The 144,179-nt window shown below is 43.9% G+C and overlaps 1 protein-coding gene across 3 annotated transcripts; it reads right to left on the reverse strand.

Annotated features, from left to right (window-relative positions):
• Positions 1 to 8,947: 8,947 nt before the first annotated feature.
• On the reverse strand, positions 8,948 to 109,923 carry rsph3 (radial spoke head 3). Of its 3 annotated transcripts, XM_059648475.1 has the most exons (8): positions 109,731 to 109,923; positions 101,812 to 101,896; positions 82,786 to 82,927; positions 82,281 to 82,426; positions 76,093 to 76,296; positions 51,929 to 52,091; positions 23,133 to 23,219; positions 8,948 to 9,321 (listed from the first exon to the last, which is right to left on the reverse strand). In XM_059648475.1, the coding sequence occupies exons 1-8, from the start codon at positions 109,835 to 109,837 to the stop codon at positions 9,263 to 9,265; spliced, it is 993 nt and encodes a 330-aa protein (XP_059504458.1). In that variant the 5' UTR covers positions 109,838 to 109,923; the 3' UTR covers positions 8,948 to 9,262. The 3 variants fall into 3 exon arrangements, with proteins under 3 accessions (XP_059504458.1, XP_059504460.1, XP_059504459.1); XM_059648477.1 differs by lacking the exons at positions 8,948 to 9,321; positions 23,133 to 23,219 and adding an exon at positions 45,899 to 45,952; XM_059648476.1 differs by lacking the exons at positions 8,948 to 9,321; positions 23,133 to 23,219 and adding an exon at positions 46,462 to 47,969.
• Between the last annotated feature and the right edge of the window lie 34,256 nt (positions 109,924 to 144,179).

A 144,179-nucleotide genomic window follows, 5' to 3' on the forward strand; every position in this document is an offset into this window, starting at 1 on the left:
GATGGTTGAGGGTGTTTCTTCCATTGGGATGTCCTGTAGCTCACGTTCCTTCACTCGCCACATTTTCTAATGACAAAGCCAGTTCTAGTGCTTGTTTGAAATCAAGTTGGATTCCAGCTACCAGGCACCTTTCCATGGTTACATTATTAATTCCACATACCTAACCCAAAATCACATGCCTCTGGCCAGTCACCTTAGCCTCATCAAAAATCTCGATACAGATTCCCCTGGTTCTCGACTTGCCAAATAAAACAAATTGCATCTCAAAATTTGAGGTTTGGGGTCATAATGTTCCTCAGCAAAATCCATCAACTCTTGAAAAGTTTTAGTATCTGGTGCCCCAGACAAAGTTAGGTTCCTAATAACCAAGAATGCTGCATGTCTGCAATTAGGATTGTCTGCATAAGGATTACTCATTGCTTTTCATCCGCCCCAATGTCATTTGCCCAGAAAAAAAAGTGACATTCTTTCTACATACAGGGCTCAGTCTCCAACGGCAGGATTGAACGGGTCAGGCTTTCCAAGGTGCCAAAAATGCTTATCCCAACTCAAAGGTGGCTGTTGCCGCCAACTTTTCTCCAGGAGCTTCCTGTTTTCTTGTTGCTGCTGAAATAACTGCACACAAACTGGTTTCCATTCACTAAATCATCTTTTATCAAAGAAAGAGTAGGGCCGATCAGGGATAGCATAGGGAACTTGTGTGTGGAGCCTGAGGAGGTAGGGGAAGCCCTAAATGAGTTTTTTGCTTCTGTCTTTACGAAAGAAACGACCTGTGTAGTGAATGAAACCTTTGAAGAGCAGGTGTGCATGCTGGAATGGATAGAGATAGAGGAAGCTGATGTACTGAAAATTTTGTCAAACATTAAGATTGACAAGTCGCCAGGCCCGGATCAGATTTGTCCTCGGCTGCTTTGGGAAGCGAGAAATGCAATTGCTTCGCCACTTGCGAAGATCTTTGCATCCTCGCTCTCCACTGGAGTCGTACCTGAGGACTGGAGAGAGGCAAATGCAATTCCTCTCTTCAAGAAAGGAAATAGGGAAATCCCCGGCAATTATAGACCGGTAAGTCTCACGTCTGTTGTCTGCAAGGTGTTAGAAAGGATTCTGAGGGATAAGATTTATGACCATCTGGAAGAGCATGGCTTGATCAAATACAGTCAACACGGCTTTGTGAGGGGTAGGTCATGCCTTACAAACCTTATCGAGTTTTTTGAGGATGTGACTAGGAAGGTTGATGAGGGTCGAGCTGTGGATGTGGTGTATATGGACTTCAGTAAGGCATTTGATAAGGTTCCCCATGGAAGGCTCATTCAGAAGGTCAGGAGGAATGGGATACAGGGGAACATAGCTGCTTGGATACAGAATTGGCTGGCCAACAGAAGACAGCGAGTGGTAGTAGAAGGAAAAGATTCTGCCTGGAAGTCAGTGGTGAGTGGGGTTCCACAGGGCTCTGTCCTTGGGCCTCTACTGTTTGTAATTTTTATTAATGACTTGGACGAGGGAATTGAAGGATGGGTCAGCAAGTTTGCAGACGACACAAAGGTCGGAGGTGTCGTTGACAGTGTAGAGGGCTGTTGTAGGCTGCAGCGGGACATTGACAGGATGCAGAGATGGGCTGAGAGGTGGCAGATGGAGTTCAACCTGGATAAATGCGAGGTGATGCATTTTGGAAGGTCGAATTTGAAAGCTGAGTACAGGATTAAGGATAGGATTCTTGGCAGCGTGGAGGAACAGAGGGATCTTGGTGTGCAGATACATAGATCCCTTAAAATGGCCACCCAAGTGGACAGGGTTGTTAAGAAAGCATATGGTGTTTTGGCTTTCATTAACAGGGGGATTGAGTTTAAGAGTCGTGAGATCTTGTTGCAGCTCTATAAAACTTTGGTTAGACCGCACTTGGAATACTGCGTCCAGTTCTGGGCGCCCTATTATAGGAAAGATGTGGATGCTTTGGAGAGGGTTCAGAGGAGGTTTACCAGGATGCTGCCTGGACTGGAGGGCTTATCTTATGAAGAGAGGTTGACTGAGCTCGGTCTCTTTTCATTGGAGAAAAGGAGGAGGAGAGGGGACCTAATTGAGGTATACAAGATAATGAGAGGCATAGATAGAGTCGATAGCCAGAGACTATTTCCCAGGGCAGAAATGGCTAGCACGAGGGGTCATAGTTTTAAGCTGGTTGGTGGAAAGTATAGAGGGGATGTCAGAGGCAGGTTCTTTACGCAGAGAGTTGTGAGAGCATGGAATGCGTTGCCAGCAGCAGTTGTGGAAGCAAGGTCATTGGGGTCATTTAAGAGACTGCTGGACATGCATATGGTCACAGAAATTTGAGGGTGCATCCATGAGGATCAATGGTCGGCACAACATTGTGGGCTGAAGGGCCTGTTCTGTGCTGTACTGTTCTATGTTCTATGTTCTATGTACACATGCACAGTACATGGCCTCTGACCTGCCAACTCAGAACCAACCCCTACCATGAGGAGGCTCTCTGAAACTCTTGTTTTTATCTGTCAGCTAAGATTCCCTAATTGGCCCAGGTTCACAATCCCAGTCAACGATCTCATTGTCAATGAGGTCTAATCACTACAGGAACCTTGCAGCTTTCTGGGCTTAAGATCCAGTTCAACAATTTTAGGACTTGAACACCTTGCCTCATTGCTTCCTCCACTCCCACCCCCACACAACAGGCCTTGCCATTGGATAAGCATACGGACGTACATGGAATAGTGTAGGTTAGATGGGCTTGAGATCAGTATGACAGGTTGGCACAACATCAAGGGCCGAAGGGCCTGTACTGTGCTGTAATGTTCTATGTTCTATTATATGGACTGCTCCCACACACTACCCATTATCAGCCACTAATTATCCCCATGATATTCATTCCTCTGGAATGACAGTTAACCATTCCCTTGTCTGTCCAAGTGTTTCTCTTTCTCTTTGGGCTCGAACCCCACCTATCATTTACTTTTTCCCCTTCCCCCATCACATCTTCTGTATAAAAACCATCCTTATGGTGTATTTTTACTCAGTCACTATACATTCATGTACAGTCATGGGTGATGTGGGGAAAATATAAGCAGTTGTGCTAGGGCCCCTTTGGGTTCAGTGATCATGTGGGGGTGTTGAAAACAATATAAAAATAAACTGAACAGGAGATTCAGAAAGTCAGTCTAGGGACTGGCTTTCAGCTAGTTCGTCACAGCCTGTGAACCGTATGGAAAAAAAAGTAAAAACGTCCTTTGCCAGCTACCATCAGTTCTGAAGAAGGGTCACCGGACCCGAAACATTAACTCTGATTTCTCTCCACACATGCTGCTAGACCTGCTGAGATTTTGCAGCAATTTCTGTTTTTGCTTGAGATGGTTACTCTTAATAAAATAGCTATTATGATTCCTTTATTCAAAAAAGGAGGCAGAAAGCATGAAATTACAGGCCAATTAACTTAACATCAGTCATGGGGAAAATGTTAGAAGCCATTATTAAAGATATTATAATAGGGATTTGAATAAGTTCCAAGTAATCAGGTGGAGCAAACATGGCTTTGTCAAAGGGAAATTATGTTTAACTAATTTATTGGAATCCTTTGAAGAAGTAATTTACGCTGTTAATAAACGAGAACGAGTGGACATATTGTATTTGGGTTTCTCACAGATTATAGAATCCCTACAATATGGAAACAGGCCCTTCAGCCCAACAAGTCCACACCGACCTTTGGAGCATCCCACCCAGATCCGTCCCCTTATAACCCACCTAAGCTAATATCCCTGAACATTATGAGCAATTTAGCATGGCCAATCCACCTAGCTTGCACATTTTTTGGACTGTGGAAGGAAACCAGAGCATCCGAAGAAAATCAACGCAGACAGGGGAGAATGTGCAAACTCCACACAGACAGTGGCCCAAGAATGGATTCAAACCCAGGTCCCTAGTGCTGTGAAGCAGCAGCTCTAACCACTGAACCACCGTGCCACCCCAAATTAACAACCAGTAGGCTGCTAGGCATGGGTGAGGATTTTTCAAAGGCATTTGATAAGTGGCCACACCAAAGGTTTTATGAAATTAAATGCTCGTGCTGTTGGGGGGGTAACATATTGGCATGGACAGAAGACTAACTTGCTGACAATAAGCAGACAGTTAGACTAAATGGGTCTTTGTCAGGCTGACAGGATGTTACGAGTGGTGTGTCACAGGGGTCAGTGCTAGGGCCTCAACTCTTTACAATGTATATGAATGATACAGATGAGGGGACCAAAGATATGCCAGCTAAATTTGATGGTGATACAAAGATAAGTAGGAATGTGAATTGTGAAGAGGACATAGGAGCCTACAAAGGGACAAAGATAAGTTAAGTATGGGTAAAGATCTGGCAAATGGAGTATTATGTGGAAAGTGTGAAATCTTCCATTTTGGCTGAAGGAATTTAAAAAAATCTAAATGATGAGAAGTTGCAGAACTCCAAGATGTAGGGCGATCTGGATGTCCTAGTGACGAATCTCAGGTTACTGTGCAGATACAAGTAATCAAGAAAGTCAATAAAATCTCATTTTATTGTGAGGGGGGAATTAGATGCACATATAGGGCAGTTATATTACAGTCATACAGAGCTTTGGTGAGGTTAGATCTGGAGTACTATGTATAAGTACTGGTCACTACTTACTGAAGAATGTGCTGGATGCAGTTCAGAGAAGGGTTACTAGACTAATATTCACAATGAGCAGGCTGTCTCACTCTTTGGAGTTTAGAGGAGTCAGATACACTTAAGGTCCCAAGATATCTTGACTTAGTAGATGTGGAAAGGATGTTTCTGCTTGTGGGAGAATCTAGAACAGAGGGTCATAGTTCAAAATTAAGGGGTTGCCCATTTAAGATTGAGTCAAGAAATTTTTTCTCTAAAGAGGGTTGAGTCATTAGAATTACCTTCCTCAAAAGACTGTGGATGCAGAATCTTTAAATATTTTATGGCAGAGGTAAATAGGTACACGCATACCAAGGGGATGAAAGATTATCCGGGGTAGTAGAATTGATGTTAAAAAATTAGATCATCCCTGATCTCATTGAATGGCAGAGCAGGTTTCAAGGGCCATTGAGCCTACTCTTGTTCTTTGTTCGTACGTTTGTTGCCCATGAATATTAAATAAACCTTAGATAAATGAATGTTCAATCACAGAAATGTTTAGAAGGAGCCTAACTGCCATGTTAGATAGTCTGAATAGCAATTCACCAGCAGATAGTGTTGGCAGGGCTGGAAAGGGTTAAAGCTCAAATGGAGAGACTATGAATTGCTCAAGCTGAATGAATGAATGTGGTAACAGTTATGTACATAATGGTAGCCACTGAGACCAATCAAGAAGCGAAGCAGTTCTGGTATCTGATTGGAGGATCGGTGTTTTGCAATGTGAGGTGGACGTCCCTGACTGGAAGGAAGCCAATAAGCCCTGCGGTTTAACTCCTGCAGACAAACAGTGCATGAGCAACCCCTTGCCAGGAGACAGAATGGGATGAAAGAATTGTGTGGCTTGACCAGCTGAGCATTCCTGGGTAATGTTTTGTGATTTATGTGCTGTGTTAAAAGTTAGCAGAAGGGTCCAGGCCCGAAACATCAGCTTTCCTGCCCTAAGATGCTGCCTGGCCTGCTGTGATCATCCAACTTCACACCTTGTTATCTTGGATTCTGCAGCATCTACAGTTCCTATTATCTCTGATACAATTTTAACCCCACTGTGCAGCCTCTTCTAAGGATGCCTACCCTGAAGAAGTTACCCTCCTCCCTCCGCACAAACCTCAGGGGATCTCTCTCCCACTGCAACTCTCTTGTAATCTCTTCGGCCTTGAAACTGGTCGAACATTTCCTGAAGCAAACCAGGTACTACAGCCATATCACCTTTCATAGTAGCTGCCTACGGAACTAGATCATCCCCAACGGACTACAGTTCACATTCAAGCGTTTCCAATTTGGCCCCAGCCGTGACAATATCTACATTCATAACATTGATACCTTTCAGAAACGTTTCTCCCTGCGACTCCTGAAACACACACTCGCAGCAATGCGGCAGCATCTGCAGGCACTACAATTAAGCCTACCTCAGCTCAGAGCCTGCCTCTCCCAGACCCTCAAAGGATCTCTCCTGTTTTTTATTCTTCATAGGATCCACAACCTGAACTAACTCACAATTCTACTCAGCATTATTGGACACTAAAGGCCGTAAGTACAGTAAACTTACTGGTGCCTGCCACCCAAAATGGGATTCCTCCACTTCCCAAATCCCCAGCCATACCCAGGACCTTCCTACACAATGTACCCATCGCCATTGGCCATGAGACCACTGTTGGACAACCCTGGGCGGGATGGGATGTATCCTAGGATTCTCTGGGAAGCTAGGGAGGAGATTGCAGAGCCTTTGTCTTTGATCTTTGTGTCATCATTATGTTCAGGACTAGTGCCAGAAGACTGCAGGATAGCAAATGTTGTCCCCTTGTTCAAGAAAGGGAGGAGTGACAATCCTGGTAATTAAGACCAGTGAGCCTTACTTCGGTTGTGGGTAAAGTGTCGAAAAGGATTATAAGAAAGAGAATTTATAATAATCTAGAAAGGAATAATTTGATTAGGGATAGTCAACACGGTTTTGTGAATTGTAGGTCGTGCCTCACACACCTTATTGACTTCATTGAGAAGGTGAGCAACAGATGGATGAGGGTAAAGCGGTTGATATGGTGTATATGGATTTTAGTAATGCTTTTGATAAGGTTCCCCACGGTAGGCTATTGTATAAAATACGGTGTCATGGGATTGAGGGTGATTTAGCAGTTTGGATCAAAAATTGGCTAGCTGGAAGAAGACAGAAGGTGGTGGTTGATGGGAAATGTTCATCCTGGAGTTCAGTTACTAGTGGTGTACCGCAAGATCTGTTTTGGGGCCACTGCTAGTTGTCATTTTTATAAATGACCTGGATGAGGGCATAAAAGGGTGGGTTAGTAAATTTGCGGATATCACTAAAGTTGGTGGAGTTGTGGTTAGTGCAAAAGGATGTCGTAGGTTACAGAAGGACATAGATAAGCTGCAGAGATTGGCTGAGAGTTGGCAAATGGAGTTTAATGTGGAAAAGTGTGAGGTGATTCACTTTGGAAGGAGTAACAGGAATACAGAGTGGATGAGCAGAGGGATCTCAGTGTCCATGTACATAGATCCCTGAAAGTTGTCACACAGGTTCATAGGGTTGTTAAGAAGCTGTACAGTGTGTTGAGTTTTATTGGTAGAGGGATTCAGTTTTGGAGCTGTGAGGTAATGTTGCAGCTGTACAAGACTCTGGTGCGGCCACATTTGGAGTATTGCCTACGGTTCTGGTTGCCGCATTATAGGAAGCATGTGGAAGCATTGGAAAGGGTGCAGAGGGGATTTACCAGGATGCTGCCTGGTATGGAGGGAAGGTCTTATGAGGAAAGGCTGAGGGATTTGAGGCTGTTTTCATTAGAGAGAAGAAGGTTAAGAGGTGACCTAATAGAGACATACAAGACGATCAGAAGATTAGATAGGGTGGACAGTGAGAGCACGAGGGGACATTGCTTTAAATTGAGGAGAGATGGATATAGGACAGATGTCAGAGGTAGGTTCTTTACTCAGAGAGTAGTAAGGGTGTGGAATGGCCTGCCTGCAACAGTAGTAGACTCGCCAAGTTTAAGGGCATTTAAGTGGTCATTGGATAAACATATGGATAATAATGGAATAGTGTAGGTTAGCTGGGTTTCAGTTTGGTTTCACGGGTCAGCGCAACATCAAGAGCCAAAGGGCCTGTACGGCACTGTAGTGTTCTGTGTTCTAGATGACGTTACATCAGCCACTGCCTCCATTTCCAAGACCAACAGACACTTCTGTCACCGCTGCTGCTGCTGCCTACCTTGCTCCACCCATTCGCTGACACTGCTCCATCCATCACAGATGCGGTCGCAACTCCATCCACCGCTGACGCATCTCCGCCCACCGCTGATGCTGACGCAACCCCCCACCACCACCAACGCTGACATCACTCCGCCCACCGCCTCCACAGCCAGCAGCTACAGAGGAGACAGCAACACTGAGATTTGCTGAGTCTTCACCATCCCCCTGGACCTCTCCCTTACTGAGGATAACAGTCAGTCCTCAGTAAGGGGCTCACCTTTGTCTCCCTCCACCCACACATCAACGAATACCAGTCACGTTTGGACATTCAGCAGTTTTTCTGCCCCCTCTGCCTCCATGCTTACTTCTTTAACCGTGAGCCTTCCTTCCCTCTGCTGACCCCTTTTCCTGCCTCCAACACGAGCCCTCCTCCTGGACACCACCCCAAAGCCTCCTACCCTCCCACGACCTCTTCATATGCAACTGCTGCCGAGGCATCAATTGCCTCAACGTCTCACCACTCTCACCCACTCCAACCTCTGCCCTGCAGAACATGCAGCCCTCCGCTTCCATCCCAACCATTTCTGATGAAGGGTCTTGGCCCGAAACGTCAACTTTCCTGCTCTAAAGATGCTGCTTGGCCTGCTGTGTTCATCCAGCTCCACACCTTGTTATTTCGGATTCTCCAGCATCTGCAGTTCCTATTATCTCTGATAGCTACGACAAGTAGTTGGCCTGTGAATCTTGAAAAACAAGTATTAAGGTAAGATCTTTGAAAATAGTTCAAGGCTACTAGTTAATTTTTAGAACTGATATCACAAAAATTAAAATCACAACTGACCAGGTCAGATACAGTGCAACATGCGGACTTACCCAGGAAATCTATTGACTGAGGCAAAACAAAGAACAAAAACCTGGAGTCTATTTATAAGATGCTGTGGGAAAGTCTCCTTCTAAACACATTTAAATTAAACAAGAATGAAATCTAGTGCACATTGCAATACAAATAAAAGGACATTTGTCACAATTCCATTTGTTTTAATTCATAAATACTGCAATGAAAAACATTTCTTCAAGAACATTTTAAGGTGCTATTATTTGGAAAGTTGAACTGATAGGTCTATGATCTTCCAATTGTAAAATCAATTTCCTAAATAAGAAACTTGGTTGTATGCAGATCCAGGAAATAAACTAAAACACTTGCCAGTCAGTAGAGATGAAAGCAGACATGGAGATATGAAACAAATGTCAACTACCAACATCACACTGCTATTTTCTTCGGATTAGTAGTTTATTAATCAAAGCAGAACTGCTTAATGAAGTGCAAGATACAGTTTCTGCATTCCTTCTTTACCCAAATATGGTCTTCTCTCATCTCCGCATTGCTGGTTTCTAAGATTTCATCTCTGCAAAAGCCTGGTTTCTGTTATTAACCACATCACGAAGTATAACTACAAGACAAAGAACAAACATATTTATAATTACAGAAGCAACACTGCTCACTATAAATTTTCCTTGAAAGAATTGTAATTATTGTGATTGATTCAAGCTTGTCTGTTTGCTAAATGCTGGACAAAAGCTGCATCAGTTAGTAAATGTAATAAAAATCATAATGCTCTAAACTTTACAACAAGTTTCTGTGTTGATGTGCGTGTGACTTTTTCTGTTGATCAAAGCTAAAGATTAATGAGGGATCATGAGAAGGAAAGAAATCAAAAAGGTTATAAAAATACAAAATGTAAAAGGAAATTGAAGAAGTTATGGAACTCTGGGATAAGTAAGAAAATCTTGTGTAGGCTAAGGGCATTAATTAACTGGGCTATTGACTAAGTAACAAAGTGTGAAGCTGGATGAACACAGCAGGCCAAATAAAAATTGACTAAATAGTCCTTTACAAATCAAGAAGGTGAAGTTATTATCTCAGTAGAGGGGAGAAGTAGTATTGGATAGGCTAAAAATAGGTAAAAAGGAGTGTTAAAATGTTGGTACTATTCAAAGATAATAAAGTATTTGATCCAAATAAGATGCATGCTAAGTTTCTGAAGGTACCAGAATAAAAATCTGATTTGAATTTTTCAATCTTCCTTGGTGCAGGAGTGATGGTGGAGGCCTGGAGGATTACAACTGTTACATCCCAATTAAAACTTCTGAATGCTGGTGACTGAAATCCCATTGGGCTAATATCAACAGTTAGAAAAGTAAAAGAGACATCATTGTCAGGATCAATGTTTCTTCTCGTTTGGAGAAGTGCAAAATCATTAAGAAACAGTATGTATGCGTTAAAGACAAACAAACAATATTCAATGATCTCTTTAAAGGAAGGGTTTGTAAAGACATATACAACATTTATTGTATCATGACATTTGAAAAATCATTTGCTAGAGTACAACATAACACACGTACTTGGAAAATTTAAGAAAATGTTAAACTTGTACACATAATTAGTAAGCAGAGAAAAATCCTTTCCCTTTTCAAAAAAAGCATTCACAGGATGAGGGTGGCTGGACCGGCATTTATTGTGCGTTCCGAACTGCCTAGCGAGCACTGTAAGAGTCAATCATGTTGCTATAGGTCTGGAGTCACATGTAGACCAGACAAGTAAGAATGGCAAGATATAGACTCGATTATGCAATGATAGCCAAAAAGCAGTCTCACGGCAGAATGCATCAAGCCCAGAAGATTTTCATGACTGCTAATAAACGTGATTAAACTAATAACAGCTAAAAATCACAGGGATGTTAGTAGTTGGAAAGTTGAGTTTATCCTGGAGTACCAGATAAAAGCCAACCAGCTATAAAAGTTAGGGTAAAGTTGCATTAGTCCCAGAGGACTGGTAGTTGTTTAACTGGAAGGTCACTACGCATCAGACAAAGAGGTTGGGAAGAAGAATCTTTCATGGTAACTTTAGCTGGTGAGAGAATTCAACTGTTGGTGTCACTCCACATTACAAAGCAGTCATCCAGCTAAATGAGCTAATCCATGTCCCCAACCAGCGATGCAATATTGGTGGATGTGACTGAAAAATATCCTTATAAATTGGACTCTAGGCTAAAGTAAGATTAGTTACTGGGAAATTTGAAGAGTGATTTTGTACAAGATGATGAAAGAATAGATACAGTGGATAATCAGAGACTTTTTCCCAGGGCTTAAACAACTATTACGAGGGGCATAATTTTAAGGTGATTGGAGGAAGGTATAGGGGAGATGTCAGAGGCAGGTTCTTCAGAGAGTGTTGGGCGTGTGGAAAGAGCTGCCAGCAGTGGTAGTGGAGTCAGATACTTTAGAGACTTTTTAGCCACCCTTGGATAGACACATGGAGGTGCAATGTAGGGTATGCCGGGTAGTTTGATCTTAGTAGGATAATAGGTTGGTACAACATCATGGGCTGAAGGGCCTGTACTGTGCTTTACTCTTCTATATTCTATGTTCTATGATTGGGTGTCACAGAAATATCAGTGATTCTCTCAGAGCTGGAAATTGACATGAATACCATGTTTCTAACCTTCAGACGGAAGTATATCTGAAACCACCAGCAGGCATTGTGTGTAAAAGCAAGATGATGGAAATTAAAACAAATTTATCCATGATGAATGATGCTTCCAGGGACTGGTTTGTATTTATGAGATCCATTTTGCTGAAAATAGGTTTTGTTAAACACAAACAGATCTAATGTGACAAGAAATAGAGATGGTATTTGAAAAATACAAGACAGGATACATTATTAACAATTTTTACCTTCACTCTTAGTCATAGTCAGAGATGTACAGCACAGAAACAGACCCTTTGGACCAACTCATCCATGCTGGCCAGATATTCTAAATTAATCCAATCCCATGAGCCAGCATGTAGCCCATTTGCCTCTAAGCCCTTCCTATTCATATATCCATCCACATTACTTTTACATTTTATAATTTACCAGCTTCCGTCGCCTCCTCTGGCAGCTCATCTGCATGAAAAAGTTGCCCCTTTAGTCCCTTTTACATCTTCCCTCTCTCATCTTAAACCTACAGCCTCAAGTTTTAGACTCCCCTACCCTGGGGAAAAGACCTTGACTGTTCATCCCATCCATGCCTCTTATAATTTTATAAACTACTACAAGGTCATCCCTCAGCCTCCAAAGCTCCACAGAAAATAGCCCAGTCTATTCAGCCTCTCCTTATAGCTCAAACTCACTGACCCTGCCAAAATTCTTGAAGATCTTTTCTGAACACTTTGAAGTTTCACAATATCCTTCCTATGGAAGGAGACCAGAGTTGCATGTAGTATTCCAAAAATGGCCTAAACATTGTCTTGTACAGCTGTAACATGACATGCCAACTCCAATACTCAATACATTGGCCAATAAAGGAAAGCGTACTAAACACCTTCTTCACTACTCTGTCCACGACAATTCTGCTTTCAAGGAATTGTGAAACTAGCAAAGATGAAAAAGGAAGCAAACATGAGGTCTAGATGACTGAAAACAGACGAAGCTTTAGAAGAATATTGGGGAAGTAGGGCCAATCTGAAACGAGGAATTAAGAGGGCTAAAAACGGGTCATGAAAGATCTTTGGCAAGCAGGGCTGAGGAAAATCCCAAATCCATTTATTCGTACATAAGGAGCAAGAGGGTAACTGGAGAAAAGGTCGGCCCACTCAAGGACAAAGGAGGGAAGTTATGTGAGGAGTCAGAGAAAATGAGTGACATTCTTAATGGGTACTTTGTGTCGGTATTCACTGAGGAGAGGGACATGACGGATGTTGAGGTTAGGGAGAGATGTTTGATTACTCTAGGTCAAGTTGGCATAAGGAGGGGGGAATTGTTAGGTATTCTAAAACGCATTAGGGTGGACAAATCCCTAGGTCCGATGGGATCTATCCCAGGTTACTGAGGGATGGGAGAGAGGAAATAGCTGGGACCTTAACAGATATCTTTGCAGCATCCTTGAGCATGGGTGAGGTCCTGGAGGACTGAAGAATTGCTAATGTTGTCCCCTTGTTTAAAAAGGGTAGCAAGGATAATCCACGTAATTATAGACCGGTGAGCCTGACATCAGTGTTGGGGAAGCTGCTGGAGAAGATACTGAGGGATAGTACCTATTTACATCTGGAAGAAAATGGGCTTATTTGTGATAGGTAGCATGGTTTTTTGCAGGGAAGGTCATGTCTTACCAACTTGATAAAATTCTTTGAGGAAGTGACAAAGTTGATAGGAAAGGGCTCTGGATGTCATATACATGGACTTCAGTAAGGCATTTGATAAGGTTTCCCATGGTAGGCTAATGGAAAAAGTGAAGTCACATGGGGTCTCGGGTGTACTAGTAGATAGACAGAGAACTGGCTGGGCAACAGGACACAGAGTGTTGCAGTGGAAGGGAATTTCTCAAAATGGAGAACTGTGACCAGTGGTGTTCCACAGGGATCCATGTTGGTACCACTGTTGTTTGTGATATACATAAATGATCTGGAGGAATGTATAGATGATCTGATTAGCAAATTTGCAGATGACAGTAAGATTGGTGGAGGAGCGGATAGTGAAGGGGACTGTTGGAGAATACAGCAGAATATAGATTGATTAGAGAATTGGGGTGAGAAATGGCAGATGGATTTCAATCCAGGCAAGTGTGAGGTGATGCATTTTGGAAGATCCAATTCAAGAGTAAACTACATGGTAAATGGAAAAACCCTGGGAAAAACTGATGCACAAATTGAGAGATCTGGGTGTTCAGGTCCATTGTAACCTGAAGGTGGCAACTCAGGATGACAGAGTGGTCAAGAAGGCATACGGCATGTTTTCAATCATCTGACAGGGTATTGAGTACAAGAGTTGGCAGGTCATGTTACAGTTGTATCGGGCTTTGGTTCAACCATATTTGGAATCCTGTGCACAGTTCTGGTCATCACATAACCAAAAGGATGCGGATGCTTTGGAGAGAGTGCAGAGGAGGTTCACCAGGATTTTGCCTGGTTTGGAGGGTGCTAGCTATGAAGAGAGATTGAGTGGATTTCAGATTATTTACATTAGAAAAACGGAGGTTGAGGGGGGACATGATTGTGGTCTACAAAATCGACTGGTCACAGGCCTCCAGTCTGAAAAGCAACTCTCCACCACCACTTTCTGTCTCCAACCTTCAAGTGAATTTTGTATCCAAATGGCTCGTTCTTCCTGTATTCCATATGAACTAACCCTGCTAACCAATCTACCATGACAAACCTTGTTGATTGCCTTACTGAAGTCCATATAGGTAGCATCCATCAATCCGCCTTAATCAATCGTCTTTGTCACTTCTTCAAAAAAAATCAGTCAAGTTAGTGAGACATGATTTCCCATGCACAAAGCCATGTTGACTATCCCTAAACAGTCACTGTGTTTCCAAATATGTCCAAAGGTGACACTGACTGCTAGTCTTAATAATATTCTTCCTAATAACTGAACACAACACTCCAGAAGAGGTCTCACTAGTACCCTATACAACATCAACATGATTTCCAACTCCTACACTCAAAAGACTGAGCAATGAAGGCAAGTGTGCCAAACACTTGTCTCACCACTCTGTCTATATGAGATGCAAGCTTCAACGAACTATGTACCTGCACACCTAGGTCCCTCTGTTCTACCACACTACCTAAAACTCTACCATTAACTGCATAAGCTCTACCCTTGTTTGTTATACCAAAATGCAATACCTTCCCTTTATCCAAACTGAACTCTATCAGTCATTGTTCAGCCCACTAACCCATTTGATCAAGATCCCTTTGCAATCTTAGAAAACCTTCTTCACTGTCTACAATGCTACCAATTTTGGTGTCATCCGCAAACTTACCAACCATGTCATTCTCATCCAAATCACTTATATAAATGACAAACAAAATAGGACCTAGAACCGATCCCTGTGAAACACTGCTGGTCACAGGTCTCCATTCCAAAAATCAACCCTCTACCGTTACTGAGATAGTAGGAACTGCCGATGCTGGAGAATCTAAGATAACACAGTGTGAAGCTGGATGAACACAGCGGGCCCAGCAGCATCAGAGGCACAGGAAAGCTTTCCTGCTCCTCTGATCCTCCACCATTACTGTTTGACTCCTGCCATTAAGCCAATTATGTATCCAATCGGCAAGCTCACCCTGAATCCCATGCGACCTAACTTTACTAATTAGTGTACAGTGTGGAACCTTGTCAAAGGCTTTACTAAAAACCAAATAAACAACGTCTACTGCTCTGCTACCGTCAATCTTTTTGGTAACTTCCTCAAAAAACTCAATCAAGTTTGTAAGATACAATTTTCCTTGCACAAAACCACAATGACTACCTCTAATCAATTTCTGACTCTCTAAATGCCCATAAATCCTACTTTTTATAATCACCTAAAACTATTTACCCACAAACGAAGTTAGATTCTCAGTTTTATAGTTCCCCAATTTCTTCTTAAATCCTTTCTTAAACAAAAGTACAACATTAGCCACCCTCCAGTCATCAGGCACCTCACCCATAGTTATAGATGATGCAAATATTTCTGCAAGGGGTCTTGCAATTTCCTCCCTTACTTCCCACAACATTCTGGGATTTGTTAAATCAGGTCCCAGAGATTTGTTCACCCTTATATTCTCTAAGGCCTCCCGAATTTCCTCTTCTGTAATGTGAACTATTTTTTAAAATATCAAACTTTATTTCCCTGCATTCTCTAGGCCCAACTTCTTTCTTCTCAGTAAAAACTGATGCAAAATATTCATTTATTATCTCCGCATGCCCCTATCTATATCAATAGAGCTGAGATGGAGATGATCGAAAACGTCAAGTTCCTCAAATTTACAATAACCAACAATTGAAGACACAACAACATCTATTCTTCCTCAGGAGCTAAGGAAATTTGGAAGATCCATGAGGACTCTGACCAACTTTTATAGTTGCACAATAGAAAGTATTCTATCTGGATGCATCACGGCTTGGTGGGGCAAATGCTCTGCCCGGGACTGTAAGAAACTACAGAAAGGTGTGAACACAGCCCAGACCATCATGCAAGCCAACCTCCCATTCATGGACTCAATCTACCACTCCTCAATGGCACGGAAAGGCAGTCAACATTATCAAAAACACTTCCCACCCTGGTTATAATCTCTGCCAATCTCTTCCTGCAGGAAGGAGACACAAATGCTTAAACACACGTACTAACAGGTTCAAGAACAGTTTCTTCCTAACTGTTTTGAGACTGCTGAAAAGACCTCTCAAATTTCAAATATAATGTTGATCTTGCTTTTTGTACACCTTCTGTGCAGCCTTAACTTTGTATGCCTTGTTCTGTTCTGTGTGTCCTTGTATGTTATGATCTTCCTGTACTGCATGCAAAACAAAACTTTTCACTGTACTTACATACATATGACCATAATCAAATTAAATCATAAATTGACTACCGCTGATTGAGAGACTACGTTCCCTGGTTCTAGACTCAACAGCCAAGGGGAAAAATCTACCTGTCAGATCCTGTTAAGAATTTAGTAGGTTTCAAAGAGATCCCATTCTTTGAATCTCTAGAGAAGACAGGCTCAGTTTTCTTAGAGACAGTACGAACTGCTGATGCTGGAGTCTGAGATAACACAGTGTGGAGTTGAAGGAACACAGCAGGCTTGGCAGCATCAGAGGAGCAGGAAAGCTGACGTTTCAGGTCAGGAGAGGAAGTTCGTCTCTGTGGTGTAATCGGTTAGCGTGTTCGGCTGTTAACCGAAAGGCTGGGGGTTGGAGCACTCCCAGGGACGCTCTTTATGTGACCTCAGTTTTCTTAGTCTCTTTCCATGAGACAAACTGGTCAACCCAGCAGATCAGTCTGATGAACTTACATTGCATTCTCTCTACTGCATGTCCTTTGAAAGGGAGACAAAACTTCACAAAACATTCTTAGTACAGTGTCACCAAGGCTTTATAATTGTTCTACAAAACATCTTTATTCTGCAAGTGCCCGTGCAATGAAGGCAACCACACCATGCATGCTGTATCCCTTTGGACAATAAGAGTGAAAATCTGCAAGTAACATTAGCACTAAGTAAATCCCAATGAACAGTCATCCCCATCTTGAGAATCAAACTACACCCCATGACATTCCATACATTACTCTTAAATTCCACACCAATAACATGTGAGGATCACTGACTGTAAACCTAACTGGACTAGACACACAAATACAGTGGTTGCAAGAGTTGGTAAGAGGATGTGTATTCTGTGGCAAGTGGCTCACTTCTTAATTTTCTGAAATCATCCTACAACCTTTGAGGCACGAGTAGTATGATTGAATATTCTATTTGCTTAGAAGAATGAAGCCACAGTAACACTTCAAAAACTTAATGTTACCTAAGGTAAAGTAGCCTGCTTCATCAGCATTGTATCTATCACCTTAAATAAACATCCATTCACTCCAACACTAGCGCAACGGTTGCAGCGTAAGAAAACTAAACGCTGTGCTGCAAAAATTCACCTTGGTTCGTCAACAACACCTCCCAAACCTGTGGTCTTCTCTAAAACCTAAGAGGTCAATTGCAATAGCTGCATAAAAACATTACCACCTCCAAGTTGTTCATGATCCTTACTTGGACATATAGCAGTTACCAAATTGCTGCTGATCAAAATCAAGGAACTGTCAATTTAATAGCACAGCAGATGTACCTTGACCACACAGACTATCAACAATTCGAGAAAGTGACACATTACTCATCTTCTGAAGTGACGGATGGACAACAAGTGTCCTTGCCTTCTCAATTCTACTTCCTGAGAATGAATGAATAAAAAGAAATACAAGTATAATATATATATCATGTTGATTCTACAGATACGTATGACATCATATTTGTGTAATTTGTCATTTTTATATTCAGAATGCAGGTTGGCCTCCTTGATGTTAGGACTTTCTCACACTTCAGTCATACCTTTACAGATTGGCCATTAGATTATACATTTCAGGCAAAGGCACTGGGTGCATTTTGTCCGTTGAAAATCTGTGCTAGTGGCAAAAAGAAATTTGCTCATGCTTAACAAAGCACATGCTGCCACAATGAACTGCAATATGTCGTACTTGGGATGTACTGGATAAGTCCAAGAAATAAGTAATAATTAAAGTGAGGTTAAGACTTGAGAAAAAATACTGTAAAAATGTATTGCTTGTCCCACCAGTAACCTGGTTGTCATTGCCTAGTGTAGTAGCTGGCCATACAAGGTGTTCACACCATATGGCAGTATGGCCACCTTTTTCGCATGAAAGGGGGCCTCATTTCAATTTTCTCTTTGTCAACAAACCAATGAATAAATTTCAGAAAGATGAGGGTTGCCACATCAGTAAACATGGAACTTTACAAAAAAAAGTAATAAATAATTTAAATGAGTCATTAATAGAAATGATCATTAAAAAGTGCCAGGTAGCAACATTTAATAATAAAGCCAAATTTTGTATTTTTAGTTATAAAGCAGAGCTAGACAGAGAAACATAATCAGATCAACTCATGAACACAATGGAATGGGGTGGTGACTGGGGCCAAGCTAGGTTAGGTTTTACTCACCTTGACTTGGATTAGGCCTAGCAAAGCACACTCCAAGCAACAGAATTCACATAAAATTGGGTGCCGGAAGGCCCTTTCAGTTCAATATTTCCTCCTCAGTCGGCTTTCCCTTGTCTTCCTTTCCCACATTCATATCTGTACCCTCTTCCTCTTTCACCCTTTCTCCCCTTTTTTATATCCTCCCTCCTGTCTTTCTTACTCCTCTCATTCTGTCTGCCCCTATCTGTCCCCTTAATTTTAACACAATAATCCATGCAGCACTTTTCCAGAAGCAGTATTACCCAACCAGTAAATGTTTCACATTGAAACTACAGTGGCCAAGTTTCCCCCACTACCACCCCATCAAACAGGCTCAAATGGAATTTATTTATTTCATGAAAATAGAATGGAAAAAAAATAGTGGGAGCAACCTGGAAGCCATACTCTCAGTTTCCCTCTGCTATCTGACTCTTCATTCTCCCCACTGTGCAAGCCTCATCTCCTACTCTCCTAGGAGTGTTCCTAAAAGTCTCCAATTCCTAGATCAAGTTCACAGACACATTGCCACAAGCCTTGATCTGCTTGCTGCTCCTCCAATCACTGTTTTTTCCAGTTTAGCATTTGCTGCTGATGAGCTCATCAGTAAGCATGCAGCAGTACACAGGGAGTAAAAGTTTCAGTTAGAGAAACAGCTCCTTGCAAAAATCTTCCACTGATACCTAACTCTATTTGAAACACTGGCTTCAAGTAAAACATAAAAAAATTAAAACAGAATAAAAGATAAAAACATAAAATAAACTAGCTTTCACTTAGATGGTAGGAACTGCCGATGCTGGAGAATCTGAGACAGTAAAGAACTTTCCACACATATCTCCCTTAAACTTTTCTCCTCTCACCTTGAAATCATCAATTGGCAAAAAGCTTCTTGCTATCCACCCTGTCTATGCTTCTCATGATTTTGTAGACCTCAGTCAGGTCCCCCCTCAACTCTGAAATGATTAGTTACAAACAGTAAACATGTTATTAAATTTGCTTTGAGATCCTATTGGAGAAATTATATTAAATGGGAGACTGGCTCTATACAATGAAGCTCAATTCATTCTGCATGGCAAAATGCAGACCAACATCAGTCCCTTGAATATATTTAGTGAGAAAAGAAAACAAACCAAAACATTTGTCTTAATGGCTGAGACAGTTATGGAGAACATAGAAATAGCAGTAGAGTTAAACAGATATTTTACATCAGTCTTCAAGATAGAAGAAACTACAAACATCCCTTTAACACAAAGAAAAACGGGGTGGAATTATGTACAAACACCATACCCACAGCAGTAGTATTAGACAAACTAATGGGGTAAAAGGCAGGTAAATCCCCAAGCCCTTACAGCTCACATCCCAGGATGCTAAAGTATTCAAAATAAAGTGAATGAATTAATCATGCAACTAAATGTAAACAGGTATGATATTTTGGGATACAGTTTGGAGACCAGGGATGGGAACTGAACATCTAGAGGTATTCGGTATTTAGTAAGGACAGACAAAAAGGAAAAAACAGTGGAGTTGCATTACTGGTTAAAGAGGATATAAACACAATAGTGAGGAAAGATATTAGTTCAGACAATGTAGCACCTGGGTGGGTAGAATTGAGAAATACCAAGGGGCAAAGAACATTAGTGGGGGTGGTACACAGGCCATTAGTGATGATGTTGGGAATGGCATTAAACAGGAAAAGAGAGGTGCAGGCAGTGAAGGAACATCCGTAATTTTGGGTGACTTTAATTTGAATATAGATTGAATAAATCAAATTAGTCACAATCCCGTAGAGGAGGAATTCCTGCAGTGCATGTGGTATGGTTTGCTGGACCAAACCGCTGAGCAGCCAACTAGAGATTCCTTGAGAACGAGCGATCATATTACGATACAATTCTTCATCAAGTTTACTTCGCTTCTGTCTTTAAAGGAGAACACGAATAACAAAGCAGAAATGATGGGGAATACCGGGTTCAGTTACAGACAGGAACTGAAGTGGATCTGTATCAGTATAGAAATGGTGTTGCACGAATTGATAGGATTTAAGGCAGATAAATCCCAGGTCTGATAATCTGTATCTCAGAATACTTAAGGAAATGGCCAGAGAAATAGTAGATGCATTGTGGCGATCTTCAAAAATTTTTCGGATTCTAGACCAGCTCCTACAAATTGGAGGGTGGCTAATGTAACCCCATTATTTAAAAAAGGGAGGCAAAGAGAAAACAAGGAATTACAGAACAGTGAGTCTGATGTAGATAAAGGGGAAGTTGCTAGAATCCATTATCAAGGATTTACAGCTAAGCATCTTGAAAACAGTGGGAGAATCAGACATAGTCAGCATGGATTTATAAAAGGGAAATCACGCTGGACAAATTTACTGGAAATCTTTGAGGAATAACTAGTAGAGTTGATTGGGGGATGTGTTTATTTGGACTTTCAGAAGGTTTTCAACTAAGTTTCACCTAAGAGATTAATGTGTAAAATTAAAGGGCATGGGATTGGGGGTAGTTTATTGAAATGGATCGAAAATTGATGAGCAGAAACAAAACAAAGAATTTTTCTGAATGGCAGGCAGTGACTCATGGTATACCACAGGTTTTGGTATCAGGATGCCAGCTATTAACAATATATGTTAATGATTTAGATCAGGGATCTAAGTGTAATATTTCAAAGTTAGCAAAAGACACAAAGCTGGGAGTGAACTGTTTGGAGGATGCAGAGATATTGCAGTTTGATTTGGACAGATTGAGTGAGCGAGCAAACGCACGGCAAAATGTAGTATAATCTGGATAAATGACAGGTTCTCCACTTTGGTAGCAGAAAGAGGAAAGCAGATTATTATCTGAATGGTAAATTGAGAGAGGGAAAGAATCAATGAGTCCTGGGTGTCCGTGTGCACCAGTTGCTGAAAGTATGGGTGCAGGTGCAGCCGGCAGTATAGGAGCAAACTAGAGTGAGAGGATTCAAGTACAAGAACAAGGAGGTCTTCCTACAATTATACAGGGCATTGATGAGGTGACAGATGGAAATACTATGCACAGTCTTGGTCTTCTCCTCTGAGGAAGAATGCCCTTGCTATAAAGTGCAGCCAAGGTTTACTAAAATAATTCCTGGAATGACAGGACTGACGCATGAGGAGAGATTGAGACGGTTAGGATTGTATTCATTGGAGATTAGAAGATTAATAGGAGTTAGTGAACCTTATAGAATCCTACAAAATTCTAACAGGACTAGACAGATTTGATACAGGTGGATTCTCCCGATGGTGGGGGAATTCAGAACCGGGGTCAGAGTTTAAAGATAAAGGAGTAAACCCTTTATCAGATGAGAAATTTCGATATCTACAGAGTGGTGAGCCTGAGAAATTCACTACTCCAGAAAGTGGTTGAGGCCAAAACATTGGCTTTTTTTCAAGGAGGAGGTAGATCTCACTCTTGAGGCTAAAGGGTTATGGGGTGAAGACAGGATTAGGGCAGTGGGCTCAATGATCATCTATGATCAGTGTGAATGGTAGAGCAGCTTGAGGAGTCAAATGGCCTAATCATGCTCCCATCTTCTTTATTTCTATGAAAGTAGCTGCAGCAAAATGGATGTATTGCTTGCAAATTTTCAAAAATCTTTGGAATCTGGAGAATTATGAAAGATCGGAAAACTGCCAATGTCTCACCCCTATTCAAAAAGGCGGACAAAAATTGGCTACCTATAGGCCAATTTATGTCTATTGTTGGAGTCAATTATTAAGGAAGTAACAGCAACACATTTGGAAAGTCATTGTCTAATCAAGCATAGTGAACACGGCTTCTTGAAAGGGAAATCATGTCTTAATAATTTATTACAGCTTTGCGAATAAGTCTCAATTAGAGCGGAGAGAGGAGAACCAGTAAATGTATTGTATTTGGACTTCAGAGTTCACAAATTGTTAAGTAGTGGATAACAGCTCACAGTATAGGAGGTAGCATATTGGCATAGATAGAGAATTGGCTGATAGACAGAAAACAGTGAGTGGGGATAAGGGGTTCTTTTTCAGGTTGGCAGCCCATGACTTGTGGGGTCCATAGAGATCAGTGCTGGGATCACAACTATTTACAATATATATTATTGATTTGGAGGAAGGAAACAAATGTAATGTAGCCAAATTTGCAGATAACATAAAAATATTTGGAAAGGAAAAGGATGTTTCCCCATATCTATGGGAGTGTCCATGACTACAGGGCATTACCTGAGATTAAAGGGACACCAATTTAACACGGAGATGAGGAAGAATTTCTTCTCTCAAAGGATTGTGTATCTTTAGGACTTCTTGGCCCAGAGGCTCTGGGGACAGAATCCTCTGTACGTTTAAGGCTGAGAAAGAATAATTCTTGATCACTAAGAGAATCACGGTTACAGGGAAAAGGTAGAAAAGTGGACGTCAGTAACGTCGGATTAACCATGATCCTACTGAATGATGCAGCAGGTTTGAGGCCATGAATAGTCTTCACCTGTTCCTACTTCTTATGGTGTTACTAACCAACATTTGAATGGAAAGGTCATTAAGCTTGAAATGTTTGGTTTGTTTCTCTTTCTACAGATCATTTGAAATCTGCTGAGTATCTCCTGAATTTTCTGTTCTCTGTTCAGATTTCCAGCATCCAAGGTGTTTTAGTTTTGCATTTGTTTTAGTCTGTTACATGTGAATTAATTGAGTTTATGCATAAAAAGGAATTGGGCCCTACTTTGGACAGCTACTTACTGTCCAACATCGTCCTTCCCAAAATTCTCTTCTCCATTGACTTCTTCACCTTTTCCATCAGCCAAGGCAAGAATACCTTCTCCACATCTAATGGGAAAAATCATAAGCCATGAAAAGACATGAAACAATATCACATTTTACTTCTTATCCCACGCAACAGTACATAACAAAGCAGAGCAAGCTTACGATCAAGAATGTTCAATAACTGAAAACATTGAGAAGTCTCTATGAGTCATGGTGGTTAATGTATCATTCTCTATTGGTTGATTAAAATAAAAGTATGGCCTAGCTACAAAGATATGTGCGTTCCATTTCTATATGTATGTTTAATTACAAACCCAGGTCTGTATTGGCGAGAATAGTAAGGAATGCCCTTCACAGCATTTTTGATATTGGGATTTCCCAGCTCTTTACACGTTGTCTCTGCTGAGACTCAGTACTTTTCCAATATGGAATGAAGAATCTCATTAATCAATGAAACAGTCAGGGGATGCTCATGGTGCCCTGATAGTGTCCCTACTTCTATGCTAGGAGGCCTGGGTTCAAGTCAATTTTATTTTACACAGAGAGTCGCCCATGAGTGGAATGAATTTCTAGAGAAAGTAGTAGATGTGGGTACAGTTACCAAGATCAAAAGACTTTTGGATAAGTATGTGAATAAGAAATGTTTGGAGGGGTATGGGCCAAACACAGGCTGGTGGAACTATTTTAATTTAGGGTTATGGTTGGCATGGACTGGTTGGACCAAAAGGTTTGTTTCATTGCTGTATGACTTTTTATTCATTTATTCATTTGTGAGATGTTGCTGTCATTAGCTGACCAAGATTTATTGCCCATGCCTCATTGCCCATGAGAAGGCGTTGGTGAGTTGCCTTCTTGAACCGTAGCAGTCTACTTGCTGTGGGTTGACTCACAATGTCAGTAGAGAGGGAATTCCAGGATGTTGACACAGCAACAGTAAAGAAATGCCGATATATTTCTAAATCAGGAATGATGAGTGGCTTGGAAGGGAACTTGAAGGTGGTGGTGTTCCCATTTATCTGCTGCCCTTATCCTTCTAGATGGAAGTGGTCATGGGTGGTCATGTCTGAGGATTTGGTGAATTTCTGCAGTGCATCTTGTAGACGGTCCACACTGCTGCTATTGAGCGTTGATGTTGCTGGGAGCTTTTGTTAGTGGATGAAGTGCCAATCAAGTGGCAGCTTTGTCCTGAATGATGTCAAGCTCTTGAGTGTTGTTGGGCTGCACTCATCCAGGTAAGTGGGGAGTACTCCCTCACAATCCTGGCATGTGCCTTGTCGATGGTGGACAGTCATTTAGGGAGTCAGGGGGTGAGTAACTTGCCACAGGATGCCTAGCCTTTGACATGCTCTTGAGCCCACTGTGTTTATTTGCTGAGCCCAGTTGATAAACCCCAGGACTTTGATAGTGGGGGATTCAGTAATGGTAATGCCATTGAATGTCAATGGGCAGTAGTTAGATTGTCTCTTATTCGTGATGGTCATTTGTGTGGGATGAATGTTACTTGCCACTTGTCAGCCCAAGCCTGGATATTGTCCAAATCTTGTTGCATTTGAACGTGGGCTGCTTTACTATCTGAGGAGTTGTGAATGGTGCTGAACATTGTGCAATCATCGATGATCATCCCCACTTCTGACCTCACAACGGAAGGAAAGTCATCAATGAAGCAGCTGAAGATGTTTGGGCTTAGGACACTACCTTGAGGTTATTTTTATGCAAATACAGTTTGATAACATTGTTGATGGCACCTTCTATCTCTTTACTAATGTTGGTGTCGACTGATGAGCCAGTGTTGTCTTTCTTTTTGTGTACAGGACATAACTGGGACATTTTCAACATTGTCGGTTAGATACCAGTGTTATAACTGTACTGGAACAGCTTGGCTAGGGGAACGGCAAGTTCTGGAGCACAAGTCTTCAGTACTATTGCCAGAATGTTGTTGGGGCCCGTTTTCTTTGTGGTATCCTGTGTCTACAACTGTTTCTTGATATCATGTAGAGTAAATCAAATTGTCTGAAGACTGGTATCAGGAATGCTGGGGGTCACTGGAGGAGGCCGAGATGGAACATCCACTTCTAGCTGAAGATTGCAGCGAAAGCTTCAGCCTTAAATTTTAGACTAATGTGCTGGGCTCTTCCATCATTGAGGATGGGGATATTGTGGAGTCTTCTCCTCCAGTGAGTTGTTTAATTGTCCACCACCATTCATGACTGGACGTAGCAGGATGGCAGAACTCAGATGTCATCCATTGTTTATGGGATCGCTTTGCTCTGTTTTTCATTTGTTGCTTATGCTGTTTGGCATGCAAATAGTCTTATTTGGTGGCTTCATCAGGTTGACACTTCATAGAACATAGAACAATACAACATAGAACAGGCCCTTCGGCACTCGATGTTGCGCCAACCTGTGAACTAATCTAAGCCCATCCCCCTACACTATCCCTCGTCATCCATATGCTTGCCCAAGAACTGTTTAAATGTCCCTAACGTGGCTGAGTTCACTACATCGGCAGGCAGGGTGTTCCATGCTCTTACCACTCTCTGAGTAAAGAACCTGCCTCAGACATCTGTCTTAAATCTATCACCCCTCAATTTGTAGCTATTCCCCCCACGCCGTACAAGCTGACATCATCATCCTCGGACAAAGACTCTCACTGTCCACCCTATCTAATCCTCTGATCATCTTGAATGTCTCTATTAAATCCCGTCTTAGCCTTCTTCTCTCCAATGAGAACAGTCCCAAGTCCCTCAGCCTTTCCTCATAAGGCCTTCACTCCAGACCAGGCAACATCCTGGTAGATCCCCTCTGCACCTTTTCCAATGCTTCCACATCCTTCCTGTAATGGGGTGACCAGAACTGCATGTAATATTCCAAGCGCGGCCGCACTAGCACTTTGTACAGTTGCAGTATGACATCATGGCTCTGGAACACAATCCCTCTACAAATAAAACCTAATACACCGTAAGCCTTCTTAACAGCACTATCAACCTGGGTGGCAACTTTCAGGGATCTATGCACATGGACACCAAGATCCCTCTGATCATCCCCACTACCAAGAATCTTTCCATTGACCCAGTATTCTGCCATCCTATTATCCTTCCCAAAGTGAATCGCCTCTCATTTATCTGCATTGAACTCCATTTGCCACCTTTCAGCCCAATTCTGCAGTTTATCCAAGTCTCCCTGCAACCTGCAACATTGTTCCACACTGTCCACCACTCCACCGACTTTAGTGTCATCTGCAAACTTACTAACCCATCCACCAATGCCTGCGTCCAAGTCATTTATAAAAAATAACAAACAGCAGTCGTCCCAAAATAGATCCTTGAGACACACCACCAGTAACTGGACTCCGGGCTGAATATTTTCCATTAACCACCACTCGTTGCCTTCTTACAGAAAGCCCGTTTCTAATCCAAACTGCAAAATCTCCCTCAATCCCATGCCTCCGTATTTTCTCCAATAGCCTACCATGTGGAACCTTATCAAAAGCTTTACTGAAGTCCATGTACACCACGTCAACTGCCCTACCTTCATCCACATGCTTGGTCACCTTCTCAAAAAACTCAATGAGGTTTGTGAGACACGACCTGCCGTTGACAAATCCATGTAGACTATCTCCAATCAAATTGTTGCTTGCTAGATGATTATAAATCCTCTCTCTTATAATCCTTTCCAAAACTTTTCCTACAACAGACATAAGGCTCACAGGTCTATATGGGTCATCTCTCCTGCCCTTTTCGAACAAGGGCACATTGTTTGCAATCCTCTAGTCCTCTGGTACTAAATCTGTAGACTATGAGGCCTCAAAGATCAAGGCCAAAGGCTCCACCACCTCCTCCCTAACTTCTCAGAGAATCCTCGCAAAAATCCCATCCAGCCCATGGTATTTATCCACCTTTACACCTTCTAGAATTGATAATGCCTCCTCCTTACTAACCTCAATCCTTTCAATTCTAGTAGACCGTAACTCAATCTTCTCCTCTACAATATTCTCCTTTTCCTGAGTGAAAACAGATGAGAAATATTCGTGTAGCACCTCTCCGATCTCCACAAGGTTAACACACAACTTCCCACTTCTGTCGTTGACTTCCTACCCTAGTCATCCTCTTATTCCTCACATACCTATAGAAAGCTTTAGGGTTCTCCTTTATTCTACCTGCTAATGTCTTCTCATGTCCCCTCCTTGCTCTTCTTAACTCTCTCTTTAAATCCTTCCTAGCTAATCTGTAATTCTCCATCGCCTCTTCTGAGCCATCTCGTCTCATCGTCACATAAGCCTCCCTCTTCCGCTTAACAAGAGATACAATTTCTTTAGTAAACCACGGTTCCCTTGCCTTATCACTTCATCATCAGGTATGCCTAATGCTGCTCCTGGCATGTCCTCCTGCACTCTCCATTGAACCAGGGTTGATCCCTTGGCTTGATGGTAATGGTTGAGTGGGGGATATACTGGGCCATGAGTTACAGATTCTGCTGGAGTAGAATTCTGCTGTTGTTAATGCCTGTAGTGCCTCATGGATGCCCAATCTTCAGATAGCAGATCTATTTGAAATTTGTCCCATTTAGCATAGTGGTAGTGCCACACAACAATGGAGAATATTCTCAATGTAAACTTGGGACTTTGTCTCCATACAGATTGCATGGTGGTCGCTCTTATTTATACCATCATGGACAGACACATCTGCAGCTGTCAGATTGGTAAGGACCAGGTCAAATATGTTTTTCTGTCTTGTCGGTTCCCTCATCACCTGCTGCAGATCCAGTCTAGTAGCTATGTCCTTTAGAACCCAACCCGTTCAATCTGTAGTACTGTGCCAAGCAACTCTTTGTGGTGGACATAGATATCCCCCACCCAGTGTACATTTTGTTCCCTTGCCATTCTCAGTGCTTCCTCTAAGTGTTGGTCAACATGGAAGAGTACCAATTCATTAGCTGACGGAGAACAATGCATGGGAATCAACAGGAGGTTTCCTTGCCCATGTTGAATCTGAAGCCCAAGACTTCATGGGGTCCAGAAGTCAATGTCCAGGGCAACTCCCTGTTAGAGCTAATTGGACAACCTTTTTTCTTTTTCCTAGAGTGGAGGTAGCTGTTACAAGTGAGCATAGTTTTAGACAATAGGTGCAGGAGTAGGCCATTCGGCCCTTCCAGCCAGCACTATTCATTATGATCATGGCTGATCATACACAATCAGTATCCTGTCCTGCCTTATCCCCATAACCCTTAATTCCACTATCTTTAAGACCTCTATCCAGCTCTTCTTGAAAATATATTTTCCAGAGACTTGGCCTCCACTGCCTTCTGGGGCAGAGTATTCCATATATCCACCACTCTCTGGGTGAACTCAACTCTGTTCTAAATGGCCTACACCTTATTTTTAAACTGTGTCCTCTGGTTTTGGGCTCACCCATCAGCGGAAACATGCTTCCTGCCTCCAGAGTGTCCAATACCTTAATAATCTTATACGTCTCAATCTGATCCCCTCTCATCCTTCTAAAGTGAGTGGACGTAGATATAGGGGAGATGTCAGAGGTAGGTTCTTTACTCAGAGTGGTAGGGGCATGGAATGCATTGCTGGAGAGGGTAGTGGAGTCAGCCTCATTAGAGGCATTTAAGTGGCTGTTAGATAGGCATATGGATGATAGTATAAGGTAGGGGTGAGATTAGATAAACATTAGGTTAGGGTAAATGTTTGGCACAACATCGTGGGCCAAAGGGCCTGTGCTGTGTTCTATATAACCTCCTTGTGAGTCTGCTTTGCTCCTGGGCCTGGCCAAGGCGGCCATTAACACGTTCACATAGTATGCCCTCGTGCTTACAGTTGTCAACTTTCTGCCTCTCTTTCAAGGCAACATTTGTGCCCTAGTATTCTTGGAGATGGAGCATGTGATGTCAACCAACACTCTCAATGCCTTGAGAGAGATGTAGACACTGCAGGTGGTGGATTGCCTTATTTCCTGCTCCAACTCCATTTTCATTTAATCTCCTCTCTCTTTATCTTAGGTTCATTGCACTGCCCTAAATGAGTTCTACATGTAAGTTAGTTATTAGTGATTTAGTGGTGGTGGATCAAGGTAGAAAGTAATACAGGTGGGAGAAAACCATACAGTTGCGCAAGAAAGCACTATAAAAAAGTTGTTAGTTATGAACACGACTCATATCCATATGAGCACACGTAACTGAAACTATAATTGAATGGTACATGAAAGATATTTTATGTTTTTGAATGAAGATGCTGCTGCAAGACAGTTAAGCTAATTTTCCTAATTATTCACACAGATCAATGAAGGGAGACAAGTTTGACATTTGGAGTCCAACAGAAATGCATTGGATGTAGGTGATCAAGCAAAAACTGAGTTTCTTTTATAAGTGGCACAGTGTGTTAAAACAATGATACTTTCTCTGTCAGCATCACAAATAAATTAAAAGTTCCATTTAATATTGTTAAGGACAAGTTCAGGATGCTACCAGAGAGATGAGTGCCCTAAACCTATTTTCTAATGATAATGTCTTTACCTTCAGCACGCCAATTACTGCCATAGACATTTGGTCAATGTGTCCTCTAGCGGACAATTGTGTTCTCTATGAATCTGTTTAGGATTACAGATGGGTTTAGTCTCACGAATGTAGAAGACTAAAAGATATTTTCATCAACGCAGAAGAATAAGGGGCTGGATTAATGAATATTCATCTTTATTATTTGGAAATAATTCAACTTCCAAATATAAATGAAAAGAAAATAAATTAAGTGGAGTTAACCATGGAACATGGTCCAGTTTCCACTCGATTTTCTTTATTATCCTGCGGGTGGTAGACACACTCAGTACTGTGACACCGAGCCATGAAAAGCTTGATTCTCAGTTCACAGAATATTAGTTGATTAAGAGCACTACAATTGGAATACAAGTAAAAATAGCTGGGAAATGATGAACACAAAGTAAAATGGTTAGCTCAGTTGGTTGGATGGCTGATTCATGATGCAGGTGACACCAACAGCACGGATTTGATTCCTGCATTGGCTGAGATTACCATGAAGGACTCTCCTCAATCTCTCCCCTTGCTTGAGGTGTCTTGACCCTTACGTTAAACCACTACTGGCTGTCTCTCTTTAATGACTACGGTAACATTATCCTTTACATCACGACAATTCACAACAGCAATATCAAATAAGAATCTGGCACTTAGCCACATGGCAGGCCACAGGAGAGGTGACAAATGAAGAAGTTTGGTCAAAGGGATAAATTTAGCATGTTAAGGGAGAAGAGCAATAGGGAAGTGGAGAGGTGTTGGAGGGAATTGCAAAGCGTAAAGTCAAATTGTAAGAGGTCATAAAAGGATGAGATCAGACGCTCAGGAGGCTTGTAGGAGTGGACAGAGTAACAGGCAAGAAACAAAAAGCTTTAAAAAGAGGAGGGCATGTTAAATTTAAGGCAGTACCAGACTGGAAATCAATGTAGATCAGTGAGCACTGCAATGATGAGTGATTAGAGTGATGAGTTTGGATGGGGCAGTAGAGTTCTGGATATGCTCAAATTTATGCTGGTTGGAAGATACAGAAGCCCATAAGTAGATCATTTGAACAAAGACAGGAAGAAAATTTCAGCAGATGAGCTGAGGTGGAGGAAGAATCAGGCAATGTTACAGAGGAAGAAGTAGACAATCATGGCAATGAAAGGGTTGTTTGGTTATAATCTCATCTTTGTCTTAACTGTGCCAATTAGGACTTGAAGCAGGTAGTCACCAAAAAGCAATGAAACTAGACAGACCATCTAGCACAAACCCTAGGCAATGGAAACAAAGGCAAATTCAGCTCAGTCAACTATGTAAAATCCTCCTTACTAATGTCTGGTAACTGGTGTCAAAATTGGGAGTGTTGTTTCACAAATTAGACAAACAACAACCTGATAGTATCACACCAGCAGAATCATATGTTCCAGAACATGAGCCAGCTGACAGCATCACCGTTCCTGACTATGTACTGTTCCACTAGCAGCAGAGGTGGTTGCACAGTGGTACACATTCAGGAGTTGCCCTGGGAATTCTCAACATTGACTCCAGGCCCCATTAGATCAAATATCAGCAAGGAAACATCCTCCTTGATCACCAACTATCCCTCTCGGGTGTTCAGCATCTCTTTCTTTTAAAACTCATTCATGGGATATGGACACTGTTGATGCCTATTCCTAGTTACTCTAGAGGTGGTGATGAGCTGTCTTCTTTAATAGCTGTGGTCCATTGCTATAGGAAGCCACACAAGGCTGTTAGGGAAGAAGTTACAGAAAAATAACCCAGCAACACGGAAGGGAGGGCAATTAATCTCCAAGTCAGGATAGTGTGTGACTTGGATGTGGTGATGTTCCCAAATACCTACTGCCTTGGTCTATCAAGATGGAAGATGCTATCTAAGAAGCCTTGGTGAATTCCTGCAGTGTATATCTGGAAGATGATGCGCACTGCTACTATTAAGCATTGATAGTGGTGATGGTAGATGTTTGTGGATTTGGAACCAGTCGAGCAGTTGCTTTATCCTGGATGGTGTCAAGCTTTTTGAGTGTTGTTGGAGCTACAATCATCCAGGCAAGTGGGGAATATTTCATCAGAGTCTTGTCTTGTGCCTTGTAAATGGTGGACAGGGTTTGGGAAGTTAGGTGGCAAGTTACTCGCCACAGCATTCCTAGTCTCTGACCTGCTTTAGGTAGCTACTATATTTAAATGGTTAGTTCAGTTGAGTTTCTGATCAATGGTAACCCACAGGATGTTGATGCTGGTGGGTTCAGTGAGAGTAAGGCCATTGAATGTCAAAGGATGATGATTATTTCTATCTGGTTGGAGATGGTCATCTACTGACCATTGTTGCAAACGTTATTTACTATTTTTCAGCCCAAACCTGGATACTGTCCAGGTATTAATGCATTCATACATGCACCGCTTCTATAGATCTATAGATAATCTTGGATGGTGGAGGGACCAGAAAGAAAGAAAGAGAGAAAAATGTACTTGTACTTATACTCACCAATGGCCAAGGTTTGGGCTGTTGGGAACAGTTGAAGTTGGTGGAGTTGGAAATGACCTAGAGAAGGATTTCGCTTCCACCAGGAGTGGGGGATTTAAAAAAGTACGGTTGAGTCAGGGAGACCAGTAATAAAAGGGATTAAGTGTCCTCTCATCTCTGATTGACTGCGGATACTATAAAGCCAAATGAAACAGGTAGGTGAAGGGAGTGGCCGAAAACATGAGAAGTGGCAAGGGATTTAGGGACAATAGGACGGCACTGAACTCAGAGCTCTGGAGGTCAGAGAGAGAGAGAAAGGAAATCTGGCAAAGAGCAGCTGAGCAAAGCAGCAGAAAAATTTTAAAAGGAACAGCCCAGTTTACCTTCACTAAATCCAGAGACAGAGCTCCTGAGGTGACATGAGGATTCATAAGTGACACAGGGTCAAGTGGAAGCTGCTGGCTGGGTGAGTACAGATAGTGAGTGTTTGAACCACTACTATTGTTGATTCTTTGTAACATCTTTATTTTGTTGTTTATAGTTTATATGCTTCTGTTTTAATGAGGTCAAGGGAAGAAGGGCCCCTAAAGTAATTCATATCTGATTTTAAGAGCTCTTTAGAAAGAACAAAGAACAATACAACACAGGAACAGGCTCTTCAGCTCAACAAGACTGTGCCAACACTTGGTCTTTCTAAACTAAAAACCTCCTGCCATTACGCGGTTCATACCCCTCTATTCCCTGTCTATTCATACATTGATCAAAGATGTCTCTTAAAAGTTGGCTTTGTATCCGCTTCTACCACCACACCTCTGGCAGCACAATTCAGGCACTTACCACCCTTTGTGTGAAAGAACTTGCCTCTCACATCTCCTCTAAACTTTCTCCTTTTACCTTAAACCTATGCCCCCCGTAAGTGACATTTCTACCCTGGGAAAATGACTGACATTTTATCCGTGGCTCTCATTATTTTGGAAACTTCTTCTATCAGGTCACCCCTCATCCTTCAAAGTTCAACTGAAAACAAACCAAGTTTGTCCAACTTATCTTCATAGCTAACACCCACCAAACCAGGCAACATTTTGGTAACAAAAACAGAAAATGCTGGGAAAACTCAGCAGGTCTGGCAGCATCTGTGGAGAGAAATCAGAATTCACGTTTTGGGTCCAGTGATTCCACTTCATAACTGGTATTCAGGACATCCTGGTAAGCCGCTTCTGTACCCTCTCCAAAGACTCTGCATCCATCTAATAGTGCGACAACCAGAACTGTACACAATATTCCGAATGTGACCTAACTAAAGTTCTATACAGCCGATACATGGCTTGCCACATTTTATACTCTATGCCCCAAATGATGAAGACAAGAATACTATGTAGCTTTCTGACAACCTTATCCACTTATGATGCCACTTTCAGGGAACTATGGACCTGTACGCTTCGATTCCTCTGTATGCTGATACTGGGTTCTGCCATTTACTATAACTTCACTCCTGCATTAGATCTCCCAAAATACATCACCTCACATTTGTCCAGGTTAAACTCCATCTGCTATTTCTTTACCCACATCTCCTGTCCATATATATCCTACCGTGTCCTCTGGCAGTCCTCCTCACTATCTAGAGCTCCCCCAAAATGTGTCATTAGCAGAATAACTAATGAAGTCACCTACATTCCCCCTCAAGTCATTTATGTATATTGCACACAACAGGAGTTCCACCACTGATCCCTGTGGAACACCACTAGTCACGGATCTTCACTCAGAAAAACACCGTTCCATTGCTATTCTGTCTTCTATGACTAAAGCAGTTCTGTCTCCATCTTAGCAGCTCACTGCAGATCCCATGTAATTTTACCTTTTGTATCAGCCTGACTTGAGAGACCTTGTCAAAGACCTTGCTAAAGTCTATGTAGACAATGCCCTCAATCATCTTTTGTCAGTTTCTCAAAAAAACTCGATCAAGTTTGTAATGACAAAGCTCTGCTGCCTGATGCTAATAATTCCATATTTTTTCTACATGTGAGTAAATCTTATCCCCAAGAATCTTCTCCAATAACTTCCCTCATTATTTGTGCTGCCCTTAAACAAAGGAACATGTTGGCTATTTTCCAGACATCTGGGACCGCTCCTGTGACTAAAGAAGATTTCATATAAGGCCCCAGCAATTTCCTCAACTGCCTCCCTCAGCTTTCTGGGGTAGATTTTATCAGGTTCTGGCGATCTGTCTACCTTAATGCTTTTCAAAACACACTCGCCTTTTTTATACTAACATGCCTCAGAATATCAACATTCAGTCATAGAATCATAGAGATATACAAGATGGAAACAGACCCTTCTGTCCAATTCATCCACGCCAACAAGACATCCTAAATTAATCTAGTCCCATTTGCCAGCGTTTGGCCTATATGCCTCTAAACGCTTCGTATTCGTGTACCCATCCCGATGTTTTTTGAATGTTGTAATTGTACCAGCCTCCACCATCTCACCTCTGGCAGCTCATTCTACACATGCATCACCCTCTGCATGAAAAAGTTGCCTCTTAGGTCCCTTTTAAATCTTTCCTGTCTCACCTTAAACCTATGCCTTCTAGTTTGGGGCTCCTCTACCCTGAGGAAAAGATCTTAGCTATTCACTTATCCATGACTCTCATGATTTTATAAACCTTTATAAAGTGGCCTCAGCCTCTGATGCTTCAGGGAAAATAGCCCCAGCCTCTTCAGCCTGTCTCTCTCGCTCAAATCCTCCAACCCTGGCAACATCCTTGTAAATCTTTTATGAACACTTTCAAGTTTCACAACATATTTCCTATAGCAGGGAGACCAGAATTGAATGTAGTATTCCAAAAGTGGCCTAACCAATGTCCTTTACATCTGCAACATGACCTCCCAATACTTTCACTCAATACAATGACCAATAAAGGCAAGTCACCAAACGCCTTCTTCACTACCCTCTTTATCTGTGACTTCATTTTCTTAGAACTATGAATCCGCACCCCAAGGTCTCTGTTTGACAACACTCCACAGGACCTTGCCATTAATATACTATTACGTATGCCTCCTGAGACTAACCTTCCACCACATCTTTGTCCTTTGTGAATGCCGATGCAAAGTATTCATTAAGGACCTCACCCACTTCTTAACTTAGATTGGTTAGGGAGTCGTTAGTAGTCTGGGGGGAATTATTCGGTTTGTTAGTAATTCTCTTAATTCATGCAACATTAGGGTTAAACAAATAAATTGTTTCTTGTTATTTGTAAAGTGGAGATCAGGGATTCTCTTTCTTTTAACCACTCTTTTAACAGATTACGAGGGGAAAGACAAGCTTTTCTGGGTGTTTCTGGAGTAATTATTATAAGGGAAGCTCTAATCCTGTCATAGCAGATTGGGGCTTGGTAATTATCACAGGGTTCAGCCACCTCCTTTGACCTTGAGTGGATCTACACTTCCTCTCGTTATGCTCTAGGTAATTTTACATATACATACGTGAAACAGCTTGGGGTTTTCCTCAATCATGTTTACCAAAGGCATTTCATGGCCCCTTTCAGTCCTCTTAATTTCTTGTTTGAGATCTTTCCTGCTACTTTTGTATGCTTTGTGGGCTCTGTCTGTCTTCAGTTTGCCAAACCATATGTATGCTTCCTTTCTCTTTTTGACTAAGCTCTCAATTTCTAATGTTATCCAAGGTACCCAAATCTTACCATCCTATCCTTGATTTTCACAGGAGCATGCTTGACCTCAACTTAAATCAACTGGCCTTTAAAAGGCGCCTACATGCCAGATGCGGATTTACTCTCAAACTGCTGGCCCCATCTACATTCGCCAGTCCATGCCTAATAATGTGGTCATTAGCCTTCCCCCAAGTTTAGTATTTTCACCAGAGAACTAATCTTATTCCTATCCATAAGTAACTTAAATCTCACAGAATTATGGTCACTGTTCCCAAAAGGCACCCCCACTGAAATTTTGATCACCTGGCCTGGCTCATTATCTAGCACCAGGTCTAGTATGGCACCTCCCCAATTGGACTATTTATATATTTCTTAAAAATCATCCTGGATACACCTAGCAAACTCCCATCTATCTTGGCTCTTAGCACCCTGGAGAAATTAAAATTACCCACCACAACCCTGCTATTTTCCTATTTTTCCATAGTACTTTCACATATCTTTCCTCTACTGCCCACTGGCTGTTGGGAGGCTTGTAGTACAATCCCACAGTGATTACACCCTTCCTATTCCTAAAATCTAACCACATGACCTTGTCTAATGAGTCCTTCAAGGCATTCTCCCTAATCAGTCATGCAACTCCTCCATCTCTTTTATATCCTTATCATGCCCAAAACATTTAAATCCCAGAACATTAAACTTCTAGTCCTGTCCCTCTCCCAACCAAGTCTCTGTAATCTTAACATCATAATTATATATATTACTCGAAGCTCTAAGTTCATTTGCCTGACCTGTCTTTACTCATTGCAATAAAACAAATATACTACAGACCACGATAATAAAATGTGAGGCTGGACGAACACAGCAGGCCAAGCAGCATCTCAGGAGCACAAAAGCTGACGTTTCGGGCCTAGACCCTTCATCAGAGAGGGGGATGGGGGGAGGGAACTGGAATAAATAGGGAGAGAGGGGGAGGCGGACCGAAGATGGAGAGTAAAGAAGATAGGTGGAGAGGGTGTAGGTGGGGAGGTAGGGAGGGGATAGGTCAGTCCAGGGAAGACGGACAGGTCAAGGAGGTGGGATGAGGTTAGTAGGTAGCTGGGGGTGCGGCTTGGGGTGGGAGGAAGGGATGGGTGAGAGGAAGAACCGGTTAGGGAGGCAGAGACAGGTTGGACTGGTTTTGGGATGCAGTGGGTGGGGGGGAAGAGCTGGGCTGGTTGTGTGGTGCAGTGGGGGGAGGGGATGAACTGGGCTGGTTGAGGGATGCAGTGGGGGAAGGGGAGATTTTGAAACTGGTGAAGTCCACATTGATACCATATGGCTGCAGGGTTCCCAGGCGGAATATGAGTTGCTGTTCCTGCAACCTTCGGGTGGCATCATGGTGGCAGTGCAGGAGGCCCATGATGGACATGTCATCAAGAGAATGGGAGGGGGAGTGGAAATGGTTTGCGACTGGGAGGTGCAGTTGTTTGTTGCGAACTGAGCGGAGGTGTTCTGCAAAGCGGTCCCCAAGCCTCCGCTTGGTTTCCCCAATGTAGAGAAAGCCGCACCGGGTACAGTGGATGCAGTATACCACATTGGCAGATGTGCAGGTGAACCTCTGCTTAATGTGGAATGTCATCTTGGGGCCTGGGATGGGGGTGAGGGAGGAGGTGTGGGGACAAGTGTAGCATTTCCTGCGGTTGCAGGGGAAGGTGCCGGGTGTGGTGGGGTTGGAGGGCAGTGTGGAGCGAACAAGGGAGTCACGGAGAGAGTGGTCTCTCCGGAAAGCAGACAGGGGTGGGGATGGAAAAATGTCTTGGGTGGTGGGGTCGGATTGTAAATGGCGGAAGTGTCGGAGGATAATGCGTTGTATCCGGAGGTTGGTAGGGTGGTGTGTGAGAACGAGGGGGATCCTCTTGGGGCGGTTGTGGCGGGGGCGGGGTGTGAGGGATGTGTCGCGGGAAATGCGGGAGACGCGGTCAAGGGCGTTCTCAATCACCGTGGGGGGGAAGTTGCGGTCCTTAAAGAACTTGGACATCTGGGATGTGCGGGAGTGGAATGTCTTATCGTGGGAGCAGATGCGGCGGAGGCGGAGGAATTGGGAATAGGGGATGGAATTTTTGCAGGAGGGTGGGTGGGAGGAGGTGTATTCTAGGTAGCTGTGGGAGTCGGTGGGCTTGTAATGGACATCAGTTACAAGCTGGTTGCCTGAGATGGAGACTGAGAGGTCCAGGAAGGTGAGGGATGTGCTGGAGATGGCCCAGGTGAACTGAAGGTTGGGGTGGAAGGTGTTGGTGAAGTGGATGAACTGTTCGAGCTCCTCTGGGGAGCAAGAGGCGGCGCCGATACAGTCATCAATGTACCGGAGGAAGAGGTGGGGTTTGGGGCCTGTGTAGGTGCGGAAGATGGACTGTTCCACGTAACCTACAAAGAGGCAGGCATAGCTGGGGCCCATGCGGGTGCCCATGGCCACCCCCTTAGTCTGTAGGAAGTGGGAGGAGTCAAAAGAGAAGTTGTTGAGTGTGAGGACGAGTTCCGCTAGGCGGATGAGAGTGTCGGTGGAGGGGGCCTGGTCGGGCCTGCGGGACAGGAAGAAGCGGAGGGCCTTGAGGCCATCTCCATGCGGAATGCAGGTGTACAGGGACTGGACGTCCATGGTGAATATGAGGTGTTGGGGGCCAGGGAATTGGAAGTCCTGGAGGAGGTGGAGGGCGTGGGTGGTGTCACGGACATAGGTGGGGAGTTCCTGGACCAAAGGGGAGAAAATGGAGTCCAGATAGGTGGAGATGAGTTCGGTGGGGCAGGAGCAGGCTGAGACGATGGGTCGACCAGGGCAGGCAGGTTTGTGGATTTTGGGAAGGAGTCTCCACCTATCTGGACTCCATTTTCTCCCCTTTGGTCCAGGAACTCCCCACCTATGTCCGTGACACCACCCACGCCCTCCACCTCCTCCAGGACTTCCAATTCCCTGGCCCCCAACACCTCATATTCACCATGGACGTCCAGTCCCTGTACACCTGCATTCCGCATGGAGATGGCCTCAAGGCCCTCCGCTTCTTCCTGTCCCGCAGGCCCGACCAGGCCCCCTCCACCGACACTCTCATCCGCCTAGCGGAACTCGTCCTCACACTCAACAACTTCTCTTTTGACTCCTCCCACTTCCTACAGACTAAGGGGGTGGCCATGGGCACCCGCATGGGCCCCAGCTATGCCTGCCTCTTTGTAGGTTACGTGGAACAGTCCATCTTCCGCACCTACACAGGCCCCAAACCCCACCTCTTCCTCCGGTACATTGATGACTGTATCGGCGCCGCCTCTTGCTCCCCAGAGGAGCTCGAACAGTTCATCCACTTCACCAACACCTTCCACCCCAACCTTCAGTTCACCTGGGCCATCTCCAGCACATCCCTCACCTTCCTGGACCTCTCAGTCTCCATCTCAGGCAACCAGCTTGTAACTGATGTCCATTACAAGCCCACCGACTCCCACAGCTACCTAGAATACACCTCCTCCCACCCACCCTCCTGCAAAAATTCCATCCCCTATTCCCAATTCCTCCGCCTCCGCCGCATCTGCTCCCACGATAAGACATTCCACTCCCGCACATCCCAGATGTCCAAGTTCTTTAAGGACCGCAACTTCCCCCCCACGGTGATTGAGAACGCCCTTGACCGCGTCTCCCGCATTTCCCGCGACACATCCCTCACACCCCGCCCCCGCCACAACCGCCCCAAGAGGATCCCCCTCGTTCTCACACACCACCCTACCAACCTCCGGATACAACGCATTATCCTCCGACACTTCCGCCATTTACAATCCGACCCCACCACCCAAGACATTTTTCCATCCCCACCCCTGTCTGCTTTCCGGAGAGACCACTCTCTCCGTGACTCCCTTGTTCGCTCCACACTGCCCTCCAACCCCACCACACCCGGCACCTTCCCCTGCAACCGCAGGAAATGCTACACTTGTCCCCACACCTCCTCCCTCACCCCCATCCCAGGCCCCAAGATGACATTCCACATTAAGCAGAGGTTCACCTGCACATCTGCCAATGTGGTATACTGCATCCACTGTACCCGGTGCGGCTTTCTCTACATTGGGGAAACCAAGCGGAGGCTTGGGGACCGCTTTGCAGAACACCTCCGCTCAGTTCGCAACAAACAACTGCACCTCCCAGTCGCAAACCATTTCCACTCCCCCTCCCATTCTCTTGATGACATGTCCATCATGGGCCTCCTGCACTGCCACCATGATGCCACCCGAAGGTTGCAGGAACAGCAACTCATATTCCGCCTGGGAACCCTGCAGCCATATGGTATCAATGTGGACTTCACCAGTTTCAAAATCTCCCCTTCCCCCACTGCATCCCTCAACCAGCCCAGTTCATCCCCTCCCCCCACTGCACCACACAACCAGCCCAGCTCTTCCCCCCCACCCACTGCATCCCAAAACCAGTCCAACCTGTCTCTGCCTCCCTAACCGGTTCTTCCTCTCACCCATCCCTTCCTCCCACCCCAAGCCGCACCCCCAGCTACCTACTAACCTCATCCCACCTCCTTGACCTGTCCGTCTTCCCTGGACTGACCTATCCCCTCCCTACCTCCCCACCTACACCCTCTCCACCTATCTTCTTTACTCTCCATCTTCGGTCCGCCTCCCCCTCTCTCCCTATTTATTCCAGTTCCCTCCCCCCATCCCCCTCTCTGATGAAGGGTCTAGGCCCGAAACGTCAGCTTTTGTGCTCCTGAGATGCTGCTTGGCCTGCTGTGTTCGTCCAGCCTCACATTTTATTATCTTGGAATCTCCAGCATCTGCAGTTCCCATTATCTCTGATACTACAGACCACCACTGTTCAGTAAACTCCTCATGTCTATTCTTCCTTTAAGTCTAACTGGCCCATCAGGTTTAATCCAAAGAGACAAGTCACAGCATGAAAGCTCTAAGCCATGGTTTTCTCCTCCTGCTCTATGTGAGAAGCTAGGCACACTTCCAGTGCATGGGGCCAGGACATGTGCAGAAGTAAATGTGTCTAGCTGCAGATCCTGAAAGCCTGGGTTTTGGCGATGGAGCCGCAGCATGGGACATTGTAGAATACCATGAAGCTGAGAGTATAGTGGTCACCACATACAGATAAGATAAAATGTGAGGATATAGGCAATTCTGCAGCTACAATCAAGACACTAGATGGTACGTTATTTCCCGGTGCTAGGATCTAGGATGTCAGAGTGGCAACAGGACATTCTGAAGGGTATGGGTGAATAGTCAGTGATTGTGGTACATATCAGTTCCAATGACATTGGTTAAACGTATATTATAGGTTAAAGGGATGAGGTTCTAAAAGCTGAATATAAGGAGTTAGGAAGTAAGTTGAACAGTAGGACCTCAAAGATAGCAATCTTGGAATTACTACCAGTATAATGTGCTAGTCAATGTAGAAATAGCAGGGTGTATTCGTACCCTACACTCGTCTTCCCTGGACTGACCTATCCCCTCCCTACCTCCCCACCTACACTCTCTCCACCTATCTTCTTTACTCTCCATCTTCGGTCCGCCTCCCCCTCTCTCCCTATTTATTCCAGTTCCCTCCCCCCATCCCCCTCTCTGATGAAGGGTCTAGGCCCGAAACGTCAGCTTTGGTGCTCCTGAGATGCTGCTTGGCCTGCTGTGTTCATCCAGCCTCACATTTTATTATCTTGTATCAGTTGAATGTCTGGCTTGAAAGACAGTGCAAGTGGGAGGATTTCAAATTCCTAGAACATTGGGTGGGGCAGGTAAAATCAGTAGAAACTGAATGTATTATATCTTTGCAGATACTGAACTAATATCCTGAGGCATGTATTTGCTGGTGTGATTGGGATAGATTTAAACTGTGCTTTAAACTAAAGTATGGGCATGGGAACCTAAGCAGGGTGACAAAGGAAGGAAAACAAGGACAGTTATAACAGAATGAAGAGTCAAATGCAAAAATGGTAGAAATGGTAATCAGGAGTGGGAGGCAAATAGGTCCACAGTACAAAGAAAAGTTATGATGATTAAACATGGCAAAAAGGCAAACTTAAAGGCTTTGTATCTTGATGCATGATACATTCAGAAGAAGACTGTCTAACTGATGACACAAATTGAGGTAAATGATCTCTTAACCATTATGGAGGCACTGGGAATTTACCAGTGATACTAGAATTTTCAGAACGGCAGGAGGGTAAGAGAAAGGTGGCAGGGTAGCACTGTTAAGAAGAGATGAAATAAGGACAATTGTGAGAGATGATCTGGCCTCTGATGAGTAGTGTCCATTTGGTGGAAGTAAATAACAGTAAGAGAAAGAAGTCACTGATAAGAGTAGTGTATTGAACCCCAAAGAGTAGCCTCACAGTAGGAAAGGGTATAAATCAATTAGTACAGCAAATGTAATGGAGCAATGACTATTGGTGACTTCAACCTTCATGTTGATGGAGTAAATCAAGCAGTAAAGAACAGCTACAGTAACAAGATAACAAGGTGCAGAGCTGGAAGAACACAGCAGGCCAAGCAGCATCATACGTCAGCCTTCCTGATCCTATGATGCTGCTTGGCCTGCTGTGTTCATCCAGCTCTACGCCTTGTTATCTCAGATTCGCCAGCATCTGCAGTTCCTATTATCTCAACTACGATAACAAACTCAGAGTATATTAGGGATAGTGGCCTGGAGCAATATTAATGAGCCAACCAGGGAACAGGCTACCCTGGATCTGGTGATGATATAAGTTTAGTAAATGACCTCAGAGTAAAATATCACCTAAGAACAGTGATCACACATGCTAGAATTTAATATTCAGCTTGTGTGAGGGCAACTTTATACAGAACAAAGAACATTACAGCACAGTACCATCCCTTCGGCCCTCGATGTTGTGCCGACCTGCCATACCAATCTGAAGCCCATCTAACCTACACTATTCCATGTACGTCCATATGCTTGCCCAACGACGACTTAAATGTACTTAAAGTTGGCGAATCTACTACCGTTGCAGGCAAAGCGTTCCATTCCCTTACTACTCTGAGTAAAGAAACTACCTCTGACATCTGTCCTATATCTTTCACTCCTCAATTTAAAGCTATGCCCCCTCGTGCTTGCCGTCACCATCCTAGGAAAAAGGCTCTCTATCCACCCTATCTATCCCTCTGATTATTTTATATGTCTCAATAAAGTCACCTCTCAACCTTCTTCTCTCTGATGAAAACAGCCTCAAGTCCGTCAGCCTTTCCTTGTAAGACCTTCCCTCCATACCAGGCAACATCCTAGTAAATCTCCTCTGCACCCTTTCCAAAGCTTCCATATCCTTCTTATAATGCGGTGACCAGAACTGCATGCAATACTCCAAGTGCGGCCGCACCAGAGTTTTGTACAGCTTCACCATTACCTCTTGGTTCCGGAACTCGATCCCTCTGTAAATAAAAACATGGACACCGAGATCTCCCTGCTCATCTACACTACCAAGAATCTTATCATTAGCCCTGTACTTTGCCTTCTGGTTACTCCTACCAAAGTGCATCACCTCTCACTTTTCCGCATTAAACTTCATTTGCCACCTCTCAGCCCAGCTTTGCAGCTTATCTATGTCTCTCTGCAACCTACAACATCCTTCGTCACTATCCACAACTCCACCGACCTTAGTGTCGTCTGCAAAATTTACTAACCCATCCTTCTATGCAGTCATCCAGGTCATTTATAAAAATGACAAACAGCAGTGGACCCAACACCAACCCTTGCGGTACACCACTAGTAACTCGACTCCAGGATGAACATTTCCCATCAACCACCACCCTCTGTCTTCTTTCAGCAAGCCAGTTTCTGATCCAAACTGCTATATCACCCACAATCCCATTCCTTCGCATCTTGTACAATAGCCTATCGTGGGGAAACTTATCGAATGCCTTGCTGAAGTCCATATAACCCACACCAACCGGGTTACTCTCATCTACCTGTTTGGCCACCTTCTCAAAGAACTCAATAAGGTTTGTGAGGCACGACCTACCCTTCACAAAACCGTGCTGACTATCCCTAATCAATTTATTCTTTTCTAGATGATTATAAATCCTATCTCTTATAACCTTTCCCAACACTTTACCAACAACTGAAGTAAGGCTCACTGGTCTATAATTACCAGGGTTGTCTCTACTCCCCATCTTGAACAGGGGAACCACATTTGCTATCCTCCAGTCTTCTGGCACTATTCCTGTAGACAATGATGAGTTAAAGATCAATGCCAAAGGCTCAGCAATCTCCTCCCTGGGTTCCCAGAGAATCTTAGGATAAATTCCATCCGGCCCAGGGGGACGTATCTATTTTCACACTCTGTAGGATTTCTAATACCTCTTCCTTGTGAACCTCAATCTCACCTCGTCTAGTAGCCTGTATCTCAGTATTCTCCTCGACAACATTGTCGTTTTCTAGAGTGAATACTGTCGAAAAATATTCATTTAATGCTTCCCCTATCTCCTCTGACTCCACACACAACTTCCCACTACTATCCATTGATTGACCCTAATCTTACTCTTGTCATTCTTTTATTCCTTAAATACCTCTAGAAAGCCTTAGGGTTTACCCTGATCCTATCCGCCAACAACTTCTCATGCCTCCTCCTGGCTCTTCTGAGCTCTCTCATTAGGTCTTTCCTGGCTACCTTGTAACCCTCAAGCGCCCTAACTGAGCCTTCACATCTCATCCTAACATAAGCCTTCTTCTTCCTCTTGACCAGAGATTCCACTTCCTTCGTAAACCACAGCTCCTGCGCTCTCCAGCTTCCTCTCTGCCTGACAGGTACATACCCACCTGGGACACACAGGAGCTTTTCCTTGAATAAGCTCCACATTTCTACTGTGCCCATCCCCTGCAGTTTCCTTCCCCATCCTATGTTCCCTAAATCTTGCCTGATCTCATAGTAATTGCCTTTCCCCAGCTATAACTCTTACCATATTCTATAACAGCTTCCATCCTAGCTCCCTGAATTTCTGCCTTAAATCCCCATCTCTCTTCCTACCTATGTTGTTGGTGCCTATGTGAACCACGATTTGGGGCTGCTACCCCTCCCCCTTAAAGACCCCAAAAACACGATCAGAGACCTCAGGAACCCTGATACCTGGGAGGCAACACACCAACCGTGAGTCTCTCTCGTCCCCACAGAACCTCCTATCTGTCCCTCTAACTATGGAGTCCCCAATGACTACTCCTTTTCCCCCTTCCCTTCTGAGCAGCAGGGACAGATTCTGTGCCAGAGATCTGTGCCCCACTGCTTTCCCCTGGTAAGTTGTCCCCCCCAACAATATCCAAAATGAGATAATAAAATGTGAGGCTGGATGAACACAGCAGGCCAAGCAGCATCTCAGGAGCACAAAAGCTGACGTTTCGGGCCTAGACCCTTCATCAGAGAGGAATATCCAAAACGGTATACTTACTGTTGAGGGGTATGACCACAGGGGACCCCTGCACTGCCTGCCGGTTCCCTTTCCCTTCCCGTAACCCATTTGCCTTTTTCTTGTACTTGAGGAGAGGCTACCTCCCTGTAACTCCTCTCAATAACCCCCTCTGCCTTCAGAATGATCCGAAGTTCATCCAGCTCCAGTTCCCTAACGCGGTTTTTGAGGAGCTGGAGTTGGGTGCACTTCCCGCAGGTGTAGTCAGCAGGGACACTCGTGGTGACCCTTACCTCCCACATTCTGCAGGAGGGACATTCAACTGCCCTGACCTCCATTCCCATTATTCTAAATTCCCAAAGAGACTGTTGAAAAATAAAGAATAGAAAATAAACTAGTTACCTTACCAATCTGGTGCATAGAACTTTTTTTTGGTTAGAGGAGGAGGATGGGTGGGAGACTCTACCTGAGTAGTGTGGGTAACGCAACCACACAAATATATTACCTCACTTACTCTGGAGTCCCATGTCTGCTCCTGCTCAGCGAACGCTCCGCCTATTCACACTAAGTTTTTACAACAGTGACTCACCATCCCGGCAGCTACCTGGTCGACGCTCCCGGTCCTCCTGCCGCTGAAACAAAAATGGAGGGCCATGACGCTCGCGGTAAGTTTTTAAAATCTTACCTTCCCGGCAGCCTCCTGGTGCTCTCTCCGTCTGACTCTCGCTCTCCTCCCGAAAATGTTTATTGTTTATTGGAAACAAGTATCTTTAACATATATAAAAGGGAATTCCAATGAAACAGCCATAGAATAAGCTGGGCAGATCGATTAGCAGGACAGACAGTAAGCAAGCGATGCAAACATTTAAGTAGGACATGATTCTTAGCAAAAATATAACCCAATGAGGAGGAAATTTTCTGAGAGGAACAAACCAACCACAGACAACCAAAGAAGTTAGGCAGCGAATTATGTTGAAAAGAATAGTATATAAAATGAAGGCAAAAGTCAGCAGGAGCCCCGATGACTGGAATAAATTCATAATCCAAAAGGAGCCCTAAAAAGATAACAAAGATAGAAAATAAACTACATGACAAACCAGTGAGAAATATAAAAAACATTTAAAGAGAAAGATGTCAAAACAAACAGTCCTCGCAGAAAATTAATGGGATAGTTATGGGGAACAAGGAAACAAAGAGCAGTTAAACAGATATTTGTCGTTAGACTTTATGATGGAAGATACTTCTGAAATAACTCTCCAGAGGCCAGTATCCTGTCACCAAGTCACTCTTTATTTACACATGAACAGTCCTTGACTTGAATACTACCTCAGAGTGGCAGTATCTCTGTCATACAGATCTCTCTGATTGGACCAGATTAACAACCCCAATCTGGGAACTCATTCTATTGTGTCCAGCAGGCTGACCCTCATTACAATCATTATATCCCTCCCTGCCACAATCTGAGGTCATAGGCCAGTCCTTTTTCTTGAACTCTTCAGGGCGTTTTAGGACAGGGTCAGGTGCCTCTGACTTGATGTCTGATACAGGTGGCAAGTAATCCATGGGTTCCAGGAGCACCTGAGTAGAATTTCATTCTCTTCTTCTAGCTGCAAAAGTGCCAAGATGGCTATATCCATCCTGTCTGTTTCTGATTCTGAGGAGACATTAATGTTTCACGGAGAGGGTGAACCACGATTTCTGGCAGTTTTTCCGACTGTTCCGAGGCGAAGGGCATATTTTGCTCCAACACTGTTTGTGAATTTGTGCCTTCCACATGGGCCATTTGCTACTTCAGGACCATAGCTCCCAACCTGAACTTTATGAATCACTGGTCCTGACCTTGTATCAACTATACCTCACACCCATGTGGGACCACATAATTGATTCTTACACCAAACTTTGTTCCCTCTACTTGGCCAAGTCTTGTGTCCGGCACTGGCATTCCTGATGCCAATTCACCTTGACTCCCCCTAGGTCTGGAAAGATCAGATTTAAACTGGAGCGTAGTCTTCTACCCATTAGCAATTCTGCCGGTGCTATCCCTGCAGTTGCACGTAGGGTGGTCCCATAATCAAATAGGAACTGTGACAGCTTGGTATCTAGTGAGGCTGTAGGCTGTTTCTTCAAGGCAGTCTTCAAATTTTGAACATCTCTTTCTGCCAGGCTGTTCGATGTTGGGTGTATGGAGCTGTCCTTGTATGTCAAATCGCATTCTACTTTAGGAAATACCTAATTTCCCTGCTGGTAAACAATGGCCCATTATCTGTGACCAACACTTCTGGGACGCACTGAAAAAGGTACGTAACAATTTTCTATCAACGTCCCCGACGTTTGACAAATGGACCCAATGCACATCCAACCATTCTGATTGGGTGTCTACAATGAATAAGAACATTGAATCCATGAAAGTATCTGCACAGTCAGGATGCAATCGAATCCAAGGCTTACCATGGATGTGGATGAGCTGATGGTGGTAATTTCTGTCCTTGATGGCACTCTTGGCACTGCCCCACCAATATAGCTACGTCTGCATCCAATCCTGTCCATTAGATATAGCTTCTCATCAAAATCATCACTTTAGAAACCCCTGGACGGCCCTGGTGGAGTTCAGCCAGTATTTGGCAATGATGTTTGCTTGGGACAATCACTCTTGTGCTCTACAACAATATGCCATCCTCTACCATGAGATGGTCTCTCCATCAAAACACTTCAGTTCAAATTGTGATGACCGCTTTGGTTTCCCCATCACCACCAGATGTTTCAATTTCGAAAGGATGGGATCTTTCTGTGTCCAAAGATTGATATTATCAATTGTGACTGGGAGCATGACCATAAAATGTAAATACCATGATAAACTCTTTCAATGGGAGTGCCACCAGTTGTGTATCTGCTAATGGGAGGCACGTCAACGCATCTGCATTTGCCACTTAGCCTCCCAGATGGTGTTCCTGTTTGTAATTATAAGCACTTAGTATTAGAGTCCACCACAATATGCAGTCTGAAACTTAGTGGCGGCACTGCTGATTATCACAAATTTTTGTTCATACACGCATTGGTGGAGCTTCCCAACTCCAAATATGATTGCCAATCTATCTTTCTCTATCTGGGTACATTTATGCTCTGCATTATCCAAAGATGCATATGCTATTGGGCTTTCCTTTCCATTGGGCCATCTTTAAGCTAAGACCACCCTGATGCCATAAGGGGAGACATCCCATATCAATATCAGATCTTTCTTGGGGTCATAGAGTGCCAACACCTCTGACGATGACGGCTGTTTCTTTACTGCACTGAAATCTAGGACTTGTTGATGCCACCATTTCCAAGGCTGACCCTTTTATATTTAAGAAAAATTATTTATATAATTTATTTTTATTTATAGAACCCCTACAGTGTGGAAACTGGCTCTTCGGCCCAACAAGTCCACACCGACCCTCAGAGCATCCCACCCAAACCCAACCCAAATCTATCTAATCTACACATCCCTGAATACTATAGGCAACTTAGCATGGCCAATCCACCTAGCCTGCACATCTTTGTACTGTGGGCAGAAACTGCAGCTCCCAGAAGAAACCCACGCAGATACATGGAGAATGTGCAAATTCCGCACAGACAGTTGCCCGAAGGTGGAATTGAACCCGATCCCTGACGCTGTCAGACAGCAGTGCTAGCCGCTGAGCCATCATTCTGCCCCTTTTTAAAAATCTCTCCTGCCCGCAACCGGTACATCTTCCGACTTACCTATTCACTTCACCCTTCCTACTGACCATTTATTTATCTTTGCTTTATGCAAGATGGAGGCCAGGTTATGTATGACCTTTCCATAATAATTTAACAGCCCAAGAAATAACCCAAGCTCCTGGACAGATATGAGCTGGGGCACCTTTCATTGCCATCACTATCTCCTGACGGGTGTAAGTGAACAGGTTGACACCAAATGGCTGCCTCATATATTGGTACAAGCCCTTACGTGTATTAACTGTTGCACATGTCTGAAAATCCTCATCGAAACATGATTGTAAGTAAGCAAGGCTCCTGTCCAGCTTTTTGAAGGATAGCTCCCTGTGAGCTTTGCGGACAAATCCTCCATCTGAGGGATTAGGTATGTATCCAGCTTTGAAAAGTAGCTTAGCATTTGTTTAAAATCCCCAACAAGGGAAACCGATCTGTCAGGTTTCAAAATTGGTACAACCATTGCTGCCCATTCCACAAATTGGACTGGACTGACAATTCCTTTACTTCCCAGTCTTCTGATTTCTGACTCTACTTTTGCCCTTACAGAATTGTGCACTTGCTTCCTGATCAAGCAGGTGGCCCTGGTTCCTCTGACAGCCCTTAGACCTTCTTGGAAAACTTCTGCACATTTAATTAGGACTTTGTTCAGGTAGCCCTTTCCTAACAGAAAGTTGTTGAGCCAATCTGGGTGAATCTTTCTCAAGCAATTTCAAGTAACTGAACGAGCTGCTCCTTGAGAGACCGGAACTGAAGTTGTGCGATTGATCTTTAAATGGTTCCCTGGTGTAGGTTCCCAGTCTAGCCAAGGTCTTTCGCAAACTTAAGGGCTAGAGTCCAGAGTGAATTTTGCCAAAAACTGGTTCTGCAACCACTGATATGCCCACACCGGTATCAATCTCCATGAGAACCAGATGACCATTTGGCCAGATGTTTATTTTGGTTCTGATCTGGATGTTGCTCAGCAATTTAACTATTCCAACTGAGCTGTAGATAGAGTTTCCAGGGTATGAATTCTCCTGGATACCAGCCTATGAGTTACACTACTCTACTTTGGTCTTGTAGGATTCTTTAGCTGTCTTGAGTCCACATACTGGAAGCAACTACAATACCCTGCTGGCCTATCTCCTTAAAACTATTTAACTGTTTGACCAAGGCTTGGTTTTGTTTTGGGATTGTGTTGTGGATTGATGTAGAGTTCCTCTGAACAGGATACGTCCTGTGTGAGGCAATGCGATTGCCTTCACCCAAGTGATGTTTCCCAAGCTCAGTTGGACTGACAAGGATGTCTACTTCCACTGTAATTCCCTGCAACTCTCATGCTCTACTTGCAGCATTTTCCAATGATAAAAATGAGTTGTTGCATCTATTTGAAGTCCAGTTGGGCTTCAGCTAGTCAGTGCTTTTGCATAGTTACATCATTAATCCCACAAGCCAGATACTCTCAAAGATAATAAGAACTGCAGATGCTGGAGAATCTCAGATAACAAGGTGTAGAGCTAGATGAACACAGCAGGCCAAGCTGCATCAGAGGAGCAGGAAAGCTGATGTTTCGGGCCTAGACCCTTCCTTTTGAAGAAGGGTCTAGGCCTGTAACATCAGCTTTCCTGTTCTTCTGATGATGCTTGGGCTGTTGTGTTCATCCAGCTCTACACCTTGTTTTCCCAAACAGTCTCTCTGCATTTCATTTAGGGTTAAACAAAAGTCACAGGCTTCTCCCAGTCGTTTCAACCTAATCAAAAATCCTAATTCAGATTCCCCTAGTTCTTGAATTGCTGATAGCATTTCAGAATTAGAGGCGGCTTGGGGCTGTAATATTCCTTAACTATGTCTATCAACTCTTCAAAGGTTTTACTATCTGGTGCCTCAGGGAAAGTCAGGCTCTTAATAACAGAAAAAGCTGCAGCTCCACAGGCTGTCAAGGGAATTACTTGTTGCTTTTTGTCTGCCACAATGTAACTTACCCAGAAAAAATAATGCATTCTTTTCACATACTGGGCCCAGTCCTTGATGGTAAGTTTGAACAAGTCAAGCTTCTCAAACAATGATGTAAGAAATGCTTACCCCAAATTAAAGATGACTGTTACAAGCAAGCTTCTTCAGGATTGTGCCTTCCTCTTATTGTAACGGAAATAACTACAGAGATTGACATCCCATCACTAAGTCACCCTTTATTTACATATGGGCTGTCCTTAACTTTAGTACTGCCTCATTCAGAGTCAGCTCTCTTGAGTGGCAGTATCTCTGACACTCCCTTTTTTTCTGTCATCAAGGGCTTTCTGATTATCCCAGCTTATTAGCCCCAAACATGCATCTCATATTTTCTGATATCCAGCTGGCTGATCTTGTTACAATATCTACACTTTGAACTTCCCATTAGTATGAATGAATGCAGGAGAGAATTTAAGTACAATCACTATCACTAGAGCAGTAGTATTCGACAAACTAATGGATCTAAAGGCACTTAAGACATCTCCCACTGAAGACTTACATTCAAGGATTCTAAAAGAAGTAATTACAGAGATGGGGGGGGGTGTTTGGCCCATCCTGTCCATGCCAACCCAAAAACACCTTGGTGCCCTTTTTCCTTCCATCTTCCTGCACACAGCCCGTAGCTTTGCACGAGTTCATAAAAAAGGCAAAATAATTTTAAATGATTAAAAGGTACTCACTACATAGTTAGAAGGAGGAAAGCAATGAACACACTTCACCTTGATAAGAAACATAGAGCAATACTTGGTAGAAAATGAGATTTTGTTTTTATAGTTGGGATGGGGTTTTGCAGCAATAGTATTTAGTGTGAAATAAAGGCAGGGATAGTATCACCACAGAGCAAAGAGAAATTGTAGGAACAGAGTACGGGAAGGCACTCACTGGAAGAAAAGTTGCAAAAGGAGGAATAAACCAAAGAGATAGCTAATTCCTAAACTGAATCCATTTGTAAGAAGAATGAATTTCAGCAACATTGTTTTGTAAAGATTTGTGTGACTATAAACTATATTAAAGGCAAACCTCTTTCCACAGGGTCATAGAAGTAGCCATTATCCCGAAGCGTACTGAAAACTGTAGGAATTAGATCAGCTAAATATGTTTGGGCAAATGCACGGGCTGCGATCTTATCTGAAGTGTCCTTCTCCTTCTTTAGCACTGCCTGCTGTTGTGCCATGCGACGTTTCTGTAAAATAACACACAGGACTCCAACATCTATAATTGTGATCAGAGATAATGGGAACTGCAGATGCTGGAGAATCCGAGATAATAAAGTGTGGAGCTGGATGAACACAGCAGGCCAAGCAGCATCTGAGGAGCACAAAAGCTGACATTTCGGGCCTAGAACCTTCATCAGGAAAAGGGGGATGGGGAGAGGATTCTGAATAAATAGGGAGAGAGGGGGAGGTGGACCAAAGATGGATAGAGGAGAAGATAGGTGGAGAGGAGAGTATAGGTAGGGAGGGAGGGAATAGGTCAGTCCGGGGAGGATGTACAGGTCAAGGGGAGGGATGAGGTTAGTAGGTGCAGCTTGAGGTGGGAGGGGATAGGTGAGAGGAAGAACAGGTTTGGGAGGCGGGGACGAGCTGGGCTGGTTTTGGGATGCAGTGGGGGAAGGGGAGATTTTTGAAGCTTGTGAAGTCCACGTTGATACCATTGGGCTGCAGGGTTCCAAAGCGGAATATGAGTTGCTATTTCTGCAACCTACAGGTGGCATGATTATGGCACTGCAGGAGGCCCAGGATGGACATGCCGTCTGAGGAATGGGAGGGGTGTTAAAATGGTTCGCGACTGGGAGGTGCAGTTGTTTATTGCAAACCGAGGGCAGACGTTCTGAAAAGCGGTCCCCAAGCTTCCGTTTGGTTTCCCCAATGTAGAGGATGCCACAACGGGTACAGCGGAAGCAGTATACCACATTGGTGGATATGCAGGTGAACATCTGCTTGATGTGGACAGTCATCTTGGGGCCTGGGATGAGGGTGAGGGAGGAGCTGTGGGGCCAAGTGCAGCACTTCCTGCGGCTGCAGAGGAAAGTGCCGGGTGTGGTGGAGTTGGAGGGGAGTGTGGAGCAGACAAGGGAGTCGTGGAGAGAGTGGTCTCTCCGGAAGGCAGACAAGGGTGGGGATGGAAAAATGTCTTTAGTGGTGGGATTGGTTGTAAATGGTGGAAGTGTCGGATGATGATGCGTTGTATCCGGAGGTTGGTGGGGTGGTATGTGAGGTCTAGGGGGATTCTCTTTTAGTGGTTATTGCGTGGGCGGGGTGTGAGGGACGAGTTGCGGGAAATGTGGGAGGCACTGTCAAGGGCATTCTCAACCACCGCAGGGGGAAGTTGTGGTCCTTGGAGAACGAGGGCGTCTGGGATGTACGGGAGTGGAATGCCTCATCCTGGGAGCAAATGCAGTGCAAGTGAAGGAATTGGGAATAGGGGATGGAATTTTTGCAGGAAGGTGGGTGGGAGGAGGTGTATTCTAGGTAGCTTTTTCTGCATTTCCCGCAACTCCGTCTAGGCTCGAAACGCCAGTTTTTGTGCTCCTAAGATGCTGCTTGGCCAGGTGTGTTCATCCAGCTCCACACTTTGTTATCTCGGACTCCAACACATACTCGTTGATAAATACATTGACTATTTTTGCCACAGTTATCTGCTATTTCATTACCAAAGAACTTCAGTGAATTATCATTCATTCGCAAGGTGCAGCTAATGGTATGGAAGATACACAGTGGCACAAACAATGGTAATGAACTGAAAATGAGAAAACTAAAATTACTTCCACTTAACTGTTGGTATCAGGTTAGAATCTTGTTGGTTGAAGACCAGCAAGAAGATATCTTACTTCATCCAGTACCTCAAATCAAGTATGCTACATACAAGGTGAAAGCTACAGGGCTTTTGTTACAAACATCAGGGTTTTACCCTGAAAATGGGTTCAATCAAAATCATAAAAAACATCTTCTGTAACTATAACCTAGATACACTACCCCTATTGGTCCTTCTTGCATGCTCTGCAGTTACTCAAGTGTTATGTTCCTCCAATACCTAGCTTTTCTTGTCCAGCTGCATGGAACTGCTTTCATTTTATTCATCTCTTGCCTACTGAATCATAGCCAGAAAACTCCAGCAATGGTCCCATAATGATGCCTTGAGAGATGCCATGAATTGTTACTTAGTTCACTCCATTTCCCTATTGATATTTATTGTACAAAATGCGAAGGAATGGGATTGTGGGAGATATAGCAGTTTGGAACAGAAATTGCCTTGCTGAAAGAAGACAGAGGGTGGTGGTTGATGGGAAATGTTCATCCTGGAGACCAGTTACTAGAGGTGTACCGCAAGGGTCGGTGTTGGGTCCACTGCTGTTTATCATTTTTATAAATGACCTGGATGAGGGCGTAGAAGGATTGCTTAGTAAATTTACAGACGATACTAAAGTAGGTGGAGTTGTGGATAGTGACGAAGGGTGTTGTAGGTTACAGACAGACATAGATAAGCTGCAGAGCTGGGCTGAGAGGTGGCAAATGGAGTTTAATGCGGACAAGTGTGAGGTGATGCACTTTGGTAGGAGTAACCAGAATGCAAAGTACTGGGCGAATGGTAAGATTCTTGGTAGTGTAGATGAGCAGAGAGATCTCGGTGTCCATGTACACAGATCCTTGAAAGTTGCCACCCAAGTTGACAGGGCTGTTAAGAAGGCATACAGTGTTTTAGCTTTTATTAATAGAGGGTTCGAGTTCCGGAACCAAGAGATTATGGTGAAGCTGTACAAAACTCCGGTGCGGCCACACTTGGAGTATTGCGTACAGTTCTGGTCACCGCATTATAAGAAGGATGTGGAAGCTTTGGAAATGGTGCAGAGGAGATTTACTAGGATGTTGCCTGGTATGAAGGGAAGGTCTTATGAGGAAAGGCTGAGGGACTTGAGGCTGTTTTCATTAGAGAGAAGGTTGAGAGGTGACTTAATTGAGACATATAAAATAATCAGAGGGTTAGATAGGGTGGATAGGGATAGCCTTTTTCTTAGGATGGTGACGGTGAGCACGAGGGGGCATAGCTCTAAATTGAGGGGTGAAAGATATAGGACAGATGTCAGAGGTAATTTCTTTACTCAGAGAGTAGTAAGGGAATGGAACGCTTTGCCTGCAACGGTAGTAGATTCGCCAACTTTAAGTACATTTAAGTCATCATTGGACAATCATATGGACATACATGGAATAGTGTAGGTTAGATAGGCTTGAGATCGGTATGACAGGTTGGCACAACATCGAGGGCCGAAGGGCCTGTACTGTGCTGTAATGTTCTAAGATATGCAAAGTCATGCTGAGGTACAAAAATACACTACTTTACCTCTCCATGAACGTTCACTGTCACTATGTTGATTATTCATATGTACAACATCCAGTCTTGTAAGGGCTATTAATTATATAAACTAACGAATTGATGCTAATATAATACAATACTCAGTAACAAATTCAGAATTATTGGTCATTCATGACAACTTGCATTTATATGGCATCTTTAAGAGAGAAACATCCTCAGGCATTTCATAGAACGTAAATGCCTCCCTCCATCTTTGAACTTGCTATTTTGAAGCGTTCTCTGGTTATTTATTCAATTATTGTAGCCATTCATAACTGGATGCAGTAGGATCGCAGAATTTTGGTTTGCAGCCTCATTTGTGGGATTACTTAGCTACACTTATATATTTCTGCTGCATGCATTTCTGTGTTATAGATTTCCTACCATGAACGAGAGAAGTGAATCAGCTGGGTGTTGAATAATATTAAACATTTGGATTGTGGTCATGAAATAAGCTACTTAACTCCACATTGATTAGTTGAACTTCAAATTTTACAGCAATGGTGGTAATTTCTCATGTTCAGTTTCTAGATTTTTATGTCCCTCAGGGCAGTTTCTTTGTCTTGACTATCTTCAGCTGTTTAAATTATTTTCCATCATCCGAAGATCAGAACTGAGACGTTTGCTGATGATTGTAGAGTATTTAGTAGCAACCACAACTCCTCAGATACTAAAACAACCTGCATGCAACGAGGCCTCAAGAGCATTTAGACTTGGGCTGACAAATACAAAGTAATATTCACACTACAAGTGACAGAACAGAATCCAACCATCTCTCCCTGAGGTTAAATGACATTAGCAAAATTGACTCTCCCATAAACAACATCATGGAGATTGGCCAAAAAACTAAACTGGACCATCCATATGAATACTGTAATTACAGAGATAGGTCAAAGGCTAGTAGTTCTTAGCAAGTTAATAACTTCCAATATTTGTTGCTCATCCCAAATTGCTTGTGGGTAGGTAATGGTGAGCCGCTTTGTTGACACACTTGTACATAGAAGTATACGGTGTAGAAGAAATTATTTGGCTCATGAAGTTTTGAGTGCCAAAGCTACACTAGTCCCACCTTCCAGCTCTAGGGCCATAGCTTTGAATATTATGACATTTAAAGTTCTCATCTGAGCACTTTTTTAGGCTTAAGAGGTTACCCCTCCCCCTCAAATTCCATCTAAACCTCCTGCCTTCCACCTTAAACATAAATCCCCTTGTTAGTGACCCTTTAACTAAGGAGAAACATTGCTTTCCATCCACCCTGCCCATGCTCCAATCTTATACAACTCTATCATATGCCCCATCAACCTTCTCTATCCAAAGATATCCAAAGTTTATCCATCTTCCTTTCCTAGCTAAAACGCTCTAAACACACAACATCCTGTTGAATCTCCTTCACACTCTATCCAGTGCGATCATGTCCTTTTCAAAGTGCAGAAACCAGAAATACACACAGTACTCCAGATGTAACCTAAGCGCTGTTCTGTACGGTTCCAACGTAGCCTCCCTGCTCTTATTATAAGCTTATCTGCTTTGACTGATAAAAGGCAAGTATCCTGAATGCCTTAACAACCCTAGTAACCTGCCTTATTATCTCAGGGATTTGTAGACAAACATGCCAAGTTTCACCTGTGCTGTTGAGATTCCTAATGACCTGTCATTCATTACTGCATCACTTCATACTTACCGGTATTAAATTCCATCTAGCACATAACTGTACATCTGACCAATCTGTCCATATCTTCCTGTAAACAGAGACATTCTTCCTCATTGTTAATCATCTAACCAATCTTTATGTCATCGGGCTCCCCACCCTGCATCCCCGTTCACATTGTTTATATATATATAAACAATCACAAACAATTGAAATAAGGATCAGTGCTGGATTCCCTTTGTAGGCCACCGGACACTGGCCTTCAGTCACATAAGCAGCCTTCTAACAATTTGGTCTCCTGTCACTAAACTCATTTTTGATCCAATTTGTCAAGTTACCCTGGATCCTATATGCTTTTACCTTCTTTATCAGATTCCCAAGCACATAAAACTACAACAACTATACTACTCACATCTGTACACTTGGTCACCTTCTCAAAAAATTCAATCAGATTTGTTAGACATTATTTCCCTCTGAAAAAGTCATGACTATTGCTGATCAAACTTTGCTTCTCTAAATGGAGATTAATTTTCTCCTTCAGAATTTTATCCAATAGTTTCCCCAATCAGTGATATTGACACTCACTATCTGTTATAATTATCTTTACCACCACCTTGAAAATGGAATCACATTAGCTTTCCACAGAATTTTTTTAATAGAATCCCTAGTGTTGGAACAGGTCCTTCAGCTAAACAAGTCCACACCGACTCTCACAGTATCCCACCCAGAGCTATTCTCCAAACCCACCTAACCTACATATCTCTGAACACTATGGGCCATTTAGAGTAGCCAATCCATCTAACCTGCACATCTCTGGACTGTATAAAGAAACCAGAGCATCTGGAGGATACCTACGCAGCCACAGGGAGAACGTGCAAACTCCACACAGAACGAGGGGGAATTGAACCCAGGCCCCTGGTGCTGTGAGGCAAGACTGCTAACCACTGAGACATCATGCCACCCCCAGGAGCTGTTCTCCATTCCTCTGGCATCTGCAATATGACCAGAGGAAAATTAAGAATTTGAAGGGTCCTATGATTTCCTTTGTTATCTCCCACATCAGCATGGAAATCAGAGGTGGGAATTTGTCCACTTTTAAACCTGCCAAAATCTCTCTATTCCCTATATCAACCTGCTCGAAAACCTCAGAGTCCACTTGCCCGAAACCTGTACCTATATCCTCCCTTTTTCTGATAGGAGACGGTGATGAAGTCTCATTTAACACTGTACCGATGTCCTTAGCCTCCATGAACTGATTTCCCCTTTTGTCCTGAATAAACCCTATTCTTTCATTGCTGATTCTCATCCTTTTGATATACCTGTGAATACTTTGGTATTCTCCCTACTGTTACCCACCAGTGTTTTGTCGTGACCCTTCTTTGTCACAAAGAAAAAGAAAATTACAGTATAGGAACAGGCCCTTCGGCCATCCAAGTCTGCACCAACATGCTGCCTAACACAACTAAAACCCCCTACCGTTCCAGGGACCGTATCCCTCTATTCCCATCTTATTTATATATTTGTCAAGACGCCCTTTAAAAGTCACTATAGTATCTGCTTCCACTATTTCCACCAGCAGCACGTTCCAGACACCTACCACCTTCCACGTTAAAAAAAAACTTGCCTCGTACATCACCTGTGAACCTTGCCCCTCGCAGCTTAAACTCATGGCCCATAGTAACTGATTCTTCCAGCCAGGGAAAAATCTTCTGACTGTCCACGCCCTTCATAACCTTGGAGATCTCGATCAGGTTGCCCCCTGACCTCCGTTGTTCCAGCGAGAACAATGCAAGTGTCTCCAACCTTTCCTCACAGCTTATGCCCTTCATACCAGGCAACATCCTGGTCATTCGCTTCTGTACTCTCTTTGAAGCCACCACATCCTTCTGGCAATGTAGCGATCAGAATTGAACACAATATTCTAAATGCAGCCGAAGGTTCCATAAAGCTGCAACATTATCTGCCAACTTTTAAACTCAATGCCCTGGCTGATGAAAGCAAACATGTAGGCCAAGAATTATGTGGATAAGGTTTAGAGAGATGGTCACACCATAGTTCAGACTAGAGAAAAGATGGGAATGGGCGACCATCAGACAGTCCAGAATGAGTAATCAAGTAGTGCAGGAGTCCACAGGGTCTGGCCAGTTTTCCATTTTGGAATTGGAGAGAGTTCTGGTACCTTGCAGGAATGTATTCAGAGCCAAGCTTCTGGCATCACAAGCGACTTGGCTGTTCAGGAAAGGGGAGGAAGAGGCTTTGTGAGGGGTAGGTCATGCCTTACAAACCTTATCGAGTTTTTTGAGGATGTGACTAGAAAGGTTGATGAGGGTCGAGCAGTGGATGTGGTGTATATGGACTTCAGTAAGGCATTTGATAAGGTTCCCCATGGTAGGCTCATTCAGAAGGTCAGGAGGAATGGGATACAGGGGAACTTAGCTGCTTGGATACAGAATTGGCTGGCCAACAGAAGACAGCGAGTGGTAGTAGAAGGAAAATATTCTGCCTGGAAGTCAGTGGTGAGTGGAGTTCCACAGGGCTCTGTCCTTGGGCCTCTACTGTTTGTAATTTTAACGCATTCCATGCTCTCACAACTCTCTGCGTAAAGAACCTGCCTCTGACATCCCCTCTATACTTTCCACCAACCAGCTTAAAACTATGACCCCTCGTGCTAGCCATTTCTGCCCTGGGAAATAGTCTCTGGCTATCAACTCTATCTATGCCTCTCATTATCTTGTATACCTCAATTAGGTCCCCTCTCCTCCCCCTTTTCTCCAATGAAAAGAGACCGAGCTCAGTCAACCTCTCTTCATAAGATAAGCCCTCCAGACCAGGCAGCATCCTGGTAAACCTCCTCTGAACCCTCTCCAAAGCATCCACATCTTTCCTATAATAGGGCGCCCAGAACTGGATGCAGTATTCCAAGTGCGGTCTAACCAAAGTTTTATAGAGCTGCAACAAGATCTCACGACTCTTAAACTCAATCCCCCTGTTAATGAAAGCCAAAACACCATATGCTTTCTTAACAACCCTGTCCACTTGGGTGGTCATTTTAAGGGATCTATGTATCTGCACACCAAGATCCCTCTGTTCCTCCACGCTGCCAAGAATCCTATCCTTAATCCTGTACTCAGCTTTCAAATTCGACCTTCCAAAATGCATCACCTCGCATTTATCCAGGTTGAACTCCATCTGCCACCTCTCAGCCCATCTCTGCATCCTGTCAATGTCCCGCTGCAGCCCACAACAGCCCTCTACACTGTCAACGACACCTCCGACCTTTGTGTCGTAAGGATGGGTCAGCAAGTTTGCAGACGACACAAAGGTCGGAGGTGTCGTTGACAGTGTAGAGGGCTGTTGTGGGCTGCAGCGGGACATTGACAGGATGCAGAGATGGGCTGAGAGGTGGCAGATGGAGTTCAACCTGGATAAATGCGAGGTGATGCATTTTGGAAGGTCGAATTTGAAAGCTGAGTACAGGATTAACGATAGGATTCTTGGCAGCGTGGAGGAACAGAGGGATCTTGGTGTGCAGATACATAGATCCCTTAAAATGGCCACCCAAGTGGACAGGGTTGTTAAGAAAGCATATGGTGTTTTGGCTTTCATTAACAGGGGGATTGAGTTTAAGAGTCGTGAGATCTTGTTGCAGCTCTATAAAACTTTGGTTAGACCGTACTTGGAATACTGCGTCCAGTTCTGGGCGCCCTATTATAGGAAAGATGTGGATGCTTTGGAGAGGGTTCAGAGGAGGTTTACCAGGATGCTGCCTGGACTGGAGGGCTTATCTTATGAAGAGAGGTTGACTGAGCTCGGCCTCTTTTCATTGGAGAAAAGGAGGAGGAGAGGGGACCTAATTGAGGTATACAAGATAATGAGAGGCATAGATAGAGTTGATAGCCAGAGACTATTTCCCAGGGCAGAAATGGCTAGCACGAGGGGTCATAGTTTTAAGCTGGTTGGTGGAAAGTATAGAGGGGATGTCAGAGGCAGGTTCTTTACGCAGAGAGTTGTGAGAGCATGGAATGCGTTGCCAGCAGCAGTTGTGGAAGCAAGGTCATTGGGGACATTTAAGAGACTGCTGGACATGTATATAGTCACAGAAATTTGAGGGTGCATACATGAGGATCAATGGTCGGTACAACATTGTGGGCTGAAGGGCCTGTTCTGTGCTGTACTGTTCTATGTTCTATGTTCTATGTTCTATGTCACATGCCTTGTTGACTACTTTTTCCACCCGTGTTGCCACTTCCAGTGACCTGTGTACCTGTACTCTCTGCCTATCAGTAGTCTTAAGGGCCCTGTCATTTACAGCATATTTTTCAACTGGATTAGACCTTTCAAAATGCACTACCTCACAAATTTCCAGATTAAACTCCATCTGCCATCTCTCTGCCCAAGTCATCAACTGATCTATATCCTGTTCTACCTTTTGACAGTCCTCATCACTATCCGCAATTCCACCAACCTTTATGTCATCGGCAAACTTACTCATCAGACCAGTTACATTCTCCTCCAAATCAGTTTATATATTACAAACAGCAAAGGTCCCAACACCGATCCCTGAGGAATGCCACTAGTCACAGCCCTCCATTCAGAAACGCACCCTTCCACTGCTATCCTTTGTCTTCTATTCCCGAGCCAGTTTTTATCCATTTTTGCATGTTCACCTCTGACCCTGTGCAACGTTATCTTCTGTATCACCTTGCCATGAGGGACCTTGTCAAAGGCCTTACTGAAGTCCATAAAGACAACATCCATTGCTCAACCCTCATCGATCATCTTTGTCACTTCCTCAAAAGTCCTTGTAAGTGCTTTAAATTCTCCTCTGCACATTTGACACCATAGTAGTGTCCATTGATTTACTCCCTTTGTACCCCTTTTCCTGTCTATCCAGTCCTGAATATTCCTAGACATACAGGTTCTCCAGGCTTGCTGCTCCTACATTTCATCTTAAAGGTAAAATGACGGGCCTATCCCCTCCCTTGTCCCTTTTTAAACACCTCCCACTGTTTAGCTTTAGATTTATCCCTAAGCAGCTGTTTCCAGTCTACTCTGGCCAGATCCTGTGTTATTTTAATAAAATCAGCATTCCCCAATTCAAAACCCTACTTTCAACCATTTTCCATAACAAATGTCCTTATTGTGAAACTCTGCAGGTCTGGCATCACACTGTGGTAACAGAGCAAAGTTAACCTTGAGAGTCAATGCTTCTGAAGGGTCATAGTACTCAAAACATTAACACTGCTTTCTCTCCACAGATACTGCCAAATTTGCTGAGTTTCTCCAGAAATTTCTGAATTTGTTTTACATCTTCAGTATCTCAGTTATTTGCTGTATTTATATACAGTGTGCTATCAACAAGAGTGCGCAGTCGCTGGCAGGTGAGCCACATTTGGGAGTTTAAGTATGTAAATCTTGATCTTTTGCACTCTTAAACTTAAAGCTGAGAGTAAAGGAAAGGTAGACATTTAAGGGTTTTTCTTTTCTCTCAAGCCTAAGGCAAGCTTAAACCCTACTTTTAGATTAGATGGGAACTTTCAAAAGTTGATTGGTCGACCCCATTCACAGGTAAAGGTATGTTTGGAAAATGGGTACTTTTCAACAGTGTAATAAACAAGAGTTCAAGGACTGCATGTTATTGCTAGCGTCAAGGGTAAAACTGGGAGGAGTAGGGAACATTGGGATTGAGTATTTCCCTGGACAATGTGGAGCCCCTGCCCCTAACAGAGATAGATGTCTCATATTAGCCATGGGTGAGGTGCCAGAAGACTGGAAGGTGGGTAAAGTTGTGCCATTATTTAAGAAAGGTTGCAAGGAAAAGCCAGGCAAAGTGAAGTGAGCTTGATGTCAGAGGTGGCCAGTTTGCTGGAAGAGATTCTGAGAGACAGGATCTACATGCATTTGGAAAGGCAAGGACTGATCACGGATAATCAGCAATGCCTTTGTGCATGGGAAAATTGTGCCTCACAAACTTAACTGAGATTTTTGCACAGTTGACCAAGAAGATAGAAGGCGGCATAGTGGTAATGCTGTCAAGAAAAACTTTCGCAAGGTTTTTGACAAGATTCTGCTTGGTAGACTGGTTAGTAAGGTTAGATCACATGGAATCCAGGGAGAGTCAATTGGATACAAAATTGACTTAATGGTAAAAGACAGAGGGTGGTGGTAGAAGGTTGTTTTTTAAAACTAGAAACCTGTGATCAGCGGTGTGCTACAAGAAAGAGTGTTGGCTCCTCTTTGTCACTTATACAAATGTTTTAGATGAGGACATAGGAGGCATAGGTAGGAAGTTTGTGGACTACACCAAAATTAGATAACCTCTTAACAGTTGACTATTCCATGAAGAGTACAAAGGGATCTTGATCAACTGGGCCTGTGGGCTGAAGAATAGCCGATAGAGTTTAATTTAGTAAAATGCGAGGTTGCATTTTGGTAAGATGATCCAGGACAGAACTTACACAGTTTATGGTAAGGCCCTGGGGAATATTGTCACACAGAGAGATCTAGGGATGTGGGTACAAAGTTCCTTTCAAATGGCATCACAGGTAGATAGGGGAGCAAAAGAGGCATCTGGCATGCTCACCTTCATTAAGTCAGAGCATTGAGCATGGAAGTTGGAATCTCATATTACAGCTATACAAGACACAGGCCATATTTGGAGTACTGCATACAGTTCTCATCGCCCTGCTAAAGAAACAATGTTAAATTGAAAAGGGTGCAAAACAGATTTACAAGGATGTTTCTGACATTGGAGAGTTTCAGATATAAGGGGAAGTTGCAAAGGTTGGCACTTTTCTCCTTGGAGTGTAGGAGGCTGAGGGTTGATCTCATGGAGGCTTATAAGATCACTAGGCATCAATAAGGTGAATAGCTAAAGTACTTTTTTTCCCCAGGGGAGGGGAGCCCAAAACTAAAGGGCGTGGGTTTAAGATGAGAGGGGAAAGATTTAAAATGGACCTGAGGGGCAACTTTTTCATACACAGGGTGGTGCGCATATGGAATAAGCTGGCAGAGGAAGTGGAGGTAGCAAGTACAATTAAACATTTCAAAGACATTTGGACAGGTATACGGATAAAAAATGTTTAGAGGAGTATGGGCCAAATGCAGGCAAGTAGGGCTAGTTCAGTTTAGGAAAGCTGGTCAGCACGGGTGTGTTGGGCTGCACAGGCTGTTTCTGTGCATTATGACTATGACAAAAGCTTATGGTGCCTAACATAGTGGCTCTATTATAATTGTTACACATCTCAATTAATTTTGTCTATGTTTCTGTTTTTCAGTTGCCCACTGACTGGGTTCTAAATTACACACCAAGCTGAATAACTGTCCTTTTCTTAATCCCAAAGCTCTACCCTTAAAGCCTCATTTGACATCCCTTCCAAGATAGCAACCCCGCTTAATGCAATAACTGACTATTTTATTAATTACGCAACACCACCTTCCTCTTTACACCCTCTCATGTCGTGTTCCTCCCTGAACCACAGCTCTGTAGATGGCAACATCGCAATTTCACGTGTTGTTAACAATATCCATGATACTCCTGGCATTAGAGGCCACGCAGCCTTGCTTTAGTCCCTTGAGGCTCAATATGTCTGAACTCCCTTTTGCCTAGGTTCCTTTTCTAAGTTACGGTGTATCACTATTGATCTAACACACTGCATTCACTGCCCCTGCTAAACTAGTTTAAACTCCTCCCAAAAGTGAACAAACACTCATGCAAGGATATTATCCCATTCTGGTTCAGGTGCAGACTGCTCTGCTTGTAGAGTTCCCAATTTCTGCAGAAACAGTCCCAGTGATCCAGAAATCTAAAACCCTCTCTCCTACACCAACTCGAGCCAAACATTCAACTCTTATTTCTGCACTCTCTAGCACATGGTACCAGGAATTTCCAGAGATTACAATCTTTGGGATTTTTAAATCTACCAAACTCCCTACAGTTTTTGCGCAAGATCTCATTCTACCAATATCGTTGATACCAATGTGTACCACAACCTTTGTCTTGTTACCCTCCCTTCAGATGTCCTGCAACTGCTCAGTGACATCCCTGACTCTTGCACCAGAGAGGCGATGTACAATCTTGCAGTCACATTTGTAGCTGCAGAAACACCTATCTCTACCCCTAAATAGTGTATTACCCATCACTATCAGTTCTGCTTTCTTACTTATTCCGTTCCTCTCTTGCCAGGTCGCTTGTGTGCTACAAGCTTGGCTCCTTCTGCACTCCCTTGAGGAACGTGCCCTCGTCGGCTTCCAAAATGGAAAACTGATTTGTAAGTGGGACTTCTGTACTACCTGCCTGGCTCTCGTTTGCCTGGTAGTCACCTATTACCTTCTTCTTCCAATCCATATGCTTGGGGTGACCTCCTCACTACATGTGCTATGCACATATGAAGTTGAGAGATACGTGTGCAACCATATCATCAGCAGCCGCTCAAAGTCCCAAACACGGACTTCAGGTTTGCACAGTTGGGAGCACTTCCTGTACATATCCATCTATTGCAAGTACACCCACTATGCTGTTTGATAGAGATTCCAGGATTTGCTTCAAACGAAGCAGCAGCAATCTAGTTCTGAATCAGTACGGTGTTAGATTTGGAGGGAACTTGAAGGTTTTGGTGCTCCAAATGCATCTGCTATGATAGTCTTTCTAGATGTTAGAAGTTATACGTTTAAAAGAAACTGTTGATTGAGTCTTGGCGATTGCCACAGTGTATTTTGCATTTGGTAGATGCTGCTGCAAATTTAAAATCAGATTAGAGGGAGTGAGGTTTTAGTCAGCTATAGAGTGCTGATCAAGTAGCCTACATTGTCCTGGACGGTGTTGAGCTTTGAGTGTTGTTGAAGCTGCTCTTTTCTAGGCAAATTGAGAATTTTCCATTATACTCATGATTTATGCCTTGTAGATGGTGAAAAGGCTTTGGGGAGTCAGGAAGTTACGAGTCACTGAACTCTAAGCTTCTGACCTGCTCTTGTACCCACAGTATTGAAATGGCTGGTCCAATGCAATTTCTGGTTAATTGTAATGTTGATACTGGAGGATTTAGTCATTGTAATGCTATTCATTGAATTTCATGGATGCGTGGTTAGATTGCCTCTTGGTGAAAACTGGAACTTGAAAGTTATTCAACATATTGTACAGGCCTTTCTGCACATGCATAAGGACTACGTCAGCAGAATTATGACACTGAATATTCTACAATCAATGAACGTCCCCAATTCAGACCTATAAATGGAAGACAGGTCAGCAGCTTGATTTGGCAAATTAAGCTGGTTAGGCCTAGGATACTAGCCTGAAGAACTGCACCTCTGCACAGGTTAATTTACCCTAAGTAGTGAAGGACTCGTGTGCAGTGGTAGTGTCTGTTCCTCTGAGCCAGGAGGGACCAAGTCTCACCTGCTCCAGCAAGTGGGTAGTAACATCTCTGATGAGGTTGAATAGAAAATTTCTACCCTCAGCAACTCACGCTGTAAGGTGCTGGGAATGAGAGGACTGATATCCAGCTACCATAACCAAGGTAAGCTTTCAACAGAGTGGCCTGATAGATCATTTCATAAGGCATTTAAGAGTCAACCACAGTGCTGTGTGTCTGGAGATAGATACAAGCCAGACTGGTTCAGGATGGCAGATTTTCTACCATGAAGTATACTAATGAACTAACTTTGTGCTGAATAATATGAAACATCTAGATTATGGTAATAAGGAGAAGAGCAACATACTGGCTCAGTGGTTAGCTCTGCTGCCTCAGCGCCAGGAACCCAGGTTCAATTCCATCCTTGAGTGACTGTCTGTGTGGAGTCTGCACTTTATCCCTGGGTCTGCGTGGGTTTCCTCTAGGTACTCTGGTCTCCTCCCTCAGTCCAAAGATATGCTGATTAGGTGGATTGGCCATGCTGAATTGCCCATAGTGTTCAGGGATGTGGAGGTTAGTTGGGGTATGGGGGAACGGGTCTGGGAGGGTTGGTGTGGACTTGTTGGGCCAAAGGGCCTGTTTCCACACTGTTGAGGCTCTATGATGAAAACTAGCAATTTATTCCACATTTGCTTAGTCCAATTTCAATTTTACAATGGAGTTTTCTGATTCTCATTGAATCAATTTTTCATAGGCTCCTTGCTGCCATACTCAGTAAGCTGGGAATCAAGTTATCCCTCCCCTACTCTCAGAGTTGTCACAGAAGTTAAAAGATTTGAAAACGTACACAGAGGGCAGAGACCAGACCTAGGTGTCAGAGTTTGGAGATTACCTTGTTAGGCATTATAGTGTTAAAGGTATAGTCAATAAGTAGAAGACTGACGTAGGTATCCTTATTATCCAGACATTCCAGGGATCAGGGATTCCAGAAATGGCATCTGCTATGGATCTGTTGTGCAAGTAGACAAATTGCAAGAGATCAAGGCAGGCTGGGAGGCTAAAGTTTATGTAAGCCATGACTAACCTCTCAAAGCACTTCACAATTATGGAAATTAGAGCCACCGGACAATAGTCATTGGGGTACATTGCAGGTTTTTTCATTTGGTAGCGGGATGACAATGGTGTTCTTGAAGCAGGTGGTGACTTCAGATTGTAGCAAGGAGAGATTAAGGGTGTCAGTGGATGATCCCACCAGCTGTCCACACAGGATTTCAGTGGATGGCTGTGGATTCCATCTGGGCCAGTTGCTTTGCTTAGGTTCACTGACATCTTCGATCTGACATCTGCAGCAGTGACTGAGGGAACAGGTCTGTCTGTGGCTCTTAGGCCAGGTGACAACATTTCATTGGTGTGCTGCTCGAACAGAGTGTAAAAAGCATTGAGTGCATCAGGGAGGGATACGTTTTTGCCTGCTATACTGTTCTGCTTCATTTTGTATCCCATTGTGTCATGTAGGCCTTGCCACAGACAGTGGATAGCTTGGGTCTCTAACTTGGTCCGGTACTGCCCCTTGACATCTCTAATAGCTTTGCAGCAGTCGTGTCTGAATTTCCTGTCAATGTCTAGGTCTAGATCATCCGGCTTGAATGTCACACACATGGTCTTCAGGGGGCAATGGATTTCCCAGCCCATTCCAAGGTTTCCAGTTGGAGAACAGATTGATAGTCAGGGTTGATTGACAGCGGGAAAGACTGGAAAGGCCGTGCAATGGAGTTTTAATGAGTAGAGTTATACGCTAATAGTTCATAATTGTTCACCTTTAGCTGGAGTATATTTGCTTGCAATAAACGGTTGCTCTCATGTCCAGAAACCTGGTAATATTTTCAGTCAGCCTGGTTCTAAAAGACTGGTAAATTATGCAATTTTACATACTCCTAGAAAATATTGAAGTTTTATGATCACCGAGTGTAGCAGGGCTTGATTTCCATTGTGCTATCCCGGGAAGAGGGCAAACAATTATTTTCCCATTTCAGTCTACAATTTAGGAAAATAAAATCAATGGTTTTAAGACAGTCAGTCAAATGTTATCTTTTTGCAACAAAATCTGGAGCTGACTGCCACTAGCAGGACCAAAATGGAGCATGAGTGGCCAGGTATTGCTATTTAAATCCCCTCAAAAGCTCAACACGTTCTCATATTTGCTAGCATTCTCAAGCCTGTCTGCCATATAGGTCAAATGTGTGATAGGATACCCTAAACTTGCCTGGATGATTGTAGCTCTAACAATGCTCGAGAAGATTGACATCATTCAAGACAAAGCAGCTCACCTGACTAGCATCTCATGCAAGTTTAAACATTAATTCCCTTCACAACCAGCATTCAGCTGTGCTTCAGGAATTTATCAGTCCTCTTTCAGTAGCACTTTCAAAAATTAGATACCGGAAGGGCCCAAAAAAATTGTGAAAAAAGCTAAAATAATATCAGCTAGAAAAAAAAACAGGAAACTATAGGCTAGCTGGCCCTACATCTGCTGTGGGAAAATTACTAGAAACAATAATCAAAAAAAATTATAGAAAGAAACTTTGAAAATTAATGTGATCACAGCATCAACATGGCTTTCTGAAACAGAAATCATGTTTAACGAGTTGTGAGTGATGTGATAAGCAAGATGAAAAAAGGGGAAATCGTAGCTGTGGTGTACTTGATACTCCAAAAAGCATTTGGTAAGATATATCAAAAGGCTATAAAGAAAAGATAAGAGTATATATAGTGTGGAGGAAATATGAACATGGACAAAATACTGGTTAACAAAAAGCAGGAAATAGGGTATAAATAGACTTTTTTTAAGTGGTAAGCTGTAATTAATGAAGTACAATGGAGATCAATTTTTTGAAACACGAGATCCTGAGGGAACTTGAGACAGTAGTTTCCAGGAGGATGTTTGCTGTTGTGGGTGAAACTAGCACTAGCATCACAATTTAAGAACAAGAGCTTTCCCCTTCTAAGCTGTGAATAATGAGAAATATATTTTTCTCATGACATTATTAATATAGGGAATTCGCTTCCTCAAAAAAAGGAGAAGGAGACTGGATTGTTGAACTTATTCAAGGCAGAGTTGTATAGGTTTTTGATCAATAAAGGAGTCAAGGGTCATGGAATACCGAAAGTGGAGGAGTACAATCTGTAACAAAGAGACTGAATGACCCTCTCCTGTTCCGCTAGGAAATATAACAAAGTTGGGGAAAGAGCCATTGATGATGTGTTGGCTGCGATTGATGTTGTGGAATCCAAACAAAGTTGGGCAGCAGAAGGATATTTGGAGGATCAAAAACAAATTGCTGGAAAAGCTCAGGTCTGGCAGCATCTATGAAGAGAAATCAGAGTTAACATTTTGGGTCCAGTGACCTTTCCTCAGAACTGATAGTAGCTGGGAAAACATTAGTTTATATCGTGGAAAATAGGGAGGGGGAGGGGAATGGGAATGGGAATGGAGTAGGGAGTAAATAGGATAAAGGATAGAGAGAAAAGAGCAGTCAGATAGACAAAAAAAGTTAATAACAATCTGCTAGGAGGGTGAATAGCTGTTAATGGGGACTGTTAGTGACTGACAATAGGTAGCATGTAATGGCAGGTTATGTGCTAACAAGACCTGGTGTGTGGGGTAGGGCAGCTAGAAAATAGGAGAGTTTAGTCCCTAAAATGATTGAACTTGATATTGAGTCCAGGAGGGCTACAGGGTCCAAGTGGAAAATGGGGTGGTGTTCTTCCAGCTTGCATTGAGCTTTGCTGGAACACTGTAGCAAGCCAGAGACAGATGTTGGCAAGGGAACAGGGTGACTTGTTAAAGTGGCAGGCAACAGGTAGCTTAAGGTCGTTGTTGCCAGCAGAACATAGATGCAGGAAGAATGTTCCTGATGCTGAGAAAGTCCAGAAGTTAATGTTACAGTCCAGAATAAGTGGTAAGCCATTCAGGACTAAGATGAGGAAGAATTTTTTCCCAGAAACCCACTTGTGCCCTCCATCCCCCCCTTCCCTCCCGCAACAGCAATATGGTTCCCTCTGTCCTTTCTTACCATCCCACCAGCATCTGCATCCAGAAGATCATCAGATGCCATTTCCACCACCTACAACGAGATGCCACCACACACATTTCCCTCCCCTCCCTTGTCCACCTTTCACGGAGACCATTCCCGCCAGGACATCCTGGTCCACTCTTCCTTCACCTCCAACAACCCCTGCAGCTCCACGGCACCTTCTCCTGCACTTGACGGTGCAACACCTGCCCATTTACCTCCTCCCTCCCCACTATTCAAGGGCCCAAATGTACTTTCCAGGCGAAGCAACACTTCATCTGCATTTCACAGAATATAGTTTACTGCATTCGCTGCTCACAGTGTGGTCTCCTCTACACTGGGGAAACGAGGTGTAGACTGGGTGACCGGTTCGCAGAACATATACGTTCTGCTTTCAAGAAAGACCCTAAGCTAGCTGTTGCCTGTCATTAAAAAAACCACCCTGTTCCCTTAGCAACATCTCTCTCTAGCTTGCTGCAGTGTTCCAGCCAAGTTCAATGCAAGCTGGAAGAGCAACACCCTATTTTCCACTTAGAGACCTTATTAGCCCTCTGGACTCAATATCAAGTTCAATAATTACAGGAGAGTTTAGTCCCTATTTTCTAGCCCCCTATCTCACACACCAGGTCTTGTTAGCACACAGCCTGCCATTACATACGACCTTTTGTCAGTCACTAACAGTCCCCATTAACAGCTAAGATAACAAGGTGTAGAGCTGGACGAACACAGCGGGCCAAGCAGAATCAGAGGAGCAGGAACGCTGACGTTTCGGGTCAAGACCCTTCTTCGTTTTCTGAAGAATCCATATATACCACATTCACTTCATCCACATGTTTGGCCATCTCTTCAAAGAATCCAGCAAGGTTTGAGAGGCATGATCTACCCTTCACTAATTCATGCTGACTATCATGAATCAAATTCTTTTCTTGAAAGCAGAACGTATATGTTCTGTGAAGCGGTCACCCAGTCTACACCTCGTTTCCCCAGTGTAGAGGAGACCACACTGAGCAGCGAATGCAGTAAACTATATTCTGTGAAATGCAGATGAAGTGTTGCTTCACCTGGAAAGTACATTTGGGCCCTTGAATAGTGGGGAGGGAGGAGGTAAATGGGCAAACTGCTTTTCCAACTGATCATAAATCCTATCACTCGGAGCTCTTTCCAATAATTTGCCCACCACTGACATAAGACTAACAACAGGCCTGTAATTTCCAGAATTATCCCTATTCCTTTTTTTAAACAAGGGAATGATGTTTGCCTCTCTCCAATCTTCTGGCACTATACCCAGTGTACAGCGAGAATGAAAAGATCATCGCAAAAGGCCCTGTGATCTCTTCCTTCCCTTCCCGTAGAATCCTTGGATAAATCCCATCGGGCCTGGGGGACTTATCTATCTTCAAGTTCCTCAAAATTCCCAGTACATCGTCCTTACTAACATCCACCTCCTCTGGCCTACTAGCCTGTCTCACACTGTCCTCCTCACAACTAGGTCCCTTTCAGTTGCGAATACTGAAGGAAAGGATTCATTAAGGATCTCTCCTATCTCTTTAGGTTCCATGCACAAATTCCCATTACAATCCTCAATCAGCCCTACCCTTTGTCTGGTCATTCTCTTATTCCTCACGTACGTGTAAAAAGCCCTGGAGTTTTCCTTGATTCTATCTGCCAAGATTTTCACATGCCCCCTTGCAGCTCTAAGCCCTTTCTTCAGCTCCTTCCTGGCCCTCTTGTATCCCTCTAGAGCCTTCTGTTCCTTGTTTCTTAAACCTTTTACAGACATCCTTTTTCCGCTTAACCATTCGTTTGACCCCTCTTAAAAGAACCAAAGCTCCCTCCTCGTCCACACCTTCCTTGCCTGCTAGGGACAAATATAACATGCATACTCAGTATGCATTTCTTAAACAACCTCCACATTTCGATAGTGCTCGTCCCTGACAGCATCTGTTCCCATCTTACGTTACCCAGTTTTTGTCTAACAGAATTATAATTACTCTTCCCCCAATTATAAACCTTGCGTACGTACCTAGTGGAGAATGTGGGCACTGATCTCACTAGCTCTCGCACGCCAAGCGTTCACAGATGCTGCCAGACCTGCTGAGCTTTTCCAGCAAATTCTCAAATTGTATAATGTCTATGAGAGGCTGTTAAATAATGATGCCATGCTGATAACCCATATTGACCTTTATTTGCCACAGCTTGTAGTTTGGTTCTCCTGGGACTGGAAGGAACTGGGATAAAGTTTAGCAAAGTTGTGGGCCAGTATGTAAACAATCATCCTCTACCCACCATTGACAGCCTCACTATGGAGGTTGTCGATAACTTTACATCCCCTGGAACAACAATTAACAGTTACTTGTCCCTTATAGCTAGTATCAGCATGAGGATTAGTAACTCCACAGTTAAGAATTCATAGAAACATAGAGAATAGGTGCAGCAGTAGGCCATTTGGCCCTTCAAGCCTGCACCACCACTCAATATGATCATGGCTGTTCATGCAATTTCAGTATCCTACTTTCTCTCCATACCCCTTATTCCCTTTATCTACAAGGGCTACAACTAGCTATCTCTTGAATACATCTAAATGAATTGGGTCCAACAACTTTCTGGGTTGGAGAATTCCACAGGTTGAAAACGGATTGAAGAAAAACTTCCTCATCTCAGTCCTGAATGGCTTACCCCTTATTATAGGCTGTGACATCTACTTCTGGACTTTCCCAGCATCAGGAACATCATTCCTGCATCTAGCCTGTCCAGTCCCATCAGGATGTTATGTGTTTCTGTGAGATTCCACCTCATTTTTTGAAATTCCAGGGAGTTCAAGCCTAGTCAATCCAGTTTTTCGTCATATATCAGTCTTGACATACTGAGAATCAGTCTGGTGAACCTTCATTGGACTCCCTCAATAGCAAAATAATGCATTTCCTCAGTAATAGGAAACTAAAACTGCACACAGCATTCACGGTATGGCCTCACCATGGCCCTGTATAACCACAGCAAGACATCACTAGTCCTATACTCAAATCCTCTTGCTATGAAGGCCAGTATGCCATTAGTTTTCTTTACCACCTGTTGCACTGGCATGCCAACCTTGAGCAACTGTTCCACCATGACATCCAGGTCTTCTTGTGCCTCACTTTTTCCTAAACTGTCATCATTCAGATAATAATCTGCCTCCCTGTTTTTGCCAAAGTGAATAACCTCATATTTATCTGTTATATTGCATCTGCCAAGTATTTGCCCACTCAGCCACCCTGTTGAAGTCACCGTACAGTCTGTTAGCATCCTCCACACAGCCCACATTGCCACTCTGCTTCGTGTCGTCTGTGGATTTGGAGATATTGCATTCAATTCTTTCGTCCAAATTGTTATGTATGCCTCCTGACTGCCAACCAGTTCTCTATCCATGTCAATACATTACCTTTAATACCATGGGCTTTAATCTTGCTTACTAATCTCTCGTGTGGGACCTTGTCAAAAACTTTTTGAAAGTCTAGATACACAACATTCATTAATTGATCCCTGTCCACACTACTGATCACATTCTCAAAAAGTTCCAGAAAAATATTTGTTAAAAATGATTTCCTTTTAAGTGAATCCATGCTGACTTGGATCGAACCTGTCACTGCTTTCCAAATGCAGAGTTATTACATTCTTAGTTGACTCCAGCATTTTCCCCACCGATATCTGGCTGACAGGCCTATAATTCCCCATTTTCATTCTCCCTCCTTTTTTAAAAAGTGGGGCATACATTTGCCACCACCCAGTCAGTCCACTGTCTGCAGAATGTTGGAAAATGATCACTTTTGCTGCCACTAATTCTAGGGCCAACATTTCTCAAGTACTTTAGGATGCACAGCATCAGGCCTTGGGGTCTTACCGGATTTTAATCCCATCGATTTCCCCAATACCATTTCCTGACTCATCAGGATTTCCTTCAGTCCTTCCTTCATTCTTGACCCTCTGTCCCCTAGCATTTCCAGAAGGTATCTGTGTCCTCCTTAGTGAAGGCAGATCCAAAGTATTTGTTCAACTGGTCTGCCGTCTCCTTGTTGTCCATTATGAAATTACCTGATTCTAGTTGTAAAAGGTCCTACATTTGTCTTCACCTGTCTTTTTCTCTTCACATAACCATAGAGACTTTGCAGTCAGTTTTTATGTCTTCCACAAGCTTACTCTCGTATTCTATTTTCCTCTTCCAAATTAAACCCTTTGTCCTTCTCTGCTGAATTTTAAATTTCTCCCAGTCTTCAGGTTTGCTGCTTTTTCTGGTCAATTTAATGCCTCCTCTTTGGCTTTAACACTAGCCCCAATTTCCCTTGTTAAGCCAAGGTGAGTCACCCTCCATTTTACTCTTATGCCAGATAGGGATGTACAATTGTAGAAGTTCATTCACATGTTATTTAAATGTCTGTCATTGCCTGTCCACTGTCAACCCCTTAAGTATCCTTGGCCATCTTATCCTAGCCAATGTGAGTTCATGTCCTCAAAAGTTAGCTTTAAGTTCAGGACCCTAGTCTCAGATTTAACTGTATCACTCTCTGTCTTACTGAAGAATTCTACCATATTTTGGTAACTCTTCCCAAAAAGATTTTGCACCACAGGGTTGCTAATTAATCCTATCTCGTTAATTAAGATCCCGTCCAGCACGGCCTGCTCTCTAGTTGGTTCCTTGATATTTTGGTTAAGGAAATCATCCCTCATACTGCAGGCGATCCTCCCCCATTGCATTGCTACCCATTCGGTTAGTCTAATCAACACGTACGTTGAAGTCACCCAAAATAACTGCAGTACCCTAGTGAAGAAGAAAACCATAGGCTGTTTGAAGTCAACTGAGTCAGCAGATGAGTGGGTACAACGGTGAATGAAGTTCAACCTGGAGAGGTAGGAGAAAATGTATTTTGGAAAGCCTTACAAAGAAAGGAAACACAGAAAATGATAGTTCCTCTATGCTTCAGTAGCCTGAGAGACCTTTAAGTGTATATCCATAAATCCCTGAATGTGGCTGGAGAGGTCGACAAGATGTTCAAAGCAGCACATCCGACACTTGAAACTGTTAGCCTTGTCACAGAATATGAAATTCAGGAGGTCATGTCTAAACTATACAAGACACTACTCAGGTCAGCTCTTACCAAGAAAGAGAAAACATGCGATTATGTTAGAGAGGATATAAAGAAAAAGAATTTACAAGGCTGTTGTATGGACTGGAAAATTTTGATTATGAGAAAAAAATTAGACAGTTTGGCCTTATTTTCTTGAGAACCTATGAAGTTGAGGGGATAATTAATTGAAGCTTATAGCAAGACCATACACGCCTTGATTGAAGGGTCCGTAGACTTTAGATAAGTGGTAGGAGGATTAGAGGAAATGTGAGGGGGAACAGTTACTCCCAGAGGGTGGGGGGAACTGGAACTGAGATGGTAGCAGAGGCAGAAACTTACAGTATTTAAAAATATACTTGAATATGCACTTGAGGTACTGTAACTCATGAAGCTTAGAAGCAAGAGCTTGAAAGTGGGATTAGGCTAGATGGCTGCCAGTACTTGTCAGCCAGCATGCAGACGTGATGAGTTTACATAAAGTAATCTTTGAGATTCTACAACTTCTGTGAATTAAGTGTCAATTCATAATAATCTACCTCTTAATCATCTATTAAAAACAAAGTTATTTACATTTTTCTCAAACTCTGAACATCTTTACACAATTTTGCACAGTGAAAGGAAAAGTGTATTTTATGTAAAAACCTTATGCAGGAATGACTTGTACCTTTTCCTCTCTGTGCCGTCTCTCCTTCTCTTCCATACGTTGTACTTCTGCTAGCTCGGCATTGCGAAGCTCCTCAAAGTCACGTTGCAAGGCACGCAGGTTAGCCAGTTCCTCCTCCTCCATAACCTCTAGTAGAGCTTGTTCAATAGTTTTTCCCACTAGCACCTCCAACACTGGTTTCACTTCAATGTCAAAGTCAAAGAGCTGGAAAAAGTTAGGCAAACGGTACTGAATCATTGGAGGAGAAGCAATCATGACAACACGAAGGCTCAATATCAAATCCACACCACCTTTTACTACCTGCTTACTATGCAGTTAGAACAGTCAGACATACAGGTCTGCCACACAGGTAAAGACCCTTCAGCTCATAGGTGATTTTGAATGGCATGGACACAACCAAAAACTATTTTAAAGATTAGATTCCTTATAGTGTGGAAACAGACCTTTCGGCCCAACAAGTCCACACCGCCCCTTGAAGCATCCCACCCAGACCCATCCCCCTATAACCCACACACGCCTGAACACTACGGACAATTTAGCATGGCCAATCCTCCTAACCTGCACATCTTTGGACTGTGGAAGGAAACCCACGCAGACACGGGGGAACGTGCAAACTCCACACAGACAGTCGCCTGAGGCGGGAATCGAACCCAAGTCTCTGGTGCTGTAAGGCTGCAGTGCTAACCATTGAGCCATCTTGCCACCCTAAATTTATTTTTGTTTTACCACTGAGTGGAACAGGTGATGAAGATGCTCACAACAAAATAGAAAATGGAGTGATAAAAGTGGTAAAGGAGTGACTGAATGCAAAACAGGTGTAATAATACTTTTGAAAAGGAGGAAATGGGTCTGCTCTACTAAAGCCAACAAGAGACAGCAGGTGAGGGAACTTAATCAAAAATGGAGGACAGAGTTAAGGCTCTGAAGTTGCTGAACTCATTGTTGAGGCTTGAAAGCTTTGAAGTGCTTCAGTAGAAAATAAGGTGTGTCCCTTCAGCTTGCATTGAGCTTCACTGAAACAAATTTTTAATTCCTGTCTGCCCAGAAGACTGCTAAAGTAGTTCTGCTTTTTAAAAAGTGTTGGTAGAGATGAACCAGGAAATTACAGGCTGGTGAGTGTCATGTCAGTGGTAGGGAAACTATTGCAGAAAATTCTGAAGGAACGAATTAAATGAAGAAGAGTCTCATGATTACAAGTGCCTTGCTTTGAATAGTACATTAAACTAAAATCACATCTGTCCTCTCAGTAATAATGAAAAAAATGTTAATGCACAATTTCCTGGTGTCTTGGACGATATTTATCAGTAGTTGCTTGGATCACCTGCCAGTTGATGGCACTCCAAGGTAGGCCAGATCAGATCAGATCCTAGAGTGAGACTTGACTTCATTGATTATGTATTTTTAAAATTTTATTTAAGGGTGTAGTCACTGAATCATAGTTACACAAGGCTGTGGAGTTTCTTTAACAACAGAACAGAAGTTTATTAAACAAAAGCCAAATACAGAAAAAAAACAACTGATAAGAATCAGAAGAGGTAATGAGCTCACAATAAAAATCCCTCCATACCCAGAATCAAAGTAATGGAACTTCTCTAGACTGCCTCCAATGCCAGTAATATCTGCCCTTAAATAACAGGAATAATACTTCATAGTATTCTATCTGTGGTTGGACTAGTGGCCTGTATAGTTTTATCAAAACCTGCCTCTGAAATACAGGCTAATATTCCATTTGCCTTCTCATGACCGATTGAATGCAGATGCTAATTTTATGCCTAAGAACCCTCAAATCCCTCGCTGCTGTAGCTTTCTGCAGGCTTTTCCCATTTAAATAATCTTCAGCTCCTCCATCCGTCTTGCCAATTTGCATAACCGCAAATTTTCCCACATTACATACCAACTGCCAAGTTTTTACCCATTCATTTCGCTTGTCTATACTCTTCTGCAGACTCTTGGTATCATCCTTGCTGCTTGCATCCTCACTTATTTATGTGTCATGTGCACACTTGGCGATAGCGCCATCACTCATCCTATTTTCCAACACTTGGCCCATAGCCTTGTATACCTTGGCATTGCAAGTGCACATCTAAATACTTAAAATGTTGAGGTTTCTGAATCTACTACTTTTATAGGCAGTGGGTTCTAAATTCGCAACACCCTGTGGGTGAAAACAAGGTATTCGTCGTATTTCCTCAAAATATTCTGCCCCTTACCTTAAAAACTATGCTCCCTGGTCACTGATGCCTCCATTGAACAGGTAATGTCTCTTGTCTACCCTAAGTTTGCCTCAAAATTTTATGCAGCTCCATCATGTCAAAGAAAACAACCTCAGTCTGTCCAATCTCTTCAGGACTGAAACTCTAGTTCAGGTAACATCCTGGTAAATCTCTTCAGCATCCTCATGTGTTATCACATACCTTCTATAATATGGATTGCAAAATTTCACACAATACTCTAGCTGTTATCTCCTTGCTCTTAGCAGTACTCCTTGGCCAATAAATACAAGTACCATACGCCTTCTTAACCACTTTATCCACATCCTGATGCTGTTAAGGACCAGTATGCACACAAGCACACCAACTTTCCTCTGATGCTAGGTGCTTTCCAGAGTCTTAACATTATATATTCGCTCACCTTGTTTGTCCTGCCAAATACATCATCTCTCATTTGTCCAGAGAGAAACCCCTTTTTTAAACTGACAAAAAGAAAGCACACAGTCTCATCACTTCAATGCCCATCTTGATTTAGTGTATTTGATATGATTCCAGCTTCAGCAAACCTGCGCACAATTCTAGCAATATTTCCTTAAATTTGCAATCAAATCACCTTGTAGAAAAGGTAGTTTCCCTTCTTAATTGTCTGCCATAAATGTAGTTATACACCTTCTGCAAGTACATCCTGGTCTCTCTCTGAACAGCATTTCAGCATTTAGCTACTCCATGCCTTTTCAAATCTATTTTGCTTTTCTATATTTTTAGAACCAAAGTTAGCAACTTCACACTTTCCTATGTTATGCTCTATTTGCCACTTTGTTGCACATTCATTCATTTAATCTAACCACATCTTTGCAGCCTTGGTGTCTTTCTCACAGCTTACATTCTTGCATAGCTTTGTATTGTTAACAAATGTAGATAAATGATGCTCTCTCTCTCCAAAATCACTGATATAGAAATTGTAAATATCTGAAGCTCTAGCACTAATTTCTGGCAGCACCCTCCTAGTCATAACCTGCCAACTTGAAAATGTCCCATTCATATGTCCTCATTGCTTTCTCAGTGTGGAAATATCCATGTCAATATATTATTCCTAACACCAAGTGACTGTATCTTGCATTCAGTCAGAAAACTGATAGTTGTTAAACATGACTTTATCTGAGCATGATACAATCATAGAATTTATTATTAAACAAGTCGTAATAATGCTATCATTTTTCCAGTTACTGGCATAATGCCAGACAAACTGGTCTGATGTTCCCAGTTCTCTAACTACCTCCTTTCTTGAAAAGGAATGTTAATTTTGCTAACTTCAAATTGCTGGGATCATTCTAAAAGCTAGGGAATTTTGGAAAATTGTAACTACTGTGTTTTAGCTACCTCTTTCATAATTCCTTTACTTAAGTCGTCTATTCAAAGGAATTTGTCAGCTTTTAGTCTCGAGTATGTCATAACGTGGCCCTGTTGGTATTTTAATTACTTAGAAGTTCCTCACTTTTAAATAATCCATTGGTTACCCTCAATTTCTGATACATGATCTTTTGCTGTGAAGTCAGAGAAAATATTTGTTCAGCTCCTCTTGCAATTCCTCATTCCATACATTAACTTGCCCTACCTCTGTTTCTAAAGTATCACTGCTTCCTCTAAGCTACTCTTCTCATTTTGTATTATACTTGTAAAAACCCTACACAGTATGTTTAATATGCCTATATAGTTTGCTTTCATATTCTATTTTCCCCATTTTAGCCAATCTCTTGGCTGCCTTTTGTTAGTTTCTAAAACATTTTCAAACCTTAATTCTACAGTTATACCTTATAACAGACTTTTTTTTAAGGCTGTGGTCAACTTTACTCAGAAACCACGTTATATTTCATTGAATTCTTTTTAGAAACAGGAACATATTCATGTTGAACGTCTTGAAATTCTTCATTTGCTGTTCCCACTTCTTACTTACTGCTATTATTTTTTAATTATTTAAACCAAATTTAGCAAGTTTTACCCTCATACCAGTCATTGGCTATGTTTAAGATTCTTGTTTTGGACTTGGCTATTACACCATCAAATGTGCTGGAAGACTGGTGGGTGGCTAATGTAGTACCATTATTTTAGAAAAGTGGTAAGGAAAAACCAGGAAACTACAGACCAGTGACTCTGACAATAGCAGTGGGTAAGTAAGTGCAGGGGATTCTGAGGGGACAGGACTTACTTGTATTTAGAAAGGCAAGGGCTGATGAGGAATAATCAATATGACTTTGTGTATGGGAAATTATGTCTCACGAACTTGAATGGAGGTTTTTTTTGAGGATGATTGATGAAGGCAAAGTGGTAGATGTTCTCTATATGGACTTCAGCAAGGCATTCATCAAGGTTCCCTGTGGTAGACTGCTAGGTTAGATTATATGGAATTCAGGGGGAGGTAGGCAATTGGATACAAAATTGGCTAGGAGAGCATGGGTGGTGCTATAGGGTTGTTTTTCAGATTGGAGGCCCGTGATCAGCGGTGTGCCGCAAGCATGGTGCTGGGTCTACTGCTTTTCAACATTTATAGAAATGATTTGGATGTGAATAAAGGGAGGTATGGTTTGAAGGTTTGCAGATATGCAGATCACAGCAAAACCAGTGGCAGAGTGGACAGTGGGAGAAGGTTATCTAACAGTACAATGGGACCTTGATTAGGGGGCTAATGGACTGAGAAGTGGCAGACAGAGTTTAATGTAGATAAATGTGAGGTGCTGCATTTTAGTATGGGCAAGATTTATACAGTTAATGGTAAGATCCTGAGGAGTGATGGTGTACAAAGAGACTGAGGGGTGTAGGTGCATAGTTCCTTGAAAGTGGAGTTGCAGGTAAACAGGATGGTGAAGGCAGCATTTGGCATGCTTGCCTTCATTGGTCAGAACATTGAGAATAGCAGTTGGGATGTCATGTTGAGGCTGTTCAGGCCACTGATAAGGCCACTTTTAGACTACTACATTCAATTCTAGTCTCCATGCTATAGAAAATATGTTGTTAAACTTGAAAGGATTCAGAAAAGATTTACAAGAGAACGTTGCTGGGATTGGAGGGTTTGAGCTATAGGGAGAGGCTGACTTTATAGAGCTTTTAAAATCATGAGGGGCATGGATAAGGTGAACAGCCAAGGTATTTTTCCCAAGCTAGAAGAGTTCAAAATTAGAGAGCATAGATTTAAGGAGAGAGGGGAAAGATTTAAAAAAAGGGACCTGAGGGGCACCTTTTCTTGCAGAGGATGATGTATGAATGGAACAAGCTGCCAGAGGAGATGATGGCGATGGATATGATTACAACATTTAAAAGGCACCTGGATAGGTACATGAACAGGAAGAGTTTAGAGGGATATAGGCCAAATGCTGGAAAAATGGGACTAGACCAGTTTCGGATATCTGGTCAGTGCAGGCAAGTTGGACGAAAGGGTCTATTTCTGTGCAAAAAAGCTCTATGACCCTATATGGATTTAACCTGTACTTTGAGCACTTTTTCCTGGGAATGTTTTTATTACCAGATTTCTAATTTGCTCTGTGCCAACATAGGGAGTTGATAATTTAATGATAATGTCACTGAGCAAATAAACCAGTACCTGAGACTAAGGCTCATGTGTTTGAATCCCACCATGAAAGATGGTGAAATTGGAATTTTAAAAAAATCCATCTGGTTCAATAATAAAGTTCAGGGAAGGAAACCTACCGTCCTTACCCTTGTCTGGCCTACATGCGACTCCATATCCACACAAGGGGTTGATGCTTAAAGGCAATTAGGGTTGGGTACAAAAATGCTGGCTCAACTGGCAACATCCGCATCTCATGAACGATTGAACACAATGCTATGTCTAAAATAAAAACATTCCCTAGCTCATTTATCACCATGAAAACACCTTTTAAAGGTCATTATCCAGACCACTTTGTCAAATTGATGTAGAACAACATATTTAAACATATACTCTACATGCTTTGTATGACATACTTCTCCTTCTTCAATCTGCGTAGCAACATCCTTGCCCGTTTTTCCAGGAATAAAAAGGGGTGTTTGTGGTTTATCCAAAAATGCATCTGTTTGTGTATCAACATCAACTTCTTCTATACGATCACTGAGTTCTTCCAGATACAATTCTGTTCAATACAGAAATTAAGATTAGCTTGGAATTTATTAATGTTAATATTCATTCAAACTTGACATTCGTAAGATATTTCAGTCTCTTCTTACTAGTTTCTTTTCTTGCAAGATAGCAGTTACATACTTATTAATCAGTAAGGTATAGTAATCTGTAGAGCCAACACTACAGCTGATCCTGTCCCGGTCTGCAAGTAACATCAATGCACATACATACAGAAAGTATTGTTTGAAAACAACCAAATCTCAAAATCAACCTATGGCCTCTAGAATCCCATTAAAACACTTGGAAATGCAGCATCCTGAAGCAGCAGGCTTGGAAGGATGAGCATTTCGTGCCATTTTGAACTAATCATACCAGTTTGTACTTCTGTGTGTATCCTTCCTTCCACAGGGTGTGGGGTTCCAGTTCGCTGTTGTGCTTTAGCTCGCCTCCTGGCAACAGCCCTCCTCTGAATTTCATGCTGTCGTTGGATCTCAATAGGGTCAGGCTGGGCCGTCTAAAAAATTGAATAGGATGTGAAAAATGTTTTTAAAAGAGGTATAGACCTAATAAATAAATAAAATAAAGTATGCTACCTGAAAAGAGGATTGTAAAAGCTCAACACACGCCGAAATAACAAGTATATTACTGAAGTTGGAGAACGCACCTGAGAAATGCACATTCCAATTACTCTTCACTGTCCCCCCCAACCCCCGCCAAAAACCTGTACTTGAATATTTTTGAGATTATCTTAAATTCAAACATTGTCTTGCTGGCCAGCAAGACAATCACCATTTATCCTATAATAAACTCATTTCAGAAAATTCAACAATATACTTCGTCATGTCTCATTGATGGCTGCAACTTGTTATTCTGTTACATACCGACAACTTTACGTTGAGTTTTTTTTAAACATTCAATATATATCCATCCTATAATGGAATTCATTTGAAACATTCAAAGCCATATATTCTATGTTGGTAACAGGTCATGTAGTCTAGTTTGTCAATGCAGTTTGTAGAGTATCTACGCCAAATGGACCACAGCATTTCAAGAAAGCAGCTTACCAGCATCTTCAAGGGCAATTATGGACAGCCAATACATTTTGGCCTAGCCAGCAAAATTACACAAATCTTTAAAAAAAATCATACAATTGCTATGGTACAGAAGTGGGAGTTTGGGCAGGCATCCCACAGGTCTACACTGAATCTCCCAATGAGTATTACGACTTAATGGCAATCACCCTGTTTTTTTCACCTTAACACTGCATATTATTTAAATTAAATAAGACCAAACCGTAATGCCCACTTGAATGTCCCATTTCAGCCTCCACAACACTACCTGGCTGTGCATTCCAAACTCTCAACATGTGCAGTACATAAATGCATTCTCAATCTTCCCCTCATCAAAAATAAAACCAATCCCAATTTCTCCAAACTAACTTACTTCATAAATGAAGCTATACCCTCAAGTTTAAAAGAATGAGAGAAGATCTAATTGATGAATTATGAAGATGCTTTAGTAGCGCAGCATGGTGCCTCAGTGATTAACACTGCTGCCTCACAGCCCAAAGGAACAGGAGTTCGATTTCACCCTCAGGCAACTGAGTGGGTGGAGCTTGTATATTCTCTCCATGACTGCGTGGGGCTCCTCCGGATGGTCCTGTTGCCTCCCACAATATAAAGATATGCGAGTTACATGGATAGTCCAAGCTAAATTGCCAATACTGTCCAGGGAGTTGCAGGGATAGGGTGGGGTCTGAGTGATAAAGACCACAATGGTGTATGCCTAATAAAATTGCTCTCTCTCTCTCTCTGTCCTGACTTCTGCACACACACACTAAAGTCTCTGTGCCCAATACAGCCCCTCCAGCCTGCTGCCCTTGGCCTTCTAGATGGAAGTGGTCGTGGGTTTGAAAGCCATTGTCTACTTTTACAGTATACCTTATAAATAGTTCACACTGCTGCTACAGAATCAGTGAAGGAAGGGGTGAATGTTTGTGGATGTAGTGCCACTCAAATAGGCTGCATTTTCCTGGTGTCAAACTTCTTCAGTCAGGAGTATTCCATTACACTCCTGACTTGTGCCTTGTAGACAATGGATAGGCTTTGGGAGTTAGGAGTTGAGATGCTCGCTTCAGGATTCCTAACCTCTGACTTGTACTTTTAGAACAAAGAACTGTACAGCATAGGAACATGCCCTGTGATCCACAATGTTGTGCTGAACATGATGCCAATAAATTAATACCTTCTGCCTACCAGTGGCCCATATCCCTCTGCTCCTTGAATATTCGTGGGCTTATCTAAAAAAATCCCTTAAATACTCCAAATATATTTGCCTCTACGACCACCCCTGGTAGCTTGTTCCAGACTCCTACCACTGTACAATCCTTGCCCCTCATATCTCCTTTGAACTTTCCTCCCTCAGCTTAAATGCACATCTCCCAGTAACAGACAGTTCAACTCTGGGGGGATTAAAAAAGATTTGATTGGTAACCCCAGCTATGCATCTCATAATTTTATAGATTTTTATCAAGTCTCACCTCAGCCTCCGCTGCTGCAGAGAAGACATCCTGCATTTTTCTTGCCTCCTCCTTATAGTCTAATCAGGCAGAATCATTGTAAACCTCCTCTGCATCCTCTCCAAAGCCTCCACATTGTTCCTGTAATCTAGAACTGAACCAATACTCTAAGTGTGTGGCCTGACCAAAGTCTTATAAAGCTGCAACAGGACAACACAACTCTTGTACTCAATTCCCCAGTCAATAAAAGGCAAACATCTCAAAACACTCTGGCTACTTGCAGGGAGCTATGGATTTGAAACCCAAGATCCCTCTGTACACCAATGCTGTTCAGGGTTCTGCCATTAACTGTATACTTTTCCTTAGCATTTGATCTCCCAAAACATTGCATCTCACACTTTTCCAGACTAAACTCCATTTGCCATTTCTTTGTCCATATCCCTACTGATCTTTACTCTACTGTATCCTTTGACAACTTTCTACACTGTCCACAACTCCACCGATCTTTGCATTGTCTGCAAACTCAGACATTCATCCATGTCATCTATGTATATCACAAACAGCAGAGGTCCCAATACAGATCTCTGCAGAAAAGGGCTAACGGTAAGATTCTTAGCAGTGTAGATGAGCAGAGAGATCTCGGTGTCCACGTACACAGATCCTTGAAAGTTGCCACCCAGGTTGACAGGGCTGTTAAGAAGGCATACAGTGTTTTAGCTTTTATTAATAGAGGGATCCAGTTCCCGAACCAAGAGGTTATGGTGAAGTTGTACAAAACTCTGGTGCGGCCGCACTTGGAGTATTGTGTACAGTTCTGGTCACCGCATTATAAGAAGGATGTGGAAAGTTTGGAAAGGGTGCAGAGGAGATTTACTAGGATGTTGCCTGGTATGGAGGGAAGGTCTTACGAGGAAAGGCTGAGGGACTTGAGGCTGTTTTCATTAGAGAGAACAAGGTTGAGAGGTGACTTAATTGAAACATATAAAATAATCAGAGGGTTAGATAGGATGGATAGGGAGAGCCTTTTTTCTAGGATGGTGACGGCTAGCACGAGGGGGCATAGCTTTAAATTGAAGGGTGAAAGATATAGGACAGATGTCAGAGGTAGTTTCATTACTCAGAGAGTAGTAAGGGAATGGAACGCTTTGCCTGCAACGGTAGTAGATTCGCCAACTTTAGGTACATTTAAGTCGTCATTGAACAAGCATATGGATGTACATGGAATAGTGTAGGTTAGATGGGCTTGAGATCGGTATGACAGGTGGGCACAACAATCGAGGGCCGAAGGGCCTGTACTGTGCTGTAATGTTCAATGTTCTAAAACCACTAGTCACAGACCTCCAGCCAGAAAAACACCTTTCTATTCCACCTGCTGCCTTCTGTGAAGAAGTCAATTCTGAATCCATGCAGCCAAGTCACCATGGATCCCATACATCTTAGTCTTCATGACGAACCTACCACGAGGGGCTTTGTCGACAGCTGTACTAAAATCCACGTAGACAACATTCGTGGCTCTACCTCACTGGTCACCTTTGAATTTCTTGAGGTGATCAATCAAGTTAGTAAGACATGACCTGACCTGCACAATGCCATGCTCACATACCATAATTAAGCAATGCGTTTCCAAATGCAACTAAATCCTAGTCCTCAGAACTCTCTCCAACAGCTTACCAACCACCAATGAAGCTCACTGGTCTATACTTTACTAAATTATCTCTATTTCCCTCTTGAACAGTGGAACAACATTAGCTACCTGCCAATCGTCTGGGACCTCTCCAGGAGCTAGTGAAGATACAAAGATCTTGGTCAAGGCCCCAACAAACTCCTCTCAATAACCTCGGGTAAATTTCACTGGGCCCTGGGAACTTATCCACCTTAATGCTTTAAAAGGAACCCAATACCACTTCTTTCTTGATCTCAAAATGCTGTAACATATTTGCATGCTCCACAAATCTCACTATCTTTCATTTCCTTCTCATGGGTGAATACCAATGTAAGTACTCATTTAGGGTCTCACTACATCCTCTGCCTCCAAGCTCAAGTTCCTCATGGGTGGGGGGGGGGGGGGGGGGGGGGGGGGTTAATCCTCGCACGGCAAAATTAAACAAAATAATCTAATTCATGTCTAATGATTTAAACTCAATAACTTTTGTTTTCAGACCCATTCATACAAAAGCAGAAAACCAATGATTAAGGAATAAAAATAACAGAAAATAACAAAAAAAGTGGTCAAATTACTTAAAGTGGCTTTCACAATGCATTGTTTCACCAGCGTATATTATTACTTCTTGAATGATTTTCTGAAGATGTCAATCAGAGCCACATTTTCAATTCACTGAGGAGGTTTCAGCAATACTTCTAAGCATCTCACCCCATGACTCTGCATACAAGGGCTAACCTACCTCGGCTGCACATCCCTAGACACTATGGGCAATTTAGCATAGCCAATCCACCTAAACTATTCATCTTTAGGCTGTGGGATGAAACCCAAGTACCTGGAGCAAAACCCACAGACATGGGGGAAAGTGTGCAACCTCTGGGTGGCACGGTGGCTCAGTGGTTAGCACTGCAGCCTCACAGCGCCAGGGACCCAGGTTCAATTTCAGCCTCGGGTGACTGTCTGCATGGAGTTTGCACATTCTCCCCATGTCTGCATGGGTTTCCTATGGTTTCCTCCCACAGTCCAAAAATGTGCAGGCTAGGTGGATCATAAGACCATAAGACATAGGAGTGGAAGTAAGGCCATTCGGCCCATCAAGTCCACTCCACCATTTAAATCATGGCTGATGGGCATTTCAACACCACTTCCCTGCACTCTCCCCGTAGCCCTTGATTCCTTCTGAGATCAAGAATTTGTCGATCTCTGCCTTGAAGGCATCCAACGTACCGGCCTCCACTGTACTCTGCAGCAATGAGTTCCACAAGCCCACCATTCTCTGGCCGAAGAAATGTCGTCTCATTTCAGTTTTAAATTTACCCCCTCTAATTTTAAGGCTGTGCCCACGGGTCCTAGTCTCCCTGCCTAACAGAAACAACTTCCTAGCGTCCACCTCTTCTAAACCATACATTATCTTGTAAGTTTCTAATATATCTCCCCTCAACCTTCTAACCTCTAATGAGTACAATCCCAGGATCCTTAGCTGTTCATCTTACTTTAAACCTACCATTCCAGGGATCATCCGTGTGAATCTCCACTGGACACGCTCCAGGACTAGTATGTCCTTCCTGAGGCGTGGGGGCCCAAAATTGGACACAGTATTCTAAATGGGGCCTAACTAGAGCCTCATAAAGCCTCAGAAGCACATCACTTACATTCCAACCCTCTTCAGATAAACGACAACATTACATTCACTTTCTTAATTACGGACTCTACCTGCAAGTTAACCTTTACAGAATCCTGGACCAACACTCCCAGATCCCTTTGCACTTCTGAATTGCGAATTTTCTCACTGTTTAAAAAATAGTCCATGCCTGTATTCTTTTCTCCATAGTGCAGAACTACACATTTACTCACATTGAATTTCATCAGCCATTTCCTGGACCACTCTCCTAAACTGTCTAAATCTTTCTGCAGCTTCCCCACCTCCTCAGTACTACCTGCCTGTCCACCCATCTGAACCCTGCGGGACACCACTCGTCACCGGTTGCCATTCTGAAAAAGAGCCTTTTATCCCAACTCTCTGCCTTCTGTCAGACAGCCAATCCTCAATCCAAGCCAGCAGCTCACCTCGAACACCATGGGCCCTCACCTTGCTCAGCAGCCTCCCGTGAGGCACTGTATCAAAAGGCCTTTTGGAAGTCTAGATAGATAACATCTACTGGGTTTCCCCCGGTCTAACATACTTGTTACCTCTTCAAAGAATTTTAACAGGTTTGTCAGGCACGACCTCCCCTTACTAAAACCATGCTGACCTGTTTTAATCTGACCAAGCACTTCCAGGAATTTAGAAATCTCATCCTTGACAATGGATTCTAGAATTTTACCAACTTACCGAGGTTAGGCTAATCAGCCTATAATTTTCCATCTTTTGCCTTGATCCTTTCTTAAACAAGGGAGTTACAACAGCAATTTTCCAATCATCTGGGACTTTCCCTGACTTCAGTGACTTTTGAAAGATCACGACCAAAGCCTCTGCTATTTCCTTAGCCACCTCCCTCAGAACTCTAGGATATAGCCCATCGGGGCCAGAAGATTTATCAATTTTTAGACCCTTCAGCTTTTCTAGCATTTTCTCTTTTGTAATGCCTACCGTACTCAACTCTGCCCCCGGCTCTCCCTAATTGTTGGCATACTACTCATGTCTTCCACCGTGAAGACTGACGCAAAGTACTTATTAAGTTCTTCAGCTATTTCCTTATCTCCCATCACATGCCTTCCAGCATCAATTTGGAGCAGCCCAAATCTATTTTTGCCTCTCGTTTGTTTCTTATGCATTGAAAGAAGCTTTTACTATCATTTCTAATATTACTAGCTAGCCTACCTTCATATTTGATCTTCTCCTTCCTTATTGCTCTCTTTGGTTATTGTCTGTCTGTTTTTGTAGCCTTCCCAATCTTCTGATTTCTCAGTGCTCTTGGCCACTTTATAGGCTGTCTCTTTTTCTTTGATACATTTCCTGACTTCCTTTGTCAGCCACGGGTGTCTAATCTCTCCCTGGATAATCTTTCTTTTCTTTGGGATGAACCCCTGTACTGTGTCCTCAATTACACTCAGAAACCCCTGCCATTGTTGGTCTACTGTCTTCCCCGCTAGGCTCTGCTTCCAGTCGATTTTCGTCAATTCCTCTCTCATGCCCCTGTAATTACCTTTATTTAACTGTAATACCATTACATCCAATTTTGCCTTCTCTCTTTCAAACTGCAGACTGAACTCTACCATATTATGATCGCTGCCTCCTAAGTGTTCCCTTACTTTAAGGTCTTTTATAAAGTCTGGCTCATTACATAGCACTAAGTCCAGAGTAGCCTGCTCCCTTGTGGGCTCCATCACAAGCTGTTCCAAAAAGCCATCCTGCAAACATTCTATGAATTTTCTTTCTTTGGATCCACCAGCAACATTATTCACCCAATCCACCTGCATATTGAAGTCCCCATGATCACCATGACCTTGCCTTTCTGACATACCCTATTTATTTCTTGGTGCATCTTGCGCCCCTGGTCCCAATCACTGTTAGGAGGTCTGTACATAACTCCCATTATAGTTTATTTGCCTTTGTGTTTCCTCATTTCCACCCACACAAACTCCACATCTTCTAACCCTATGTCATTTAGCGCCGTAGACTTAATTCCATTCTTAACTAACAAGGCAACCCCACCCCCTCTGCCCACCTCCCTACCTTTTCAATACGTTGTGAATCCTTGGATGTTTAACTGCCAGTCCTGAGCTCCCTGCAACCATGTCTCTGTGATGCCTACCACATGATAATCATTCAAGAGGATCTGTGCTGTTAATTCATCTACTTTGTTGCAAATACTACGAGCATTTAGATAAAGCGTCTTAATGCTAGCTTTCTTATTATTAGAGAGGTTGGAAATCCCAAGATGTCTTAAGCTATACTTCCTTTTTGCTGTATTCCAAGTCTGCCTCGAGCTTAAATCCACTTGTACACATGCTATCCTGTTGCTTAGCTTTCCATTTAACTCCATACTCCCTGTCTCACTTTCCTTTCCCCCCCGACTCACTAGTTTAAAAGCCCTACTGACCACCCTATTTATCCTTTTTGCTAGAACACTGGTTCCAGATTGGTTCAGGTGGAGACCATCCCAATGGTACAGATCCCCCCCGGTTCCAAAACCGATGCCAATGCCCCATGAAATGGAATCCCTCTTCCCACACCAATCCCTTAGCCATGTGTTTACTTCCCTAACTTTCTTTTCCCTATGCCAATTGGCACGTGGCTCCGGCAATAATCTGGAGATTATGACCCTTGAGGTCCTGTACTTCAATTACTTTCCTAGTGCTTCATAATCCCTGAACAGGTCCTCTACCCTAGCTTTGCCTATGTTGTTAGTCCCAACGTGGACCACAACAACTGGATCCTCCATCGGTCATGCTAAATTGTCCATAGTGTTCAGGGGTGTGCGGGCTATAGGGGAATGGGTCTGGTTGGGATGCTTCAAGGGGCAGTGTGGACTTGTTGGGCCGAAGAGCCTGTTTCCACACTGTAGGGAATCTAATCTAATCCACACACACAGGGTGGAATCAAACCTGGGCTCCTGGTGCTGTGAGTAACAGTGCTAACCACTGAGCCACTGTGCAGCCCTTGCTGGCAATAAATTCCCAGGTCCTGACCATTCTCATGGCCAAAAATCTACTATCTGGTTAAACGTACTGCTTTCCTTAGAAGCAATGAATTTATGCAACACTTTGATTAAGAACCATCTGCAATTAACTCTTCTTTACGCAGAGAGTTGTGAGAGCATGGAATGCGTTGCCAGCAGCAGATGTGGAAGCAAGGTCATTGGGGTCATTTAAGAGACTGCTGGACATGCATATGGTCACAGAAATTTGAGGGTGCATCCATGAGGATCAATGGTCGGCACAACATTGTGGGCTGAAGGGCCTGTTCTGTGCTGTACTGTTCTATGTTCTATGTTCTAACCTTTAGGCCTGGCCTCAAACAAATAACAGCTGGTTTGTCCCTTTTTCTTTTCCCACAAGTGGGTGCCCATAGTCAAAAGGTCAGTTCATATTTCACAGCTCCAAACCAAAAATTGATTACTGAAAAAGGAAAAAAAAAGAAGAAAAATCACTTAAGGTTCTACACACATGCCAACCAAACTTGGATTGTGATCAGACCTTAACGCAAGCTGGGCATGGAATGCTTCAGTATCTGAACAGTAACAAACAGTGCTGAACATCGTGCAGTGAACATCCCCACTTCTGACTTTATTACGGAGCTTTATTATGGTTATTGATGAAGCAGTTGAAAATGGTTGGGCCAAGGACACTTCCCTGAGGAACTCCTGCAGAGATATTCTGGAGCTAAGACGACTGATCCTCCAACCACCACAACCATCATTTTTTTTTGCCAAGCATGACTTAACTGGTGCAGAATCAATTCCCATTGACTCCAGTTTTGGTAGAGCTCCTTGATGTCAAGGGCAGACATGGCCACCTCAGGTCATAGAGATCTACAGCAGAGAAAGGCCTTTCAACCCATCATGTCCATACCAGTCAAAAACCAATAACCTAACTACTCTAATCCCATTTTCCAGCACTTGGCCAACAGCCTTAAAATGGCCTGGTCTCACAAGTGCGCATCTAAAGACATACTTCATGAATGTTATAAGGGTTTCCATTTCTACCATTCTTATATGCAGTGAGTTCCACATTCCCACACCCTTTGGATGAAAAAGCTTTTCCTCACATCCCCTCTAAATGGGGACCCGGTTTGTATGCCACCACCACACATGGTGGAAAATAAAAATTTGGAATTATGAGTTTAATGAAGGCCATAAACCCATTCTTGATTGCTGGAAAAGCCTGCGTGGATCACTAATGTTGATAAAATGTAGAGCTGGAAGAGGCACAGCGGGTGAGGCAGCATCTGAGGAGCACGAAGTTTGATGTTTCAGGCATGGGAGAGTGTGTATGCGTGTAAGAGAGAGGGGTCCATTGTGGTGGTGGGACAGAATATTGAGCCCTCAGCCAAAACAGTTGCCAAAGGTCTCGTGGCAGACACAGAGGAACTCATCAGACAAATAAGACTCTGGGAATTCTTCCAAGGTGTCAGCAGCAAGCTCAAATGAGACAACCAGTGAACTGGAACAGTTGACAGAGAGATCCATGGTGAAGTAGCCAAAGATGGAGTCGAATTGGACCCCTCCAGAAGGCCGTTGCCCTGGGCTTGACATTTAAGCTCGCGCTGTCAGGGAATGTGGGAACTCCAGAACCATCAGCTGCACTCACAATAGTGCAAAACATCACTCAAGCACAATGCAACACTATCTACGCTTTCAAAACCAATCACAACATTGCCAAACTAACAGACAAAGGAGAAGCCATCGTCACATAGGTGACTGCAAGGAAGTATACTGACAGCAGAACAACCAGGAACACCACAGACAACTACCTGCGGACCCGACCAAAGAACTCACCAATGAACTGAACAGACTGACCAAGACTTTTGATCCGGTCCTTCAGAGTACCCTCTTCAGGCTTGTACTATGTCCTTTCAGCACAGGGAACTTCTACTATCTTCAAGGTGCACTGAAGTGTTCATTCTAGAAGGAAATGTGTGTATCTAAAAATGAGACTGATTCTCAAGAGTGGTCCATGGTAAGTCTGATGGTGAGATGAAACGTTTTGATGTCACTATGGGAGCATTCTTGTAAAGAGATAGAAAGAACTGTTGATGCTGGAATCTGAGGTAACACAGGAATCTAGAGAACACAGCAGACCAGGCAGCAAGATGTGCTGTGTAACTCTAGGTCCACACTGTTGAGATATCCTTGTAAATTTCTTCTGTACTGTTTTCAGTTTAATAACGTCCTTCCTGTAGCAAGGTGACCAAAACTTTACCCGAGCAGAAACATACTGTCTCTTGACTCTCGTTATCTCATTTTTGAAGGCTTCCAATTTTCCAGCCTCCACTTTACCTACAAATATCTTCCCCCAATCAACTTTTGAAAGTTCTGGCCTAATAACATCAAAACGGTCTTACATCCATTAAGGACAATATTACAGTTGCAGAAAGGATGTATGGGGACTCGTCAACTGAGGTAGTATGGGCTGAGGTTAGGAACAGGAAAGGAGAGGTCACTCTGTTGGGAGTTTTCTATAGGCCTCCGAATAGTTCCAGAGATGTAGAGGAAAGGATAGCAAAGATGATTCTCGATAGGAGTGAGAGAGACATGGTAGTTATCATGGGGGACTTCAACTTTCCAAATATTGACTGGGAACACTATAGTTCGAGTACTATAGATTGGACAGTTTTTGTCCAGTGTGTGCAGGAGGGCTTCCTGACACAGTATGTAGATAGGCAAACAAGGGGCAAAGCCACATTAGATTTGGTACTGGGTAATGAGCCTGGCCAGTTGTTAGATTTGGAAGTAGAACATAACAGCACAGTACAGGCCCTTCAGCCCTCGATGTTGTGCCGACCTGTCATACCGATCTCAAGCCCATCTAACCTACACTATTCCATGCACGTCCATATGCTTGTCCAATGACAACTTAAATGTACCTAAAGTTGGCGAATCTACTACCGTTGCAGGCAAAGTGTTCCATTCCTTTACTACTCTCTGAGTAAAGAGCACTGAGTAGGTGAGCACTTTGGTGATAGTGATCACAATTCTGTTATGTTACTTTAGTGATGGAAAGGGATAGGTGTATACCACTGGGCAAGAGTTATAGCTGGGGGAAAGGCAATTACGATGAGATTAGGCAAGATTTAGGGAGCATAGGATGGGGAAGGAAACTGCAGGGGATGGGCACATTAGAAATGTGGAGCTTATTCAAGGAAAAGCTCCTGTGTGTCCTAGATAGGTATGTACCTGTCAGGCAGGGAGGAAGCTGTGGAGTCTGGAAGCCGTGGTTTACGAAGGAGGTGGAATCTCTGGTCAAGAGGAAGAAGAAGGATGAGATGTGAAGGCTCAGTTAGGGGACTTGAGGGTTACAAGGTAGCCAGGAAAGACCTAAAGAGAGAGCTCAGAGGAGCTAGGAGGAGACATGAGAAGTTGTTAGCGGATAGGATCAGGGTAAACCCCAAGGCTTTCTATAGGTATTTAAGGGACAAAAGAATGACACAAGTAAGATCAGGGCCAATCTAGGATAGTAGTGGGAAGTTGTGTGTGGAGTCGGAGGAGATAGGGGAAGCACTAAATGAATATTTTGACAGTATTCACTCTAGAAAATGACAACGTTGTCAAGGAGTACACTGAGATACAGGCTACTAGACTAGGTGGGATTGAGGTTCACAAGGAAGAGGTATTAGAAATCCTTCCGAGGGTAAAGATAGATAAGTCCTCTGGGCCGGTTGGGATTTATCCTAGGATCCTCTGGGAAGCCAGGGAGGAGCTGCCGAGCCTTTGGCATTGATCTTTAACTCGTCATTGTCTACAGGAATTGTGCCAGATGACTGGAGGAGAGCAAATTTGGTTCCCCTGTTCAAGAAGGGGAGTAGAGACAACCCTAGTAATTATAGACCAGTGAGCCTTACCTCAGTTGTTGGTAAAGTGTTGGAAAAGGTTATAAGAGATAGGATTTAGAATCATCTAGAAAAGAATAATTTGATTAGGGATAGTCAGCACGGTTTTGTGAAGGGTAGGTCGTGCCTCACAAACCTTGAGTTCTTTGAGAAGGTGACCAAACAGGTAGATGAGAGTAAACCGGTTGATGTGGTGTATATGGATTTCAGCAAGGCGTTCGATAAGGCTCCCCACAGTAGGCTATTGTACAAAATGCAGAGGAATGGGATTGTGGGAGATATAGCAGTTTGGATCAGAAATTGGCTTGCTGAAAGAAGACAGAGGGTGGTGGTTGATGGGAAATGTTCATCCTGAAGACCAGTTACTAGTGCTGTACCACAAGGGTTGGTGTTGGGTCCACTGCTGTTTGTCACTTTTATAAATGACCTGGATGAGGGTGTAGAAGGATGAGTATGAGTTAGTAAATTTGCAGATGACACTAAAGGTCAGTGGACTTGTGGACAGTGACGAAGGATGCTGTAGGTTGCAGAGAGACACAGATAAGCTGCAGAGCTGGGCTGAAAGGTAGCAGATGGAGTTTAATGCAGACAGGTGTGAGGTGATGCACTGTGGTAGGAGTAACCAGAATGAAAAGTACTGGGCTAATGGTAAGATTCTTGGTAGTGTAGATGAGCAGAGAGATCTCGCTGTCCATGTACACAGATCCTTGAAAGTTGCCACCCAGGTTGACAGGGCTGTTAAGAAGGCATACAATGTTTTAGCTTTTATTAATAGAGGGATCGAGCTCCAGAACCAAGAGGTTCTGCTGCAGCTGTACAAAGCTCTGGTGCGGCCGCACTTGGAGTATTGTGTACAGTTCTGGTCACCGCATTATAAGAAGGATGTGGAAGCTTTGGAAAGGGTGCAGAGGAGATTTACTAGGATGTTGCCTGGTAATGGAGAGAAGGTCTTATGAGGAAAGGCTGAGGGACTTGAGGCTGTTTTCATCAGAGAGAAGAAGGTTGAGAGGTGACTTAATTGAGACATATGAAATAATCAGAGGGTTAGATAGGGTGGAGAGGGAGAGCCTTTTTCCTAGGATGGTGACAGTGAGCACGAGGGGGCATAGCTTTAAATTGAGGGGTGTAAGATATAGGACAGACGTTAGAGGTAGTTTCTTTACTCAGAGAGTAGTAAGGGAATGGAACGCTTTGCCTGCAACGGTAGTAGATTCACCAACTTTAAACGCATTTAAGTCAGCATTGGACAAGCATATGGGCTTACATGGAATAGTGTAGGTTAGATGGGCTTCAGATTGGTATGACAGGTTGGCATAATGTCGAGGGCCAAAGGGCCTGTACTGTGCTGTAATGTTCTATGTAGAGCTTTACCTTTTAGATCCTGTCTATTGTTTTCCATCACTATTTTAAAACTAATAGAATTATGTTCACTGGCCCGAAAATGCTCCCCCAATGACACCTACCCAACCTTAATTCCCAAGAGTAGGTCAAGTTTTGTTACTTCTCTGGTAGGTACATCCACATATTGCAGAAGAAAATTTTCTTGTGCACATAAATTCTTCTCCCTCCAAGCCCTTAACACTACTGCAGTCCCAGTCTGTGTGGAAAGTTAAAATCCGACAATATCTGCCCTGTTATTCTAACAGATAACATATCTGCTTAAAACTTTGTTTCTCAATCTCCCACTGACTATTGGCAGGGTCTATAGTACAATCCCAATGGGGTGCTCATCGCTTTATTATTTCTCACTTCTACCCAAATAAACTTCCCTGAACATATTCCGAGGAATATCCTCCTTAAGTACTGCCATAATATTATCCCTAAACAAAAACACCCTCCTCTTTTGGCCCCCCGTCTACTCTTCCTATTAGCATCCTATACTGTGGAGCTGCTAGTCCTGCTCATCCCTGAGCCACATCTCTAATCACTATGATATATCACAGACCCACATTCCCAACCATGCCCTGAGTTCATTTACCTTAACTGTTGGGTCTTTTGCATTGAAATAAATGCAGATTAATTTATCAGTCCTGCCTCATCCTCGGCTTCGTTTTTGTCTGCACCAACATTTCCCAACGGTACCGGTATCTCTTTCCTCATTATCTACCTGGCTCCAACTTGCAACCCTCCCCAACACCCCAACCAGTTTAAATCCACTCAAGCAGCTATGGCAAATCTCTGCCAGTTTATTAGTCCCCTTCCAATTCGAGCGCAATCTGTAACTTCTTATACAGATCACTTCTACCCAGAAGAGATTCCAATGATCTAAAAATGGGAATCCTTCTCCCCTCCACCAGCTCCTCAGCCGCATATTCATCTGCTCTCTCCTCCTTTTCTTAACCTCACCAGCTCGTTGCACCTGCAGTAATCCAGCTGTTACCACCCTCAAAGACTTTTTTTAAAATTTCAACTTCCTATATTCTCTCCTTGGAATCTTGCAGTTCCGACATGTAAAATTACTTCCTACTGGGCCTTCTCCCCTTTGGGAATATACTATACCCTCTCCAAAATATTTTTTGATTCTAGCACCAGAGAAACAACACACCATTCTGATGTTTACAACTAAAGACAGCTCAACTGACGAACTGTACAAATGTGAGGGAAGAACGGTCAATAGTCTGAATTCTGAAACATGTCACCTTTTCAAAGTTTGAGAGAGACAAGATTCATGCTTTGGTGTCCTGACTTGTAGTGATGTAGTTGTACTGGAGGCAGATCAGAGGAGATTCGTGTGATTGATTCTAAAGATGAATGATTTGTCTTATGAAGAGATTGAGTAGCTTAGGTCTAAGCTTTGGTGTTTAAAAGAATGAGAGGAGATCTAATTGGAAGGAATAACTTCTAAAAGGAATTGACAAAGTAGATAAAGATATTTTTCACCTAAGGCAATACAGAACAAAGGATCACAGTTTTAACATAAGGGATAGCAGACTTTTTTTCTTTACTTCTCTCAAAGGGCTGTGAATCTATGGAATTCCTCACCCAAAGTAGGGTGGATGCTGAAACTTTGAGTAATGTAAGGAGGGGACAAGCAAATTTTTAATTAGTAATGGGTTGAAAGGTTATGGAGAGTGCAAAGGAAAGCGCAGTTGAAGCCAAGATGAGATCAGTCATGAATGTATTAACTAAAAGAGCAGGCTGGAGGGGTTGAATTACATTTTTCTTCTCCACCATCTCATGTAATGCTTTGTTCAAACCATTTTGAGAAATTCTTGATGGAAGTGTCAAAAGGTTGGAATGGATCCACAAATTTCGCTTGATGGTAGCTTATCCACAATTTGCTGCCACCACTGGTCAACAGTCAAATACTGACAAGTTCGAGGGCAAGAGCCATCAATGGAGTCAGCAGTTGATCAGAGGGACACCTTTATGGAAAGTTATTTGGAAAATTTGTGGTAAATGCATCAAAAGGTGTTTTGCCGCTTTGGAGACTAAGCATGGACAAATTAATTTGGGGTTCCTCGAGTACTTTTGCATGCGAACAATTTGTAGTTAATGCTTGTTGTATTTCTTCCTTTCTTCTGATGGATACCTACATATATAAAAAAGCCAAAAAAAACTGAGGATGCTGTAAATCAGAAATAAAACAGGGTTGCTGGAAAATCTCAGTAGGTCTGGCAGCATCTTTGAAGAGAAATCAGAGTTAACGTTTCAGGTCTGGTGACCCTTCCTCGAAGGACCTAGACAACTTTACTGAAAAAGGATGAAATCATTTATCTTTCTTTATATCATTAAAGAAGATTTTAGAATCATTATCTGTTCATTAAGTTCTCTTTAACATATTTCTGGATTTTGAGAAGATTTGTAGCTCAGGTTGAGGTTCAGGATGTGAGTTTGCTCGCTGAGCTGGAAGGTTAGTTTTCAGACATTTCATCACCATTCTAGGTAACATCAGTGTGCCTCCGACAACGCCCAAAGGCTTTGTTGGAGGCTCACGGATGATGTTACCTAGAATGGTGACGATATGTCTGAAAACTAACCCGCCAGCTCAGCGAGTAAACTCACATCCAGATATTTCTGGATATTCACACTGTTACGTCCAGAGTTTAGCTTGATCAAGACTCGCAACACCACCGCAGGGACTGCACCTACTCCTAGCATTGACCAGGTTATGCCAGTAGATGGAGCCTGCACCACCTGAAACCATTTACAACATGTGTTTATTGGGTAATTTTTTTTATTGTGCACATTATCTCAGCTAGGAATGCGGAACACTATTTCAACCTGCACAATTGACATTTCACACCTAGGGGAAGCTACTAAAGGAATGTAAAATCAATTTTAACATTATCAAACAGAATTCTGAAGAAACTCAACAGGTCCATAAAGAGAAAGAAAAAGAGTTGATATTTCAAGTCTGGTATGACTTCCTCAGAACTGAGAAGTGTTGGAAAAAGTGGTGGAGCATTTCCTGCAACTCACCCCTCACACCCGCTCTTGGCAATAACAACCAAAACAGAATCCCTCTCGTCCTCACGTACCACACCAAAAACCTCTGGATCCAACGCATCATCCTCTGACACTTCCACCATCTACACTCTGACCCCACCACTAAAGACATTTTTCCCTCCCCACCCTCATCTGCCTTCTAGAGGGACCACTCTCTCCGTGACTCCCTTGTCTGCTCCACACTCCCCTCCAGCCCCACCACACCCAGCAATTTTCCCTGCAACCGCAGGAAGTGCTCCACCTGCCCCCACACCTCACCCCTCAACCCCCATCCAAGGCCCCAAGAGGACCTTCCACATCAAGTAGATGACCACCTACACATCTGCCAATGTGGTATACTGCATTCGCTGTTCCTGTTGTGGCCTCTTCTACATTGGGGAAACCAAGCGGAGGCTTGGAGACCGTTTTGCAGAACACCTATGCTTGGTTCGCACTAAACAACTGCACCTCCCTGTCACAAACCATTTCAACACCCCCTCCCATTCCTTAGACAACATGTCCATCCTGGGCCTCCTGCAGTGCCACAACGATGCCGTTGCAGGAACAGCACCTCATATTCTGCTTGGCAACCCTGAAGCGCAAACGTATCAATGTGGATTTCACAAGCTTCAAAGTCTCCCCCCGCCACCAACCACATCCCAAAACCAGCCCAGCTTGTCCCCATCTCCCTAACCTGTCCTTCCTCCCAACTATCCCCCTCCTCCCACCTCAAGCCCCACCCCCATCTCCTACTAGGCTCATCCCACCCCCTTGAGCTGCCCATCCTCCCTGGACTGACTTAACTGCCCACCTACACTCATCTTGACTGGCTACACCCCTGCCTCTTTGATCTGTCTGTCTCCTCTCCTTCTATCTTCTCCTTTATCCATCTTCTACCTGCCTCCCACTCTCTCCCAATTTCAGAACTCCCTTCATCTCCCCCATTTCTGAAGAAACGTCAGCTTTCCTGCTCTTTTGACACTGCTTGGCCTGCTGTGTTCATCCTGCTCATCTCTACTGTTGTTTTGATATTGTGAGGAGATCGAACTTGGCCAACTAATTTAAACAAAGCACCTAGAAACAGAAAGCCAACTGAATTTCAACCGGATGGAGTTGACAACCTGAAACTAACCATAAAAATTTGGTTACATCATTAGGGGTATGGAAGGCCATCTGAAAGAGACAGACAGACAACTGCCATCTGTCAGAGCTTGCACCATTCAGCTCTCAGAAAACTCATCTAATTCAAAAGGTACCATGATGTTTTAACTCAAAGTCCTCATTAAACAGATTACAGATAACTCTGCTCTCAGGAAAGTTTTAACAGATGAAAGGCATTTGTGAAGCAAATGGAGGGAATGTTCCAGAAGACAATCTCTCCAAGTTCACACAGACTAAGTTATAATTTGTTGATTCTTATTAATTGGGTCTATATTAGTGGAATTGTCACTACTTAAACAGCATTCCAGTAGTATTTATATCAGTTAGTAGTCTAGGAGGGAATTGTCACTTTGTTAATCAATTTGTTCATTTTTGGGTTAAATAAAACAAAATGTTTCTTGTTACTTGCAAGGTGGAGATTAGGGATTTTCTATTTTAAAAAAATCACCACTCAATAGATTACAAGGGGAAAGAGGAGCTTCTCTGGAGGTTTCAGGGGTAATTATCAGTGGGGAATCCTTACACCGGTCATAACAGATCGGGTATTGTGATTTATTTTAATTGTCAGAGGGGCTCAGCCATTCCCCATCATAAGTGGAGAAAGGGGGATTTTTTTTTAAAAACGTGTAACTTAAGCTGTGAAATGGAGACCATTGATCCTAGCTTGCAATTTAGAAAATAAACAAGGCACAAACACACCATGACTATAGGGGCAGGTGGGGGAGGCTAAGAAAAACAGAACAGACATCAGTTCCTAAGTGGAAGGTGAGTTGTTGTCGTTTGAGCTTGCATTTTGCTTTGGTGGAACATCAGAGCAGGGCCAGGATAGAAGTGTTAGTGTGAGCAATGTGGTCAATTGAAATTGCAAGCACTCTTTGCATTTGTTTCAAATTTCCAAAATTTTGCTTTGACACACGGCACATGAATTTACTTAAAGTCACAACATCCATGAAAGCAACTATGAACTTAACTGTGGATCTACTGTATCTGGAATTGCCAGTCTTCAACTGAACAGATTGTATACTCCTCTGAATCTAATGCATTGCCAGTTTAAGAAATCAGCACACATCATTTTGTTAAAATGAACTGTTATACACTTGTGTAACTTAGTAAGACTGAAAACAAGTTCACTACACATACCACTGGGAGGGTATGCTGTGCATATGTATTTCCTCGTACTACCCTTCTGTCATACATGATGTTTCCATAATATCCTGCTGGACATCTGAAACACAAAAGGAATGAGGTGTTATAACAGTGCCATGATTTGATTTACTAGTTTTGCCTGTTGTTCCATTAATCTCTTCAAAATTAAGTAAAGTCCAAACCTAATGTTGCTAAGTAGCTGGGACAAAGAGTTTGTTACCCTGTATACCAAATGTCAATATTCTGCAAGTGGCCCAAAACACTTGAGCTCGAGTGTTGCAAATTTGAGTGCACAAGAACTTCAATCAAGCCATCCTCAACAGGGTGCTGCCAAAGTAGCGCCAACACACCACCTACCCCAGAAGAGGACTGAACACTTTGGACCATTGAGATTGTTGACTTGTTCGGCGAGCTGGCTTGCTCTTGTTCAGACATTTCATCACCAAGCTAGTGACATCAACGGACCCTCTGAGAAAGTGGTGTTATTTTACTTCGTTTGGAATTTATACTGTCTGGTCCGCTATGGTAAGTAGTGTTATTTCTGGTTTAGATCTGTACGCGTTTGCATCCGGGGTCCAATTCGATGTGTTTGTTGATGGCACTATGGGTGGAGAACCATGCTGTCAACATACACATTGAATATGGAGTCCAATTCTAACCAAGATAGAAGGGTGGCACGGTGGCTCAGTGGTTAGCACTGCTGCCTCAGTGCCAGGGACCCAGGTTTGATTCCACCCTCAGGCAACTGTGTTCAGTCTGCACATTTTCCATGTCTGCATGGGTTTCCTCTGGGTTCTCCAGTTTGCTCCCAGTCCAAAGATGTGCAGGCTAGGTGGATCGGTCATGCTAAATTGCCCGTACTGTTCAGGGTTCTTTATGAACGGGATGCTCAGAGGGTTACTGTGGACTTGTTGGGCCAAAGGGCCTGTTTCTGCACCGTAGGGATTCTATGATCTACTCAATAGAAAATCCATGAATATGCCACAACTGTTACAGACTTTGTTAGCAAATGCGTGGAGGCCTGCATACCAAAGAAGTCAATCCAAATGTTCTCAACTGTAAGCCTTTGAACTGTGAAACCCAACTCCCTACAGATGACCAGCTGTGCAGCAATTCAAATCAGATGACCCAGATCAACACAATAAATCCAGATTATGGCCTCTGCAAAGCCATCAGGGATGCCAAGAGGCAATACTGGACTAAGTTAGAGGAGTAAACTGACTCCCACCACCTATGCTGAGGCCTAAAACAATATTACAGGACACAAAGACACATCCGTCCCTGACACGCTCAATGCTTTCTATGCTCAGTTTGAGCAGAATGCCAGTGACACGGTGTGCCTGCCCCAACAGCTCCAGACATAGCTGTTCCCTCCATCACTTCTGCAGACATCAGATGGGAGTTCCAGAGAATCAACCCAAGGAAAGCATTGGGCCTGGACGGTGTCCCCAGGCAAGCATTTGGATCCTGCGTGGACTAACTGGTTGAAATATTCACCAACAACCTCTCCCACCTACAAGCCAAAAGTCCTCACTTGCTTCAAGAAGACCACTATCATCCCCACATCTAGAAAGCGCATGCAGTGTGCCTTATTGGGTATTGCCCAGTGGCTCTGATGTTAATAATCATGAAGTGCTTCAGCAGGCTGGTCATGGACCACATCAACTCCAGTGTCCCAGCCTGCCTCGATTCTCTACAGTTTGCCTACTAACTTAACAGGTCTATAGCAGATACCACATCCCTAGCCCCAAACTCATTCCTGGAACATCTGGACAACACAGACACCTAAGTCAGACTAGTGCTCGTTGAAGACAGAGCTGTAGTCAACATCACTATTACTCTACACCAATCTCATAACTCCATGACCTAGGTCTCAGCTTCGCACTCTGCAACTGACTCCTCAGCTCTCTGACCAACAGTCCACACAATTAGTAAAGATAGATAACTGCACCGTCTCCACGATAACTCAACACTAGAGCTCCCTAAAGGATGTATCCTCATCCCCCTACTGTACTTTGTGCATCCACAGCAGTGTGTTACCAAATCCTAAACAAATGTTGACAACACCACCACAGTGGGATGGATATCTAACAATGACAAGTCAAAATACAGGAGGGGGATAAAAGGCTTGGTGATGTGATGCAACAAAAATAACCTCTCTCAAAGTTGGCAAAACTGAGGAACTGATCACTGGCTTCAGAAAGACAAAAAAAAGAAGAACATGCCTTCATCTATATTAACAGAACAGAGGTAGAGAGGGTGGACAGCATCATGTTCCTCGGCATGATGATAACTGACCTGTCCTGAACTTCCCACATTGATGCAGCAGTCAAGAGGCTCAACAATGCCTCTTCTTCCTCAGGAGGCCCGGGAAGTTGGTCAAGTCCATAAAATCAGACAAAGACATTCACACCGATTTCAACAGTGCTTTCATCAATGAAAGCATACTGTCCAGATGCCTAACAGCCTGGTATGGCAACTGCTCTGCACAGGACAGTGAGAAACTGCAGAAAGTGGGGTGCACAGCCCAAACCATCACGCACGTCTGCCTTTCAACCACGGACTCCAGTTATATAGTTCGCTGCCACGGAAAGGCAGCCAACAAAGTCTGGGAACATCTGTGAAGGAATAAAACAGAGTTAATATTAACCCCAAGATAATAAAATGTGAGGCTGGATGAACACAGCAGGCCAAGCAGCTTTTGTGCTCCTGAGATGCTGCTTGGCCTGCTGTGTTCATCCAGCCTCACATTTTATTATCTTGGAATTCTCCAGCATCTGCAGTTCCCATTATCTCTAATATTAACCTCAGTTCTGAGGAAGGTTCACCAAACTCAAAACGCTAACTGTTTGTCCCTTCACAGATGCTGCCAGACCCTCTGAGCTTTTCCAGCAATTTTGTTTTTGTTACTGATTTACACTATTTGCAGTTCAGTTTTTAAACTTGCCAGCAAAGACTCGTCACACCGCGGTAATGATCCCTTTCTGTCAGGCAGAAGATACAGATGCCTGAACACACCAGCAGGAACAGCTTCTTCCCCAGCCTTTATTAGGCCAATAAATGGACTCTCTACCCGTAAATCATGCCAATCTTGCTAATGTTGATCTTGTCTATGGTGTCCTGTGCGACGTAACCTGCATGCCTCGCAGTCTTTTTGATTTGTACATCCTTGCTTACTACGATCTGTTTGTCCTGCAGAAAGAAAGCTTTTCACTGTACTTCTGTACACAACAATAAAACCAATCGCAAGTGAAACCCAGCAGATTTGGCTGCATGTGGACAGAAAACAAAAAAAGTTAATATTCTGGATCCAGTGACCCTTCAGAAACTGACTGCTTTGTATTTGTTTAAAAAAAATGCTGCCTACCTTCACCTCAACCAAACATGCTTTGGTCACACTGCACTTCAAAAATGAGATGCAAAACACATGTAAATTTTATGCAAAAGGGAGAGCTTTGGTCCTGTCTCTCTCTACTATTTACGCTCCTTTGTCAATTGCACTGGGCCTCTACACCACCTCTTGCTCACCTGCCTGTCAAAAGTAAATAAGTGACCTATTTTACAACAACTTTCAGTTCTGAAGAGTCAAAATAGACTTGAAATATGAGATAATAAAACGTGAGGCTGGATGAACACAGCAGGCCCAGCAGCATCTCAGGAGCACAAAAGCTGATGTTTCGGGCCTAGACCCTTCAGAGAGAGGGATGGGGTGAGGGTTCTGGAATAAATAGGAAGAGAGGGGGAGGCGGACCGAAGATGCAGAGAAAAGAAGATAGGTGGAGAGGAGAGTATAGGTGGGGAGGTAGGGAGGGGACAGGTCAGTCCAGGGAAGACGGACATGTCTTGGATGAGGTTAGTAGGTAGGAGATGGAGGTGCAGCTTGGGGTGGGAGGAAGAGATGGGTGAGAGGAAGAACAGGTTAGGGAGGCACAGACAGGTTGGACTGGTTTTGGGATGCAGTGGGTGGAGGGGAAGAGCTGGGCTGGTTGTGTGGTGCAGTGGGGGGAGGGGACAAACTGGGCTGGTTTCGGGATGCGGTGGGGGAAGGGGAGATTTTGAAGCTGGTGAAGTCCACATTGATACCATTGGGCTGCAGGGTTCCCAAGCGGAATATGAGTTGCTGTTCCTGCAACCTTCGGGTTGCATCATTGTGGCACTGCAGGAGGCCCATGATGGACATGTCATCTAAAGAATGGGAGGGGGAGTGGAAATGGTTCGCGACTGGGAGGTGCAGTTGTTTATTGAGAACCGAGCGGAGGTGTTCTGCAAAGCGGTCCCCAAGCCTCTGCTTGGTTTCCCCAATGTAGAGGAAGCCACACCGGGTACAGTGGATGCAGTATACCACATTGGCAGATGTGCAGGTGAACCTCTGCTTAATGTGGAAAGTCATCTTGGGGCCTGGGACATGGGTGAGGGAGGAGGTGTGGGGGCAAGTGTAGCATTTCCTGCGGTTGCAGGTGAAGGTGCCGGGTGTGGTGGGGTTGGAGGGCAGTGGGGAGCGAACAAGGGAGTCACGGAGAGAGTGGTCTCTCCGGAAAGCAGACAAGGGTGGGGATGGAAAAATGTCTTGGGTGCTGGGGTCGGATTGTAGATGGCAGAAGTGTCGGAGGATGATGCGTTGTATCCGGAGGTTGGTGGGGTGGTGAATACGAGCTTTGTTCTCCTCTCCATATTCTACCAAACTTGTTGAGTTTCTCTTGCATTTTCATTCTTTCAGATTTCTAGCCTTAGCATTTTTTTTTCCTTATATAGGTTTTCAGGATTATTAGGTAGCCTTGATCCCGTTCAATTGCAGAGCAAACTTGATGGACTGAATGGCATACGCCTGCTCTTTGGCCCATCGCTGGGACACTTGGGCTTCGGGCCAGTACTACACTGAAATTCATGTACAAATTACCTATCTGAGAGAAACACTCGACAGAACATCGTGTGACAAATATCAGTTATGGTGCTACTGCATAATAGTAACATATCAGTTAATTTTACTTTTAAAAGTAGTCTGCCTCAAGTTATGCTGAAAGGGAAAGGCATCTCAAGAAAACCTTGCCCCATAGATCACAATCCTTTCACATTTTGGGGGTCATTTACAAATTTTGAAGTTGTGCTCGGCATACCCAAGTCTAAGCCACTAATATGCATCCAGAAATCAGTAGTTCTAATACTGATTCCTATGGAACACCATGGTGTTAAGACAAAAAGGAAATACTATGAATGCTTAACATACCTACCTCCCAGAGAAACAACTGGTTTCCGGTCACTCAGACAACTTTGACACGCTGTCACTTTTACTCCATGGGTTTTAAGTTGGCTGACAAACTTATTAATTGTCTTTAGCAAAAACCCCAAATACACAGTCATATTGACAGCACTACCACTGGGGGGGGGGGGGGGGGGGGGGAGAAAAAACCAAAAGTTAAATCTGATCTTGTTTAAAAATTTCCTTGCTTTCCTTAAATCAAACCACATTTGCCCAAGGGTTTCTTGATTTTGTCACAGATTATCACTTCTAAAAGCTTTAGATTATCAGCTTCTAAAAGGTGGCAGGGCTGTAACTATTGGGATAATCTTTACATTTGTTTTAAATAATCGTGCAATTTTTAGCTCTCCAGCACATGCAGCTGAGGAAGATCAGAAGGGTATATCAATGATTCTGCTACCAAGTACAGATAGCTTTTCAATAGCCTTCTTTTGCAGTTTTCAGCCAAAGTCTTAACTACCTCCTTCTTCTGTAGGACTTTGGCAGCATCCTGGTAAAGACTGCTGCAAAGTCTTCACTAGATAGCAAGATCCTCACCCTTTAAGATTTCATTGACATTTCCTTCTCTTCTGTTCTGTTCCTGTTTGCTGACCCACCCCATTTTTTCCTAGGCATAAAACTCACTTTTGAAAAAATTTAGACTTGAAAGATTAACACATACATCTATTTCGTCAGAAACCTTATAGTTTTGTTAGCCTCCTTCACACAGTTCCTTCTCAAATGCTTTAAAATCCATACAGGACATTCATTGCATTCTCCTCAGTTACTTCATTTAAGAACTCAATTACATTAGTCGGGCATGATCCACCTTTTACAAATCATTGTTAGATCTCTTCAATGAACTGAAACCTCTTCAATTGCCTGTTAATGTTTTCTTCCACCTGATTAGTAGTCGGTCAGATTCCAGAAACAATAACGTAATGTAACTTTTTGGAGTTAGCAGGAATGACCTTGCATCTTTTCACGAAGAAGGGTGTCACATTTGTCATGTAGCAAAATTGTCACATCCCCATTTCTAGGAGACATTGGAAGATCACAGAGAACACTTCAACCATCTTAATCTCCACTTCCCTTAGCAACTGGCAAGCAATCCAGACCAGGCAACCTACATACTGCAAGTGTAGCTTGATTTTTCAGTACATTGTATCTATCAAATTTTACCCCACTCATGATCAACAGTTTCTGCTCCACTCACATTTTGTCAGCTTCTCCACCTTAGTAAGAGCTTACACACCATTTATTTCATGATCACTCTTTCTCCAGGGTTTGACCGAACTCCCATCATTTCTGGCCCCATCTCCTCCTATGCCAGAGGATAACTGAACTCCTGAAAGTAACACCCACATCCCACTGTTGCTTCTGCGCCACACTTCCCAGGTCTCAGTTATTCTTCTGCCTTCACCCCTAGCTGTCCTGGCTTAAGGTTTTGGAGTAGAATTGTAGCTCAGGTTGTGGGGTTGAGGTTGGTTGGCCCTCTGAGCTGGTTTCTTGTTTCGCAGACATTTCATTACCATGCTGGGTAACATCCTCAGTGCAGCCTCTGAAGCTTCTGCAAAACAATAAACCAGCACAGCGAGCCAACCAACCTCAATGTCCCAGATTAGTTCCCTTCCCCGATCTTGTCCCAGTACTACTACCATCAACACCAGCCCCACACCCACCCCCCCCACAACCTCACCTGACCCCATTCATGCCCAGATAGCCCTATTTCCTCCTCTCCAGACACCAGGACCCAGCTCTCACTTCCCTTTCATAACATTTATCAGCACTCACTGTAGAAACTGCAGCAGATATTCCTTCTCCTTGTAAATTCAATAAACCTCTCCCTCCTTCACCTGACACTGAAGGAATGGCAACACATTTCCAGGTCAGGAGGGTAACTTCCATTCTTATATGGAGTTATAGGAGAAGAATCTAATGTTTCCCCCCCCCCCACCTTAGTTACACACCTGCTGTCTCTGGAGTCCCCAAGAACATATTTTGGAATTCATAACATCTAATCCTTTGGTATATTATCCAAAAATATCCTATTCCAGATCTAAGCTTGACACTCAGTTCTACCTCACCACCCTTGCTTCAAACCTGATATGTCACACTGATAGCTGACTGTTCAATGCTGAATGAAGGGAAATGCATTCCAAGGAAATATTGGGAAAATGGAACTTTTGTCCTTAACACAAGCACTTTTCCTTGACTACTGCTTCTAGTCCTTAGTTATTTTTAAGCATTGGTTAAATTCCCACACCAGTTGAGGTTGCCATGAAGGACTCACCTGCTCAACCTCTGTCACCAGACGAATGGTGATCCTTAAATTAAACCACCAGTTAGGTGGTGGTTTAATTAGACAGCAGCCCTATGCCCAGTAGTGTTTTCATAACTTTACTCAATGATGCTTTTCTTTGCCCCACTTCTTACCACTCCTCATTCCATCTCTCCCACCCTCCATTCCATTCCACTCCACTGCTTTAATACCACCCTTCTTCCCTGCTGTTCCCACTCCCCCAACGTCAATCTCTGAACTGCTCTCCCTCCTCAGTGCTACCTTCTGATGCTTATGGTCCTGTTTCTGCCCCCCCCCCGACAAAAAGTGTTGCTCTCTGCCCCGCTCCTATTTTTCCCAGCCACTTCATTTGTCCCTTTCCTCCTCCTCACTCACTGCTGCTGCTGCTGCTGCCGATATTTCTTCCTTTCCTGCAAGGCTCTCGGGCGACTCGAGAAAGTGTACGTGTTGCTGTTGTCCTGCTGTGGCAACATGGTAGCCATTGCTACAGCTTAACTAATAATTGGAACCGAGAATAAAACCTAAACGATTCACAGTCCTTGTAGTCCCAACAATTACTGCCCGCTGCCTTGGCAACAGACCTCACTTCCGGCAACGAACCGAACGTCACCTTACAATGACAAAAAGTAGTCTTGAGTGTACAAATTGTGCCGTTATCGTTTTAATTCCTTATCGGAGTAAAATATCCATCTCCGGCACCGTGCGGCATTTTCACGTCCAGTGTTTTGTTTTCTGAATGACGCCGATTTTCATGCCTGTTAGAGCAGTGATACGCCGATTTGGAAGTGAAAATTGCTGGTTGCTCCTGGTAACATGTATGTTATTTGTAATCCCTGTCTTGCACGTTCTGCCTCTTTTGCCTGCTGTCCTCCTTACCTTCAATCACAGAGACGCTAAGACGCAGAACACAGCCATTCAATCCATTGTGACTGTATGAGTTCTTCAACTTGAAATAACTCCGCAAAGGCGAGTATTCCACCCTCCAAGTCACCCTTTATTTATATGTGCATCGTACAAGACATTAAAACATGCCTGGAGGGTCTCAGGAGAAACTTATCTTCAGGCAGCAATGCCATTGAGACTGTGACATCTGCCTCTATTCTATCCTCAGCGGTTTCTTTGGTGCTGAGCGGAGGGGGAGAACCCAGGGGTCTGACAGCCTTGATAATAAAATGTGAGGCTGGATGAACACAGCAGGCCAAGCAGCATCTCAGGAGCACAAAAGCTGACGTTTCGGGCCTAGACCCTTCATCAGAGAGGGGGATGGGGGGAGGGAACTGGAATAAATAGGGAGAGAGGGGGAGGCGGACCGAAGATGGAGAGGAAAGAAGATAGGTGGCAATGGGAGAGAGATTCCCTGAGGTTGGTCCGGAGGGAGGAGGGTAACTTCTTCAGGTTAGGCATCCCTGGAAGAGGCTTCGCAGTGAGGTTAAAATAGTATCAGAGATAATGGGAACTGCAGATGCTGGAGATTCCAAGATAACAAAATGTGAGGCTGGATGAACACAGCAGGCCAAGCAGCATCTCAGGAGCACAAAAGCTGACGTTTCGGGCCTAGACCCTTCATCAGAGAGGGGGATGGGGGGAGGGAACTGGAATAAATAGGGAGAGAGGGGGAGGCGGACCGAAGATGGAGAGTAAAGAAGATAGGTGGCAATGGGAGAGAGATTCCCTGAGGTTGGTCCGGAGGGAGGAGGGTAACTTCTTCAGGTTAGGCATCCCTGGAAGAGGCTTCGCAGTGAGGTTAAAATAGTATCAGAGATAATGGGAACTGCAGATGCTGGAGATTCCAAGATAATAAAATGTGAGGCTGGATGAACACAGCAAGCCAAGCAGCATCTCAGGAGCACAAAAGCTGACGTTTCGGGCCTAGACCCTTCATCAGAGAGGGGGATGGGGGGAGGGAACTGGAATAAATAGGGAGAGAGGGGGAGGCGGACCGAAGATGGAGAGTAAAGAAGATAGGTGGCAATGGGAGAGAGATTCCCTGAGGTTGGTCCGGAGGGAGGAGGGTAACTTCTTCAGGTTAGGCATCCCTGGAAGAGGCTTCGCAGTGAGGTTAAAATAGTATCAGAGATAATGGGAACTGCAGATGCTGGAGATTCCAAGATAATAAAATGTGAGGCTGGATGAACACAGCAGGCCAAGCAGCATCTCAGGAGCACAAAAGCTGGCGTTTCGGGCCTAGACCCTTCATCAGAGAGGGGGATGGGGGGAGGGAACTGGAATAAATAGGGAGAGAGGGGGAGGCGGACCGAAGATGGAGAGTAAAGAAGATAGGTGGCAATGGGAGAGAGATTCCCTGAGGTTGGTCCGGAGGGAGGAGGGTAACTTCTTCAGGTTAGGCATCCCTGGAAGAGGCTTTGCAGTGAGGTTAAAATAGTATCAGAGATAATGGGAACTGCAGATGCTGGAGATTCCAAGCCTCTTCCAGGGATGCCTAACCTGAAGAAGTTACCCTCCTCCCTCCGGACCAACCTCAGGGAATCTCTCTCCCATTGCCACCTATCTTCTTTACTCTCCATCTTCGGTCCGCCTCCCCCTCTCTCCCTATTTATTCCAGTTCCCTCCCCCCATCCCCCTCTCTGATGAAGGGTCTAGGCCCGAAACGCCAGCTTTTGTGCTCCTGAGATGCTGCTTGGCCTGCTGTGTTCATCCAGCCTCACATTTTATTATCTTGGAATCTCCAGCATCTGCAGTTCCCATTATCTCTGATACTATTTTAACCTCACTGCGAAGCCTCTTCCAGGGATGCCTAACCTGAAGAAGTTACCCTCCTCCCTCCGGACCAACCTCAGGGAATCTCTCTCCCATTGCCACCTATCTTCTTTACTCTCCATCTTCGGTCCGCCTCCCCCTCTCTCCCTATTTATTCCAGTTCCCTCCCCCCATCCCCCTCTCTGATGAAGGGTCTAGGCCCGAAACGTCAGCTTTTGTGCTCCTGAGATGCTGCTTGGCCTGCTGTGTTCATCCAGCCTCACATTTTATTATCTTGGAATCTCCAGCATCTGCAGTTCCCATTATCTCTGATACTATTTTAACCTCACTGCGAAGCCTCTTCCAGGGATGCCTAACCTGAAGAAGTTACCCTCCTCCCTCCGGACCAACCTCAGGGAATCTCTCTCCCATTGCCACCTATCTTCTTTACTCTCCATCTTCGGTCCGCCTCCCCCTCTCTCCCTATTTATTCCAGTTCCCTCCCCCCATCCCCCTCTCTGATGAAGGGTCTAGGCCCGAAACGTCAGCTTTTGTGCTCCTGAGATGCTGCTTGGCCTGCTGTGTTCATCCAGCCTCACATTTTATTATCTTGGAATCTCCAGCATCTGCAGTTCCCATTATCTCTGATACTATTTTAACCTCACTGCGAAGCCTCTTCCAGGGATGCCTAACCTGAAGAAGTTACCCTCCTCCCTCCGGACCAACCTCAGGGAATCTCTCTCCCATTGCCACCTATCTTCTTTACTCTCCATCTTCGGTCCGCCTCCCCCTCTCTCCCTATTTATTCCAGTTCCCTCCCCCCATCCCCCTCTCTGATGAAGGGTCTAGGCCCGAAACGTCAGCTTTTGTGCTCCTGAGATGCTGCTTGGCCTGCTGTGTTCATCCAGCCTCACATTTTATTATCTTGGAATCTCCAGCATCTGCAGTTCCCATTATCTCTGACACTATTTTAACCTCACTGCAAAGCCTCTTCCAGGGATGCCTAACCTGAAGAAGTTACCCTCCTCCCTCCGGACCAACCTCAGGGAATCTCTCTCCCATTGCCACCTATCTTCTTTACTCTCCATCTTCGGTCCGCCTCCCCCTCTCTCCCTATTTATTCCAGTTCCCTCCCCCCATCCCCCTCTCTGATGAAGGGTCTAGGCCCGAAACGTCAGCTTTTGTGCTCCTGAGATGCTGCTTGGCCTGCTGTGTTCATCCAGCCTCACATTTTATTATCTTGGAATCTCCAGCATCTGCAGTTCCCATTATCTCTGATACTATTTTAACCTCACTGCGAAGCCTCTTCCAGGGATGCCTAACCTGAAGAAGTTACCCTCCTCCCTCCGGACCAACCTCAGGGAATCTCTCTCCCATTGCCACCTATCTTCTTTACTCTCCATCTTCGGTCCGCCTCCCCCTCTCTCCCTATTTATTCCAGTTCCCTCCCCCCATCCCCCTCTCTGATGAAGGGTCTAGGCCCGAAACGTCAGCTTTTGTGCTCCTGAGATGCTGCTTGGCCTGCTGTGTTCATCCAGCCTCACATTTTATTATCTTGGAATCTCCAGCATCTGCAGTTCCCATTATCTCTGATACTATTTTAACCTCACTGCGAAGCCTCTTCCAGGGATGCCTAACCTGAAGAAGTTACCCTCCTCCCTCCGGACCAACCTCAGGGAATCTCTCTCCCATTGCCACCTATCTTCTTTACTCTCCATCTTCGGTCCGCCTCCCCCTCTCTCCCTATTTATTCCAGTTCCCTCCCCCCATCCCCCTCTCTGATGAAGGGTCTAGGCCCGAAACGTCAGCTTTTGTGCTCCTGAGATGCTGCTTGGCCTGCTGTGTTCATCCAGCCTCACATTTTATTATCTTGGAATCTCCAGCATCTGCAGTTCCCATTATCTCTGATACTATTTTAACCTCACTGCGAAGCCTCTTCCAGGGATGCCTAACCTGAAGAAGTTACCCTCCTCCCTCCGGACCAACCTCAGGGAATCTCTCTCCCATTGCCACCTATCTTCTTTACTCTCCATCTTCGGTCCGCCTCCCCCTCTCTCCCTATTTATTCCAGTTCCCTCCCCCCATCCCCCTCTCTGATGAAGGGTCTAGGCCCGAAACGTCAGCTTTTGTGCTCCTGAGATGCTGCTTGGCCTGCTGTGTTCATCCAGCCTCACATTTTATTATCTTGGAATCTCCAGCATCTGCAGTTCCCATTATCTCTGATACTATTTTAACCTCACTGCGAAGCCTCTTCCAGGGATGCCTAACCTGAAGAAGTTACCCTCCTCCCTCCGGACCAACCTCAGGGAATCTCTCTCCCATTGCCACCTATCTTCTTTACTCTCCATCTTCGGTCCGCCTCCCCCTCTCTCCCTATTTATTCCAGTTCCCTCCCCCCATCCCCCTCTCTGATGAAGGGTCTAAGCCCGAAACGTCAGCTTTTGTGCTCCTGAGATGCTGCTTGGCCTGCTGTGTTCATCCAGCCTCACATTTTATTATCTTGGAATCTCCAGCATCTGCAGTTCCCATTATCTCTGATACTATTTTAACCTCACTGCAAAGCCTCTTCCAGGGATGCCTAACCTGAAGAAGTTACCCTCCTCCCTCCGGACCAACCTCAGGGAATCTCTCTCCCATTGCCACCTATCTTCTTTACTCTCCATCTTCGGTCCGCCTCCCCCTCTCTCCCTATTTATTCCAGTTCCCTCCCCCCATCCCCCTCTCTGATGAAGGGTCTAGGCCCGAAACGTCAGCTTTTGTGCTCCTGAGATGCTGCTTGGCCTGCTGTGTTCATCCAGCCTCACATTTTATTATCTTGGAATCTCCAGCATCTGCAGTTCCCATTATCTCTGACACTATTTTAACCTCACTGCGAAGCCTCTTCCAGGGATGCCTAACCTGAAGAAGTTACCCTCCTCCCTCCGGACCAACCTCAGGGAATCTCTCTCCCATTGCCACCTATCTTCTTTACTCTCCATCTTCGGTCCGCCTCCCCCTCTCTCCCTATTTATTCCAGTTCCCTCCCCCCATCCCCCTCTCTGATGAAGGGTCTAGGCCCGAAACGCCAGCTTTTGTGCTCCTGAGATGCTGCTTGGCCTGCTGTGTTCATCCAGCCTCACATTTTATTATCTTGGAATCTCCAGCATCTGCAGTTCCCATTATCTCTGATACTATTTTAACCTCACTGCGAAGCCTCTTCCAGGGATGCCTAACCTGAAGAAGTTACCCTCCTCCCTCCGGACCAACCTCAGGGAATCTCTCTCCCATTGCCACCTATCTTCTTTACTCTCCATCTTCGGTCCGCCTCCCCCTCTCTCCCTATTTATTCCAGTTCCCTCCCCCCATCCCCCTCTCTGATGAAGGGTCTAGGCCCGAAACGTCAGCTTTTGTGCTCCTGAGATGCTGCTTGGCCTGCTGTGTTCATCCAGCCTCACATTTTATTATCTTGGAATCTCCAGCATCTGCAGTTCCCATTATCTCTGATACTATTTTAACCTCACTGCGAAGCCTCTTCCAGGGATGCCTAACCTGAAGAAGTTACCCTCCTCCCTCCGGACCAACCTCAGGGAATCTCTCTCCCATTGCCACCTATCTTCTTTACTCTCCATCTTCGGTCCGCCTCCCCCTCTCTCCCTATTTATTCCAGTTCCCTCCCCCCATCCCCCTCTCTGATGAAGGGTCTAGGCCCGAAACGTCAGCTTTTGTGCTCCTGAGATGCTGCTTGGCCTGCTGTGTTCATCCAGCCTCACATTTTATTATCTTGGAATCTCCAGCATCTGCAGTTCCCATTATCTCTGATACTATTTTAACCTCACTGCGAAGCCTCTTCCAGGGATGCCTAACCTGAAGAAGTTACCCTCCTCCCTCCGGACCAACCTCAGGGAATCTCTCTCCCATTGCCACCTATCTTCTTTACTCTCCATCTTCGGTCCGCCTCCCCCTCTCTCCCTATTTATTCCAGTTCCCTCCCCCCATCCCCCTCTCTGATGAAGGGTCTAGGCCCGAAACGTCAGCTTTTGTGCTCCTGAGATGCTGCTTGGCCTGCTGTGTTCATCCAGCCTCACATTTTATTATCTTGGAATCTCCAGCATCTGCAGTTCCCATTATCTCTGATACTATTTTAACCTCACTGCGAAGCCTCTTCCAGGGATGCCTAACCTGAAGAAGTTACCCTCCTCCCTCCGGACCAACCTCAGGGAATCTCTCTCCCATTGCCACCTATCTTCTTTACTCTCCATCTTCGGTCCGCCTCCCCCTCTCTCCCTATTTATTCCAGTTCCCTCCCCCCATCCCCCTCTCTGATGAAGGGTCTAGGCCCGAAACGTCAGCTTTTGTGCTCCTGAGATGCTGCTTTTCCTGCTGTGTTCATCCAGCCTCACATTTTATTATCTTGGAATCTCCAGCATCTGCAGTTCCCATTATCTCTGATACTATTTTAACCTCACTGCGAAGCCTCTTCCAGGGATGCCTAACCTGAAGAAGTTACCCTCCTCCCTCCGGACCAACCTCAGGGAATCTCTCTCCCATTGCCACCTATCTTCTTTACTCTCCATCTTCGGTCCGCCTCCCCCTCTCTCCCTATTTATTCCAGTTCCCTCCCCCCATCCCCCTCTCTGATGAAGGGTCTAGGCCCGAAACGTCAGCTTTTGTGCTCCTGAGATGCTGCTTGGCCTGCTGTGTTCATCCAGCCTCACATTTTATTATCTTGGAATCTCCAGCATCTGCAGTTCCCATTAGGTCTGACAGCCTTACTGGATGTTCTGAGGGACTGGGTATGTTTTGCTCCTGCCCAATTTGGGAGGTTGCAGCTTTCATGTCATCCACATGCTTGTTCAAGACTGCCTCACCTATCCAAACTTATTGTGTCATGGGAATGAAAACAAAGTTGCTGGAAAAGCTCAGCAGGTTTGGCAGCATCTGTGAGAGGAAAAAAGTTAACATTTCAGGACTAGTGACCCTTCCTGAGTTCTGATTTCAATATTAATTGCAGGTACAATTCAGCACATGTCCAGCTTTGCAACAGATAGTCCCCCTTCCCCTGCTAGTTTTGTGTATTGGACCTCTATGCAAGTGATTGAGTATTTATCCAGCTGTGAAAAGTGGTAGACCGTTTGTTTGAAATCCCCACAAAAGTGAATTGACCCATTAGGCTTCATGATCGATACAACCAGTGCTACCTATTCTGCAAATTGTACTGGTTTAATGGTTTCTTTGCTTGCCAACCTTCTGATGACCACCTCTACTTTTGACACAAGGCGAATGCACTGGGCAGGCTTGGCCAGAATCATGGAATTGCTTCTTGGTCAACGTGTAAGGTGGTCTTGGCCCATTTGGTTATTCCAAGACCTACCTGAAAAGCCAATGGATACTTAATTATGACTTCACTCAGGCAGTTTTTATAATCAGAAAATGTTGAACCAATCAAGTTAAATCTTTTTCAAACAATTTCACTCCGTCAAGCTTGGACCTAAGCCTTTTATTACAATCACTGATAACTGAACAAGCAAATTTTTGTAGAAGACTGGAACCAAAGTTATACCCTCAACCTCTAATGGTTCACCGATGTAGGTTCTCAGCCTGGTCGAGGTCTTACTCGCACTAGAGGGTCAGATTCTAGACTGAATGTTGGTAAAGACTTGTTCTGTAGTCACCACACCAGTATTGACCCCATTGGAATTGGGTCACTATTTAACCAGAATTGCGTGCAGTACACCAGATGTGACCTTACCAGTGTCTTGTACAGTCATAACATGATGTTCCAACTCAAGTACTTTGACCAATGAAGTCAAGCATGCCAAACGCCTTCTTCACCACCCTGTCTACCTCTGACGCCACATTTAAGGAACTATGAACCTGCACCTCTAGGCCTGTCCATTTGACAACATTCCACAGGGCCATACCATTAACTATGTAAGTCTTGCACTGGTTTGTCTTACCAAAGTGCAACACATCACATTTATCTAAGTTGAACTCCATCTACCATTCCTTAGCCCACAAACTAAATTGATCAAGACCCCATTGTACCCTTAGATGGCCTTCTTGATGTTCTACTATATGACAATTTTTGTGACATCCACAAAACTTACTCACCAAGCCTGCTATGTTCTCATCCAAATCATTTATGTAACTGAGCAACAACACTGGATCGAATTCTGAAGTGTATGGCACACTGCCAGTCACAGGTTTCCAGTCTAAAAATCAACCCTCTTCCAACACCTTCTGTCTCCTACCATCAATTTTGTATCCATTTGGATAGCTTTCCCTGGACTCCATGTGATCTAACCTTACTAACCTCTGTACCATGTGGAACTCTGTTGAAGGCTTTGCTAATGCCCATGTGGACAATGCCGACCACTCTGCCTTCATCTAATTTTTTGGTCATCTCTTCAAAAAAAGCTCAATCAAGTTTGTGAGAACAAAGAACAAAGAAAATTACAGCACAGGAGTAGCCCCCTCGGCCCTCCAAGCCTGTGCCGATCCAGATCCTTTATCTAAACCTGTCATCTATTTTCCAAAGATCTGTATCCCTCTGCTCCCTGCCCAATCATATATCTGTCTAGATACCTCTTAAATGATGCTATCATACCCGTCTCTACCACCTCCACTGGCAATGCGTAGCAGGAACCCACTATCCTCTGCGTACTTTCCATGCATATCTCCCTTACAGTTTTCTCCTCTCACCTTGAAATTGTAACCCCTAGTAATTGAGTCCCCCACTCTGGGAAAAAGCTTCTTGCCATCCACCCTGTCTATACCTCTCATGATTTTGTAGACCTCAATCAGGTCCCCTCTCAACCTCCATCTTTCAAATGTAAATAATCCTAATGCACTCAACCTCGCGAGCGGCAGCTTGGAGCAGGAGCCTGTCGGGAAGCCGGTGAGTCACTGTTTTTGAATCTACAAAAAGCTTACCTCGAGTGTCGGTGCTTTCCATTTCTTGTTGCAGCAGCAGCGCGAGCAGGAGCCTGTCGGGACGCCGGTGAGTCACTGTTTTTGAATCTACGGAAAGCTTACCTCGTGCATAGGCGGAGGTACGCTGAGCAGGAGCCGACACGGGACTGGTAAGTGAGTGAGTGAGGGAATATATTTGTGTGGTTGCGTTACCCGAAACACTACCCGGGTAGCGTCTCCCACCCATCCTTCTCCTCGAACCAAAAAAAAAGGTTCTGTGTGCCTGATTGGTAAGGTAACAAGTTTATTTTTTATTCTTTATTTTTTAAGCCTTGGGAAATTAGAATAATGGGAACGGAGGTCAGGGCAGTTGAATGTTCCTCCTGCAGAATGTGGGAGTTAAGGATCACCATCAGTGTCCCTGCTCACTACATCTGCGGGAAGTGCACCCGACTCCAGCTCCTTGAAAAACCGCATTAGGGAACTGGAGCTGGATGAACTTCGGATCATTCGGGAGGCAGAGGGGGTTATTGAGAGGAGTTACAGGGAGGTAGTCACTCTTCATGTACAGGTAAAAGGCAGATGAGTTACGGTCAGGGGACGGAAAGGGAACCGGCAGGCAGTGCAGGGATCCCCTGTGGCCATTCCCGTCAACAATAAGTATACCGTTTTGGATACTGTTGGGGGGGACGACTTACCAGGGGAAAGCAGTGGGGCACAGGTCTCTGGCACAGAGTCTGTCCCTGCTGCTCAGAAGGGAAGGGGGAAGAGGAGCAGAGCAGTAGTCATTGGGGACTACGTAGTTAGGGGACAGATAGGAAGTTCTGTGGGGACGAGAGAGACTCATGGTTGGTGTGTTGCCTCCCAGGTGCCAGGGTGCGTGATGTCTCTGATCGTGTTTTTGGGATCCTTAAGGGGGTGGGGGAGCAGCCCCAAATCATGTTCCACATTGGCACCAACAACATAGGTAGGAAGAGAGATGGGGATTTAAGGCAGAAATTCAGGGAGCTAGGATGGAAGCTGAGAGCTAGGACAAACAGAGTTGTAGTCTCTGGTTTGTTGCCCGTGCCACATGCTAGTGAGGCGAGGAATAAGGAGAGAGAGGAGTTGAACACGTGGCTACAGGGATGGTGCAGGAGGGAGGGTTTTGGATTCTTGGATAATTGGGGCTCTTTCTGGGGTAGGTGGGACCTCTACAAGCAAGATGGTCTTCACATGAACCAGAGGGGTACTGATATCCTTGGGGAGGGGGAATTTGTTGAAGCTATTCGGGTGGGTTTAAACTAATTCAGCAGGGCATGGGCACCAAAATTGTAGTTTGTCTATAGAAAAGGTTGAGAGTAGGGTGGTCCGAAATAAAGTTTCAGGGAAGCAAGATGGCACCGGCAAGCAAGAAGTTGGTTTGAAGTGTGTCTACTTCAATGCCAGGAGCATCCGGAATAAGGTGGGTGAACTTGCAGCATGGGTTAGTACCTGGGACTTCGATGTTGTGGCCATTTCGGAGACCTGGATAGAGCAGGGACAGGAATGGTTGTTGCAGGTTCTGGGATTTAGATGTTTCAGTAAGAACAGAGAAGATGGTAAAAGGGGGGGGATGTGGCATTGTTGGTCAAGGACAGTATTACAGTTGCAGAAAGGATGTTTGGGGACTCGTCAACTGAGGTAGTATGGGCTGAGGTTAGGAACAGGAAAGGAGAGGTCACCCTGTTGGGAGTTTTCTATAGGCCTCCGAATAGTTCCAGATATGTAGAGGAAAGGATAGCAAAGATGATTCTTGATAGGAGTGAGAGAGACAGAGTAGTTGTCATGGGGGACTTCAACTTTCCAAATATTGACTGGGAACACTATAGTTCGAGTACTATAGATGGGTCAGTTTTTGTCCAGTGTGTGCAGGAGGGCTTCCTGACACAGTATGTAGATAGGCCAACCTGGGGCAAAGCCATATTAGATTTGGTGCTGGGTAATGAGCCTGGCCAGTTGTTAGATTTGGAAGTAGAACATAGAAAATAACAGCACAGTACAGGCCCTTCGGCCCTCATTGTTGTGCCGACCTGTCATACCGATCTCAAGCCCATCTAACCTACACTATTCCATGTACGTCCATATGCTTGTCCAATGACGACTTAAATGTACCTAAAGTTGGCGAATCTACTACTGTTGCAGGCAAAGCGTTCCATTCCCTTACTACTCTCTGAGTAAAGAGCACTGAGTAGGTGAGCACTTTGGTGATAGCGATCACAGTTCTGTTATGTTTACTTTAGTAATGGAAAGGGATAGGTGTATACCACTGGGCAAGAGTTATAGCTGGGGGAAAGGCAATTACGATGAGATTAGGCAAGATTTAGGGAGCATAGGATGGGGAAGGAAACTGCAGGGGATGGGCACATTAGAAATGTGGAGCATATTCAAGGAAAAGCTCCTGTGTGTCCTAGATAAATATGTACCTGTCAGGCAGGGAGGAAGCTGTAGAATGCCGGAGCCGTGGTTTACGAAGGAGGTGGAATCTCTGATCAAGGGGAAGAAGAAGGCTTATGTTAGGATGAGATGTGAAGGCTCAGTTAGGGGACTTGAGGGTTACAAGGTAGCCAGGAAAGACCTAAAGAGAGAGCTGAGAAGAGCCAGGAGGAGACATGAGAAGTTGTTGGCGGATAGGATCAGGGTAAACCCTAAGGCTTTCTATAGGTATTTAAGGAATAAAAGAATGACGAAAGTAAGATTAGGCCCAATCAAGGATAGTAGTGGTAAGTTGTGTGTGGAGTCAGATGAGATAGGGGAAGCGCTAAATGAGTATTTTTCAACAGTATTCACCCTAGAAAACGACAATGTTGTCGAGGAGAATACTGAGATACAGGCTACTAGACTAGGTGGGATTGAGGTTCACAAGGAAGAGGTATTAGAAATCCTTCCGAGGGTAAAGATAGATAAGTCCTCTGGGCCGGTTGGGATTTATCCTAAGATCCTCTGGGAACCCAGGGAGGAGATTGCTGAGCCTTTGGCATTGATCTTTAACTCATCATTGTCTACAGGAATAGCGCCAGAAGACTGGAGGATAGCAAATGTGGTTCCCCTGTTCAAGATGGGGAGTAGAGACAACCCTGGTAATTATAGACCAGTGAGCCTTACTTCAGTTGTTGGTAAAGTGTTCGAAAAGTTTATAAGGGATAGGATTTATAATCATCTAGAAAAGAATAAATTGATTAGGGATAGTCAGCATGGTTTTGTGAAGGGAAGGTCGTGCTTCACAAACCTTACTGATTTCTTTGAGAAAGTGACCAAACAGGTAGATGAGAGTAAACTGGTTGAAGTGGTGTATATGGATTTCAGCAAGGGGTTCGATAAGGCTCCCCTCAATAGGCTATTGTACAAAATGCAGAGGAATGGAATTGTGGGAGATATAGCAGTTTGGATCGGAAATTGGCTTGCTGAAAGAAGACAGAGGGTGGTAGTTGATGGGAAATGTTCATCCTGGAGAGCAGTTACTAGTGGTGTACCGCAAGGGTTGGTGTTGGGTCCACTGCTGTTTGTCATTTTTATAAATGACCTGGATGAGAGCATAGAAGGATGTGTTAGTAAATTTGCAGACGATACTCAGGTCGGTGGAGTTGTGGATAGTGACGAAGGATGCTGTAGGTTGCCGAGAGACATAGATAAGCTGCAAAGCTGGGCTGAGAGGTGGCAAATGGAGTTTAATGCAGACAAGTGTGCACTTTGGTAGGAGTAACCAGAAGGCAAAGTACAGGGCTAATGGTAAGATTCTTAGCAGTGTAGATGAGCAGAGAGATCTCGGTGTCCATGTACACAGATCCTTGAAAGTTGCCACCCAGGTTGACAGGGTTGTTAAGAAGGCATACAGTGTTTTAGTTTTTATTAATAGAGGGATCCAGTTCCTGAACCAAGAGGTTATGGTGAAGCTGTACAAAACTCTGGTGCGGCCGCACTTGGAGTATTACGTACAGTTCTGGTCACCACATTATAAGAAGAATGTGGAAGCTTTGGAAAGGGTGCAGAGGAGATTTACTAGGATTTTGCCTGGTATGGAGGGAAGGTCTTACGAGGAAAGGCTGAGGGACTTGAGGCTGTTTTCATTAGAGAGAAGAAGGTTGAGAGGTGACTTAATTGAGACATATAAAATAACCAGAGGGTTAGATAGGGTGGATAGGGAGAGTCTTTTTCCTAGGATGGTGACGGCGAGCACGAGGGAGCACAGCTTTAAATTGAGGGGTGAAAGATATTGGACAGATGTCAGAACTAGTTTCTTTACTCAGAGAGTAGTAAGGGAGTGGAACGCTTTGCCTGCAACTGTAGTAGATTCGCCAATTTTCGGTACATTTAAGCCGTCAGTGGATAAGCATATGGACGTACATGGAATAGTGTAGGTTAGATGGGCTTGAGATTGTTATGCCAGGTCGGCACAACATCGAGGGCCGAAGGGCCTGTACTGTGCTGTAATGTTTTATGTTCTATGTTCTCTCTTCATAGCTAGCGCCCTCCATACCAGGCAATATCCTGGTGACCTCCTCTGAACCCTCTCCAAAACATCCACATTCTTTTGGTAATGTGGCAACTCGAACAGTACGCAGTATTCCAAATGTGGTCGAACATTTGGAACCTGGTGTGCACAGCAGGTTGCTCAGGTCTGAAAGATGCAGAAACTCCTTGTCTTCGTTAGCTGTGTTCTTTTTGATGCAGAGGACCATGCAAGAGCAGACTGAGTTTCTGTATGAGACAAGCTTCCCATGAAAATACTCCTGTATTACTCTGTTCTGGCTGTTGAGTCCCAAGTGTTCTGCTGTATTTGGTTTGGAGCCATGGCAGAACTGCACTGCCTTATGCATTTCCAGTGCCACAAACTTGACTTTGATTCCAGTAGTATAATTCGTAACATGTATTCTTGCATTAAAAAATGTGTAAAATAGGGCATATAGAAGTGCAGTGATACTGGGAACTGCAGATGCTGGAGAATCCAAGATAATAAAATGTGAGGCTGGATGAACACAGCAGGCCCAGCAGCATCTCAGGAGCACAAAAGCTGACGTTTCGGGCGTAGACCCTTCATCAGAGAGGGGGATGGGGTGAGGGTTCTGGAATAAATAGGGAGAGAGGGGGAGGCGGACCAAAGATGGAGAGAAAAGAAGCTAGGTGGAGAGGAGAGTATAGGTAGGGAGGTAGGGAGGGGATAGGTCAGTCCAGGGAAGACGGACAGGTCAAGGAGGTGGGATGAGGTTAGTATTTAGGAGATGGAGGTGCGGCTTGGGGTGGGAGGAAGGGATGGGTGAGAGGAAGAACAGGTTAGGGAGGCAGAGACAGGTTGGACTGGTTTTGGGATGCAGTGGGTGGAGGGGAAGAGCTGGGCTGGTTGTATGGTGCAGTGGGGGGAGGGGACGAACTGGGCTGGTTTTGGGATGCAGTGGGGGAAGGGGAGATTTTGAAGCTGGTGAAGTCCACATTGATACCATTGGGCTGTAGGGTTCCCAAGCGGAATATGAGTTGCTGTTCCTGCAACCTTCGGGTGGCATCATTGTGGCACCGCAGGCGGCCCATGATGGACGTGTCATCTAAAGAATGAGAGGGGGAGTGGAAATGGTTTGCCACTGGGAGGTGCAGGAGGTACACCTCCTTCTACCGCCCCCTCGATCATGACCCCACTCCCGAGCACCAAACCATCATCTCCAACACTATCCATGACCTCATCACCTCAGGGGACCTCCCACCCACAGCCTCCAACCTCATTGCTCCCCAACCCCGCATGGCCCGATTCTATCTCCTTCCCAAAATCCACAAACCTGCCTGCCCTGGTCGACCCATCTCAGCCTGTTCCTGCCCCACCGAACTCATCTCCACCTATCTGGACTCCATTTTCTCCCCTTTAGTCCAGCAACTCACTTCCTATGTCCATGACACCACCCACACCCTCCACCTCCTCCAGAACTTCCAATTCCCTGGTCCCCAACACCTCATTTTCACCATGGACATCCAGTCCCTATACACCTGTATTTCTCATGCAGATGGCCTTAAGGCCCTCCGGTTCTTCCTGTCCCGCAGGCCCGACCAGTCCCCCTCCACCGACACCCTCATCCGCCTTGCCGAACCCGTCCTCACCCTCAACAACTTCCCTTTCGATTCCTCCCACTTCCCACAGACAAAGGGGGTGGCCATGGGCACCCGCATGGACCCCAGCTATGCCTGCCTCTTTGTTGGTTACGTGGAACAGTCCCTCTTCTGCACCTACACAGGCCCCAAACCCCACCTCTTCCTCCGTTGCAGTGATGACTGTATCGGCGCCACCTCTTGCTCCCCAAAGGAGCTCGAACAGTTCATCCACTTCACCAACACCTTCACCCCAACCTTCAGTTCACCTGGGCCATCTCCAGCACATTCCTCACCTTCCTGGACCTCTCAGTCTCCATCTCAGGCAACCAGCTTGTAATTGATGTCCATTTCAAGCCCACCGACTCCCACAGCTACCTAGAATACACCTCCTCCCACCCACCCTCCAGCAAAAATTCCATCCCCTATTCCCAATTCCTCCGCCTCCGCCGCATCTGCTCCCACGATGAGGCATTCCACTCCCGCACATCCCAGATGTCCAAGTTCTTCAAGGACTGCAACTTTCCCCTCACAGTGGTCGAGAACACCCTTGACCACGTCTCCCGCATTTCCCGCAACACATCCCTCACACCCCGCCCCCGCCACAACCGCCCAAAGAGGATCCCCCTCGTTCTCACACACCACCCCACCAACCTCCGGACACAATGCATCATCCTCCGACACTTCCGCCATCTACAATCCGACCCCACCACCCAAGACATTTTTCCATCCCCACCCTTGTCTGCTTTCCGGAGAGAGCACTCTTTCCGTGACTCCCTTGTTCGCTCCACACTCCCCTCCAACCCCACCCACACCCGGTACGCTCGGTTCTCAATAAACAACTGCACCTCCCAGTCGCGAACCATTTCCACTCCCCCTCCCATTCTTTAAATGACATGTCCATCATGGGCCTCCTGCAGTGCCACAATGATGCCACCTGAAGGTTGCAGGAACAGCAACTCATATTCCGCTTGGGAACCCTGCAGCCCAATGGTATCAATGTGGACTTCACCAGCTTCAAAATCTCCCCTTCCCCCACCGCATCCCAAAACCAGCCCAGTTCTTTCCCTCTCCCCACTGCACCACACAACCAGCCCAGCTCTTCCGCGCCACCCACTGCATCCCAAAACCAGTCCAGCCTGTCTGTGCCTCCCTAACCTGTTCTTCCTCTCATCCATCCCTTCCTCCCACCCCAAGCCGCACCTCCATCTCCTACCTACTAACCTCATCCCACCTCCTTGACCTGGCCATCTTGCCTGTACTGACCTATCCCCTCCCTACCTCCCCACCTATACTCTCCTCTCCACCTATCTGCTTTTCTCTCCGCCTTCAGTCCGCCTCCCCCTCTCTCCCTATTTATTCCAGAACCCTCACCCCATCCCCCTCTCTGATGAAGGGTCTCCACCCGAAACGTCAGCTTTTGTGCTCCTGAGATGCTGCTGGGCCTGCTGTGTTCATCCAGCCTCACATTTTATCATATAGAAGTGCTTTCGTTTTTTATATATGTGGGATGAACATGTCTCGTACATGTATTCTTGCATTAAAACATGTAAAGTAGGGAATATAGAAGTTCATTAGATCTTTTTAAATGTTAGATGAACATGTCTCATAAAAAAGGCACTTTAATTTCAGAGATAACAAGGTCTGAAACACAGCAGGCCAAGCAGCATCTTAGGAGCAGGAGAGCTGATGATTCGAGCCTAGAGGAAAGGTCTAGTCCCGAAACGTCAGCTTTCCTGCTCCTAAAATGCTGCTTGGCCTGCTGCGTTCACCCAGCTCCACACCTTGTTATCTCAGATTCTCCAGCATCTGCCGTTCCTATTGTCTCTGATGCACTTTAATTTCAGTTGCCAAAAGCCAGCATTACTTGCCTAGCAATGCAAATAACCTTTATTCCCCAAATAACTTTGGCAGTTCCACAGTAATCTTCAGTTGTTCAGAAATAATCATTTGTCGTGGGTGAAGAATGTACTGGTTGATGCATGTCCCAGTTAATCTGCCTCAAGCAAGAGAGGTTATTTAGCAGTTGCAACATAAAGGACATAGTTTCAATGACTATTACGTGTAGAATTTGTGGGAATTTGTTTTTAAGTTGTTGAATATAAGAGATATTTTGTTGTAGTGGTAGCAACCTCAGCTTCTCAAGGAAGGCCCAGGTTCAAATCTCACACTAGGACCTGCTGACCACTGAAGGACTGTACACAAAACAGTTCAGCAGGTTGGTCATCAGTCCAGGAATCTTTCTGCCATCTCCCCACTACTCCCCAAAGGGAAACAAATCAATGTGAAGACATATTTTTAAAAAAGGAGTCAAACAGATTTATGATTGCTGTCAGCACAAAGGTGGATCTGATTTGGACTATAAGATCTTAGAATCCCTACAGTGTGGAAACAGGCCCTTTGGCCCAACAAGTCCACACTGACCCTCAGAGCATTCCACCTAGACTCATCCCCCTATAACCCACCTAATGTACACATCCCTAAACACTATGGGCAATTTAGCAATCCACCTACCCTGCACTTCTTTGGATTATGGGAGGAAACCAGAGCACCTGGTGGAAACCCGCATAGACAGGGGCAGAACGTGCAAACTCCACACAGGCAATCACCTGAGGGTGGAATCAAACCCAGGCTCCTCGTGCCGTGAGGCAGCAGTGCCGAACACTAAGCCACCATTCAAGAATTTCATTTGAAAATTGTACTTTCTAACCTTAAGATTGATGGAATAAAATATGAATGTCAAACTGGCCTGAATGTGCAGGATGGGGTGGGAATAATATTAAGGAGTGTGGTGGTGAGATATGTACAATAGTTGAGGAGTTAACAGTAAGTTGTCAGCGTTCACCCTCGTAATCCCTCTGAAACTGACTGCAACTTCAGGGTCTAACACGTGATAAAGTTATAGCGTTTGTTGAACAGCAGAACTAGCCTTGAAAACATCATTTCATATTTCTGGAGTCCAAATAAATTACTTAGGACATTTGATAATCATTTAAAACATTTTTTTATAATATTCTGGGATCTGTCTTCACCTCATGTGTATGTGCCACTTTTTTAATTTTCTCAATGCAAAATTCTTTATAAGTTGTTTTATTCGATTGCTTTTGCTTTTCCATTTGAAGGTCAATGAAATTCTTTTATTGTGATTGGCTGTTTGAACAATCTGATGACATAATTCCAGCTTCATGTTGGGAATTCCTCAGTAAATAAAGTTGCTCTCATCTGAAGTGTCATAGCATAGCACTATAAACATTAGATCTTCTGGGGAGTCACCTTTCAAGGTCAACAATGAATGTCTTGGTTTCATCGCTGACCACAAATTCATTATGGCCCAGATTTTCTGAGGAATGACAATTGCCATCAGATTGAGTATGATTCATTCAATTTCTGCGTGAAGAAAGAGCTCCATATTTCTGGCAGAATATTCCAATCAGGCTTCTTCAGAGATGAAGACCCCTACTTTAAATCTGATAGGTCCCATGTACAGTAGGATACTTGGGGGCAGGCAAATAATTCTCCCATTTTCCCACCAACAGTCACCATATTCTGTGATTTAAATAATCTACATTACTGATATCTTGACAGGCTCTATGAAAAGATAGTTGGATAAGGTTTGTATGAGGTTAGGGTGCTGGCAAGGTACAGTGCCAGGGAACTGGGGTGCCAAGCACATAGGATGTCAGGTTGACATAGAATGAGGTGTAAAGTAGAAGGATAGCCAAGTAAGTGGTGGAATACTATAGCTAGGCCTGATGGTGGTGGACCATGGTTTGGGTCCATTGGCAGCCTGACAAGGTGTCAGGACCTGGAAAATTGGGGGTTGGTGTTGATGTTGAACCCCGGGAGCAGAGACGGAGGTAGATCGTATGATGGCAGGGGACATTTGGTTCTGGAAGTAGGGTGTTATGTCAGATCTTAGCTGGAGAAGTGGAGTCCAGAGTCATGGCCTGGATGGATAAGGGGTTTGTAGGACGTGTAATTGGAGGTATGTGAGATGATGGGGGGTGGGGTGTGGTGGGGGGTCAGTTACATAATCAAGAGTTACAAAAGGTATTTAATAGTCCAACATTTCCTACTAACTAATTACTTAACTGCAGTGGAACCTTCTGAATTCTCCAATTTAAATTCATATTTTCTGACGGTTCCACACATGAGATAATTGCTCAGTGAAATCTTCAATTTCCCACTGATTCCCTTGGAGCCTTTTACCTTGGGGAGTCTGCGAGATTCCGATGTACAACTCCCATTCATACTGCAGGAGCAATCATCTGAGTTTGGAACATCCAAGTCAATATTTTATGTTCTGTACGTAGAAACAATTTATTAAATGTAACAAAACAACACATGTAAAGAAACATTGAATAAGATGTTACATTTAACCAAGGGCAGTGTCATTTCAGTGAATTATTTCCACAATGCTCAAAATCACTAACACATTGTATTTCCTATTGTTGTAAACTTTGTGGCTTCACAGTTCCAAGGAGTCCACAGTCTTTATAAAAGTAGATACCTGTAATTTGGTTTTGTCACTTCATCAGAACGTAGCTTCTTGAACTGAAGCAAATGGTTTCTGGCTTGGGAGATAGATGAAGTCGCTGCAAAAATTAGGGAGAATGGGAACTCACTGGATTGTAACTGTTGAACAGTAGTGCCAATGGGCAAAGGCATGGGGTGGAAACAACAAAGTGTAGAATAAAGTTGTTATTAGAAATCCCACAATTTGAGAAAGTCAGATGTTTCTGCTGCTAAGTAAAAAATATTATGGTGAAGGTGCAAAATATTCAGCAAGGGGAAGGGAGTGAACCAGAAGTTCTCATGTATGTCAATACCAACAACACTGAGAAGGCAGGTTTTGAGATGTGGGATCAGACTTTTAGGAGCTAGGGAGGGAAGCAAACAGTAAAACAGTAATCTCTGAACTGCTGCCAATGCCATGCGCCAGCGAGAAAAGAAATAGTGAATATTAATGTTTGACGTGAGTCATTGTGTAGGATAGATAGGCTTCAAATTCTTGGGCACTGGGAACAGTTTTGCAGCAGGAAGAATATATTCAAAAAGAATGTGTTACACCCCAGCAGATCTGAGTCTAATGTCTTCATGTGGAAGTTCACCAGTATGGAGGGTTTGAAGTAAATTGACAGGCAACTGTGAATAAACATACAGAAGAAGAAAAGCAGAACAAGCTAAATAAAATGAGTGTAAAAGAAGAGAACGAGAGAATAAAGTAGTTGAAATAACTGCACAAAGGCCAGTATCCTGTCACCCTTTATTTACACATGAAGAGTCCTTGACTGTAGTACAGCCTCATTCGGAGACAGCTGTCAGAGTGGCAGTATCTCTGACATTCCCCTTTTTATCTGTGAGCTAAAGCTTCCTGAATGGACCAAATCAACAGCCCCAGTCAAAGAACTCATATTCTATGCTGCCTGACCTCACTACAAGACCTGCATCTTTCCCTCTCTGTGCCTAAGGACATGGGCTGCTCCTTTTTCTTGGAGAGCCTCCTTGGGCATTTTAGCACCAGGTCAGGTCACCAGGTCACCTCCTACTCTGATTCTGATATGGTCAGTGAAGCATGGGAGTTTGCCTCTTGCATTAGGCGTGCCTCAATAGAATTGCACTCTCTTCTGGTAGCAAAGGCATCGAAGCAACTTCATCCATAATGCCTCTCTGTGATTCAGAGGACTCGCCCTTGCTTGACTGAGAGGGTAAGCTGACAGGTTTTGGCAGCCTTTGCAACTGTTCCAAGGGCAGGGGATGATTGCAAATTTGCAGATTTCACATGGTGCACATTCTTGTTTAGGATTGTTGCATCTACCCAAACTTTAAACATCATTGGTCCTGATCTTGCATCGATCATGCCTGTTACCCACGTGGGTCCATTTCTATGATGCTTACACCAAACTTTGACCCCTGTATCAAATTGTCTCTATCACTTGGGGGACTCTTTTCCAGCATTGGCATTCCTGATGACATTGAAACCTTCCCAACCCAGTTTGGGAAGATCAGATTTAATCTAGTGCAGAATCGTCCACCCATCAGGGACTCTGCTGTGCTATCCCTACAGTTGCATGTGGGGTGGTCTGATAATCAAATAAGAACTGTGATAATTTAGTATCTAGTGAGGCTGTAGGCTGTTTCTTCAAGCCAGTCTTCAAAGTTTGGACTGCTCTTTCTGCCATGCCATTGGATGATGGGTTGTATGGAGCTGTCCTTATATGTTGAATCCCATTTGACTTTAGGAAATAAATTCCCTGCTGGTAAATGATGGCCTGTTATCTATGATTAACACTCGTGTGACTCCTTGTGTTGAAAAAGATGTGCGCAATTTTCTATCATCATTCCCAAGTTTGATGAATGGACCCCATGCACGTCCAACCACTTTAACTGGGTACCCAGATGACTAAGAACATTGAACTCATCAAAGGATCTGCATAGCTGAAGTGCACCTGAGTCCAAGGCTTACCTGGCCATTCCCACAGATGTGGGGGAGTTGCTGGTGGAAATACTTGACCTCGGCACTGTGAGCACTGTCCCAATGCAACATGACTATGTCTGTATCTGGGCCTGGCCATTAGACATCTCCTGACCTATCTCCTACCTACATTCCCACCTACACTCACCTTTACTGGCTCCATCCCCGCCTCTTTAACTTGTCTGTCTCCTCTCCACTTATCTTCTCCTCTATCCATCTTTGATCCACCTCCCCCTCTCTCCCTATTTATTTCAGAACCCTCTTCCCCTTCCCCATTTCTGATAAAGGGTCTAGGCCCAAAACATCAGCTTTCCTGTTCCTAAGATGCTGCTTGGCCTGCTTTGCATGGATGCATTCTGTTTTTGATACTTGGTACAGTGGTTAGCACTGTTGCCTCACAGTGCCAGGGACCTAGTTTTGATTCCAACCTTGGGTGACCGTCCGTGTGGAGTTTGAATGTTCTCCCCGTTCTGCCAGGTGTGCTGGTTTGTTCCTACAATCCAAAGATGTATAGGTTAGGTGGATTAGTCATGGTAAGTGTGAGGTTAAGGTGATAGCTTGGGTGTCTGGATGGGATGTTCTTCAGAGGTTCGGTGCAGACCAAATGGCCCGTATCTGTACTGTATGAATTCTATGATTCAATGATTTGCGCATGTACGAGTGACATTTAATGGTCAACATTGTGCTCATATCAATTACTGTCAGATAACATGACAGTAGTGTTGGGATATTGTAGAAATCGTCTAAGAATTTTCAGCTTCTGACAGCCAGTTTCCCTCTTCCATTGGATCATCTGAGAAAGTCTTTGAGTTAGAGTCAGAGACTTAAGACATTTCAGTTCAATTTACTTGAATAATTACGCAAGATACATTAAGAAATACTAACCCAACTGCTAGTTAACTAAAGAACTGGCATTCCTCAATTTCCCCCCCAACACCCTGACTTTTCACGACACCACAACACTACCCAATGCTTGGATTTCCCCATCCAAATCCCCACTCAAGCCTTCGACTCCCCTTGACACTCAACTGAACTTCCCCAATGAAACTGGGATACCGATTCCCCCAAGTTCTACCTCCCCTGAACAATTGTCTCCCCCAAACCCCAAATCCTCTCTGATCACCCATTTCCCCACTTATGCAATTCAACACTCTCTATCCATCTGACTCCCAGCACCTTCAGTCTCTATCTGCCTGCCCCCTGACTTCTTCCTTTGTCCATTTGCTCATATATTCACCCACATTCATTCAGTACACACTGGAAAGTATTTGGTTTGAATGTGGTCCTGAATACTTAACAGAATGTGAAGCTAATGCCATAAAAAAGAGATGTGACTTGCCTTCCACTGATGAACCAGTGTTATAAGGAAGCACTTGGATTTCTGAAGCACTCTGCATTTCTGAAGAGGCCTGGATTGAAAGACCCGGTCAGAGCTAAGGAGCTTAAGTGTGATGCAGAAATGTAGGATGGAGCAGTAATTTGAGGGTGATTTCTGATCCTTTGTAGATATGGGCTGCCTTTTTCAAAAATTATGGTCTAATTGATGTTTTAGAGGAAGAACTTATCTGTTGTAAAAGAAAATAAAGCAGAATATGCCTTCACATTTACGTAAAATGTGACCATTTTCTAGGGCGTTTACTCATGCATTTCCTTCTCTACCAAGTAATCTGTGGTGTAGTGATCTTTGGGATGAACATTTAGAAGTTCTAAGTACAACAGTGGAGTTGCCAGTGTAACATTTTATCTGTAGAGCTGAGTCATCTTGAAATCACATTGCTTTAAATGCAGATACTGTTACTACCAGTGCAATCTACTCAAAATATAACTGATAAATGTATTTCATGGAGATAGTGTTTTGAACATACTTTCAAAAATATCAGTGAAACACCACCTGTATGTGCAGCTGTTACATGAAAGAAATTAACTGAAACTGGCCTCAATAAAATTGGCTCTCATTCTTACCAAGATATTGAACCCCACAGCCAAACTGTAGGAGTCTTGAAAAATAGATCCTCTTGCAACTCCTTTGAAAATACTGAGGTGAAAGATATTTCAGATGTGTAGAAAACGAAAGCAAACTAATAAATACAACTAAGATAATAAAATGTGAGGCTGGATGAACACAGCAGGCCAAGCAGCATCTCAGGAGCACAAAAGCTGACGTTTCGGGCCTAGACCCTTCATCAGACCCTTCATAACCCTAACCCTAACCCTCTGATGAAGGGTCTAGGCCCGAAACGTCAGCTTTTGTGCTCCTGAGATGCTGCTTGGCCTGCTGTGTTCATCCAGCCTCACATTTTATTATCTTGGAATCTCCAGCATCTGCAGTTCCCATTATCTCTAATAAATACAACTGAATTCTGAATATTTATTACGTACTTACTGTATCATTGATGCAGGTGCTATCATATCATATAATGCATTTTTAATCTCTCATCTTATAAAGTTGTAATTTATAGACTAAAATTGGTAGGATTTTACCTCAATACCTAAATAATCACCTTAAACTTGAAAAACCAGATCACCATTGGCAATTAGTTTGAAAATGGAACCAAAACAAATGGAATGAAAACTTCCTTGGACCGCTGGCAGGATGAACCCTGAGTCAAATGGATTAGCATGATAGAATGTTTACAGTACAGAAGTACAGGACAGTGCATACATTTGGCTCCTCATGTCCATGAAGCTCTCTGCAATATTTACTCAACTAATCTTAGTTGCCTTTTTCCTATAGTCCCTTAATAGTTTACTTTTAGACAATTGTCCAATTCATAGAGTCCCTACAGTGTGAAAGCAAGCAGTTTGGCCCGTCAGGTCCACACTGACCCTCTAAAGAGCACCCACCCAGACCACCCCACCCCTGTATTTCCTAGGGCTAACCCACCTAGCCTATAGATCTGCGAACAATTTAGAAATGGCCAATCCACCTAACTTGCACATCTTTGGACTGTGGCAGGAAACCCAAGCAAAATGGAGAAACCTACTCAGACATGTAGACAATGTGCAAACTCCATACAGACAGTCATCTCAGGGTGGAAGTGAACCCGGGTCTCAGGTGCTGTGAGGTAAACAGTGCTAGCCACTGTTCTGCCCTCTTCTCTTTTGAAAAACAGAAATCACTCTGTAAAATCTCAGATAGCACCTTCCAGATCCTAGCTCTGTACTTTTGACTTATTCTGTTCAATTCCTCATGATTTTGAATATCTATATTTAATATCCTCACAACCTTCACTCACGAGAGCAGCCCCTACTTTCCCAGTCTAGCCATGTAAGTCAGGATTGTCCAACCATTTTGTGTGAGGGGTCACATCTCAATTCCTTTTCAATACAGGAACCTGAGTACATTTCAGAACATAGAAACATACAGACATAGCAGATAGGAATAGGAGGAGGTCATTCAGCCCTTCGAGCTTACTGCGCCATTCTTCACAATCATGGCTGATTGTCCAACCAAGTAGCCTAATCCTGCATTCTCTCCATAACCTTTGATCCCATTCACTCCAAGTACTTTATCTAGTCTTCTCTTGAATACATTCAATGTTTCGGCACCAACTACTTCCTGTGGTAATGAATTCCATGGGCAATTCACTCTTTGAGTGAAGAAATGTCCCCTCATCTCTGTACTAAATCGTCTACCCCGAATTCTCATACTGTGAGCCCTGCTTCTGGGCACAAGAATATCCTCCCTGCATCTACCCTGTCTAGCCCTGCTAGAATTTTATAAGTCTCTGTGAGATTCCCTCTTCATTTGTCTGAACTCTAGCGAAAGCAATCCCAACCTAGTTAGTCTCTCGTTGTATCAGAGATAATGGGAACTGCAGATGCTGGAGAATCCGAGATAACAAAGTGTGGAGCTGGATAAACACAGCAGGCCAAACAGCATCTTAGGAGCACAAAAGCTGACGTTTCGGGCCTAGACCCTTCATCAGAAAAAACTTTTTTCTGATGAAGGCCTAGGCCCGAAACATCAGTTTTTGTGCTCCTAAGATGCTGCTTGGCCTGCTGTGTTCATATAGTTCCACACTTTGTTATGTCTTTAGTCAGTCTCTCCTTGTTTGTCAGACCCACCATCCTTGGAATCAGCCTAGTAGATCTTTGCTGCACTCTCAAGAGCAAAGAGCATCCTTCCTCAGAAAAGAATACCAGAATTGTACACAATATTCAGGTATGGTCTCACCAAGACCCAGTATAACTACAACAACACATCCCTGCTCCTGTACTCAAAACTTATCATAAAGAAGGCCAAAAACCATTTGCCTTCGTTACTGCCTGCTGCACCTGCATGCTTATTTTCAGTGACTGGTGCACAAGGACCCCAGGTTCCCCTGCACATTGCCCTCTCCTAATTTACAGGTAGTAATCTGTCTTCTTGTTTTTGCTTCCAAAGTGAATAACCTCACATTTATCCAAATTATACTGCATCTACCATTGATTTTCCCACTCGCCCAACCTGTCAAGATCGTACCGAAGGATCTCTGCATCCTCATCACAGTTCACCTTCCCACTCAACTTGTTATCATCTGCAAATTTGGAAATGTTATGTTTTGTTCCCTCATCCAGCACCGATCCTTGTGGCACTGTACTAGGCACTGCCTGCCAATCTGAAAAGGATCTATTAATTCCTACTCTTTCTTTTTTCCTCTCTGCCAACCAGTTTCCTATCCATCACAATACACTTCCTCCAATTCCTATGTTGTCTTGCATAATATTAAATGTAAATTTCAAAATTGCCACCCTTACATATGCTTACTCTGTCTCTCACCTCTGCATACATGCTTGCCTGCTCTTTCACTCACTTGCATTTTGTTGCACATCCTTCTCATTCGTTCTTTCACATGCACTCACACACTCCCGCTCTCATTCCTTCACATATGGTCCCTCTACCTCAATGATCACACGTACTGCTGTCTCTCTCTCGCTCTCTCTTTCTTTGATAGCGTGCCACACACCTATTTTTATATCTATGTTGCCCTATCACTGTTAACCAAGGACTTTAACTTCGCTGGCAAGCCTGTTTTGAGATACTTTTATCAATTTTTTTTAGAAATCCGGTCGCACTACATCAACCACATTAATCTCGACATCCCTTTCTGGTATCTCATGAAGCAACAAAATTTGCCCTGTGTTTATTTAATTAGCTTTATAAGAGTGATTTACTTTTGTCCAGATTGTTGTCTACAATTTCTTGACCACTAAGGCCAAACAAGAGAAAATCTCATCCTTGCCCCTTGACATTCAATGGCATTGCCATTGCTGAATCTCCCCTCATCAACAGGAGGTAAGAAACCTTGTGACTCTGCAAAGCCTGTTGACTATCTACAAGACACACACTGAGTGTGATGGGATAATCCCCATTTTCTTGAATGAGTACAGCCCAACAGCGTTCAAAAGCTTGACATCAGCCACAGCAAAGTAGCCCAGTTGATTGGCACCACATCTACAAACATTTGCTCCCTTCACCATAGATCCATGCAGCAACAGTGTGTACCATTTACAAGGTGCACTGTAGAAATTCACCGAGGCATCTTAGACGGTACTTGCCAAACCCATGACCACTACCATCCAGAAGGACAAGGAAAGCATGGGAACGCCACAACCCTGAAAGTATCCCTCCAAGGCACTCGCCATTCTGATTTGGAAATGTATTAACATTCTTTCACTGTTGCTGGGTCAAAATCCTGGAACTCCTTCCATAATAGCATTGTGAGTGTAACTGCACCAATTAAACTGCACAGGTCAAGAAGCCAGCTCATCAACACCTTCTCAAGGGCAATTAGGAATGTGCAATGAATGTTTTCCAGCCAGGGTGGTCTATAGAAGAGTGCAGCACAAGAAATGGGCCCTTTGGGCCATCATGTTGTGCCGAACATGATGCCAAGTTAAACTAATTCCTTCTACCTGCCCTTGGTTCATATCCCTCCATTCCTTGTTTACTCACATGCTTATCTAAAAGCCCGTTAAATGCCCCTACTGTATTTGCCATCACCACCCCTAGCAGTGCATTCCAGACACCCACCACTGTCTGCACAAAAACTCTACCCTTCACATCTTCTTTGTATTTTCCTCTTGTCACCTTAAATGCATGCCCACTAATATTAGACATGTCATCTCTGGGAAAAAGATTCTGACTGTCAACCCTACCTACGCATAATTTTATAGACTTCTGTCTATAAAATTATGTCAAGTCTCCCCTCAGCCTCCACCACTGCACAAAAAAACAACCCTAGTTATCTAGCCTCTCCTTATAGCTCATACCCTCTAATCCAGGCACCATCCTGGTAAATCTCTTTTGAAACTCTCCAAACCCATCGCGTCCTGGAAGCAGGCCATTCGGCCTATCAAATCCACACAGACCTTGCAAACAGCACCTTCCAAACCCACCCCTCATCCTGTCCCAGTATTCTTACATTTATCATGGCTAACTCAATCTATGCATCCCTGGACACTATGGTCAATTTAGCATGGCCAATCCATCTAACCCGCACATCTTTGTACTGTGGGAAGAAACTGGTGCACCCAGAGGAAACTCACACAGACACGGAGAATGTGTAAACTCCACACAGACAATCCGAGATGGAATTGAGCCCAATTCAGTTGTGAGGAAGTGCTACTAATCACTGAGCCATTGTACTACCATGCCACCTAACCAAAGTCTTATAAAGCTGCAACATGACACCCTGACTTTTGTACTTGACCAATAAAGGCAAGAGTGCCATCTGCTTTCTTTACCATCCTATCTACTTGTGTAGCCACTTTCAAGCAGGTATGAACTTAAACCCCAAGGTCCCTCTGTACATTAATGAGATTCAGGGTCCTGCCATTAACTGTATACTCTTCCTTAACATTTGATCTCCCAAATTGCAGCACCTCACACTCACCCGAATTAAACTCCATTTGCTGTTTCTCTGCCCATATCTACAACTGATCTACATCCTGCTGCATTATTTGTCAACTTTAAACACTATACACAACATCTGCTGAATTAATAAAAACAAACTGAGTGACCTGCAGTCACGATATTAATCAAAGACTTTCCACATTTTCTGAACGAGAGTATAACATTTATAATTCCCCAATTCTCTGGTACCACCCTGTATCTAAGGATGGTGTAAACATTATGGTCAGTGGCTGTGGACCTTCCACACTTACTTCCTTTGGTATCTTCAGATGCATCTGATCTAGTCCAAGTAACTTATTGACTTTAAACACAATAAGCTTTTTTAACCACTCCTCTGTCAATGTTCTGCCCATGTAGTCTCTCAACGAAATCCTTTTTCATTATGACTTTGGTGGCATATTCTTCCTTCATAAAAACAGATGCAAAATACTGATTTATCACCTCAGTAATGACCTGTGTCTCCATAAATAAATCCCCTTATTGGTCCTAATTGATTTTCTTCATCTTTACTAACATTTCATTGGGGTTATGTTTGGTAAGGGTTAGCTCAAAATTTTACATCCTCCCAGAACTGCCTGAGGATATGGAGGAGGACAGTAAAATGAGTGACAGTATGGTGAGAATGACAGTAAAGTGAGATGAAGACGGTGCCTTCCCACTCTCACTGTTAAATCCATACAACCAGTTATGGAGGATATACCGGGTAGTACGCTTGCTGTGGGCTAAATTACATCCCTAAGTTCTTGTTTTGGTGGTGATGGAACCATTGGGAGATTTGCCAAGCAGGGAGACTTAGGGGTGCCTGCTTGCCTTAATTGGTCAGTGGTTTGACTATTGGAGTTGGAAATTCATCTCGTGGTTGCACAGAACATCGGTGAGGTCACTGTTTGAATACTGCATCCAATTCTGGTCTCCCTGCCAAAGGAAAAATGTTGTCAAAATCGAAAAGGTTTGGAAAAGATTTACAAGGATGTTGCCAGGATTGGAGGATTTGAGCTATAAGGAGAGCTTGAATAGCCTGGGATTTTCCCCCTGGAATGTCAAAGGCTAAGGGGTGACCTTATAGAGGTTTATAAAATCATGAGCGGCATGGATAGGGTGAATAGCCAAGGTCTTTTTTCTCAGGGTAGGGGAGTCTAAAACTAGAGGGCATTGGTTTAAGGTGAGAAGGGAAAGATTTAAAGGGGACCTATAGGGCCATTTTTTCACACAGACGGTAGTGTGTGTATGGAATGAGCTGCCAGAGGAGGTGGAGGCAGGTACAGTTGCAACATTTAAAAGGAGTCAGGAACAGCACATGAATGGGAAGGTTTTAGAGGTGTTTTGGCCAAATGCTGGCAAGTGGGAGTAGATCAGTTTAGAATATCTGGTCAGCATGGACGAGTGAGACCTAGGGGACTGTTTCCTTGCTGTATAGCTCTATGACTCTTCAGTGATTCATTAATCGTTACTTAAGGGCCATGCTGCTATTTTGTACCAGTGGTGGGGCTGGGGGATCGGATGTGGAGTGAGCCACTTCAACAAATGGAGACATTGCACAATCAAGCATGATTATCCCACTAGAGCCTCGGTGAGGAGAGGAGTTCCTCCTGTACAGGCATCCTGTGTCCAAAGAGGACCATTGGTAAATCACAGGTCACCTCTGTGAAAAGATCGCCATATTTTCATGAATAATTGCACTTGGTAATTCTTGGTATATTTACCTACGGTTCAGTCTTGATCTACAATCACTTGTCCAGGTACTGCTACAGTCCCAATGGTAATTTAGGGGGTCAAAGAGTGAGTCAGCAAGTTTTCAAGCCTAACTATTCCACATTATCCCATAATTTTGCTGATTGTCCTATGATTTGTACCTCCCAGGATGTCATTTCTGTGAAGTCAACTGTGAGGATATTGGCTAGACTCTTGTTGTTTCTTCCCATGTAACTGGTGATTGCATGTATGCATTATGCTGCAGCACATGTGAGTGACAGAGACAATGAACCAGGAGAAGGTTGTCATGATCCTGGACTACATGCCCAAATTTATGTTATGGTGTGGCTAGGGCAAGTAACTTTTAATAAGGTAGACAAAGTGTGCGATCCCTTGGCTTTCCTCAAAGAACTAAGCCACAGATTCCATGGTTTAAATAAATACTATCTACTGTACAATGTTAGAACAGTAATACAATCGACAATATTGATACAGTCTACATTCTAAAATGCAGAATTAACGTGAGATACATAACATGGATCACAGATAAACTGTGCTTACATGCCCCTTATCACAGATTTCTTATCAACCCCCAGGTGTTAGTGCAAAAACAAAGTTGCTGGAAAAGTTCAGCAGGTCTGGCAGCATCTGTGGAGGGAAAAACAGAGTTAACATTTCGGGTCCGGTGACCCTTCCTCAGAACCCAGGTGTTAGTGTTTCTGTGGAATCATGAATGCAACTGTTTGTTTTTATAAGAGATTTAAGTACTTAAGGGTGAATTTACGAAGAAGGGTTTCATGAATTGCAATTTTTAAATGTGCAGTGATACCTTTAATAGATAATAGGTAGCACAGTCTTGAGTTCTGCCTATGGCTGAATTGGTATGCAGGGTATAAGTGCAAGGAGTTATTGGTGGAGGTATAGGTTGGCATGAGTGTGTACTAAGATGGTATAGTGGCTACAATTTGGAGGTGGTTGGTGTCATGGCTTGACATGGAGTGTATGAGGGACCATTGAGAGCAGGTGTGTGATGGTGAGGGGTTGTGAGGAGCTAGGGCTGGAGGTCTAATATGTGAAGAAGGAACTTATAGAACTGAGGAAATAGCCTGTCTCTACATTCAGTAGCACCTCTGACTACCTCTGTTCTGCACTGACTCAAGTGCTTATGGAGTAAAATTCATTCCATTGAAACATTTTGTTCAAGGAAATTTCTAGAATCAAACGAACGATGTTGGAAGCAAAACTTTGACCCATGTTCTTAGTTTCCACTCAACGTGGCTCGAAAATATTTGCTTTTTTTCTGTTACCATTTTCTGGAATTTCTTTTCTTTGAATTTCTATTTCATTTTGCACACTTGTGCTGGTTTCATTAAGATCCCGATGCTGAAATCCAGATCTCTGTGTTGAATTTTATAGGGACCTGAACAGCATGTGATATGGTGAGAAAACTTGTAGAATTGTGTGAGCCACCCAACAAAGCTTGATATCTTCAAAAGAATTAAAAAAGGATGTAAACTGCAAAACTCATACATCCAGACTGCAAAAGCCATTGGAACATTTCTGGCACTAAAATGATTATACATATACAAATAGTTGTTGAACACTGCCTCTTGGTTACAGTAGAATCTAAGACACCAGTTTTGATTGAGGCAGATTCATTTATTTCCTTTCACATAACATCTGCAGATGAACCTTGTGTACTCGTGTTAGTTGAGTCTACTTTAAAATACACAGGGGGATGTGGGTTTTTTTACAAATTATAGATTGCATTATTATTGGGATAATTCAATTTGATTTATAGCTGTTCAGCTCCCTGAAGAAAATGGACTAATAATGAAACACTGAGATTACCAACAAAATTAAAATTAATTACATAAGCATAAGACCATAAAAGTCATAAGACCATAAATAGACCATTCGGCCCACTGAGTCTGCTCAGCCATTCAATCATGGCTGTAAGTTCCTCAACCCCATTCACCTGCTTTCTCCCCGTAACCCTTGATCCCTTTGATAATCAAGAACCTATATATCTCAGTCTTACATGTACTCAATGACCTGGCCTCCACAGCCTTCTGTGGCAGTGAATTCCATAGATTGGCTGAAGTAGTTTCTCCTTATCTCCATTCTAAAAGGTCTCCCTTTTACTGTAAGGCTGTTCCTTCGGGTCCTGGACTCTCCTGCCACTGGAAGCATCTTCCCAACATCCGCTTTGTCCAGGCCATTCAGTATTTTGAAAGTTTCAATTAGATCCCCTCTTATCTGCCTAAACTCCAATGAGTGTAGTCCCAGAGCCCTCAAATGTTTCTCACATGTTAAATGTTCCATTCCTGGGACCACTCTCGTGAGCCTCCTCTGAACCTGCTCCAGGGCCAGTACATCCTTCCTGTGATATGGGGCCAAAAACTGCACACAATACTCCAAATGTGCCCTGACCACAGCCTTATAAATCCTCAGTAATACATCCCTGCTTCAAGTCCTCTCAAAATAAATGCCAACATTATATTTGCCTCCCTGACTCCTGACTCAACCTGCAAGTTTACCTTGAGAGAGTCCTGGACTAGAACTCCCAAGTCTCTTTGCACTTCAGACTTCTGAATTTTCTCCCAATTTAGAAAATAGTTCATGCTTTTATTCTTCTTACCAAAGTGCATGGCCTTACACTTTCCCGCATTGTACTCCATCTGCTACTTCTTTGCCCAATCTCCTAACCCTTCCAAGTCCTTCTGTAGCCTCGTCACCTCCTCAAAACTACCTGTCCCTCCACCTGTCTTTGTATTGTCTGCAAACTTAGCCAGAATGCCCACTGCTCCTTCATCTAGATCATTAATGTACAAAGTGAAAAGTTGTGGTCCTAACACTGACTCTTGCGGAACTCCACATGTCACCGGCTGCCATCCTGAGAAAGGTCCCTTCATCCCCATTCTCTGCTTTCTGCCAGAAAGCCAATCTTCTATCCTTGCTAGCACCTTGCCTCTAACACCATGGGCTCTTATCTTACTCAGCAGCCTCCTGTGTGGCACCTAATCAAATCCTTCTTGAAGTGTCCAGGTAAATAATATCCATTGGCTCCCCTTGGTCTACCCGATTCATTACTTCCTCAAAGAATTCTAGCAGATTTGTCAGGCATGACCTCCCCTTGATGAAACCATGCTGACTTTGCCCTATTTTACTATATACTTGCAAATATTCAGCAATCTAATCCTTTACAATGGACTCCAAAATCTTACCCATGACTGAGTTTAGGCTAATTGGCCTGAAAATTTTCTGTCTTTTGCCTTAGTCCCTTTTTAAATAGGGGTGTCACATTAGCAATTTTCCAGTCCTCTGGGACCCTCCCTGACTCTAGTGATTCCTGAAAGATTGCCACGAAGGCTTCTACTATCTCTTCAGCTATCTACTTTAGAACTCTGGGGTGTAGTCCATTTGGTCCAGATGATTTGTCCACCTTCAGGCCAATTGATTTTACTGGCACCTTTTCCTTGGTGATGGCCACCATACGCAACTCTACCCCCTGACTCTCTTGAATTTTTCAGATATTACTTATGTCTTCCACCATGAAGACTGATGTGAAGTAATTATTCAGTTCCTCAGCCATTTCCTTGTTCTCCACTACTCTCTCCCCACTGTCATTTTCCAGTGGTCCAATGTCTACTTTTGTCTCTCTTTTGCCCTTTATATAACTAAAGAAACTCTTACAGTCTTCATTTATATTACAGGGTAGCTTACCCTTATATTTAATCTTCTCCCTCCTTATTTATTTTTTTGTTGCCCTCTGTTGGTCTTTGTAGGCTTCCCGGTCCACTGGATTCGCACTGCCCTTTGCCACATTATACGCTTGCTCTTTTGCTTTTATGGTATCCCTGACTTCCTTAATCAGTTATGGTTGCCTCATCCTCCCTGTACCATGCTTCTTTTTCCTAGGGATGAATTTTTGCTACATCTCCTGAACTGCTCCCAGAAATTCCTGCCATTGCTGTTCCACTATCTTTCCTGCTAGGCTCCTCTTCCAGTCAATTTTGCCCAGCTCCTCCCTCATACCTCTGTAGTCACCTTTATTCAGCTGTAATACCATTACCTCTGATTC

This window comes from Stegostoma tigrinum, chromosome 9, assembly GCF_030684315.1.
Source record: "Stegostoma tigrinum isolate sSteTig4 chromosome 9, sSteTig4.hap1, whole genome shotgun sequence".
In the NCBI taxonomy this organism is placed as follows: domain Eukaryota; kingdom Metazoa; phylum Chordata; class Chondrichthyes; order Orectolobiformes; family Stegostomatidae; genus Stegostoma; species Stegostoma tigrinum.

What these genes read in the sequence shown, in the direction of transcription:
- rsph3 (XM_059648475.1), bottom strand. Translation starts at nt 109,837, where the DNA reads ATGGCTACCATGTTGCCACAGCAGGACAACAGCAACACGTACACTTTC. An exon ending in ACACACAGAAGTACAAACTG is followed by an intron (nt 82,427 to 82,785) that starts GTATGATTAGTT and finishes TGTATTGAACAG; the next exon opens with AATTGTATCTGGAAGAACTC. An exon ending in GACGGCACAGAGAGGAAAAG is followed by an intron (nt 52,092 to 76,092) that starts GTACAAGTCATT and finishes GTTATTTTACAG; the next exon opens with AAACGTCGCATGGCACAACA.